Consider the following 144,179-nt stretch of genomic DNA (forward strand, 5'->3'; position numbering starts at 1 on the left):
TATACAGCAATTGTTGTTTTACGAAGAAATAGTCGACTACGTTCTCACTGTTTGGTTCATGCTTGAGGGCTTTATCCCATAATTCTGCTGCGTTCTTTCTGAAGGCATTGACACAGGTGTCTTTCCATGACTGCCATGAATCTTCTTTGTGTTGGGCAAAACGCAGGTCAAACCATTGTTTGGCATTTCCAGAAAGGCATGCTCGCATATTTCGTATTTTGTCGCAGTCCGTGTGCCAATGATTCTGCTCACATGCACATTTGAATGCTTTCAACCAATAATCTACACCGGAACTGCCGTCAAAGATGTCCGGGTTTACTTTCATGTGACGAGTCCTGTCTGATGCCAGAACCGCCAAGAGTGCTTGCTGATGCTGTAGTTGCTGCTTTTGCAACCAAGTGAACTGAGAGAGAACGTTCGACCAACTTGACGTATCTGTAATTGCATCAGAATGACTCGCCAGTTGCTCCTTAATGATGTTTTGCTTTTTCCAGGCTTCGAACTCCGAAAAAGGTATATTTACCTTCACAGTACCTCTGGCGATGACGTCGCTGATCGGCTCTTTGGCAATGGTGGCGATGGACTCGATTCGGCCAGGTGTTGTCATCTCTTCTAGCGCCGCAACGAAGTTCTCGCCGTCTAGCTTGTAGCCTGCGATCAGTGGCTCGCCGTCCCGCTGTGTGAGGTAGAAGGTCACCCACATCTTCCGGATCCTGTCAAAGGCTACGCCAAATATAAAGTTCCAACGAAAGCAGTTTGCTTTCAGCCATTTTATTTACTTTTTGTTCTGGCTTCCTCTACCTCTTCCTCTAGCCTCTTCTTTTCCGTCTTCTCCAACCAGTTCTTTTGGATCACTATACATTTAGTAGCCATTTTTTAATTTGCAGATAAGGTAACAAGCCAGCCTAAAAGGCTGCCCATTGTTTCCAGGCTTTTCTGTCGCGTCAGCCGATGTGCGCGTATACGCATTCCCCGCCGACAGGCTGGTCCGCATCGAGGCAACGCGCAGCGCGCGTCTGCAAAGACAGAGTGGAGTTGCGCGCATGCATGTTGGCAAACGCGTGGCTATAGCACGCTGCTCATGCTGCCCGCCGGTGTGTGGTGATGAACAACGCGTGTGAACTTGACGAAACGAGCATCCACCAACAAAATGAAGCTACTGTTTGTCTTCAACTACATTTCACTACTTGAAGCTCGGCCGGTATTATGATAACTATTCACATTTGGTCTTCAGCTTCAAGGAAAACCTGGTTCAACGTGTGTTGTTGCTAATGGCTTGTTGACCGAAATGTTCCGAATTACTCTATCTGTGACAAGAACATTATATATTATACGTAACTATATGTAGGCGCACTGGACTGGTAATAATTTATTCATTTGCGACTTACCTGTGTCTTCAAGACCTGGTGACGTAAAAAGAGTGTGCTCTTAGTTCTATGCCTTGCTTATTCAAAATGACATTATTGTTTAATGATGAATACCCTGAAGGCTGTCTCCTGGAGTGTAGACCTAAACTATTGACCATTTCGTAGATTATTTCTTGGATTATAGACTATATTACACAGAATACAGAACGTCTCGCATAGACTATCGAGGCAGTGGTGGTGAAGTCGATCTATAGACCCACTGCACTACCGCAGCTTTACCAGCATGCTACCATACACGACAGCTGTGACGTATAAAGTGACTCGTGCAAAGCATCTGCGTGTGCGCAGAAATTGACACATTCTCGACGCTCATCTCTCTAGAAATCTAGAAATTAAAATACTTTTGAAGTGTCGGTCTGATTGATTGATAACAACGAATACGTTGTCAACTTTCGTCGCTAGCTTTCGCACAACGTTAGTGACAGTCGAATGATAGTAATAATACCTGGGGTTCAACGTCCCAAAACCGCGATATGATTATGCGGGACGCCGTAATGGAGGGCTTCGGAAATTTCGACCACCTTGGGTTCTTTAACGTGCACCTAAATCTAAGCACACGGGCCTCAAACATTTTCGCCTCCATCGAAAATGCAGCCGCCGCGGCCGGGATTCGGTCCCGCGACCTTCGGGTCAGCAGTCGAGCGCCATAACCGCTAGACCACTGTGGTGGGGCGACAGTCGAATGAGCTAGACACGAAAAGAAAAATACTGAAAGGCTTGGATTTCCGAAGCGAATAAAGCTTTTTACGCAGTACGATACGCTGCAGAAACGCCAGGAATATACGCAAGAATAACCTGTATGAATGCTCAGGATTTACCCTAAAATCGCACTGCCAGAAAAAGTTGTCTACCGCATCCTCTAAAGGGCCCATTAACAACCTCTAAGGATACCGAGAACGGGCGCGTGATTATTCCCTGTCGTTCCCGGTCTTTTCGGCACAATTCGTGACGTCAGCAGTCCGTTCACATGACGTCATGAGGAAATAACCTCTCGATTGGTCCATGTACGAGAGACAGCCTTTGTGAATCGTCTCCAATCCTGTTGTGCCACGCAGTCGCACGCCCGTTCTGCCTTCTCTCGCATGCCTATCTTGCGCGATCAACTGATTCTACTTCGTTTTGTGAGTGTTTGAATGCGCAAGCGTAAATAACAGCGTGTAGCCGAAACGCGCGAAGTTCTGATAGGCTGAGCGCTAAGCGCCGACATTGTCCGCGTGTTTTGTGAAGAAATAGGTGGCGAGAAAGATGTAGCGCCTGTAGGAAGGGTACCCTTACAAAAATCTATTTAGACAGTTCATAGACTGTCTAAACTCATTTTTAGAGTGTCTATAGACTGTCTAAAGCCGTTTCTAGAGTGTCTATAGACTGTCTAAATATATTTTTGTAAGGGAGTGGAGGCGAGAAAGAAACCATTCGCTCGTCTTTGAAGTCGGAGTGGTTTATAGGGGCCCTATAACGACGAAACGTTTGAATTCAAGCGATGGCGACAACGGCTTCGCGTGACGTCACAAGTCTGGCAGTGTTGTTTACGGCGCTTGGACTTAGACGTTTACGTAGCCCGTTGAGTGACACACATCCGGTGTACGCACCGCTGACTATTACACGTATCCGTGCACTTCGCAAGCTGGCTGCGTTGAGGTAACCTGTCGAAAACATGACTGAGAGACGCCGTGATGGGGGGCTACTGATGATTTCGATCGCCTGGTGTTCTTTAGAGAGACACTAAAGGGAAACAATGAATTGGTTTAGATTGACAAATTGTGCTGTGCTCTGAAAACTGCCGTTAAGTTCACAATCATAGTCATATTAATGGCGGGGGAAATCAAGGCCAAACTTTCATTTTTCAAAGTTTGCGCCGAAATTTCCGCGCGTGACGTCACAGATTTCAAGTGAAGTTTTTTTTATATTTTGGTGACATTGGCTCAACGAAATTCACTGAAACTTGGTATGTTAAGTCTCTGGCTCCTCAGAGGACAATGTACCTAATTTTCACCGATTAGCAACTACGTAGGCCCTAGTAGGCGCCGTCAAAATCTATGACGTCACGGCGACTGGTGCGGGAATATCAGTGTGGCGTCGCCACCCGCTTTTTATTTTTGCACATTTTCTCGGTTACCAAGCATCTTCTCGCGACAAGCGTGGTGATGGCCGTATTGTGAAAGAGTAATTTACTTAAAGAGTAATCAGAGCAGATCCGGCAGCCGCGCGGGCACGCTCGCTAACGCTGTCCTGTTTTTGCTGCAGGAAACTGTATTCAACTGTATGCATGCCATCGTGGTCGTCGGCAGCTGTGTACTACTGCGGCTGCGCTAGTCTACGACTGACATCACCACTTCAACGCATGGCAGGATCACCGTCCTACCAAGACTAGCCAAGGGGGCGTTTCCGGAGGCCTTATAAAAGAAGACAGCACCGTTGGACAGGCATCAGAGCAGATCCGGCAGCCGCGCGGGCACGCTCGCTAACGCTGTCCTGTTTTTGCTGCAGGAAACTGTATTCAACTGTATGCATGCCATCGTGGTCGTCGGCAGCTGTGTACTACTGCGGCTGCGCTAGTCTACGACTGACATCACCACTTCAACGCATGGCAGGATCACCGTCCTACCAAGACTAGCCAAGGGGGCGTTTCCGGAGGCCTTATAAAAGAAGACAGCACCGTTGGACAGGCATCAGAGCAGATCCGGCAGCCGCGCGGGCACGCTCGCTAACGCTGTCCTGTTTTTGCTGCAGGTAGGCATCCTGTATCATTACCTATGTATGAACTAAAACCTTTGACTAGAATGGCTGTGGGTCTGCTCTGGTGCCAACAGCTGTTTTCAGTGCATTATTGATGTTGTCATTTTAACGTTGTGCTGTGCACTTACCATGGCTGGAAAGGGAAAGGGTGACGAGGAGGACACTGATACTGATGCGTTAGTGACCTTCACGAAGGCGTTGGGTGATAAAGCCCCTGGCAGCATAAAGGAGGTGGTGAAAGTGTTACTGGAAATGACCACTAAATTTACCAGTGCAATGAACGATCTCAGGTTAGAAATGAAGAAACTTGATTCCTCGAACAATGGCATAAAAGCTGAGCTGGCATCAGTGAAGATGTCAATGGGCTTTTTTAATAAGAGTTTTGAAGAATTTAAGGAGGAACTCAAGTCGCTTCGACAAGAACTAGCAGAAGTAAAGAAAGATAATCTTGAGACTCTGAAAACAAATAAGAAATTGAGCAGTGAAATACAGGTAATTAGGAAAGAGCTAACAGAACTAAAGCAATACGGAAGAAGGAACAATGTTGAAGTGAAGGGTGTTCCGCTTGTGGAAAACGAAAACATACTCGACACGATTGACAAGGTTGCCAAATGTTTGCGCATTGAACACTGCAACAAAGAAATTGATGCTGCGCATCGCGTTCCCACAAAAAGTGGCACTCCCCCAAATATTGTCGTCCGATTTTTGTCACGGACTTCCAGAGACAACTTTCTGAGAGCCGCTAAAAAGCACCGCCTTAACACTTCAATGCTTGGTTTTGAAAATAACACGCCGGTGTATGTCAACGAACATTTGTGTGCAGAGAACAAAGTCTTGCTGGGTAAAGCCATACAGACAAAACGAGAGAAGAACTGGAAGTTCGCATGGGTATCCGATGGAAAGATACTAATGCGTAAAAGTGAGAACTCCCGAGTACTGCATGTGTCATGTATTGATGACCTTAATAAAATAAATTAACCTTTTTTTATAGCTGAGTCTCGCACATTTAATCCGAAAGGAAATATAACTCTTTTCCACTGCAATACACGCAGTATAAGAAAAAATCTTAATCTTCTTCTCTCGTCTATATCGCGGCATGGCAAACAGTATGACGTAATAGCGGCTACAGAAACATGGCTGAGAAAGGATGAAACAGTTATCATACCTGGCTATAAAATTATATCTCAGCCACGTGCATCTAACATTCGCGGTGGAGGCGTTGCTTTTTTCGTAAAGAACGGACTCCGCTTATCTGTACTATCTGAATTCACATGCAGCCTGACATATATAGAAGCACTTTTTGTAAAGATAGAATGCTCTGTCGTTGTTGGTGTGGTGTATCGGCCGCCAAATGCAGATACTAGCTGTTTTTTTGATAAACTTGAGGACATTCTGTCTACCCTGGCAAGGAATGGTCGTAGTCGGGTTATTATTCTTGGGGATATAAACATTGATGCATTTAGTGGTAGTTACAAAGATTACGCTTACCTAATACAGTCATATAATTTTCGCAATCTAATCACTGCGCCTACTCGAGTGACAAGTACAACAGAAGCCATGTTGGACCATGTCCTCACAAATATTCCTAGTAACATATCAGCAGGTGTTCTTAATGAGCCTATCACTGATCACATGCCAACTTTTGTCACTGTGGATGGAGGGCCTATAATAGATCATCAGAGAAAGATTACTTCTTATAGAATTGATTACTTAAAGGTTCGTAATTTCTTACGTTCTTTTAGATGGCACGAAGTTTATCATGATGATGTAGACCAGGAATTTGCTAATCTAATTAATGTTATTACGGAATCCTTACATAACTCGAAAAAAGTCATCCGTAGACGCTCGTATGAAGCACCAATCTGCCCTTGGATGACCCAATGTTTATTAGGGGCGCTGAAGGCTAAAGAGTACTGGCATCATAAATGGAAACGCGATAAGAACAATGCTCATCTACTACATGAGTATAAAACTGCTCGTAACAAATCGGTAGCCTTGTCGCGTAAATGTAAAAAAGACTATTATTCGAAGCTTATTGAGCAAGCTTCCGGTAACTCGCGGAAAACTTGGCAAATAATAAACGAAGCAATTGGGCATACTTGTGCAGAAAAAACGCTACCTGACAATGTCACTGAGGATACTGTCAATGACTTTAATACTTATTTTACAAATGTTGGTCCTTCATTAGCCAAAATGCTGCCTATTCCTAACAAAGCGCTGTATGAACCAAATTCCTTACCAAATAGCTTCGTTATAAATAACATAGAAATTAAAGAAATTCTGCTTATTGTGAGTAAACCAGTAATTAGCAAAGCGCCGGGTCATGACGAGATTCCAGCGCGAGTTATAAAAGAGAACATTGATTTAATTGGAGAAGTATTATGTAACCTATTTAACCACTCATTACAAGCCGGTAAATACCCATCAATACTCAAGATAGCCAAAGTCACCCCTGTATACAAAGAGGGAGATAGGTCTGATCCTTCTTGCTACCGCCCGATCTCTGTACTGAGTGTTCTTAATAATATCTTCGAAAAAATAATTTCGAAACGTATGCTCTCTTTTTTGAGCAAATATCATGTGCTATGTCCGCACCAACATGGCTTCCGGCCAATGCGCTCTACAAGTACAGCAGTGCTAACATTAAGCCAAGTTTTAAATACAGCCCTCCAAGATAACAAATTTGCCGCAGTAGTTTTTCTAGACCTCAGAAAAGCGTTCGATACAGTAGACCATGACATCTTACTTTACAAATTACGCAAATATGGTTTTCGCAACACTATGTGGAATTTTTTCCAGAGTTACCTTCAAGGTCGACAACAGATGGTAACTATCAATAACATTACTTCTTCTCTCCAGTCCATACAAACAGGTGTGCCGCAAGGTTCCGTATTAGGTCCGTTACTTTACTTGCTATACATAAATGATTTGCCTCTAGTATTAACAACTGCCGAGATGCTTATGTATGCTGATGATACTGCCCTAATTATTACTGGCAAAAATCTGTCAAACATAGAAGAACAAATGAATACCGAACTAGCGAAGCTGGCCGATTGGTTTGCAGCTAACAGGCTTACGATCAACGCCAAAAAAACGAAATATATGTTATTCCACTCCCGTACAAAGCCTACTCCACATGATATACAACTCTACATCAATAATTGCTCCCTGGAATGTACTGATTATTTTACATACCTTGGTGTTGTTCTGGACAGCTGTTTAAATTGGCAGGCTCAAATAGATGCAGTCAGCTCGAAACTAGCTTCGAGTTGTTACGCCCTTTTGCAAGCTCGTGAATATTTTGATACTGCAATTTTGCGCATTTTGTATTTTGCCTTAGTTAACTGCCGCCTTCTGTACTGCGTAGAGTCCTGGGGTTCGACGCATGACTCTTATCTTGAGCCTGTACGACGGCTGCAAAAACGGGCTATACGCACGATAACTTTCTCACATTACTACGAACATAGCAAACCACTGTTTTCTAGGTTGAATATCTTGCCGTTTGATTATGTGCGCGAGCTAAGATTAGCTACATGTATTAACAGTGTAGTTAGAAACAATGAACCATTCCCTATTTCATTACTGTGTATCCCCCGACGCCTAACTAGGAACCAAACTTTTAACAACTTTAATATACCTCCCACAAAAAACGCATATATCAAACGTCTACTACAATATACCGGAGTGAAAATTTGGAATGGCATACCGCATTATATAAAGAATACCCAGAACTTTTCCAGTTCCCTGAAGAAATACTACTTTGAAGTGTTTTTCTCTGCCTGAGTTGACTGATATACTTTGGGCTGTAATTTTTCATTATGTATATATATTGCCCTTTATGTGTTTTGTGCTTACATTGAAAGATGTTGCAATACCCTTGTTCTCTTAATTAAGCTATATTTGATACTTGCATCTACAAGATCCATTCTACAGTTCTGTACCCCGCTAATAACCAAGTTTCTGTGTTTAAAATAAGTTATGTACTTCTCTTTCCTCCTTCTTCAATCGAATTCAAGCGACTATTGTTAGCAGAAAAACATTACTTCTTGTATGAAAATATCACATTTGAGTTGTTTACTTCTATTTATTTTATTTATAAGTATTACAGTTTCAGTTATGTATACTTCAATGGGACCCGCACTAGCCTTCGGCTATGGGACCATACAGTTTGTGCTTGTTTTGTAAAAGATATTTGTGCAATAAAGAACATTCATTCATTCATTCATTCATTAATACGAGAAAAATCGCACAGTGCACGGGCCTCTAGCATTTCGCCTCCACCGAAATTGGGACCGCCGCGATCGGGATCCAACCCGCGTCTTTCGATGTGTATGGGTAAGTGCGAGTGTGCCAATTTGCGCCATTTTACTTATACACGACGTGTTCCCAACTAGCCCAACAGAAAGTTGTTTTAGAATAAATTGAGCCTCGGGCCTGTTTGCAGGTTTATGTGTCTTTCGTCAGGGCTCTAACGTTACCTTTCGAACCCCAAATTTCCGCTCAAATTCAATGAGCGGTTCTTCGTTCAGGACCACGACATAGTACGTCCCATCGTTATAGACGAAAATTACTGGGTCTGTAGTGCACGCATACACTCTTACTTTAGCCGCCGCGGTGGTACGGTGGTTACGGTGCTCTGCTGATGACCCGAAGGTCACGGTTTCGATCCCGGCCGCGGCGGGACGCATTTTGATGGGGACGAATTGCTGAGGCTCCTATGCTTACATTCGGGTGCTCGTTAAAGAACGCCGGGTGGTCGAAATTTCTGGAGCCCTCCACTACGGCGTGCCTCATAATGACATCGCTGTTTTGGCACGTGAAAACGTCATGTATTATTAAGAATGTATTCTTCAGCCCCTGTATGCAAGTTTGTGGGGCTTTCGTCGTGGCTGTGACGCTCTTTCAAACACCCCAAATTTCCGCTCGAATGCCACGCTCGATTCTTCGTCCATGGGAGCACAGCGCAGTACGGTGGCGCTCAATACGAGTTTCAACACGGTGGCCATGGCTGAAGGGCCCCCCAAGCATGTACTCGAACATCGCCAGGCGTGAAATTGGTTTTAGAAATACCAGTAGCCGAAACACTGTTTACGTTAATTATTGCTTTCCATGTCGGCGCCACCGTGTATTGTTGGCGCCACTTTGACCACGGCCAACATGTTACAACTCGTAATAGGCGCGACTGTAGTACGTTCCATCGTTCTAGACGGAAATTACGGGGTCTGTAGTACACTTACATGCTCTCTCTCGCTCGCGCGTTTACGTACCCTTTCATGGCTGCTGTCATTCGCTCCATACACATGTAGTGCAATGCCGCTCATCGCTGCAGTGTTACGACACACCGCAAGCACGCGTTTTGTGCGCCCGCAATATGCCTGTCGCGTCCGGGCTGAACGCGAGACGCACAGGTGACCGAAAAGCCTTGGCGTGGGGAGGGAGGAGGGTGGAAAGAGATGGAGGAGAGGTTTTGCGGCTTACTGAGGCACGGAGCGTAATGAGAGGTGCGGGCACAAGAAAACACACACAGAGAAAAAAAAAGCGTCTAACGTAAGTAAACTCACCTTTCGCGCTGTTTTTTTCCGGTGCGAACAGGTCGTCCGTCTACACTGCAAAACACGCCAACGCAGCTGCTTCGACTGCAAACATGTGCCGTCACCTCGAAATCCCTTTACGCGTCGCGCCCGCTTCTTGTTTCGCGTGAGCGTGCGTCATCGGCTCGCGCACACACCCCCGATCGCCGGTGCGTCTCAGATGAACATTCTTCGCGGGAAAGTCTTCTGGTGTGAATACAACAGAAGCATGCACAGGCGGGACCCAAGAACAACCGCGAAATTCGCCCTACTGTTGGGCTCTTTCTTGGCTTAACTGCTGGCCCGTGGCGTCTGCATAGCACACAGGGACAGTGTATTGACGTCCGATCGGATATGTCAGCCCGACCCCCTAGTGCTTAGTTCGATAAGGTTCGATAACGAGCGAACCCGATAAGACGTAGATGCATCATATGCTTTCGTTGGCGAGAAGGGCCACGGGACAATCGATTTTCGTTTTTGTGTTGTTTCTTTTGTGTATTGTATGTTGCGGGAAATGTCGTCACAGCATAATTGATCGCTGTTTGAGGTACAATAAAGCAAGCCGTCTACCTTTTCTTTCTTAAAAAAGAAAAAGAAAGAAAAAATGCCTTGTTAATGTTTAGCGGATTCACGGAAGTGCGAACGAAGTTTGCAGAAGCATTTTTTAAAGTGCTTTCTTCATCTGCAATTATTTTAATTGTTGGGGCTCCACGCCCCGAAACCACATGATTATGAGAGCAGCCGCGGCCGGGATTCGAACCCGCGACCTACGGGTCAGCAGTCGAGCACCATAACCACGAGACCACATCGGTGGGTCTTCACCATCTGTACTTTGTTTTTGTTTTCGAGTAGTTCGCATCACTTGTAGTGAAATCGATCGGGAAGAATCACACGCTACCAACCTTTTTACTTCATCTATCTATCAACCTCTCCTATTTATTCTCCTACCAACGTATTTCTGGTGCGTTGCAGCGGCATCATGCAGTAGTAGTACGCGTCAAGCAGGTCACGTGACCAGAGAGGGGAATGAATAAAGAAATAAATGAAAACAAAGTGATGATTATGATGTTCGGAATGATGATGATGATACTGGAAGTGAGACTAAGCTGTCTTAGTCTTGACCTTGAAGTTGAGGTGGTTGTCCGCGGGAAAAACCAGTACACTGATGGTTGCGAAATCGCCAAGTGCGCGTGTCGGCGAATTGCATTTCGCGTGACTTACGATTTGGCGTGATGTAGCGGTATGTGTCTTTATTGGAGCATTTCTGATTTCAGACTTGCTTGAATGACTCGAAAACGCGATGCTGGGTGAACTGCCTTGACAGGGACGGCCACGGACAAAAGTGCTCGTGCTTGACGGTGACTTGCTCTTTTGTACTTCATGCTACAGCATGCTACATCGACGCTGCTTCTTTCGTCCTGGCTGAAAAATGGGATAAAAAAACGAAACAAATATAGCTACGAGAGCGTGAACTGAATAATAATAATAATAATAATAATAATAATAATAATAATAATACAGCAGCGTCAAAATAAAACACAATTGAGTACACTCCTCAAACGAATTTCAACAATATGTTCGCAGTTTGCTAGAGATGACTTGCTGCCCACGGTCAAAATTTACTCACTCACTCACTCACTCACTCACTCACTCACTCACTCACTCACTCACTCACTCACTCACTCACTCGTTCAGTTGTTAATCGGCTTCTGTATTGTTCGGATCTCTTGTGTCCGTGTCTGCACGCCAACTTCCTTTACAATCAATCAATCAATCAATCAATCAATCAATCAATCAATCAATCAATGAAGATAGTAGGATATGTACAGTCGCGCCCAATACGAGTTGCAAGATGGTGCCCGTGGTCAAAGCGGCGACAACACTGCTCGGTGGCGCCGACGTAGAAAACGATCAGTGACGCAAACACTGTTTCTACCACTGGTATTTGCAAAACCAATTCCACGTTTGTCGGTGTTACAGTTCTGGGCCCCTTCAACCATAGCCACCGTATTGCAACTCGTACTGAGCGACACTGCGATTAGATGTTGCATACACACCTCACTATTTGTGCCGCATCAAAAGTAGAACGTCCCCACACTTCGACCACTTGTGATAATCCCGATGCATCAGTGGAGCATGTCATTATGGAATGCCCTCAATACGAAGAACAGCGCGTTCAACTGAGTGACCGGCTGAACAGCGTCGACAAACGACCACTCCCAATCCGCCTTTTTCATTTGCCTGCGCTGCCCTCTGCCCTTTTGGTAGGGGTTTGGTAGGGGCCGGAACAACCGGTATTGCCAGAAGCAAAGCCTCCGAGAAGGTGAGACGTTTAGAGACTTTTCCGCTAGTGGTGAGCGCATGCGCGGGGGCGTCGTGAAAAAGGCGGTTTAGCAAAGTGCTTGGACAGTGGCCACAGCCTGACAATCAAAGACGCACAGTGGGCGCTCTTCGCGATATCGTAATTGACGCAAGTTTAATGAACTGTTTATAATTTTCATTATTGCGCCCTTTCATAGTATTATGTTATTAATAAACATATCTGAGAGTCATGTTATATGCAAGTGCTTAGAAAACTATCCTGTACGATCTGTGTGACCACCCTGTATGTATTGGACTCTGCCCTTAGACTCTGCTAATTTTTTATGCGTCGATGATCGTATATTTCAGGGGTCTCAAACAGGCGGCCCACACGACCTGCTCAATCGGCCTTCGTGCGCGGAGCATCCTTCGATAATTCGTTCAACTTACATTTGAGGGCACTGAAAGCGCTGCGCGTTAGGCGGAAGTCACGTGGTATTTTTAAAAAAATTCGCGTGCTCTAAAGAAAGGCTGGAAAAAAATTAAGCGGGGGTGTTATCTTAGCATAGATTAAACAATTCGATGTTTCTGAATAAGCGCTACAACTTTTGTATTGAAGATTTTTCTCACGAGTTACTATTTAAAAAGTTTATTAAGCAAACTTTGTTAATTGCCCAGCTTGGCGAATTGGAAAAAAAAATATTCTGACTTGCTATGTGTGGCTCAGGACAATACTGCGCTAATTGGAAACGCGTAGCGCCTATGTTTAATTTTTGAATACGTGATGCTTTTTAGCTGAGACGCCCTGTTTATAACCAAAAAAAAAAAAAAAGCTATACGTCTCTCGACCTGCTGCTGGAGCGACGCCTTGATGGCCGCGTCGAAGACCTCCTTGACGCCGATCCTCTTGAGGGCCGAGCACTCGACGTAAGCCGCGGCCCTGATGCGACTGGCCACGGCTCGCCCTTCGGACGACGTCACGGGAGGCTTGTAGTTGCGCGGAAGAATCAGTGGTGGCCGGTAGTCATCGCGGATGTCCTGCGAACCGTCGGGGAGAAGACAATCGAGAGTTACCGCGGTATCGCTAGGGTCGTTTTTCGTTATCGTTTAACCCTTTTTTTCAATGCGAAAGCCTTAGATGCCTCATCAAACGCGAAAACTGACCGTCGACCGTCGTCCCGCGGCGTCGGCGTCAACACGAGTGATGCTAAATCAATCATCATCACGTGATATTGTCGCCATAGAGTTTCCTATAGATCCACTAGAGGGAACTCTGGCGCTAGTGATATATGGGAGCTGCAACGCATGGCGCTTCAGCCAGCATGGGAATGATGGGTATCTATAGGCACTATAGTATCTACACGGATTTGTCTAAACTTCGTTCTTTCGGCTCCGTTTGGCTCCGCGTCGCCTACATCCGCTTTGTAGAAATATGAAGTTCAGCAAAAGTCAGGAGTTCTACTTCACCACTTTAACCTTTTTAGGCTCACCAATTCAAATCTGGTCACGAACTTCACAACGGTCCATTCTTTTATCCGAAACGGACGCCAAAACACAGTAACAAAAAGCCACAAGTGCGTTCGAAGCCGTAAGCACGAAGATTAGGCGAATCTGTGTACTAGCCATCATTCCCATGGTGGCTGAACGATCGCAGCGCCAGAGTTCCCTCTAGGTAATTGTATGAAACTCTATGTACGTCGCCATGTATCACATCGTCATGACGTCTCAGAGCGCCAAAGCTTTTGACGTCATCATGACGCGACTATGACGACACGTAACGTGACGTCACATGACGACACATCATCCCATATGACATCGTCACTTCGTCAAAAGTGGATCGATCAAGGCCGAACCCCATATACGCGAAAATGCACGCGACAGCGACGAGCGACGCGACGTAGATCGTCTTCGCGCAAGCGTTCGCTTGGATGGGCAAACCCCATTCACGCGACGGCTTCGGCGAGCGATCTCCACTGTTGCTGGCATGAGGGCGTTTACTCGTACCAAAAGTGGCCCGTCGTCAGCGGTATGCAATGTAAAATACGATGTTTTGTTGCATAATGGTACATAAAATGTTTATCATTGTCTTGCAGCATTTTTTTCAATCCCATCACTGGTGCTACGTGCCGCCAAGCCGCGTCACAGACGGCGCGGGACTTGTAGTTCCCGTCCCTGAGGTCCCGTAACGCACGTTCGCGTTCAACAACGTCAACGTTGCGCTCGTCGCCGTTGGCCATGTTGATGAACGTGTTGATGAACGTTGTTCTTGATGCGCGTCGATAAGAAAGTGGCGGAAATCGGCAATACGTCACTGATGCATCTTGTTCCGGTGTTTTGCTATTGGCTGCTTGAGCACAACACTTCCGGGCGACGAGCGACGGATTCCAAATCTGAAAAACCGAGCGATCGCGCGAAATCGACCACGCGACACGTCGCGCGAACGGCTCGTTTCGTCGCTCATAGCATCGCTCGTCGCTGTCGCGTGCATTTTCGCGCGTATGGGGTTCGACCTTCACGGAGGCCGGGCAAAACTGGGTGAGGTGCAGAAAGCTTGCAGCACCTCCGATCCCGGAGGCAGTGCAAAACCACGTTAGCTGCAGAAAGCTTCCGGAGGAAGGCGGAGAAAGATCAGTACATCGACCGAGAAGAAAAAGATGAAGAAGATGGCTTTCACCTTCGAATCGTCTTAACGAATGCAAAAGGGACCCTGTGAGCTTTTGTTTAAAGGGGTTCTGACACCAATTTTTGAAGCTGACTTTACCTTTCCATACAAATCTGTATACAAAGACGGCCCTGAGCAAGTTTGAAGCTCAAGAAATGCTGATAAGCTATTTTATTTTGAGATTAAAGCCAATTCTCACGTGTCTCCCCTATTGACATCGACATTAGCTTGACGTCAGGCTACGGTGTCAATTCTGTGTGACTTCACGCACCAGTATGGCTGGTTGTGGTGACGCCAGGATCCGAAAAAAAGACAAAATGGCCGCTTGTGCGCCACCAAAGGAGCCACGGGGCGGAACGGCCGCGTAAACATCGTGATATCTTGAGCGAGCACGTGACGAGAATCTCGTACCGTGTTGTGACGTCAGGTTAACGTAGTAACCGGAACTATAACTCTTAAAACATGATGTAAATAATCTTCCATGGTGCACTCGCGCTTACCAGCACATTTTCTAGGTTCTTGAGGGCTTGACCTTTCGTTTGACGCAAGAAAAAACGGCAACTGAAAATTATGGTGTCATATACCCCTTTAACATGACCTCAAGTCAGTGTTGTCAGCCTGATCAACTCTGTGGCTTGTCACTCATTACGCTATCAACGCAGTGGGAAGATAATTATAAGCGCTAATGGCGTTAAACAGGGATAATCGGAGAAGCCCGGAGTACTTGCTTGCACCTTGCACATTTAGCGACTCATTCCTGCATTACAATGATTATTACGGGAGAGTTCGGGCCAGGCCCATAGCTAGGAATATTTTTCAGGGGGGGGGGGGGGGGGCACTTGCTTGAAACCTGGACTATTTGAGAAAAACACCTATTTTCATTATTTATTTTTTTGGGAAAAGCACCTGCTTCACAGAATTTCAGAAAGGGGGGCCCAGGCCCATGCGCCCCCCCCCCCCCCCCGTGCCTGGCTACGGGCCTGGTTCGTGCATGTTTGAATGGAAATTCCTACTTATGTGCTCAAAGCGGCACTCAAAGCCTCCTATTTCGGTGTCACTACAATATTAAAGACAACACAGATCATAATAAACAAAATTTATCCATAACAAATTGTATGACTTAAAATAATAATTCAATGTTTGAACTAGAGCCGCGATTTACGAAAATGTCGTAATTATAGTTCTCACACTATTGAGGAAACATTGCAATTAAAATATGGGAATCGAATTACTAATTTTATCAACTATCAACATATGATTGCGCAGAAACCGCTTTTTTAGGACATAAAAAGCGAATGAATTGAAACAAAAATTGATCTCCGAAAAAAAAAAAAAAGGTTGTATGTTAGATATACAATCCCAACATTTTCATAAGAGACAGAAGGAACGAAAACGAGTAAAGTTTACACCGGAGCCGTGGCGAAAAAAAACATCTCAGTGGAGGTGCTGGGTATCGATCCCAGTACCTCTCGCATGCTAAGCGAGCGCTGTACCATCTGAGCTACACCCCCGGACGATTACGCAAAGGATCTCAGCACTTGTTGTTGTCGCACTTTCAACCCTTCCATGTGAAAGAAGAGAAAGCAGGGATGCCCCACTTGGTGTGATATTTTGGCCTAAATCAAGGGCAGCCATATTCATCGCAAGCATTGCCGTCATTACTATTCCTAAATAAAAATTAAAATCATTTTTGTGGCGCAGGAAAAAAAAAAAGTATCAGTGGAGGTGCTGGGTATCGATCCCAGTACCTCTCGCATGCTAAGCGAGCGCTCTACCATCTGAGCTACACCCCCGGACGAAGAACGCACTGCATTCGAGAGGTATTTCAGTCGTCCAAATGAGATCGAACGAGCGAGAGATCTTGCGTTCTCTCTCTCAATCCAGTTTCGAGATCACGGAAACGAAAGACCGGTTGCTCAGCGCTTACGGCGCTGCAAAAGAATAGTAATAAAAAAATCATCCGTTCCCCTATAGATTTGCTTAACGCCTCGAAGGCGAAAGCAAACTCCTCAAACGACGGCACTGATTCGCTGTTTATTCTATTTCTGTCTTTTTCTCTCTATCTACTTTTTTCTCTTTCATCGCTCTTTTTATCTTTTTGTCGTTCTTCCCTTTCTTTCTCTCTATCTCTTTATTTCTCGCTTCATCTTTCTCTCGCTCTCTCTATTTCTCCCTCTTTCTGTCTTTTTTTCTCTTTCTTTCTTGCTTTTTTTTCTATCCCTTTTTTATGTATATTTCTTCCTGTATCTTCCTCTCCCTATTTCCATTTCTTTCACTGTCTTTTTATCTTTTTCTGCCTTTCTTCCATTTAATTATATTTCTCTCTTTCTTTCTTCTTTTTATCTCTCCGTACTCGTTTTCTCGCCCATCAGAGTCATTGAATCGCACGCCGGACAAATCGGCACACGCGTTTTGGGAGCGCAGCAGAAGATGAAGAAGAGGACGAAGAGAACGCGAGCCGGTTCACGATGATGATAGTTTTCTGTTCGCCCTACACGGACTAAGGGTCGGGTTGAACAACTCCGCTGTTAAAAGAGATATTGTCCCAGATACGTCGTCATGTGTCCAAAGGACACAAAGGCATCTTTTTTTGTGTGTGTGTGTGTGTGCCATAGCTGGGAGTCGTACCCTCTTGTTTCCGACGAGCACGATGGGCACCTTGGGCAGGTAGTGACGGATCTCGGGTTCCCACTTGTACTCCACGTTGCTCAGGCTGTCGGCGTTGTCGATCGTGAAGCACATCAGCACCACGTTGGCCTGGCCGTACGAGAGAGGCCGGAGGCGGTCGTAGTCTTCCTCGCCCGCCGTGTCCCAGAGTGAGAGTCGAACCTGCGACCACGAGAGTTTCGAAGAGCCAGGAGTGAGTGCATAGAGATCCGTGACCCCTGACCCTACTTTCGGCGTGGAGTTTCCTACTATATCCACTAGAAGGAACTGAGGCGCTGCGATCGTTCAGCGACCATAGGAATGATGGAGAGTATACATGATTTGCCTAGTCTATAGAGGAGTCTAGAGGAGATTTGCAGTAGGATATTTGACTTGGGTAGGGGGAAGAGGTATGAAATAGAAGCATTTTTGACGACACTATATAGAAAGTCATTTTGACTATGGACATGTTCAACTAAAAGCCATTTCCACCCTACGTTGCGTGGTCATGGCGTCGTTTTGGCACGTAAAACGCCGTAATTTAATTTTTAATTAACTACTGGTGCATGTCCAGCGCAATCGCGGAAATGGTTATTATGCTAGCATATTTACCTGTTTTTCTGTATAGTTCCTACAAACCTACAAACCACCTACAAAATTGCTTTGGTAGCGTTTTTGTTACATCACCTAGCTTCGACAGTCTTTTGTATTTCTATTTTTTTAGTTGTTGTCTGTGTTCTGTTGACCTTTTCTTTATATCCATGATTTCGCCATAGCCAGTAGTTGTGGCGAAATGTTCCATGATTTCTCGCAATTATCACAAATGGAACAAACGAAGATTGCGTTGCACATTGTGGGTGTGAGCCCAAAATGCATGACAACTACAACAACAGCGACAATTCTTGTATCACTATGACTGAGGTGCAGATCGCTTGCGCTAGCTCTATCCCCGCTGCGGTGACAGTTATTGCTCTTCCGAGAAGGAAGGAATTTCTTCCAGTTGAGACTAATCCCAAATTATAAATTAAGACGTCCAGCTATCAAGACTGATTTAATTAGTCTTGGAATTGAAACGTTAATCTTGAAGGACAACATTGTGTCTTCCGGAAACAACAACCTGAGAAAGTGATTGTTTATCTGGACTGTCTATAGTCTCGATGCGGCTATAACAAGCATGAGAAGTTAGTCTGCTTGTCGAAAATGTTGGGTTCAGCGACACTACCTGTTCAAGGATACTCCATCAGTATAAACACTTGTAACACATGCACACGTATACATGTGTACCCTCTGCTGGTTGCACTCGACGAACGTGCTGTACGTCTCGAACACCGTCGGCACGTAGACATCCGGGAAACTGTCGCTGCAGTACGTAACCAGGAGACAGGTCTTGCCGCAGTTGCCATCTCCCACAACGACCAGCTTCCGGTCGATGGCGGCGCCGTCCTTCCCGGTCATCACTACCGGCGCCACACGGAACACCTTCTCAGGCACACCCACACTAGCTCTCAGGTTCGGCGAACTCCACACACATACACTGTCAGCCGATGAACTTTTCCAGCACAGTATAAGCTCAGAGATTCGGCAAACGATGCGCACGATAACTGGTATAGACGAAGGAGCAGTGAACGTCCCGTGAAAACTGCGCACGCGCTGTCAGCCAATGCGGCACGGCCATACACCCGAAGAACTTTCCCAGCACAGTAAGCTCTCGAGTTCGGCAAAAGTTGCACACGATAACCAGCAAAGACGAAGGAGCAGTGAACTGCGTCCCGTTGCGCCAAATGGTTGCTGCGCGTTTTCAGTAGTTCCCGGATCGAACGTCACCCCGGATGAAGCGTCTGTCCAGAACTCCGAGAGACAGGGATGTTGTGGTGTTCATCTCGAAGAAGCGTGAACACGAAAAGACTTCGAAGAACTCTTTCGCGGTGGAAAGGAGCCCCGGAGTGTCACCGATTATAGATGCAGCGACGGCAGTTCCGACGGCTGTGGTTGTCGGCAAGGGTGTATTGTGGTCACTTGCGCGCACTGACGATGTTAGCGGCGTTTCAATTTCCTCTGTGTACATGGCGGCTTCTACAGCGAGGCGAGTTTCCGTTCGTTTCCGCTGATAAAATGAGAAGCCGCGGTCCCTCTGCGGTGGGCAAGGACGCGCGCGCGCGCCGGGCTGATCACGTGTTTCCTCTGGCAAATGAAAAACACGCCAGTCGATCGCACGAATCTCTATGCTGCAGCAGAGACTTCTGCATTCCCGTCAAACGTTGTTCTTTTGATTGTAATGCACCGTCGAGTCGACGGTTACTCCTGGTAGCACCATGAGTGTGGCCAAGACGCGCTCATGGGCTAGTTGGTTCGTATTTCTTAGAAAATGAAGGCATAAGAGGAAGAAAACACGGACATAAAGGACAGGACGAGTGCCAGCCGTTGAGAACTTATTAATAGTTATTTGAGACTCTTTCCTGTGGCCTTCAGAAGACCATCTAACCATCGTGCATGGTCGGCCTCATTTTCCTTTGCTTAGAATTTTGCTTCCACTGAAGCCGCCACGGTGACACAGTGGTTGCGGTCCTCGGCTGCTGACCCGAAAGACGCGGATTCGATCCCGGTCGCTGCAGTCAAATTTCGATGGAGGCGAAATGCTAGAGGCCCACGTTCTGTGCGATGTCGGCGCATCCTAGAGAGCCGCAGGTGATTCAAATTATGCGGAGCCCTCCCGTACGGCGTCACTCGTAGCCTGATCGAGTCGCTGTAGGACGTTAAACGCCAAGAGCAAACATTCTGTTAAACCCCGCAAACAAACCCCACAAACAAACAAGCAACATTGTCTATAACTGCTCGATATGTAAAGGCTGTGAAACCTTCTCCTACTACCAATACCAAGACTGGGTGGTTCGAGACACCCAGGAAGGGATTGGTAGGTAGAGGGTTTCAGCCTCGGCAAGTTGGCATGCCAGTGAGCTTGTAGTCTAGACACAGGCTCCTGGTTGCCACACCGAGGAACAGGGCCGATATACCGGTGGGACTTGTTCAGGCCATAGGATGGTTACCATACCGTCATACGGCAGTGACCCGGTATAAGTGGGCGGTCGACGTTTGCTGGGGTCGTGGAAGTGGAGGTTGGAAGTCCCACATTGATCGCTTTTTATTAATTTTTTTTGCCGAATGACTCCTGCGACGTTCTCTAAATCTATAGTCATTATATAAAGGTCCTGAAACCTTCTCCTACATCGAGTGGGTGGTTCGAGACAGCCGAGAAAAAATTGGTAGGTAGAGGGTTTTAACCTCGGCACAGCCTATCATTCTAGTGAGCCCGTAGTCTAGACACATGCTCCTGGTTTTCGCATCCAGGGAATAGGGTCAATACATTGGTGGGACTTGTAAGCATTCGGCCATGGTGCTGTAATGTACTGGTGTCCTCATTTTGATGATGCCACATGAGGGCTAGCGTACTGTTATACAGCCGTAACCCGTTAATTGTCCGGGTTACGTGGAAATTGTCCACGTTTGCTGGGGACGTGGGAGTAGAAGCGGAGGATTTGAAGTCTCACACTGATCTGTTCCCTATATGTAATCTTTATTTTCGCACGTCACTTCCGACTTGGCCCCTGCAACGTTCTCTAATATTGCTGTAGAGCTAGTGAAACCTTTTTCTATCACTAATTTAGTACGGACGGATCAGGATCTGCAGGAATTGGCTTAGATTTCTCGCGATCAGGGTAATTGCTATGAACCTTGTGATAAATGTGTCCTGGCCTGCGACATTTGCTTGCGCTTACTAGCATCACTTAGCATTCGTTAATGTTGCCAGTGTCCCCACATGTCACTTTTGCCGTATGCGCAACCCACGATGCATTATACTATTGGCACCACGCACCCGCCACGGTAGCTTAGTGGTTATGGTACTCTACTGCTGACCGGAAGGTCGCGGGTTCGAATCCCAGCCGCATTTCGATGGAGGCGTAATGTATAGGGGCCCGTGTACTTAGATTTAGGCGCACGTTAAGGAACACCAGATGGGCAAATATTTCCGGAGCCCTCCACTACGGCGTCCCTCATAATCCTATCGTGATTATGGGACGTAAGACCCCCAACAATTACATATCAGTGAAGGTTAGTCATGCAGCGCCGTGTCAGTCGTCTTCACTTCGTCCTGTCCAAAGCGCCGTTTCATCCCCTTTCATATCTTAGCGTTGCCGTGTGCTCAGCCCACGACATATCTCTCTGCATTAGACTATATACGCATTGCAGCAGTACATCGCCTCGGAAACGCACCGTCCGGTTGTCGCTCTTCTGAGTTTATTAGATAAGAACTCGGAGGAGAAAGAAAGAAAAAAAAAGCTGTGAGGCAGACAGAGGGGTCCTCGTTGGGGATCCGCTGCGTGCTGCAGTTTGCGACCGATAAGCTCGGAAGAGTCGTTCGTTCGTCGACGAGGGAAGACGACAGGATGCGTGCGTCGCCCGCTGCTCTGTCGATCTCGCTTCCTTCCATGCAACTCGTGCTGCGTGATTTCATTTCCTGCGAATTCCTCCGCGATGCGCCACCGATGCTACTCGCTCCAGTCTGGCATATGCAGTTTCTCCTGCGAAAGATTCTTAGGGGAAATGCCAGCGCCGTTATCGGTCAGCTACCACATGGAAATGATACATAGTGCACATCGACTTACATTCTACTATGCTCCAAATACAACCGAAGATTAAATACAAGCTCCAAACTCAAAACCTCGGCGCGCTTGTCAGTCTCCTATATACGAAAGAGAGCCGTGAAAGCTGGTTTCCTTTCGAGCCATAAACGTTTTTTCTATGCTAATATAAGTAGCACGCATATCTAAAAGTCAAGGTTCGTCGCCATGCTACCTAAAATATTGTCACGTGGTTGGGACTGTGAACAGAGCAGTCGCAGCCGGTAAAGATAAAACTGTTTATTGGGCAAACTTGTGCCCGGAAAAAAAATGACACTCAGAGTGCAGCGATATCGGCGCAGACAGACACCGGTCGCCGAATAATCTGATATCAGCGCTCAAGCGCGTCGGTATTTATACGTGTGACATCGGAGATTACAGGCTTATTGTTGGTGCCTGGCGGCTGCGTAGTTCCAGAATCAAGTCAAGTTTATTAAATAGTTCACTTGAGTTACATGGTCAGCATATTACAGCAGGAGGTCCCAAAGTTTCAGAGAAACTGACAGGCTATGGCTACACGAATGGGGTAATTACGAAAATACAGCGAAAGTATACAGACGTGTGTGCAATAATGAAGAAGCTTGATTAACAATAACAATAATATGAATACATAACGCAATGGTAATAATCACTATTAAAAAAAATGACACGAAAATAATCAAGAGCGCGTGATGAAACAGGAATAACAAAAAGCAAGATGAATGAACAGCACAACGTGACAAATGCAACTCGTTTCATTATCAGTGATATCAGCGTACAAACAGATATAACTCAAACTGAAAAGAATAAAGTCCACTGTTGGCGTTGCGCGCTCAAGCTTATCAGAAGAATCTGAAGTAATCGGGAATGTTGGATATTCAGGCGCGGTGCGCGCAAGACACGTGTAACTGGCCCAGTCACATTAAAAAAAAAAAAGAATTTAAGGCAACTTTGCGCTAGTGGTGCCAAGCCTGAACGAAGTGCGGAGGTGGGCTTTTTCGCTCTTTATTTCTATTTATTTCTTCATCTCTCTTTATTTCTTTCTCTTTCTATTTTTCTTCCTATTTTTTCCCTTTCTTTCTCTCTCTTTCTATTTCTCGCTTGCTTCTTCCTCGTTTTTTTTTTCTATCTTTATACGTGGTTTCGCCGGGCCCCTAAAGTGCTCCGTACTTATCATCATCGAGGCGCTCGAAGAATAAGAGGAAGAAGACTTCTCTTTGGCGCGAGCGCGCACTCAATATGCTACAGATGACTATGCCTCTGGTGGCGCGTTTGTTGCAATACGTTCGGACGTCTCCGATCATGAAAAACGTTGGTTAAACTATCCTTCTGACATCAAATAACCCATGACGTTTGAAGTGTGTCATTTGTGCAAGGCGGCGCCCTTTTCTGAACCACTAGCGAGATATCGAGCCGTGATGGAAGGCCACTTCGCAGCTAACAGCAGCACCGGCCGTCTCGGCGAATCGGCCGGCTTCGCTTCCACCGTTGCTCGTCAAATCGAGGCCTACGAGAAAACCAATTGCGCGTGTAAACGCGTGTCATCGGCGTAAATGTTTTAATCGTGTTGATAAAAATAAGTGCTCGACGATGAGCTCGCGTTTGATCGCGAACGGCGCTAGCGACAGCGTCCGCCTTGCTAGGCCTACGCTCGGTGTCGTGACAGGCCTACTCTCGGAGTCGCGAGTGAATGCGGGCTGTTGAAATGTTTGTCGCTTGCGAAGGCATAGCTTTATTGGCAATGTTCTTACAGAACGAAGCGTGGCTGCGTAAGGTTGTTTGTATTGTACTTCAACGAAGAGGATACGATTTCTTCCGAGCGTGCAAGCCGGGGTGCCGTGTGTGGGCGGAGCCTGCGCGCTGATTGCTCGTTCGCCCCCATGTGTCCTGAATCGTCGTACGCCGCATGCGGCGCCGCACGTCGGATCGGATGCCGAATTAAAGCGCTGGACACATGGTGCGAATTTGGATGCGATTCGTCGTACGGCTGTTCGTGCCAACAGCCGCATCCGACAGACGCCCAACAGGTTCCATCAGCGTGCGGAGACGATTCGCACGCCGCACGGGCATCCAACTTGCTGAATGTAGCCGCGCGGCTGCCGCGTCGGTCTGACGGCCGCAGCCAATGGCAGCGCGGGAGACGCCTGACGTCACGCCTCTGGTGGCGCGTTTGTTGCTTGTTTGTTTGTTTGCGCGTTTGTTGAGCTACGTTCGGACGGCTCCGATCATGAAAAACGTTTGATAAACTTTCTTTCTGACATCAAATAACCCATGACGTTTGAAGTGTGTCATTTGTGCATGGCGGCGCCCGTTTCCGAACCACTAGCGAGATATCGAGCCGTGATGGAAGGCCACTTCGCAGGTAACAGCCGCACCGGCCGTCTCGGCGAACCGGCCCGCTTCGCTTCCACCGTTGCTCGTCAAATCGAGGCCTACGAGAAAACCAATTGCGCATGTAAACGCGTGTCATCAGCGTAAAAGTTTTAATCGTGTTGATAAAAATAAGTGCTCGACGATCAGCTCGCGTTTGATCGCGAACGGCGCTAGCGACAGCGTCCGCCTTGCTAGGCCTACGCTCGGTGTCGCGAGTGAATGCGGGCTGTTGAGATGTTTGTCGCTTGCGAAGGCGTAGCTTTATTGGCAATGTGCTTACAGAACGAAGCGTGGCTGCGTAAGGTTGTTTGTTTTGCAGTCAACGAAGAGGATGCGATGTCTTCCGAGCGTGCAAGCCGGGGTGCCGTGTGTGGGCGGAGCCTGCGCGCTGATTGCTCGTTCGCCCCCATGTGTCCTGAATTGCCGTATACCGCGTGCGGCGTCGCACGTCGGATCGGATGCCGAATCGCACCATGTGTCGTACCGTCTGTCTCGCCCTAAGGAGTGGGGTTCGGCGGGTCTCGTTATGGTAGCTGGCTCCCGCCGGCTGTCCGCATAGCCGATGCTTTCCAGTGAGGAGGACGCGTTTTCTTACAAGAAAGGTTTATTTGCATAGTTACAAGTGAGAGAATGAATGAATTCTGAACAGTAGCGCGAAGAAGCACACGGACGGCGACAGATCAGCATAGCGCTGTGTCCCGTCTTGATCTGTAGCCGTCCGTGTGCTTCTTTGCGCTTGTTATGACTGGCAGTCGGTGGCGAAGCGCTGACCATGAGAATCGGCGGACGAGGCGTTCCCACACTGCTAGAACACCTGCATCCTTCCTGGAAACAAAATTCCTGGGACAGCGAGCGACCAACAATGGGCAGAATCTCGGCCTCAAAGTCTGGGACGGCCAGGCCGGAGACAATGGGCCACCTAGGCTTGGCTTGGTACGCTGCCGAAGCCACCTGACGGGTATGTTTGGACGGGAGTCTCCGCAAACCTTTTGCTGCCTTCGAGGAAAGAACTGCAAGAGCGAACGGCATGTTCTTGCCTTCGGGGAAAAGAACTGCAGGGGCAAGCACGAGGAACCTGTTGTCCTGCTTCCCCCACCTGCGTGCCGTCAACCGCCGGACCCTTGCTGCTTCAAGTGTGCAACGACCCCTCCGCGACAGTGGAATGGACTGTGCCATGGTGGGAGGTGTCGTGTGTGTGATTGGTGGTCATCAAGAAGGAGGAGCCAAACTGAGGGGTTAAAACGACGGTGCTGAGTGAGAAATGGGGCTCTGAGCCCTCAGTAACAGGCTCATCCAATTCGCTCGTCGCTGAACTCTTTCCTTGTAATGATGTAATTGAGTGTACGAAAAGTGCCAGTAAACTTGTTATTGTTTTCCCATCTTGCTAGCGTCAGTTCCTCAACCCGGAGACTCGACTACGCTACCAAACGGAGTCCGGGTACGACGCTGCCCTATCGTAGCAACAACCTGGTTGCCGAGAAGGGATGGATTCAAATACACCGGCACGACAGCGCTACTGTTCAGAATTATGCACTACCAACTAGCCCATCAGTCTGTCCTTTTGAATGAATGAATATTTTTGCACAAAAGTCTACGGCTTTTATAGCCCCGAATCTGCCAACACTGAGGCACTCGAAAACCGGTTTCAGCAGTTCCCGCCGAACCGGTGTCTAGCCTCCACAGCGACCTGCCCCCAGAAAGGAGGTAATAGGCCACACAATACATTCGTTGATAAGGGACAAGGACGAGAAGTCCAATTGGGGAACACCAATGGACTACACAATGAAGTTCACGCACCACGCCCCGACTACTCGAATACTAAAATGTCGGCGACGAGGAAGAGTCCGAAGGAGGTGGGGGGGGGGGGGGTGAAAGGTCGATGACCTCGGAAGAGGTGGCTGCCGCTGTCAACACCTGAAAACGTTAATGGCGCAGGCATCACCTGGATCGATTACAGCGTCTCTCCAGCGGCGCCGTCACACGCTGTCAAACACCGCACACGAGAGGGGTGTTCGTGAAACCTTCGTCGGGTTCCTCGCAACCGGACTACGGCGGAATGCTTGGCGCGCTTGACCACGTGAGCGTAAGCACACCTCCAGGAAAAAGCGGGGTTCCGTGCCTCCGTCCAAGCGCCGATACGGGGGAGACAGCATTCCGGCAGACAGGATGGATGGATGGATGCTATGAGCGTCCCCTTTAAAACGGGGCGGTGACATGTCTGCCACCAGGCTCGAAGAAAAAAAAAAAGAAAAAAAGCTTCCTTGTTTCATGTTGGCCTAATACCTTATCTACATTGATTAAATCTATGTTATTATACCAAAAAATATAAATTCACGGTCCATCTCTCTGCCTCTTAAGGCAGAATGACCTTATTTTCCCCCCATTATTTATTTTTGTTCTTTATCTCTACTTTTCTGCCAGCCACCAATACTCTAACCGTCTCTTACTTATTTCTATCGCGGACGTGTTCAGCTTTCCATTGTTGTCCCTAAAACCCAAGGCTTCATGTAGACTCGTGCCCACACGTATACCTGGGTGAATATCGCCACATTCAATCAGTACATGTTCCATCGTTTCCTTAGTTCCCCCGCAGCATGTACATTGTTCTTCTTCGTTACTAAATCTCGCTTTATAACTACGCGTTCTAAGGCAGCCCGACCTTGCTTCAAACAGTAAAGCGCTTCCCCTTGAATTATCGTAAAACCTTTCCCTCCTTATTTCGTTTTTTCCTTTTCGGTAGTTACTCAGAGCCGGCTTCTTTTCCATCGCTGTCATCCAATAAGTCCTCTCCGCCTCTCTGACCTTCCGCTTAATGCTCCTTGTTGCCATATCGCCCGCACTGCCAGCCGTATATTTACTGGTGAGCCTCCTAGTTCTTTTTCTCCACTGCGTGTCAACGCTTTTTCTATACAAATACCTGAAAACCTTCTCTGCCCATCTACTCTCCTTCATTTTCCTCAGCCTCTCTTCGAATCTCATTTTGCTCTGCGCTTCCCTCACTTCAAAGCCTGTTGTGCAAGGCGGCGCCCGTTTCCGAACCACTAGCGAGATATCGAGCCGCGATGGAAGGCCACTTCGCAACAGACAGGTGCACGCACAATGGCGCCAACCACGGTGAATTCCAGGGCCAAACGTAACAGCGGGCGCAGCAGTGCAGATTCTGCAGCTGCACCAGCGCGGAGAAATCGTCAGCGCTAAACACATGGTGCGATTCGGCATCCGATCCGACGTGCGACGCCGCACGCGGTATACGGCGATTCAGGACACATGGGGACATGGGGGCGAACGAGCAATCAGCGCGCAGGCTCCGCCCACACACGGCACCCCGGATTGCAAGCTCGGAAGACATCGCATCCTCTTCGTTGACTACAAAACAAACAACCTTATGCAGCCACGCTTCGTTCTGTAAGAACATTGCCAATAAAGCTACGCCTTCGCAAGCGACAAACATCTCAACAGACCGCATTCACTCGCGACTCCGAGAGTAGGCTTGTCACGACACCGAGCGTAGGCCTAGCAAGGCGGACGCTGTCGCTAGCGCCGTTCACGATCAAACGCGAGCTGGTGATCGTCGAGCACTTATTTTTATCAACACGATTAAAACTTTTACGCTGATGACATGCGTTTACACGCGCAATTGGTTTTCTCGTAGACCTCGATTTGACGAGCAACGGTGGAAGCAAAGACGGCCGGTGCGGCTGTTAGCTGCGAAGTGGCCTTCCATCGCGGCTCGATATCTCGCTAGTGGTTCGGAAACGGGCGCCGCCTTGCACAAATGACACACTTCAAACGTCATGAGTTATTTGATGTCAGAAATAAAGTTTAACCAACGTTTTTCATGATCGGAGCCGTCCGAACGTAGTTCAACAAACGCGCAAACAAACAAACAAGCAACAAACGCGCCACCAGAGGCGTGACGTCAGGCGTCTCCCGCGCTGCCATTGGCTGCGGCCGTCAGACCGACGCGGCAGCCGCGCGGCTACATTCAGCAAGTTGGATGCCCGTGCGGCGTGCGAATCGTCTCCGCACGCTGATGGAACCTGTTGGGCGTCTGTCGGATGCGGCTTGCATCGGGAAATGCAATTTTTCTGATGATGCGTTTTAACGCTCGGTTCTCGTGAAGATCATATCAAGGAGACTCCACCGCATTCGAGCTGACGTTAGGAAAAAAATTATCTGGTGAGGTCACCTAGGGCCGATAAGCGGTGGTTAAGCGCAAAAACACAGGGAACACAAGAAAGGAGAACCAAACAGGACAAGCGCTCACTTCAAACTAAAGTCTGTGTGTTATATTATTCTCAGAAGGCCGTGAGGTTGCATCGTACAACGAAAGGCAAAAGCTGCGCCTAAACGCCTGCGTGCGAGAAAACTAAGCTAACAAACGAAAGAAATATCGCCTGCAATATCAAATCACAACAAAAACAAAACAACTTTGGCGCATGACGGCCGCGAAACTGTGGCGAAAAACAGGTCATGACAGGCATGCACGCTGCTGCTAATCTACTCCCAGCGCTGAAGACTTATCGAGGTATGCCACTTCACTGCTTTATAAGTATGTAGACGGTTGACTAACACACGTAGAACGTATATATATATATATATATATATATATATATATATATATATATATATATATATATATATATATATATATATGATTCATGATCTGCTATTTATATTCGACGCGCACTCAGGTCATGCCATACTGATTTTGGTATATATCCAGCTGACAAAACGGCCGCGAGCGCACCATGAGCGTGGCGTCTAAAGCATGCCTTACATAACATGCGCGTCATGATTGTCATATAAATCCTGTTATTATGCTCGTCAGAAAGTCACGTCACGCCATACCAATTTCGGGGTAGATCAAGCTAGCGAAACGCCCGCCAGCGCACCATGGGCGTGGCACGTAATTCATGCTGTACATGACATGCGTGTCATGATTTTCATATTAGATAGTGTTATTTATGTTCGTCACACAGTCACGTTGCAAGATACCAATTTTGGTGCATATTAAGCAAGCGAAACGACCGCCAGCGCACCATGAGCGTGGCACGTAAGTCATGCTCTATATGACATGCTTCTCATGATTATCATGTTAAGTCGTGCTATTTATGTTCGTCACACAGTCACGTCGCGCAATACCAATTCGGGGGTATATCAAGCTAGCGAAACGGCCGCCAGTGCACCATGAGCGTGGCACGTAAACCATGCTGTACATGACATGCTTCTCATGATTATCATGTTAAGTCGTGCTATTTATGTTCGTCACACAGTCACGTCGCGCAATACCAGTTCGGGGGTAGATCAAGCTAGCGAAACGCCCGCCAGCGCACCATGGGCGTGGCACGTAATTCATGCTGTACATGACATGCGTGTCATGATTTTCATATTAGATAGTGTTATTTATGTTCGTCACACAGTCACGTTGCAAGATACCAATTTTGGTGCATATTAAGCAAGCGAAACGGCCGCCAGCGCACCATGAGCGTGGCACGTAAGTCATGCTCTATATGACATGCTTCTCATGATTATCATGTTAAGTCGTGTTATTGATGTTCGCCACACAGTCACGTCGCGCAATACCAATTCGGGGGTATATCAAGCTAGCGAAACGGCCGCCAGTGCACCATGAGCGTGGCACGTAAGCCATGCTGTACATGACATGCTTCTCATGATTATCATGTTAAGTCGTGCTATTTATGTTCGTCACACAGTCACGTCGCGCAATACCAGTTCGGGGGTAGATCAAGCTAGCGAAACGGCCGCCAGCGCACCATGAGCGTGGCACGTAAGTCATGCTGTACATGACATGCGTGTCATGATTTTCATGTTAACTCGTGGTATTTAAGTTTGTTACACAGTAACGTCACGCAATACCAATTTCGGGGTGGATCAAGCCAGCAAAACGGCCGCCATCGCGCCATGAGCGTGGCACATAAGTCATGCTGTACATGCCATGCGTGTCATGGTTTTCATGTTAACTCGTGCTATTTATGTTCGTCATACAGTCATGTCGCAAGATGACGGGCTCGGAGTCATGACGGGCTCGGTGTGCCAGCCCCTGGCTACGCCACTAAGTAACACTCTTAAACGATGCAAATCTCGGACACGGGCTCCTTTATTTTCGTTGTGTGTGCGTGTGTGTGTTTCCCACCTCGTCACGAAGGCAGCAGCGTATAATTCCACGCTCGTATGTTCCACGCCTTCGAGCGGCCGCGGTTTTGTACGTGACGCGCCGCGTAAGCCGGTGTTTCCTCGTGTTGCGAAGGATACGGGGCGACCCTGCCCTCTCCGCCTCCTCGGCCTCCGCGATTACCTCACACCGGCGACGAAGTACGCGTTGGCGTTGTCGTCGACAGCGGAGGGAGGGAAAGACGCGTTGAGTACCGTGACGCCGCCACGGCTCGAGAAGCCGCCTCGCGCGCCCGGATCGGACGACGTTTGCACATCTCCGGCGTCGCGCGCGACGACTACATGACGATACCTCGCCGACTCTTCTCCCGTACCCTTACGTCGCCATCGACGCCGTGGAAGCCCAAGCGACGACGCCGCAACGAGCCGTCTCCTCTTCTCCTCTGCCTTTGTTTGCGGTCGCCGAAGGAGCCGAGATCGAGAAGAGGGGCAACGAATTGGCGCTGCGCCGGCCGTCTCAGGTGTTGCTTCGTTCTCTCGAGTGACATGTGAGTCACGTGGTTCGTCAAAGCCCGTGACTGTTATACTCGTGTGGAATACGTCCCGTCCGAGACGTCTGGAAGACGTCCCAGCTTGGCCAGGAGCAACAGGTGCGACGCGTTGTCGAGAGAGCCGTCGATTTTGTTTCGAAGTGCAGAAGGCTGTGCTTGACAGTTCTTTCTTTTCTTTTCTTTATTGGTTTCCATTGTGAACATTCAAGCCGTTTTAATATCTCTTGGAGACGCGCTCCGCTTGGCCTGCGGAAGCAACTGCACGAAGTGTCGAGCGAGTCGTTGATTTAGTGACATTTCGATCCGAAGTCAGAAAAGGGACTGTGCTTGAACATTCCATTTAGAGACCTCTAAAAGACGTAAAGAACCTCTAGAAGGCTATAAAAGACGTATGGACTGTAGTTTCAGGTGCACCAACTGTCGAGACGGCGTTTGAGACGTCGTTCTTGTTTCGAGGGCGAGAGACAGCGCTTGACTTGTTCCTTTTTGAGACCTCTAGAAGGCTTGTTCCGTTTGGCTTACGGCAACAGGTGCGTCAAGTGTCGAGAGAGTCGTTGATTAAGAAATGACATTTCCTTCCGAAGGCGAGAAAGGGATAGCGCTCGAACGTTCCGTTCTTAGTCCTCTAGAAGACGCCCCGTTTGGGCTGTAGTTTGCAGGTGCACGAAGTTTTGAGACGTGTGTTGAGAGACAACGTTTTGTTTTGAGGGCACGAAAGAGACTGTGCTTGAGAACGAAGTGGGTACCCGTGTGGTTTGAGGAGACCTCCGCGCTCTTTTGAGACCAGAAAAAAAAGCGAAAGAAAGCGTCCTGTGCTCCAAAGGCAAGCGTGTTGCGTTTGAAAGCACTGAAACCACATTTGAGAGCGGACTTGACGCAAAGTGTTGAGACCTTATTTGGGACGACCTCGATTTCATTTACTCTTGAGGTCCTTTCTGAGAGCCATCGTGAGAACCCGCTTGTGTCTGAACACAAGTTGTATGATAAGTTTTCCTGTCATGTGCGTTGTGCTGTTCAGAACGTCTCGGATACGACTCTGCCAAACGACCTGCGAGATGTTTCTCAGAAGCCTTCTTGTCTACGCTAGCAAGTTCAGAGGTATCATAGGTTAGGTTCACGTCCCTTTTCGAAGCCAGGAAGGTGTATATATAGGTTTCTGGCGGAAGGGCGTACAGCTGTTCTGACAGTCACTTAACGGGACCAAATCTGATACAGCGTTCACACAGAAGACTTGCGCGGTGTGCGTGACAGTTCCGGGACCAGGACAGGTGACCCTACCGTGAAATTGAGTACCGGTGACACAGTGACCTAAGGGAGACGTACCTTTTTGTTTTGACTACCCCGTGTGCTTTCCTTGGAATGGATTTCGCTGGCTACATTCAAAACCGACAACGTCCCTCCTCCTACAGCTGAAGAAGCGAGACGTTCTTTGTTGCGACTGGAACCGTGATAGAACATCAGCTCAATCATGGGTGAGTTGTGGTGCAGTTTTATCTATTTTGTTTTCTTTGTTTTTGTAAAATATACGCGGGCCATTGAATAGATGACACTTTTTGATCGCAATTTATGAGTCTTAAGGAGCTATCGCGTTGCGATATATCGCGAGTGTCTTTATTAGTAATTATTTATAAAACAACCGCGCATAACATGCACGACGAGAAGATAACCTGTTGCTTGTAGGAGGAAAGAACCTTCAAAAGTGCTTTTTTTTTTCAATGACAAACGCACGCATGTGTAAATAGCGAGGAAAACAGGTTTCATTCTGGCTTGTCGTCGGACATGGAGTGAACTTTTATTTTATTTTCTTTTTTGCTGTCGTTGCCGTTTTTAATAGCATATAACGCGAGAATCCTAACTTTTTTTATGAACTTTCCGCAACGCAGGTGTATATCTATTTAACGAAAACTATTCCGAACTTACTGGGCATGTTTTGGTAAAGGGATACTTGCGTCATCAGAGTACGTGATAACGTTTTTCGTTTTCACAAGTGTACAATCGCCGGCCTCTTGAAGCACGTGCATGACTTGGTTCTTGCAATGCGAAAGCTTGCTTGGCTGTGCAGAACTATCTTTAGGGAAGTAATCGTTTATTTCACTGAATAGGTCACTCGGTCCGTTTGTGTATACACATAGCTATATAAAAATGTTGGTCATTTATTATAAGTAAGAGTTCTTGCTAAAACTTCTTTCTGAATATATATATATATATATATATATATATATATATATATATATATATATATATATATATATATATATATATATATATATATATATATATATATATATATATATATATATATATATATATATATATATATATATATATATATATATAGTCATGTAGATCCTCCGTGAGAAGTCACAACGTTGTTTATTTCGACGTTTCAGCCAGTCTGGCCTTCATCAGGAATGAGGGTACAGTTCGTTGGTGCTCAGCTTTATACAATCTTAAAGAAAAGAAAATACGCGGAAAAAAAAAGAGAGGTAGATCCCTTCCCCCCCTTTCTCCGGCCGCCCCCTGTCCGCGGCCTGCATATCCTTCCCTCCATTAACGTATTGTTCCCGACCAGGCGGCGCCGCGTGGCTCCGGCGGTGCGGTGTGGGGAAAAAAGGAGCTTTTTTAAGAAGCTAAGCCTTTAACTACTCAGTGCCACGTGGACGTCTCGTCCCCGAAAGGGGGGCACCGTGTATTGCCGCAAAGGCTAGCAAGCGGGCGCAATGTCAATTTTGGCCCGCTCCTGGATTCCGCAGTCGGGGGCTCCTGACTGTGCACAAGGGTGCTTATATATATATATAAGGCTTAAACGGGGAAGAGTAACTTCGGTTGCCGCAAGGTTATAAGTATAAAAGTATATGCGCCTTCATAAAAAACAACTGTTTATTCTGTCGACCTTTCGACGGGAGCCCCGTCTTCTTCAAGACATAACATAATAATATTTACAGCGTGTGCGTGTCTTCTTATACTATGTTAAGAGTAGAGGGGAAAGGACGGAAAGGAAGGGAGACAGGAACGTAACAAAGAAGGGAAAAAGAAAAAAATGAAAAAAGAAAAACAAAAAAAAAGAAAGAGAAGGATGTCAAGGGGGTCAGTAAGAAAGGTTTTGCTTAAAGCGAACATTGTGTTTGTTTAGGAAGCGATGCCATATTTTGACAACAATACAGTCTCCGCGCCCCCACCTTCCTCTCAACGGACAATGTAATGACCCCGCACGTCTAGTATTGCACCTTCCGGTGTAAGGCCATGGGTGGCGTTTTTGACGTCCTTCTTCGTCGTTTACCGTGTTAAAGGAATTGGTGGGGTTGGGGCTGTATATATATATAGTGAAGAAGATCCTCCGTGAGAACAGTAACAACGGATATATATATATATATATATATATATATATAGTGAAGAAGATCCTCCGTGAGAACAGTAACAACGGAAGTTTTTATTTCGACAGTTTCGGCCAGAGGCTGGCCTTCATCAGGAAGAAGGGTACATGTTGCTTGCACTCATACAGTCTTGTACGAAAAACGAAAGAGGAAGGAAGAGAAAGAGAAAAAAAAACGAGGAAAAGAAGAACATGAGGCGGAGAACTTTCCAGGGGTCACTGGGCTATGCAAGTGGCGTCGTCAATGCTTATATCTCTGGAAGCATTGCCTTCTGCGTGTGTTCGGGTGGCGGTACCTTTAATGTAGACGACGTGTACGAGTGGCCGGCAACGGGAAGGGATGGTGTGTGCGGAAGTGCCCGTCCAACGACCTACTCGCTTACCAAGTGTTCGTCTCGCCCCCCTCCTTCTTTACCGACAGTCACCATTCAGATGTCGGCGGCCTTGACTGGACGACAGTGCTGGGGCGATCGGTCCGGGTCTTTCGTCTATCCTTCCCTCCCTTCGCATATTGTTCCTCAACAGGACGGCGCCCCGCGGCTCCTGCGGGGCGGCGCGGGCAGAAAAGGAGTTGGGATATTAGAGAGTTTTAGTGCTGGGGACCCCAAGCCACCTGCGTACGCACGCTCTTGCGTTCCTTTGTATCCCAGCCGCATCCACGGAGAATACAAAAGAGCGCAAGGGCCCGCGCGCCCCCAAGCCCGCGGGAACCCAGCACTAAAACTCTCTATTAACCCATTACTACGGCGACGTCTCGCTTCGAGGGGGACACCGTGCATTGTCGCAAGGAGAAGCAAACGGGCGTTTAATGTAAATACCAGTTTGTTCTGGAATTCTGCGTTCGGGGGCTCTTGGTTGCGTACGCGGTGGCTGTCAGACATGTCAGGCTTAAAACCATTGGTCACTTAGTAAGATAGAGGTGGAAAAAGACGAAAGTAGTACTTCAGAGAGAATAGGGACAATAAAAGATATTTCTAAATGTCCAGTCACCGTCGCAGTTACAGAGCCGCGAAATCTTCGATTGTTATGTTTATTCTTCTTTTTCTTCTAATTGATATTGATATTGGAGTCAACAGCTGGAAGTGACGTGCACACACACACAAAAAAAAAAGACACAGAGAGCATTGTGGGACTTCAAACCTCCACATCCACACCCACGACCCCAGCAAACGTCGACCGCCCACTTACCGGGTCACGGCCGTATGACGGTACGGTAACCATCGTACGACCTCAACAAAGTCCCACCGGTATATCGGCCCAGTTCCTCGGTGCGACAACCAGGAGCCTGCGTCTTGGATACAAGCTCACTGGCGTGCCAACTTGCCGAGATTGAAGCCCTCTACCTACCAATCCCTTCTTGGCTGTCTCGAACCACCCCGTCGAGGTATTGGTACTAGGAGAAGGTTTCACTACCTTTATGTAAAGAGTAGGTTTAGAGAACCTTGCGGACTCGAGTGGCTGGAAGTGACGTACGCAATAAAATAAATGAGACTAATGTGGGACTTCCGTCCTTCTTTCCCACTCCCACATCTTCTGTTTATTCTCTCTTAATAGGTTAGTCATTAAAAGAGAAGATGAGGATTATTGCTTTTTTTTTTTTGACGCCGGACCTTTGAGCACCTGCATGCCAGTGTGACGTCATTGGCATCGATGTCCTCTTTCGTATTTTGGCCACCACATTCGCTGGATGAATTTTTCCGAACCTTGCCATGTTTAGAGTGCGGCTCTTTTATAACGCTACTCAATTCATCTTTACTGGTATATTGCAATGCAGGCCGTAGGAGACACCGTCTAAATTAATGACGTCATAGATAGAATACAGATGAGAGGGAGAGAGAGAAAGCCCTCGTGAATTGACGTTACAGAGTTGCACATTAAGTTGCGAGCACCGGAAAGAACTGCCCGCGGTCGCTAGAAGCCAAACAGAGCGCGGCGCACAGACTTCTCTAGACTATTCTACCCTTCCATTCGAACGCGACGCCGGTAAGACGAGCCCTCGCTGCTGTCTTTCTTCTTTTTTTTTTTTTTTTTGTTGTTGTCGCCGAACCCGTACCGTTTGTGGAAGCCCCCGCCGCGGCTCCCGGCAAGCACACGCACGCACATACAGATACTGCACTAGTCTGTACTGCTGCCGCCGAAGCCACGTTCCAGGTATGCGACGGCTTGGCTCGCAGCACGGAGAGGACGTGACGTGTGTAGTACCTCAGTCGGGGAAAGCCGATTCTTCAGTTCGTTCCGTCAACAGGAGTGCGCGGATGCCACGCGGTTGTCGCGACACTTCAGGTGGCTCCTCTGTGGTCGACTACACTTCGTGTAAACGTGTGAGTGAATGCACTTGATGAGCTTTTAGTTGAATGTGTTCGTTTAATTTTTTAATCTTGGCATACAGGGTCACCTTGGGGTAATGAGGAAGAATGACACAATAGCTTTTGTAAAAGAAAAGTAGAAACATTGGCGATGTTTTTAGGAATCTGAAAAAGCGGGGACGTCTTTGTTTGGTGTAAGTTGACACTCTTGCTGCACTTACGGATGGATGCCTGGTTAATGATATGCTAAATTTCATGTTTTTGAGTCGACAACTGCTACCGCTTTTTGCGTTTTGACCTTGAGAGTGAAGTTGTTTGACTCTTTGCGCTAAGATGGCAATCCGTTCGATGAATTTTCGGTGCAGTTGATAGCTTCTTGGTTTACCTGCAGGCTGAGTAGTTGCGCTGCTCAGCTCGAGGTCGTGGGTTCGACTCCCAGCCACTGTAGCCGCATTTCTATGGGGAAGAAATGCGTTACACACTGTAAGCTTTAATTTAGGTTCACGGTAAAGAATTCGAGGTTGTTAAAATTAATCTGGACTTCGGCACTGCGGCGTGGCTCATCATATCCTGGTTTTGGCACTTAAAACTCTGGAAATTATTATTAATTATTAGCTTCTTGGTTTAACGCACTCGTAGATTATTTTGAACGTTCTTGCAGTGTCCTTGGTAATGAAGGGGCCAAACGTTTTTTTTTTTTTTTGCTTAAGCTCGGCGTGTTTGTTGTTCCTGTCTTTTCATGATAGCGAAGTCGTTATTTAGCTCTTCGCTTCGCAAAAGTCGATGCGTTTAGTGTCCAGTAGCGCTGATAACAGAGTGAAACGTTTTTAAAAATATTGATGTCACCAGATCTGTTTCTGTTATGTACAAATGGAGTAAAGCTTTATTGCGATTTTCTAATGAATTAGTAATTTAGAGCGGCTCTTCTTTACTACAAATGCAAGTGCCCCTGCACGGCTCGTTTTGTGGTGTGCGGATGTCCAAACGCTTCGGGTTGGATTGGCATTGCAGTTTTCGCAGTTGTGTATTGAGAGTCAAAAGCTATGCGCTGCAACGTGTTGCTATTTCAATGCGACATGCGCACATGTGCGATTTGCATACAAAGAAAGAAATACGAGCGAAGAGGAGACGGCTGACTGTAATATAATTAAAATAAAAAAATGGGAACCGGAGCTCGTGATTACATTAGTTGACACTTTATAAAACAGTTCAATCTAGTACAGAGAGAAAGGGGGAAACGAAAGAAAGGAGATACAAGGATTAGTGGTGAATGAAACAACAAAAAATAATTGTTTGCTTGCTAGTCTGTGGTCGAGGCTTTCGCGTGGAAAAGATACCTGGTCACGCATGTGCAGTAATTGTTTTGCGAGCTGTCAGTTGACGATTCGTCAAAGGGGGCAAGTAGGCTTTTATGCGAGCTTTTTTTTTTCCTTTTTCTTTTTGTTGACAGAAACTATTCTTCACAGATAACTTTTTTTTTCTCTCCGCTTTCTCTCCATTCCAGCGAACATGCATGACCGCTTCAGGGGCTTTTCCAAAATTACTGCCAGGATGTCCCGGCTCATGATTGCCACACGTACACCTCACACTTGGCGACACCGCGGAATTTGTCATTAGAGAGTTTTAGTGCCGGCGACCCCAAGCAGCTTACGTATGCACGCTCTCGCGTTCTTTTTGTACTAACACAGCCGCACCCATGGATAATACGTAGGAACGCAAAGGCTTACGAATACGTAAGCCGCTTTGTCCCCCGGCACACTAAAACTCTGTATTAGAGAGTATTAACATTGCGAACTCCAAGGTAGGGGCCCATGTACGTTCTCTTAGTACTCAGGCTCCCGAGCAAAAAAAAAAACAAAAAAAAAACAAAACAAACAAACGTGATAAGAGTACAAAAGAACGCAAGTGCATGAAGGCCCAAGTACTAATACTCTATACCTGTGCAAACTCTGGGAGATTACATAGATGAAGGGACAAACGAATAAAAGAAAATGTAGGAACGAGTGTTGAATGGAGCCAATAGTTCGTTCTGTTATGGTACTTGGTCGATGTTCTTATGATTAAATAATAGTTTCGCTAGCGAAGCAATGAATGACTGAATGAATATACTTTATTTAAGACTGGTCCAGTAATTTTAATTCTTTTTCTGTGATCGTCCATCGTGAAGACAATCCGTCAAAACTAGTCTTGAAAGGTCGTTGCATTTCAGGTGGCAGTAGCACGTGGTTGTTTGAGGAAACATTTACAAAAGGAGGGAAGAAAAAGGAAAAGCCTAAACCAATGCGCGCGCGCTCCATACTGACGTCATGAGCCGGACGGCCGGTGACCCTGCCGTCGGCGAACATTTGCCGAGTGCATGAGTGGGACTATTACTTTAGTATCTGAGGCGATCGGCTGCTGCGCTTGGCCAAGCGGGTCATCTGGGCGGGGCCTTTCCGGACTTCTTAACTTGTGCCCCCATATATTTAGGTGCACGTTAAAGAACCCCAGGTGGTCGATATTTCCGGAGCTCTGCACTACGGCGTCTCTGATAATCATATCCGTTATCTTAGGACGTAAAACCCCAACAATTATTAATTAACTTGTTCCCTAACTATAGCTGGAGTTGCTGACGCCTGAACGGCGGCAATCAGTGAAAAAAAAGGGAGGGGGGTGAAGAAGAGGGAGAGGATGGAGGGAGTATATTTACATGTGTTCGCAGGAGGACATAATGTCTCATGGTTCGCTCAGTGAAGTGACCTTCTCAGGAGAGTTTGTCATCTGGCCCCGCCCACCGGCACTGTTATGCCCAATGGCCTGCATCAAATGTGTGTACAAGTGACACATCTATCGCTCCAAAAGTGAATCTAACTTCCTTGCGGCTTTATGTTAGTGACGTAGCCGCTACATGCATGCGCCTTTAGCGTCTACCTGCTACGTCATTGTTTCCTGCGTCAATCAGTTGATTTCAGTGGCGCCACTTGCAGGCAGAAACGCCTTGTGCCGTGTGCAAAAATGTTCAAATTTGAGCGAGTTAATTTTTTTGGTAATAACTTCTTTATAGCGCAAATGGACGCCGACAAACACAGAAATAAAGAGAACATGACGAGCGCTCGTTCTGCGGTTTAGGTTAATAAAATCATGAAACTAGACACAGTTAAGTTTGTTACTCTGTATTGTGAGTCCAGTGGCCTGGTTCTCTCGCATATTGCGTCTGCTTTTCGCGACAAATGTGAGATGACGACTGGTGAGTTCCGTAGTATCCCGCAAGGCGGAGCGAGAGTCGCGAAAGGAAAAAATCGTCATACACCCGTTTTTACAGCTGAGGGGTTTCGTTTTTTTAAACGAAAACTCTGCTCGGCGAAGTGGGGCACGTAAAACACGAGAAAGAGAGAAAGAAAGAAAAAAATAGAGAGAGAGAAAACTAGAAAGGCAGATAGGCAGAAAGAGATAGAAAGAAACAGACACGAAAAAGAGATAGAAAAAACAGAGGGCAAGAGAGAAAAAAATAAAGAGAAACAAAGAAAGAGAGAGAGAGAGAGAAAAGGAAAGGGAAGAAAGGTAAATAAAGATACAAAGAGCGAGAAAGAGAAAGAAATAGATAGAGGGAGAAATAAATTAATACAGAGAAAGTAAATAGAAAACAACAGGCACAAGAAACAGTGAGAAAGATAAAGAAAGAAAGAAAGAAAGGAAAAAAGAAAGAAAGAAAAAATAAACAAAAACAAGAATGGCCACCAAGCTCCGATCTTCCTTCAGGCTTGGCAACACTGGTGTGAAGCTCCCATAATTTTCTATGCACGAAAACTAAGACAAAATCTATACGGCTTTCTAAAAAATATTAACAGAAGCTTCCTGACGAAAAATAATTTAATAAATAAATCCAGCATTAGGACGAACTTTTTCGTCAAGAGGAGGCTTTTGTTTTTGAAGGAATCCGTATCGATTCTTTCTTTTTCTTTTTTTTTGCTATACAGATGCGTAGGCGGCAGTTTTCCCTTTTCGTCAACATCGGACGACGTTGGGCTTTTCGTCTGCTGCCTGCAGTTCTTTATTATTGCGTCTCGGTTTTCACCTTAGAATCAAATGCGACGTTTCAAACGGGCGACATAAACAGCGTGCACGTTTATGAATGCAGAAGCGATAGCGAAGAACAAAGGCGCACGAAAAGTGACAGAGAATAGCGATAAAAGTAGAGAATAAAGTTTTGTACATCGCAAAGCGCGACAAGGTCGAAAAATTGTGCCGCATGCGCAATAGCACAGTTGAAGGAACGACATAGCTTTGCGTGCAGCCTTTCTTTCTTTCTTTCTTTCTTTCTTTCTTTCTTTCTTTCTTTCTTTCTTTCTTTCTTTCTTTCTTTCTTTCTTTCTTTCTTTCTTTCGGGAGAAATCAACAACAACGAATTATGCCGCAGCACAGATGACCTCGGTGTCCACATGCGACATCCCCTTTTCCGCATTTTGTTGGACACACACTGCCGCATCAAATTAAGTATTTTTTTTCTTTCCCGGCAACAAAAAAATAAATAAATAAAGGGAACAGAAGAAGAAAGGAATGCTGTCATTGCAAAGACGTCGTTAGCATCCACGTGACATCGTTGTTTTTCCGCATTTCGCCATTGAGACACATTGCCACATTGTTGCGAAGCGAAACGCTCGCACGAATACCTGACCGCGTTGTTGCGACAACGCGGCGCCTTTGTTGCCGCTTAGCCTTACAGATGGTCTCGCAAATATTAAAGCCTTCAGAATTACACGTCAGGTAAATAGCCTTCGAGATGGCTCCACGCATATTCGGCCTTCAGGATTCTATGCGGAAGTCTGCTGGCAGTACAACGCTCGCGGTGGATGCGTTAATTAATCACAGAAAACACCTCGTACAGGTTGCTTCCATTCACATTTTTAAAAGGGCGAAATGATTGTGTGTAATGTCAGAATTGTGTGTGTAATGTCAGGGCCGATCACGAAGGCAGTGCAGTCTCTAACATAGCGTCTAACATGGCCTTCGTTATCACTGCAATGCCTGACGTAGGGGCCCCGCCACGGTGGTCTATATAGTGGTTATGGCGCTCGACTGCTGACCCGAAGGTCGCGGGATAGAATCCCGGCGGCGGCGGCGGCTGCATTTTCGATGGAGGCGAAAATGTTTGAGGCCCATGTACTTAGATTTAGGTGCACGTTAAAGAACTCCAGGTGGTCGAAATTTCCGGAGCCCTCCACTACGGCGTCTCTCATAATCATATCGTGGTTTTGGAGCGTTAAACCCCAGATATTATTATTAATTGCCTGACGTAGGCTCAGTCATGGCTACAGCGTCGACTAGTGAAGACCAGATGCTTAACTTTCCCGTTTGCTCGGGCGGTGGGGTGAGCGAGGAGGCGGGGGGGGGGGGGGGGGGGAGGAGTTAAGCAGGACTAATTTGGCGCAATTGTGAGGTACGCAAAAACATCTGTCGTTCCTGTGATACCAAAATGTAGAAGTTTGCTAACTCTAGGTTCATTGCAACAGAATACTTCATGCCTAGAAAATGCAGCCCCAAATAAGGGCTCGCTAGGTATTGGCGAAGCAGCGCACACAAGACACATTGATACACACAAAGAAGATGCAAACTCCAGCGTTCGTGTTTTGCGTCCTCGTTATGCGGCCTTATTTTATGTGGCCCAGCAAGAGGAGGGGAGTGCGAGCACGCCCCTCCTGCACCCCCCCCCCCCCCTAACTGACGCCGTCGCTAGAGATGACTAAAGGCTTGCTAATGTTGGGTCCACTTTTATAAGACTGACACTGGCTTCGGTCAATCTCGATCCAATGATTTAGCAGTCTACTAAGCTTTTGCAAAAGTTTTTATTGGCGATCATCGATTTGTGGGCTATTTGGCTCGTCAACTTGCTCCTTGTTGTCACGGAAAGTTGAGATGCCTTCGGAAGCTCTGTGCACCAGACAGCCGAGGCACGCGTAGAACAGCCATAAGGCGTAGCAAAAAAATATTAATAAATAAATAGCAATAATAAAAGTGGCAAGATGAATAAACTAAGAGAGAAAGGACGACGGAAAGAATGAAAGAGAACGTAACAATGAAATATTAGAAAGAAAGAAAGAAAGAAAGAAAGAAAGAAAGAAAGAAAGAAAGAAAGAAAGAACGAACGAGGATGCCGAAGAAGAGAATGGCCAGCTGGTGTCAGGGGGTGGGAGGTGAGGTAAGGGAGCTGACCCGGTACAACGGCCCATCTCCAATAACGGTGGCTTGCGAAACGAAACGAGAGATATGGGTCCGCGTATAAAACCGATTCTAGGCGCCGAGAGGGCAACAGCTTTATCACGCGTCTCTCTCATCCCCGCGTCAGGGCAAGTGCGCGTGCCATCCGAGGACGAGTCGCAGCTGGTGACCTTGTTTATACGGCGGAGAGCGGTGGACGCGCTTCCCTGACTCACGCCGCTTAGGCGTGCGCGCCCTCGTACGATTGTACTGCAGTGTACGCGCGTAGAAAGAAAGGGGCCGGTCATTTCCTTCATGGGTGTTTGTGCAGCAGTGTCCGCTTGGTTCACTTAATTGTGTCTTTGTTTTTCCCGCTTTTTTTTCTTTGTTTGTCTTTTGGGACGTTAAACTCCAGATATCATTATTTCTTTGTTTGTCTCGGCCGTGTAAGGATGGGAGAGTCCGCGTGCTTAGCGGCGGATTCATTCATTCATTCATTCATTCATTCATTCATTCATTCATATTCATTCATCATTCATTCATTCATTACCTTTGACTTATTGATACTTTCACCTATTTGTCTATTTTTCATTCAGCCACTAACCGGCCACCACTATAGCATTAATTGATTACTTCAATCATTCATTGTGGCATAAAAATCACACACAAAGAACATAAAAGGTTCATATAACATCTTCGAATAATGAATACAAAAGGGGTCGCTCTCGGCAAAATACGTGACTAACTGAGCGTGCTAGTCCACTTTTGCATATGTCAATGCGTTCTGAGGTATCCCCTTCTCTTTTAGATAAACTAAAGAAGGAGAAAAGAAAGAACATTATACCTGCGCTCTAAACGTGCGCACGTGAACTCTTTCTACTCACCTGAACTCGCAGTGGAACATTTGTGACTCGTGTGCCGTTCGATTATGCTGAGTTTGTATACCTCGTGTTCGGTCGGGTGACGTATACCTTGCGCTCTATTGTTTCTCTCCTTTTTTAGTATTTGATGTTTCGTTTGCTAAGCGAGTATAGGAGTAGCCGGTGCCACCATAAAGGCACCAACCTCTCCTCTACATAATTTCAATAAACAGACAAAAAAGACATGCGCGTGCATGTTTCCTGCTGACGCTCGAGCTAAGCGTATAGCTACTATTACTCGGAGTCTATACACAAAACGTATTTTCCTCGTTTCTAGCTCTCAATGCCAGAAAAGGCAAAAACGACTAAACTGTTCGCCTTCACAGCTTCCCGGGTTTCAGTAAGGTCCGCGGTGCTGCCGTTTTTATCCTTTTTTTATTTTTTTGTTCATTGTAACTAGACGCATATAGGAAGTGAGGTTTCGCTTTAAAGAAACCAGGAAGGTGTCTGGGGTTTGCCGATATAGGCACGGATACGAGCTGACGGGAAGGTAGTCGTAGTACCTTGCCTTCAACCGGTCTAGGTGGGAAAATCTTCGATCGAGGAACTTGGGGACGAAGAGCTCGAAACGCAAGTGACAGGAAGTCTCGAGCGAAAAGGATGTGGAAAGCGAGCGGAAAGGAAAAGGTGGCAGGGGCGCTTTTTCTTGTGATTATATGTGATGCCCGAATCTTTATTCTGTGGAGTGTAAATTGACTCACGAAAGCACTTATGACGTACCTTTTTTTTTTCTTTGTAATTTTGAAAGTTTTCATAGGTTTGTTTGTTAAGCGCTTCTTTCTTCAAGTTCAAGTTTGTTATAGGCGAACTTTGGTATATCAGTTTGTCTGATGTACGAAAGTGTATTTAGCTCATAAGCCGGTTCGTTATCCATAGTTAAGAGCAGTGCAGTATAAGCACGCACAAGCAAGGACCGTGTTTATATTGCACTAGCGGTAGCCCTGTGTCCTCAGTTGAGAGTTTTTTAACCATGCATTGTTTTCAACTATGTATACGTACCAGGTGGCTGGTATTCAGACGCTTTTAGATTACCTGGTTCCCTATAACTTGGTTCAACTGTGTAAGGGATCGTATAAAACCAGGTACGCAAGTGGTGACGTCACGGTCACAGCGGCGTTAATTGGTGCAGAGGTGTCTGGGGCCTGACGGTTTCGGGTCGTTAAGTGGCCCCACTTTCTGTGTCTACTTTTCGAGGCGTGTGCGCCGCGCAGGACTGCCTCTAGAAAGGAAACTGTCGTGCCGTCTTCCGGGTTCGAATACCAGTCGATGCAAGCGCGCGCACGCACTCACACACGCATACATAGAGGCATGTACACATACATACATACATACATACATACATACATACATACATACATACATACATACATACATACATACATACATACATACATACATACATACATACATACATACAGCGATGCACACGGACAGACAGACAGACAGACAGACAGACACTTGCCGGTCAGGCAGTCATACACATACGTGCACACACTTCCAGATAGATAGATAGATAGATAGATAGATAGATAGATAGATAGATAGATAGATAGATAGATAGATAGATAGATAGATAGATAGATAGATAGATAGATAGATACTTGCCAGGCAGGCAGTCATACACATACATGCACACACTTGCCAGATAGATAGATAGATAGATAGATAGATAGATAGATAGATAGATAGATAGATAGATAGATAGATAGATAGATAGATAGATAGATAGATAGATAGATAGATAGATAGATAGATAGATACTTCGCAAAGAATGCATGATAGAGAGAAAAAAAGAGCGTGGAATAAATGCGCGCAATGGCGCGTAGCGCACCGTTGACGACACCACCTAACGGTTGCACGCTCCAACGACGCCTTTCACGCTTTTTGTCCTTTGCATCCAATGATGCATTATATTCCGGGCCGTGTGTGCACACCGCGATGGTACAGCATTGCGCGCCTGTGTCTCCCCATCGCCGTCATCGAACCTTTCTCCTCGAACTGCTGTACCGAGCGGATGCTCCAGCAGCTACGGCTGCCAGCAAAGCAACAGGTGCGCGCGTTCTCATCGTTTTCTACTCCCCCTCTCCCTCTGTTATGCATCCTCCTTTCCACGCATGTGCGTACCCCGGCCTTTTTCAGTCTTTAGTTCTATGTTTGCACGCCCAGTCTTTTCAACACGAACATAGGCGTGCGCACAGGGGGGGCAGTGGGGGCGGCCGCCCCCCCTAATCACCTAAGAGGGGGGCGCAAAATCTGCCCCGTACATTGACCCTTCTACTCACCTAGGAGGGGGGGGACGCGAAATCTGCCCCATACATTGACTTAGTAGGGTGGGGGGGGGGGGGGGCGGTGAGACGAACCTTTGCCCCCCTAATGGGGAACCCTGCGCACACCTATGAACACGAACGCCTACCAACTAACTCAGCTCTCTCATTTGTGGCTTCGTCCTGCGACAAAGCGGCTGCAGGCCACACGGAAGGAGCCGAAAGAAAGAAACGTAGGGAAATACGTGTACTCCCCATAATTCTGGCTGGAGTGCCATGCGTTTTCAGCTCCCATAGACACTAGCGCCAGATTTTCCTCTAGCGTACTATTGTGAAACAATATGCCTCGACCCACCCGCCCCACAGGCGGTGCTGATACACCTGTAGCTAGCGGCGGGTGACGCAAGGCTGGCGACCAGCCCGCCAGGTATGCTCGGTTTCGTCCGCAAAAGCATTCACAGCCGCGTTGCCAACTAGGCGCGTGTGTCGTGCGTACGCCGCCGGCGGCGGCCGCATGCCGAGCTAGCAAACAGCAGCCATATGTGGCTGGGTCTCCCGCTGAGACCAGCGAGCGATTGTGAAGCGTCGCCACGGCGCGCTAGAACGAGTTTATTGGCCGTCGGCACAGCACTGCTCTCCGCATACACACATGCACGCGCGCCGCTATCGACGATTGACTGAGTGACTGCGATGCCCGTCGAACCGTTCATGTGAAACTGATATCCGCCGCTTCCTGTGTGCTTAGTCAAGTGCGTCAGTATATTGGTGAGGGTGCGAGGCACGTGTCGCAAGGTTTTACCCTCGGTCGACGAAACGCTGCGCTCTCCGACGACGCGTTTCCCTACGTTCGACCGACTCTACCCGATCGGTGTACTGAAACGACTATCTACCTGCGTTTCAGGACTGAACTACATGTGTTCATCAAGTGGTGTGACCGTCTCGCGGTGCAGCTTTGTGACGTTAACCCTTTCCGGAACACTGAACCAGATGACCGTGATGGGAACGCCAGAAGAAAACCGACCTTCGTGACAACCAGGTCTACGATCAGCGTAGGTACCATAATGTGTTATTGCAATGTAGGGTACTAATGTAACGATAATTACTATAGTAATGTGTCTCAACAGGCGTACATAGACTAGCCTGGCGTACATAGCGTGTAATTATACGCCTGAAATAGTGTGTGTTTAGCAAGGATGTGGGTCAGCAAGCACTGATAAGCCCCGCGTATCGAAGGAAGGCGATGAGCAGTCGCAGAACTACCGTGGAGACACGAAGACTGAAAGAGTATACATATTATAACTGCACAGATGTGTCGTTAGAGCGTTTGTTGCATTCGCCCGCAGTCTTAGAAGTACGCTGCAGGAACAAAGATGAGGTGTATGTTTTGGGACGTAAAAGCCCAACAATTCTGCGACACTAGGCCACAAAACAAACAAAACAGAGTCGTGATTGTAGCACCGTCCAAGTAGTACTCACCAACATTGTCTATGCGCTAACTTGGTGCACGTTAGCTGAAACACCCTGTATGCTACAAGGTGCGCGTCGCCTGCGACACGGATACACCCATTCGATCGTCGCGATCGAGGCGGAAGCGAGCGACTCGGCTCCGCCGATCGCACGTGGTTGGCGGCGGCGTGTTTGTTGCGTGACCCTCGGAGGGGGCATTCTGCTGGCCGGATTCACCGCCGACGCGCGCTCCATTCGACCGGGAGGCGCTAAAAAAGCCGCCGCCGCTGTTGTTTCGTCTTTTCCGCGTCGATTTCTTCGACCTTCCTGCTGGATATACCTGTGCTGTCGGTGCGAACTGCTACCATGACCGGCTGCGAGGCTTTCTCCTAAAGAAAACGTGAGTCACCGAAGCCACCTTCGCCTCCTCCTCGCGTGCTACGTAGACGTCGCATAAGCGTCTAAACGTAACGCCTCTGACATGTGCTCGCGCGCTGACGCTGGGCCTGCTGTTTCTGTACTTGAATACATTTCCAGCGCATAAGCGAAGTACAAAAAAAAACAAAAACAGACACGGATGGGAAAAAGGACAGTCCAGCGTTCTAACTATCCCCTTTTTCTTTCCCTGTCTACTAGTTTTTTTTTTCTTGTTTTTTTTTTCATATTTCGCATACGCGATGGAAATGCATCAAAGTTCGGTGTTCCAACTAGCCAAACTAGCTGCTTCAAGCACGATTTGTGTGTTCTGGACTGGGTGCACATTGAAAACACTGGTGTAATAGCGGCCGCCTAGTGCATGTACCTGACGTCGTGGTTGATTAATCGGCAAAGACACCTACCTTCTCGTGGTAAAGACTAAAAGATCTTGGCATTTTATTAGTCGATTTAAAAGAGAGACAGTTGGACAGACAAACATTAAAGGGCCCCTAAAGCACTCCGAGTCCAAAGAAGACTGAGTGGCTTCTTCCTCTCCTTTGCTACTCTTCCCACGGGCCCTATCTCCTCCTCGCCACTTATTTCTTCATAGAACACGTGGACAATGTCACCACTAAGCTTTGAGCCAATCAAGATTTCGCGTTTTCCGGCTACCCGCTCTTATCACCGCTCGCGCAGTCGAAAACGCGCAAGACGAACCGAAATCAGTTGATCGCGCGCGATAGTCATGCGAGACGAGGCAAAACGGGCGTGCGACTGCATGAGAAAGCAGGGTAGAAGACAATTAACGACTGATATCTCTCGTATATGGACCAATAGAGAGCTTATTTCCTCGTGACGTCACGGGAACAGACTGCTCGCGTCACGAATGGTCTCGAAAAGACGGAGAAGCACCAGGAGAGGACAACGCACCAGAGTGACACCCATGCCTTGCGCCTAGATGTTCCTAAATATTATAAGATGGCTTGTAATGCGTTTACTTCTATATACCGCAATTGTAATATAGATTTTTGACGATTTCGATAACCTAGCTGACCATAGAAAAACATGGCTGCTTTTGTTCGTATCTTCGTTGCATTCGCAGCTTGCTGCTACCGAATTGTAAGTTGTTCTCTATGTTCTTCATGAAGTATTCGCTGTTGAAGTGTAATGTACAGTCGGCGTCGAAATTTTCGAGATCACTATTTTTGATAAAAACATTGAATTTCCGAGCAATCTGTCCCGTATTTGGTCTAGCTGCGCAGTACACGTTGTTAGCTCGTTTCCTAACAGGCCAGAAATCTTAAATTCAAGGCTGCGTGTCGAATCAGCGGTAATATTCAGCTTTTTCTTGTGTCTAGTCTCTAAACTTTTGATGCTGACTGTACGTATACGTATATCATACATGAGGCTTGCGTCGGGATCATAATCCAATTGAATCGATGGTCCGCGTGGCCCGCAGCAACAGTGGCACGCGCGAAATGATTGTTCGCGTCCGCGTTAGATGAATTTTGCAGCGATATACCTACATGACCTCGTCGCGTTGACGTGGGATCCATCGAGTCGCCTCGGCTGAACGGTTCTTCACCTTTTAATGCGCTGTCCGTCTCGGTCGAGACGATATATGGCGTGTTTGTGCTGTGACATCGCGAGACGACTTTGGCGTCCGCGTGACACACATCTCTATGTCACGCCTTCCGTTGGTGATGGCATGCCGGTGTTATTAAGGAAAATGCTAGCGCATCACGAACCCACCATGATCCGCTAATAGCGTCTAATTGTGGTATTAGTTACGCACTTAATGATGCTCCGTGCCTGTTTGAAGGTAAATTTCTGAGTTCTCGAAGCGCACCGTGGTAGCTTAGTAGGCAGTGGTGTCCGCCTCGGTGGTACAGTGGTTAGGGTGCTTGACCGCTGACGCGGAGGTCGCGGGATCGAATCCCGGCCGCGGCCGCCGTATTTCGATGGAGGCGATATGCTAGAGGCCCGTGTACTATGCGCTGGTATTTCCGGTAACACGGTAACGTTAAAAACTGTACGTATCAGCTAAAAGTCCCTATTATTAATTACCGTGTACACCATGTGACGCGCAGTTTTTGTTCTGTGTCCCACGGGCCTCAAGTTGCTTTTCGCCCACTTTTATTTTCATTCATATGGTGTCGCGCTGCTATTGCTCAAGGACGCGGGTTCGATTCCCGGCCACGGGGGCCGCATTTCAATGGGCGCGAATCCATAGAACACTCGTGGGCTGAAGTTCAGGTTCACATTAAAGAGCCCCAAATGTTCTAAATTATTCCAGGGTTCTCCTCTACGGCGCGCCTCGTAATCATACCGTGGCTTGGCAACGTAAAACACCAGTAATTGGCAATATTTTTCATCGTACGATAATTGCCCTAATTACTACAGTTCAATTAACGGCCCCTATGCCTTCCTGAGATTCATTATTTGTTCGCTTCTTACGGTCACGCACATCGGCTCTGATAAATCTTCCATCTTGCCATTGAGTAAATACTTTACTGTAAGGAAGATATTCTGGCGATAAACTATGGAGCATTGGAAACTAAGGCGCGCGCTGTGTGTTCGCTACGTGACATATGTTTTTGCAGCTGAAGCAAATGACCGCGGTACAGGTGCGGTTAAGTCACGTGACACATATTTCTGCGGTGACGTTTTTCGCAGCTGGGCGAAATGTCTTCCTTCCCGAGGGTTCGTGTCGAGCTCCAACGTCATAGCTGTCATTCGTCTCTTTATTTTTTCTACTCAATAATAATAATAATAATAATAATAATAATAATAATAATAATAATAATAATAATAATAATAATAATAATAATAATAATAATGATTGTTGGGGTTTTGCGTCCCAAATATACGGGGACGACGTAGCAGAGGGCTCCGGAAATTTCGACCACCTGGGATTCTTTAACGTGCACTTAAATCTAAGCACGCGGGCCTCAAACACTTCACCTTCATCGAAATGTTGCCGCAACGGCCGGGAATCGATCCCGCGACTTTCGGGTCAGCAACCGAGCACCATAACCACTGTACCACCGTGGTGGCAAAAAAAAAAAAAAAAAAACCTTGATACAATTAGCTGATGCTTTGTTGGACGTTAATAAATACACAAGTGCATAAATTTGTAGCACGCTATATAATTGGATTGTGTATGATTATTTTAGTTATTAGTTTTTTAACACACCACCCAAAAGCTACAGGAAACTTCCTCGCGCTGAACCAGGAATTGGAAGGATCTTACCGAAATTTATAAGAGCATTAGGCCATTTACGCGTGCGACATTACAAGGTCTCAGATAAAGGTCATAAGCAGTTGTCGAAACATTCCTAAAGTACGTTGATAAAAATTAAATATATTAATAGTTAAACGCAATATGTTAATGAAATCAAACAGTGTGGCTATCACATTTGTGTAGCATATGTATAGTGGCGTATGGAAGCTATCATGCAGCTTAGACTGGCCCCAACGAAGGAACAGTATGAGTATTACAACCGCTACAAATGCCTCTTCGAGAGAGCTGCGTACAACTCTCCCATAGTACGCAGTACTCTGAATCGTCCACTGTTTTTTTCTAAACGTACACTGTCTTCAGGAGAGCTCGTTTTTGAAATGCACAAATGAGGATAGCTGCGTAGTTTAAATAAATTCCTGGAATGAAGTACGTTTTCATGAACCCAGGGCATTCTGATCATTGTGTTTGGAAAAGTAGTTGACGATTTAGGGTATACACTCTACTATGGGAGAGCTGAGAGCCGTCCCGGACGCTAACGAACAACGCACGTCAAAACGACCGGGCAGAAGCGTACGCTTTCGCCCTGTTGTGCTTGCTATTTGAATGCGTAACTTGATTGATTGATTTAGTTGTCATGTCTATTGACTAATGGCATTGATAGTGTATGTTATTAAGATAAAGCGTGTAGCGTTTTCACCGTGTGGCTATAGACGTCGTAAGTTCCTCGTTTACAGTCGTGAAGCAGGTCTATAGACATTTTCACAGGAGAGAAAAAAAAAACACCACCATGCTGGGGTGGGGCACGGGAGTACAAAGGCTGACGTCACAGCCTCGGCAGTGCACATTTGGAGGTCACACATATTTAGACAAAGCCCAGAGGGGATTATGGCGTCGCCAAGGGAGCCGTCTGTGAAAAGGTCTATTGACTAATGAAGTGACAAACTTTTCTTTTCTGGTTATCGACATTAAGCATGTGTATTGACTATTGAGCAGAGGCGGCCCCAGCATGCTTCACTAGGGAGGGGGGGATGGTTACCTACAAAAGAGAGTTCCTTCGGAGGGGCAGAGGGAACAAATGCGGTGCGTGTTGACAGTTTAACTCTTGAGGTGGGGGGGGATTGCAGCTTCCTCCCCCCCCCCCCCACCCATGCTCTCCTCTGGCGCCGTCACTGGTATTGAGTGGTATTTTAGCGCTTGTAAGCCAAGCCGGCAGTTTGACTGCGCTGAAAGTGTACGCACAACATTACCGGCTGTGATCTGAGCTGCTGAGTCCGGAGATACAGACACAGCTGAACTTTATGGGTATGCCGGGGACGTTAGCCTGACCGATCGCCTGACTTGCTATTCCAGGTCTACTTATGGTTCGTACAGTGGTAAAATAAACACAAGAATGGACCCGTATGAAGTTATAGGCAGTGTCGACCTCATCTAAGGTGACCGGCGTACTTGTATTCAAGACCTCATGGAAGCTGATCTTTCGCAAAAAAACACGGAAAATTATTATGCGCTTATCGACACCATGATTACGCGTCATATGACGAACATAAGTGAATTAGATAGTATAGAACAAACGTTCTAGATTTACTGGCTTGAACACTAACGAGATGTTCACGCAAAGTGTGGGGGTGGGCGGGGAGAGAGAGAGGGAAGAAGAAAGTAATGATGGCCGCCGTGGGCGTTGGCACCCCTCCCCCCCTTCCCTCCCTCAAGCCGCACTAACAATCCTCTCCGCGCTTTTTGGGCTCATTCACGTTTTTCCTGCAAATATCCCCTTATTTTAGTACTTGTCACGTTCACTAATAGCGCGTTTGTCGATGTACTTATGTAATTGAGCGTTCAAATCAAACAATGTTGGGGAAGTCGGCAAGTAACACTACTGATGCACAACAATGAACGAAGCCACAAGTGCGTTCGAAGCCGCAAGCACGAAGACTGTAGTCGGATACAACTTAAGAAGTCGGGAGAGGCCCCGCCCAGACGACCGAAGTGCGGCAGCCGATCGCCTCCGCGACTAAAGAAATAGTCCCGCTCATGCACGCGCCCATGTTCTCCGAAGGCGGAGCCACCAGCCATGACGTCAGTCCCGAGTGCGCGCCCATTGGTGCAGGCTTGTGTTCATCCGCCTTTGAGGAGGAAATGCCTCTGACTTCTAAAGTTGTATTCGACTGTAGGTAAGTCCGTGCACTGCTCATAATTCCAATGGTAGCTGAACGATCGCAGCGCCGCAGTTCCCTCTAGTATATGTTCTAGGAAACTCTGGCGGCGGCCATCGGAGAGACAGGGATAACTTCATTTCTGGACTGTTTCACCGGCGTACAAAGACTGACGTTGCTGGCTCGGCAGCAGCGCATTTTTTGAGGGCGGGTCACGCATATTCACGACAACCCAGAAGGCGTTATGGCGGCACCCAGGACTCCCTCGTTGGATTGGTGCGTTGTTAATGTGGGCGTATCCGGTGAGAGAAGTCACGTGCTTTCCGGACACGGATTTTGTGTGGACGCTCTGCAGCATAGATGGGAAAATTTACCCTAAAAAGTAACGAAACTATAATTACTAGTTACTTGTCTAAAGTCCTGTAAAATGTAACTCAAATATATTACTAACTACGTTTTAAAATCTTCGAAAATGTAATTACTTACATTCCTAATTACCTTTCTAAAGTCTTGTAAAAGTAATTACATTACAAATTACAGCTGGCCGTAACTGTTACTTTTGAAAAATAATGAAGTTACTTTGAATTTACTTTGACAAAAGTACATGATTTATGCACAACCGGCGCACAATTTATTTACAACACAAATACATTGAAATGTCTGAGATCGTTGTGCGACTTCTCACGCTTGAGGTTTGGCAGTCAGATCACCTTTTCTGTGTTATTTTTCTTTTCTGTTTTTTTTGTAAATTTGTTATACCATGAGGGAACCGGACGTGCTGTATTCTAGTCAAAATCTATTTTTAAAGTAATGAGCAACTTTCTTGAAATTACTCGCCTGAACTAAGATATTACATTACTGATTTACCAGCGCACAAAAGTAGAGGGATAGAAACAGATGAAAAGGAACGCCAGGGAGGTTAACCTGGTACTGGTAACCGGTTTACTACCCTGCGCAGTGGTGAGGAAATAGGGGGCGGGAAGATGACAGAGAGAAAGATAAAATAAATAAAATTCACATGCATGCACACGTAGGCAAGGCGTTCCAATGAGAGCCGTTCTGACAGAACTGTTCTGTTTGAACGCAGAAAGCGCAGTAGCGCTTCTTCCGTGACGTCAAGTCAGGTGGACGGCGCAGGATTCTTTCTTCCGAAAGTATTCGGTCGTCCAACCTATCGAACGCGTTTCAAAGCAACTGTCTCTGTGAACTGTAATTTATTGCGTTATTCATTACAACAAAAATTAATTTAATTACTGTAATTTCATTGCTGTAACGTCATTAGTGCCAAGTATGCCCTGCAGGCACGCGTCTACGTCAGCCTAGCCAAGTAATGATTTCGCACTAAAAAGAAAGAAAAAAAGGGAAAGAACCAATCAGTATGGGCGCGTTTCTGGCCGACTGACAGCGACCGATCGTCAAAGTTGTTCAGACAGCAGCCGTTGCCAAGCGCTGTCTTGTACGAGACCTTGAAGGGTGGTCGTTAGGCAGAAAGGAAAGAAAGAACAAATAAATAAAAATGAGGTGTACGTGTACGCACTAAATACCCGACACGAAAGCGAACGTTTCGTAAACATTGGTTGCAAAAGGCTTGTTTGTGAGAGACCTTTCAGGAAGTCAACCTTTTTCTTTTTACACGGGGGCACATGTACCAGCGCAAACCACCTCCCCCTCAATTTGCGAACGGTGAGCGGTGGTCTCATGGGCTGCCGTAACTACTCGTGTATTGCCAGCACTCTTTAATACTGACTAATGATGGCTAGTTTTGTCCAAATGGTGGTCAATGTCTGCAAGTTTTGTCTAATGACGTCTAAGTGACGGCTAAGTTTGGTCAATATGGCTTGGTAATTATTGCTAATGTTCGGTAAATATTTGGTAAATATTGGTACACTTTAATAATAATAATTGCTGAGGTCTTACGTGCCAACACAAAGATATGATTATATCTCAGCACACGGGCCTCTACCATTTCCGCCTCCATCGAAAATGCGACCACTTCGGCCGTGATCGAACCCGCGACCTTCGGGTACCACGGCGGCGGCTGCTAACGTTTTGTGGCGTTGAAGCTACTGTTAGCCGGTATCTGATAGTGTAGGCTAATTAATAATTGCTGTGGTTTTACATTGTGATACCAAAACCACGATATGGTTTTGAGGGACGCCGTAGTGGAGGGCTCCGGAAATGTTCCACCATCTGGTCTTCTTTAACGTGCACCTAAATCTATGTACATGGGCCTCAAGCATTGGGCCCCCATCTAAACGTGACCGCCACGGCTGCGGTTCGATCACGCGACCAAAAACGTTAGCAGAGCGTGGTCTAGTGTAGGCTAGTTGATGGCTTATTGTCAGCTTGTGTTGACATACTATGTTAATTGTCTGATAATGACTAATGCGAATTAAGTGATTGCTAATATCTCTTCCGCGATATCTTAATACTGGGAAATGTGCGCGAGTGCTGACATATGTGCTGTTTAATTGAGTGAAAGCTAGTGTTGACTAGATTATGGCTAATACCGGCTCATGTAAGCTATTCACTGTTGTAACAGCATCGTTGTCTACGTTCGGTCGCAATCGAATGACGCTCTCGATTGTACACAGACAGCAACCTGAACTGGTTCTGCCTTAGTCCTATTTCTTTTATCTCACGACGAAGAATATGAGCGCGAAGTTGACGTGAGTCTAGACGAAGGAGGCCACAGGACAAGCGCATAGCTAAACAACTGAAAGTTTTACAAAAACTCACGGGGTCTCTTATACATCTGCCCTAAGACGACTCGAAGGCGAAAGCCATCTTCATCTTTTGCTTCTCAGTCGTTGTGTTGATCCTCCCACGCACCCCCGCGAAAGCTTTCTGCGCCTATCGTAGTTTTGAGCTGCCTCCAGGATCGGAGGCACCCCAAGCTTTCTGCACGTACCACGCCTGTTTTTGCACTGGCTCCGTGATCGGCCCACCTTTGACCAAGGGCCGATGTCATGCGTCTTACGTCACGTTATATAAGACGTCACAGTGACGTCATGATGACGTAACACGTTTAGCGATCGGTCACGCCATGATCAATTTTGAAATCGAGAATTGGACGCCATCTCGTCTCGTCGGCATGTAATGACATAGTAGAAATAAATTAAAAAAAAAAAAACACTGAACGCCGTCCAAAAAGGTGTTAAAATATATATATATAGTGACGTTTCGGCTTCCACACGGATGCCTTGTTCACTGGTGAACAAGGCATCCGTGTGGAAGCCGAAGCGTTATTATATATTTTTTCTAACACCTTCTTGGTCGGCGTTCAGTGTTTTTATTTCTATAATGATGAATTTTGCATCACTCGTGTTGACGCCGACGCCGCGGGACGCCGACGTCGCCGACGGTCAGTTTTCGCGTTAGGTGAGGCATCTAATGCTTTCGCCTTAATAAAACCAGCGCAATGCTTCCTTCGATATTATAAAAAGAGCGATAAGGCATTGCGCATCCGTTGACAGAAGGTGAAGCTTGAGAGAGAGTGAAAGAAAAGAGGCAGAGAAGGATGGAGAGAGAAAGATCAGCGACACACCCCCATGCATCTACGTCACAGTCAAAACGACGAAAGTAATGACTCGAGAACGATCGACGATATCATCGTATGCAGATAACGCCGAAAGTTTCGCCCACTTTAGAAAACCAGCTCGCATGGTTATCTAGTTCCTCATTTGAATCATGTTGCTGTACCTCCTGTGGCGCAAAAGGAAAAATAGGAAGAATGCCAGGCCTGCGTGCGGCGCAGTCACAGCGAAAGCTGGAAGAGCGGCCTTTCTATAAAGCCCGTTCTAAACTCTCTTGGGGAAATTAATGCAAGTATACTCCAATATGTTAATTAGCAGGCTTGTTGGTACGTACACATAGTTTTTCAAATAGCGCAGAAACGGGACACCGAGACTAGATCACACAACACAGGCGCTGACTTCCAACAGGGAAGGGGGTGTTATTGAGCGAACGCGAAATACATAGTCACAGAAAGAGACAACTGAAGACACGTGACAAACACGATAAAAAGAATGACTAGAGGTTACAGGCTTTTGAAGGTGTTCATCTTGCAGATGTGCGATATCCTTATCAAGTAACTGGATGGACGGTGAATTAACGCATGAAGGGCCCCGCAGCCCCCGCTTTATAATGGGGGAGGCCTCAATGATCTCGCGCGCACGCTGGTCCGCATGCTTTCTGGTGACGGTGACTCGATTAAAATTCGGTACGCATGCAAGGTATGCAGTACTCCGCAAAATCATAATTTTGTGATGTAGGGAAGCACCCAATACGCCATTATTCGTTTTGCGGCGGATATGCGAGGTACTCGCTACCCTTCTGTAGGGCATTATGCGCGCTTTGTTGATGCTGCATGTGGCTGATAACGATGAAGAATTATGGCTGAGCACTTTGTAGTGGGTGGAAAACTTTAAACCACGCATCCGTTGCGCAATTGGCATTGTGTGACGCCTGGCTGTTACTTTACTCTTCTGCCACGCTATATTACACATGTTCACGCAATTCCAGGCGAATACGTAAGGGGCCGTGCGACTTTATTTTAATCAATGTCCGAATTAGCGCAGTTACAGTACTAAAAGCCCTAATTTAGTAATAGGCATCCCATACCCCCCCCCCCCCCCCCCCCCCCACGGTCTTTTTATTTATTGGTACGCATTAGTCAGTTAATTTCTCTACTAGTCACCTGTTATCCGCATCCGCTCCGTTACAGTTTAGAAAAGCCTAATGCTACATCTCTCCCCACACCCTTTCGTGAGGAGTTTCTCTTGCTCCATTGCACTAATGTCCTTGGCAAAATAACTTCCGCGTCTGACGAGCTTCGTGCCTCTTGTCCATATATGTAATGTTCGCAAACCCACGCGCAAAAAAAAAAAAGAAATAAAAAAAAGGCAGAAGAGTTGAGAGCGTGCGACACATGAGCGTCTCTATACGAGATCGTCTGCCGCAGCAAATCCTTATCTATAACTATACGCATATCGTATTGTCCCCCGCTTTATCGGCTGTCGGCGCACCGTGCGTGAGCGATCATGACGTGTCCGCTCTAAACGGCGCATGCCGACGTCGCGCTACCGATAAGGATTTATAGCCGCCCGAACAACAATCGACTCGATCGTCGTGCTCCCGCTCAGAGCCAGACAGCCATACAGTTGCCCGCATGATCGGACAGCTCGTTGTATGCGCGTATAGACCCGGCATTTCACGTCGGCCTCGTCAGCTTGGCCGCGCAGGGTCTCCGAATGAATCTTTCCTCCGTGCGGTTTTATTGCGCCACCGCTGCCACCAGTTGTGTAAATATCGAACGTCAGCGGTGTCGCCGGCTTTCCTCCTGCTTTAAGTGAGTTCATCTATTTATTTTATCATTTATTTATATCTTTATTAAATGCAATCATTCCTTAGCGAACCAAATGCATTTTGACCGTATCTATCTATCTATCTATCTATCTATCTATCTATCTATCTATCTATCTATCTATCTATCTATCTATCTATCTATCTATCTATCTATCTATCTATCTATCTATCTATCTATCTATCTATCTATCTATCTATCTATCTATCTATCTATCTATCTATCTATCTATCTATCTATCTATCTATCTATCTATCTATCTATCTATCTATCTATCTATCTATCTATCTATCTATCTATCTATCTATCTATCTATCTATCTATCTATCTATCTATCTATCTATCTATCTATCTATACCAAAATTTGCACAGTAGGGTATGAGTGTATGACGAACTAGAGTGACAAGTCATGACATGAATAACGTGACTTACCTGTCGCGTACGTCATGAAATCCTTTTCACCAGTCACCTGTGACGCATACCCACATACCGCTGCCTGTTGTATGCCGGTATGCGCCGCAGGTGATTCACAGTAAGCCAGACTTTGGAAATCTAAACGCGACAGTGTGGAGGAGACCGTGTCGCAGAAAATGCGATGCTGGCGTCGGCGGCGTTGTCCATGCGTGGGTGAAATATTCCTTGGGAAGCTTAGTAGAAAAATCACTGCTCCGGCCGGAATCGAAGCCACGCATTTTGCGTGGCAGTCAGGTATTCTACGACAGAGCTACGTCAGTGCTTCTAACTGCTTCGTATAAAAACCATATATGCGGGGGTTATATAAGACAACGCTGATTGTGGTGGCAGTGTTGGAAGGAACACAGCGCTATGGAAGACGGGGACAATTAGAAAGGGGGGCGCACACACGGCCGCTGACTTGCAAAACTTTATTCATAGGACGTGAAGGATTAACTAATATGGCACTGACATGCGCCAAAACCAGGAAAAAAAAAAGAGCGAGCGAGCGAGCGAGCGAGCGAGCGAGGAACTTTATTGAAAAAGACCAAAGAGATCGGGATCAGGGGTGCACGAATGAATAATCATTTTTACTTAATGTTGTAACTAGTACAAGCAAGACTGCGCACATCAGTGTGTCATTCAAGACCTGTTTAAATATATTTCACACGATGAAAGTGCTATTGAAGGAGCACTGACGCACGTGCTATCGAACGCGCTAAGAAACATCGCACGTGCTATTGCACGTGCTATGTTTCTGATGAAGTCTGGCTCAATTATTTCCTCCCGTTCCCCTGTCTTTATTGTCTTCCATTCGCCCTTTCCGCGTCTTCTATTGCGCTGTGTTCATTCCAATGTTTCACCAACACGCCCAAGCTTCTACGCTAAGGCAGTGCTGGCTTTCCGATATTATATCAATGTAATAAATTATACGCATGCGGCCCATATGACTCCGTAAGCTATAGTCAAGCGTTGCGCGAATACGCCTACCATCGCTACTTATGATATGAACATCATCTCATGGTGGTATGCACTAAATGGCGATAAAAAACTGACGTCTCTGCTGGCGTTACGTAAGAACATATGCGCACAACTACTTAATTTACACAAAGATGTCGATCCACATATATGTAACGCTTGGCTCAAGAAAGAAAAACACAGCATAGGCTGCTACTCCCTAATTGCTTCGCATGAAATTGATTCTCACAATGAGAAAATTGATTTTAAATATGTCCTAGGCTATGTTAATATTATTATTTATAAAGTCAGTGTTGCTAATTAGCTCTTAGCTCTTAGCTCTTAGCGGCATATTGTGGATAATGTGTGTGTGTGTCTTCACAAATCTAATCTCGGAATCATGTCGCCTTCAAAATTTTGTGTCAGCGCTCTCTTAAAGAACACAAGATGGCCGAAACCATCCGGCGCCGTTACTAGCCCTCGTCTGTCGTTCTTTCACCGCCCCGTGTCCAGCGCTGTTTGTTCCCGTCTTAATCATGCACATAGTAAAAGGAAACTAAGGTAGGGGTAGAAGGGATGACAAGATGACAGCCTGAATCACTTTGGGACGTTAAACCACATAAACCAACCAACCAACCTAAATTTGTCTCTTGCAAGGACCATCAGATGATGATTCTTCGTCTTCTTCCGCCTTTACAGCAGCTATATATTAGCAGTTGCTTGACACTTTCACAGACTCAACAACCACTTGCTTTGCTAAAAAAATAGTAAAAACCGCGCCAATTCTCTTCAAATTACTCGGCGATTTTGCATCAATTTGGCGCAAAGAAATATTTCCCCTGTCGGCTTTCCTCAGTGGCTGCCCGCTAGTTTTACGCTGTACAGCGAAACAAAAAGTGGAAATCGTGCGGTTACCTTGGGTACAGCGCTGACGAAACAGATAACCACAAAACATACCACACAAAGAATAAGCGGTGCACTTGTGTACTGCATAGGACTTGCCGCTTTTCCTGACCAGATTATGCTGCGACGCGCCTTTTTTTCAAAGTTCTTTACGTGAAGTTCCGGTCCGACGTAACACAGCGGCCTCATTTCCTGCGCGCCCGGCGCGCTTACTTTCGATATCGCCAGAATCGGTGCCTGCAATTTCGATTATTAATGTATCAAATTACTTGTGTTTTTGGGGAGGGCGGATTTCTAAAAATTGGGTATGCCATAAATAGTGACGTCCTATAACTTTTTCGTATAAACAACTGCCCCCCAGTGTTCACCTCGGTGGTGCAGTGGTTAAGGTGCTCGGCTGTGGATCCGAATGTCGTGGGTTCGATCCCGGCCGCGGCGGTGACATTTCCATGGAGGCGAAATGATATAGGCCCGTGTACTGTGGGATGTTAGTGCACGTTAAAGAGCACCAGATGGTCGAAATTTCCGGTGCCCTCCACTACGGCGCACCTCGTAATCATATCATAGATTTGGCACGTAAAACTATATATATTATTAACTGTCCCCAAGTTAATAAATAGAAGGTTAGTGAACGAATTTGTGCTAAATAGTCATTTCAACTTAACATTCGGTGCGACGAAGTATTTTCGCCTCGATGAACATTTCGTGTGTGGTGACCACGGGTGCCTGACTGTCATAGCGTGTTTATAAAAAAATCTGTATTTTTAGAAAAAAAATGATCCAGTTCCACGCCGCGGAAATCGACAGACAGCGTAGCTTTAAGGGCGCGAGTGCATGTGATCGATCATAATCATTTCGTTTTATTTTTTTTTGTTTATTCACCCCTTCCTGGTCACGCGACCTGCGTGATGCCTACTACTAGTACAAGTACTACTACTACTACTGCTGCTACTACTACTACTACTACGACTACTGTCACTACTACATTAACTACTACCACTACTATTTTAACTACTACTACTGCTACTTTAACTACTACTACGGCTACTACTACTACTTTAACTACAACTAATAATGCTACTACTTTCAGTACTACTACTACTACCACGACGACGATGTCACAGGGTTAGACTATAAGACGGCTTCGCTCTAAAGAAACACCCCTAGAATGTCCGTGACGAGCTATTATGTGCCAAAATAAGGTAATGTGACCTTGATTGTGTGTGTTTCCCTTCTTTCGCGCAGCGATGCTCACGCTCAAGGTGGTGGTGGTCGGAAGCTGCGCCTGCGGAAAGACCACGCTGATACGGACTTTCCTTCGCGATGACGTCAGGGACTCCGCGCCCGCGCCCACCGTCCAGGAAGTCTACGTCGGCCACATGCAGCACGACGGAAAGAAGGTGGGACGACCTTCGCGCTGTTATATCTGTGTGTCTAGAATATATATATATATATTGCAACAAGCGTGTTCTCCCACAAACACTTGTTATTATTATGTAGAAGGCGTGAGTCAACCAAGCTGGTTCAGGCAGAAACCCGGCGAGCACGAACCACACGAACGTCAACGTCTTCTTTCACGCTGGCACAGAGCTGACACCGATATGCTCCGGTACAATTACTCTCCGCGCAAAAAGGAGCCATCCTGGCGACCTAAGGAGATGACACGACAGGAGGGTCGTAGCACGGCTTGAGTCGTGATACGTGAACTGTTTCACGCCCTCGACAGCGGTGGTCAGATGGTGGGCCGATCGGCTCAATGTCATAGTTGACGGGAGATGTTTGTTGCACCACACGGTATGGGCCGTGGTATTTCGACGAAAGCTTTGTGGAAAGTCCGGGAGTAGTGGACGGGACCCAGAGCCAAACTCGCATTCCCGGCGAATAGTGCGTACTAGATGCAGAGGCGTCGTGACGAGTTTTTTGGCGCCATTGTTCTTGCGCGGTAAACGAGCGAGCGAGCTGACGACACTCTTCGGCATAAGCAGCTGCTTCGGAAACAGGCGTGGCTTCGGAAACATCGGGTCGGTAGGGGAGAATGGTATCCATGGAGCACGAAGGTTCCCGTCCGTATAGAAGGAAGAACGGAGAGAAGCCGGTGGTAGTTTGTGGCGCAGAGTTGTAGGCGTAAGTGACGAAAGGGAGCACGCGGTCCCAATTAGTGTGATCGTCAGACGCGTACATCGCGAGCATATCTCCAAGGGTACGATTAAAGCGTTCCGTCATGCCATTTGTTTGAGGATGGTATGCCGAGGTCGTGCGATGGACAATGCGACATTCCTTTAGCAGTGCGTCGATGGCGTTCGAGAGAAACACGCGGCCACGGTCGCTTAGCAATTCACGAGGTGCACCGTGTCGCAAAATCAGGTGGTGAAGAAGAAAGCAGGCAACGTCTTTCGCGGTGGTAGCTGGCAGCGCAGATGTTTCCGCGTAGCGTGTGAGATGATCTACGGCGACAATGATCCACCGGTTGCCTTGAGGAGTGTTTGGAAGAGGACCATAAAGATCAATTCCGACGCGGTCGAACGGTCTTGCCGGGCAGGGTAAGGGTTGCAGAGGGCCAGCTGTGCTGTGAGGAGGCGTCTTGCGGCGTTGACACGTGGCACATGACCGAACATACTGGCGAACGTGCCGATACATGCCGCGCCAGTAGTACCTTAGACGAAGGCGGGAGTAAGTCTTGAATACTCCAGCGTGGCCACACTGGGGGTCATCATGGAAGGCAGCGCATATGTCCGAGCGCAAATGACGGGGAATGACAAGCAGCCACCTACGGCCATCCGTCAGGTAATTTCGGCGGTACAGCAATCCTTCACGCACAGCAAAGTGTTTTGCTTGACGACGGAGGGAGCGTGAGGTGGATTCTGGCGAAGGGCGAGAGAGGACGTCGAGCAGGGAGGCGATCCAGGGATCCTTGCGCTGCTCGGCCGGCATGTCAGTGACGCTCAAAGATGATGAATCGCAGGTGGCAGTGGGGAAGCAGACAGGGTCAGGAGGGAGCGGAGAACGTGATAGGGCATCGGCGTCAGAATGTCGGCGTCCCGAGCGATAAACAACACGTATGTCGTATTCTTGAAGGCGTAAAGCCCAACGAGCAAGGCGGCCAGTAGGGTCTTTCAAGGACGATAGCCAGCATAAGGCATGGCGGTCGGTGACAATATCAAACTGGCGTCCGTAAAGATAAGTGCGAAATTTCCCTATAGCCCAAATAATGGCCAAGCATTCCTTTTCGGTTACAGAGTAGTTTGACTCTGCCTTCGTTAGGGTACGGCTGGCATATGCGACAACGTACTCGTCGCAGCCGTCCTTGCGTTGAGCGAGAATGGCACCGAGACCGACACCGCTAGCATCCGTGTGGATTTCAGTAGGCGCATTGGGATCGAAGTGGCGGAGTACTGGTGGAGATGTGAGGAGCTGGCGCAACGTGGTAAATGAGTCGTCGCAACGGGAATTCCAGGCCGAGAGCTCAGCGCTGCCGGAAAGAAGCTGCGTCAAGGGAGCGATAATAGAGGCGAAATTACGGATGAAACGGCGGAAATAAGAACACAAGCCGACGAAGCTACGAAGCTCCTTTAGGGTAGTAGGCTTGGGGTACTCGGCAACGGCACGAAGTTTGGCAGGGTCTGGTAGAATTCCTTCTTTTGAGACGACATGGCCTAAAATCGTAAGCTGGCGAGCGCCAAAATGGCATTTCTTCAAGTTTAATTGCAACCCGGCTGCTGTAAGGCACTGAAGAACTTGCTCAAGGCGGGTGAGATGAGTCTCGAAATTAGGAGAAAAGACAACTATGTCGTCCAAATAGCAAAGGCAGATGCGCCACTTAAGTCCCCGGAGAATACTGTCCATCATCCTTTCAAAAGTCGCAGGCGCATTGCAAAGGCCGAAGGGCATTACATTAAATTCATATAAGCCGTCAGGGGTAACAAACGCCGTTTTTGGACGATCTGGTTCAGCCATCGGCACTTGCCAATATCCAGAGCGCAAATCTAGGGAAGAGAAAAATTCTGCGCCTTGAAGGCAATCCAGGGCGTCATCAATGCGTGGCAGGGGATAGACATCCTTGCGTGTGATCTTGTTTAGTCGCCGATAATCTACGCAAAATCTGATTGAGCCGTCCTTTTTCCTCACCAAGACGACTGGAGAAGCCCAAGGACTGTGCGATTGCTGAATGACGCCACGTTGCAGCATGTCATCGACGTGTTGAGCGATGACGTCGCGCTCAGCCTGGGAGACTCGGTAGGGACGCTGGCGCAGCGGAGCATGATGACCAGTGTCAATATGGTGGGCAACAACTGACGTGCGTCCCAAGGCAGGTTGGCCGTGGTCGAAGGAGAGGCGGAAACGGTCAAGGAGTTGAGCGACCTGATTGCGCTGATCTTGCGTAAGCGCGGTGTCCACGCTGCGCAACAGTACGTCTTCGTCAGGTAGTGATGGTGCAGCATCAGACGTGACGGCATTCACGGGCATTAGCGTCGTGTCGGAAGGGGCATCGAAAGGGAAGATGGCATCATAAGCGTCAAGACGCCCGATACATTCGCCTTGCAATAAAGTAGAAGGGCAAGGGAACGGATTGCACACGTAAACGGCACTGGAACCACAGGCAAACGTGAGGACGGCAAACGGGACGACAAGGTTCCGGCGACGAGTGCATTCCTTAGACGGCATAAAGAGGGCGGTCGAATCAGAAACAGAGGTACAAGAAATGGACACCATGGCGACAGAGAAAGCAGAGATGGCGACGTCAGCAGCGACAACCACCTTTTCGGGCGAGCAAGCGAGATCTACAGTTGTGGTACTGAACGGAGACAAGGCGAGTTGTGCACGAGCGCAGTCGACAACCGCATCATTAGCAGAAAGGAAGTCCCATCCGAGGATAACTTCATGAGACGCATGTGAAAGGACGACAAAGTCGACTATGTAAAGTACGCCTTGAATCACAACACGAGCAGTGCATGTGGCCGAAGGTTTGACGTGCTGCGAACTCGCTGTGCGTAGGGAAATGTCAAACAGCGGAGTCGTCACTTTCTTCAGTTTGCGGCACAGCACTTCACTGATTACACAAACAGCGGCGCCTGTGTCGACAAGAGCGTTTGTGGCGAAACCGTCGACAAACACCGCAATCTCGTTAGGGGGCGAAAGATGAGGCCTTGAAAATTTCGTCGGTGGCGCAGTTCTTGCCTCAGGAACTGCGACTGCTAGTTTTCCTCCTGGGCGTGGTTGGAACGGCGAAGCATGGGGGAAATAGACCGGCGGCGGGGCGAAGGAGATCGACGTGAGGTGAAGTCGGTTCGACGTGAGGCGAAGTCGGGTCGACGTGAGCGGGAGTCAGGCGCATCAGGTGTAGCATGGGGTTCTGGTTGCTGAGGGATGTAGCCGGAGGGCTGAGCATCACGAAAATAGAGTCCACGGCGGCGACAATAGCGAGCAACGTGCCCCGGAATACCGCAGGCGAAGCAGACGGGCCGGTTATCCGGAGTACGCCAAGGATTCACAGGTGCTCGGGGAGGCGAGGAGGGTACATTTAGCGGGTGTACCGGAAGTGGCGACCTGTAGTAGTTGGTGGTTGGGCCGAATGAAGAGGGCGTCGGTTGGGCACGAGCTCGGGTGACGGCTTCGGCATACGTAAGCGGCGCAGCAACTTGTGCTGGCGGCACCGGCGAAGGGAGAGCCTCGGCAACTTGTGTCTGGATAGCACGACGAAGTGAGTGGTCCAGCGCAGTGGGGGGCTCGTTGATGGTGGCCACAAGAGAGAGCTGACGAGCAACTTCCTCACGGATGTATTGCTGAATTTGTGGCAGCAATGCGGTGTAGTCAGCACCAATACTCCTGGACCCCAGAGCTGAAAGGTCCGCTGTTTGTGTGTTAGCGCGACGTGTAGAAATTCGCTGCTTGCGCAGCTCATCAAAACTTTGGCAGAGCTGAATTACATCGGTCACGGTCTGTGGGTTTTTGGCCACAAGCATATGAAAGGCGTCATCGTCAATGCCTTTCATTATATGTCGGATTCTGTCAGGCTCCGACATACTCGCATCCACACGCCTGCAGAGGCCGATGACATCCTCAATGTAGCTCGTAAAGCTCTCACCAATTTGTTGAGATCGTCCCCGCAGGCCGTGTTCAGCGCGAAGTTTCCGCATAGCTGGACGACCGAAAAACGACGTCACGGTCTCTTTAAAAGCCGACCAAGTGGGGATATCGGCTTGGTGGTTGATGAACCATAGGTTGGCCAAATCATTCAAGTAGAAGATGACGTGAGTCAGCTTCGCAGGGTCATCCCACTTGTTAATCGCGCTGGCACGTTCGTAGTCTGCCAGCCAGTCCTCGACATCACGATCTTCAGTGCCGCTGTAGACTGGAGGGTCGCGCAGACGAAATACACCAGAGCACATGACAGACGGGGGGGTGGAAGAGGCTTGCGAGGGATCGACGCGCTCGGTCATTCTGGAATCGGATGGTAGCGTACGGCTGCGGAGCTCCAGGGCGTGGTAGGGGACTACCCCGCACCTCCACCAAATGCAACAAGCGTGTTCTCCCACAAACACTTGTTATTATTATGTAGAAGGCGTGAGTCAACCAAGCGGGTTCAGGCAGAAACCCGGCGAGCACGAACCACACGAACGTCAACGTCTTCTTTCACGCTGGCACAGAGCTGACACCGATATGCTCCGGTACAATATATATATATATATATATATATATATATATATATATATATATATATATATATATATATATTAAAAAACCAACCACGTAGGAAAAATCGTTCTTTAAAGGACTGACGTTCCGGCCGCGGGACCGGCTTTCGTCGGAGGCCGGTCCCGCGGCCGGAACGTCAGTCCTTTACAGAACGATTTTTCCTACGTGGTTGATTTTTTTTGAAATTTTACTTCCGGGTCCTTCGTTAGCACTTCATTGTTCATATATAATATATACACGGGCCATTCCATATTAAGTGTAACAGGTAACGGGAATTTTCGACCATCTCCGATCATGCTGAAAAAATCGGGCTGTTATATGTGAATGTGTGCAGTAGTTATCGAGGCGTTATATTTCGGGAACAAAATTTGTGTGGCCTAGAGGGCGCTTCGAACTTTGGGCACGGAAGTGAAACTGTGTTGCGCTGAAGGTGTGAGCAATTACTACGAAAAAATCTTTTTCTTAAGCTGAAGGCGTTGATCTTTCATGACTATGATAGTTTATTCATTTTTGTTTTAACTTTGTTTACTTTTGGCCGTGACGAAGAATCGCGAAATGCTGCATGTTTAGCGTTTTTTATAAAAAACACAGATTTTTTTCGCGAGCAATATATTCACATTGTGGGCTTTATGAGTTTATATATAAAATGATAAAAATACCGCGGCAACGAATGAAGCACAATTGTGGGCATATTATTGTGACAAAATTGGCAAAAATAGCATTTTTACCCACATTGCGGCTTCATTTTCGCAATGGAGCGGTCCAATAAAAAAAATATCGCTTATACATCGCTGTGTAGTATGCTTCCTTAGTGTGTCATACAGAAAGATTGAAAAGAGTAATTTTGTTTTAAGCGAGAAAAAAATTTTCCAACTGAACAACCACAAGGTTGTAAGAAGTTTGCCTTTGCCTCGCCTTCACTGCATAGCACGTTAACGCAGGATTCCAGCGGGGGCCCTTTCGCAGCGAATAACGCAAGTCATACAACTGATCGCCACTTATTTCAGTAATACTGCTGTATAGGACGTCAAAAACGGCAATAGTGCTAAAATTACGGAACGGTATCTTCCCCCTTGGACCATCAAAGGACAGATCAAAACTACGCCTCTTCGCTGATGACTGCGTTCTTTATAACCCTATTCACAACTCGGATGACATCATTGCTCTCCAACATGATTTAGACATTATCGCTACATGGTGTAAAGAGTGGTCTATGCCATTAAACTTATCGAAATGTGAACTAATTTCATTCTCGCGAAAACGCACTACGATTAACCATACATACCACATGAGAAAGTGACATCATCAAAAATCAACAGAGACGGAAGTTTTTGTGTTGGAGTACGGTCTTTGTACTCGGCAAACAAGTTGCTGCTAATCAAGAGTCTGGCTGGCTTGCCTGTGCATGTGATGATACCCCAGTCTTACATGAAGACCCTAGCAAAGATAAGAGATGTTCCACTTGAATACAGTGATTATGACCTACTGGAGTACCTTAAAGATGTCGGAGTAATCTCAGTCACACGACAAAAGAGATGGACAAGAAATGAAGATGGAAGTGCCACAATGCAGCCTATACGTAATGTAATACTCCAGTTTAGGCATGACATGCCATTGCCAAAAAGAGTTGCTCTCGGCTTTACGGTTCACACTGTCGAGGAATACATTGAGCCGGCTGTAAGGTGCTACAACTGCCAGAGATATGGGCATATGGCTAAGACTTGCAGGGGAACCAAGAGATGATGTGCGGGCGCACATGATTACAAAGAATGCACCTCGAAGCGTCAACCTAAGTGTGCCAACTGTGCTGGACCACATCCGGCGTCGTTCTCAGGCTGCTCTCGAAACCGTTTGGCATCGGCTGCACAAAGAGAGAGAATTGTAAAAGGGTACCATAAGATACAAAGAGGTCCAGCGCCCAATGCGGATATAGTCGAAGATGTTCCTGAGACACAAAGAAATGCAAAACAGTGGCGCCACGACTCTTACTCGGAAGTATTGAAGCGCTCAGCACCAAAACATCGCGTTGGCAAAGAAGTCCGGGCCCAAGAACATGCTGAAGCGGCACCTTCTGCCGGGCCAGACACAGCCAAGGAGTCACTGACAACCATAGGGAAGGGTCACAGCAACCTGTTGAGGGAAAATTCTTCAAGAAATGGGATCTCGGCGGAAACAGCCGGAAACGAGCAAGTCATTTTGCCAATAATTTTTGCGGCTCTTAAAGCGATTCTACGATCCCTGCCACAAGCAGGTTCTTTACCAGAAGTGAAATTGCTGCTAGATCTTGAGCATCTTATCTTGTAGCAATCATGGCTAACGGACTATCTAACTGGTACAAAAGAAGTGCAATATTCCAGTGGAACTGCAACGGTCTGCAGAATAAGAGTGGAGATTTTCGGAAATTCGTCGCTCAGCACGGGTTTCCGATTTTGTGTATTTCTGAAACAAGAGTATCCACTAACTTTCGATTGTCTAATTATGTGGTGTACCAAGCAGAACGTCCTGCTGCAAAAAGCAGAGTGATGGTGTGTGTGAGACGCGATATTCCATCGACACTTGTGGCTACGTCAAAAACAGATGCGCCGGAATTTGTTAGATGCAAGGTGAAGTTTGGTAACGTTACTGTAACTGTAGTTAGTGTATACGTGCACCCTCAAGCAAAAGTTTCATACGCAGAGTTGGCTGCAGTGTGTAGATCTGATCATGATCCCATAATTATATGTGGTGATTTTAACGCGCACCATGAATTGTGGGGTAGTGAGCGTTGTGATGTAAGGGGTTCTGCTATAGTAAAGATATGCGAAGACCACGGTTACGCTATACTAAATGATGGTTCTCCGACGTTCCTACGGGGGCACAACTACTGCAGCGTACTAGACATCACTGTGTGCTCCTCTGAATTAGCGGCTGGAGCGGACTGGACTACAGACGCTGATACAAGAGGAAGTGACCACTTGCCAGTATTAATTTATCACCCAAAGTTGAAGAAAACGAGAAATAACCGCACAGCAAGAATTACAAATTGGGCAATCTTTCGGGAGCTACAGAGACAAAATCTTAAGCCTTGTGATGACGCAGAAACGTATGCATCGAAGATAAAACATTTTCTAACAAAAGCTACTCGTGCAGTACCCATTCCAGATGGGTATGCGGGTGTTGACACTGAGTATGAGCGGTTTCGGGCAATACGACGTCGATCTGAAAGAAGATATCGCAGGTCGGGAAATTTAGAAGATTTCAAGGTTGCACAGAAAGTACATTCTGCAATGCAGAACCAACTGCAGAAGCTTTCAACCAAAAGGTGGCAAGATTTATGTGCCTCACTTTCTCCATTTACCTCGGCGCCTCAACTGTGGAACATGGTACGCGCCCTCCGACAGCCAGTAGTCCACTCGAGACCACTACAGGCTCTAGCGCTATCTCGAGGAGTTAGCGAACGTGTGATTGCCGGAGAATTTTGCGATCTTATACTGAGAAATGGAGAGGCCGTCCAAACTAGCGAATATAAATCCTCAGCAGAATCAGCTTCGGCGGTTGTCAAGAAGTCCTCTGCGGTCAGTTCATCAGATCTGGATGACAGCTTCACACCAGAGGAGCTCCAATATGTGCTGTCTTCTGTAAAACGAACAAGTTCCCCAGGACCAGATGGAGTTACATACGCTGCACTGGCTAATTTGTGCGAGAAAGGAAAATTACACCTGTTGGACATTTACAATAAAAGTTGGCAAGAAGAAAAGGTTCCGGAAAGTTGGAAGATATCGAAAGTAGTACCGTTGCTAAAGCCAGGGAAGAGCCCTATGCAGTTGGATTCGTTTAGGCCGGTTAGTTTGACAAGTTGTATTTCGAAAGTGATGGAGAAAATGATCAATGAACGAATTTTATGGTGGCAAGACATGAAGAAACTACTACCAGAAAGCATAGCCGGTTTCAGAAGAGGTAGATGCACAATGGACTGCATTTTGGACTTGGTCACAGGTGTGGAAAACCAACGTACGGAAGGAAACATCACTGTCGCTGTATTCCTTGATGTCCAACGAGCATACGACACAGTGAGTCACGTTCACGTTCTGGAAGGCCTGGCCCTGCAGGGATTCAAGGGCAAGATACTGCGTTGGATCGCTGACTTCCTGAGGCACCGGCAAATTTTTGTAGTTACACAGGAGGGGCCAACGTCAGAACATGTCGTCAACCAAGGAGCGCCACAGGGCAGCGTGCTAAGCCCTACTCTCTTCAATGCAGTCATGGCGCAGCTCCCGTATAATCTTCCACCTAACATCAGATGTTCAGTATATGCTGATGATATAAGTATATGGACGTCTGGTCCATCGTTTTTGGATGTCCAACAAACTTTACAAGAAGGATTGGATTATGTAGACCGTTTTCTAAGAAAAAGAGGTATGGCACTGAGTCTGGCTAAAACAGCCATACTACCGTTTACATTGAAAAGACCTGGAGATTTCCAGATTATTTTGAAAAACCAGCCTATCCAAATGGTAAAAACTCATAGATTCTTGGGAGTGATTTTAGACCGGAGACTAACATGGTCGCCTCATGTCCAGTCCCTTGAACAAAAAGTGAATCAGGCCATTCGAATCCTCCGGCATCTCTGCGGGGCAAAATGGGGCGGTACTACAGAGTCGTTATTAGCCCTACATGTTGCGTGGATACGCCCCATCGTAAGTTACTCACTGCCGCTGCTGCACGGACTTCCAGCCTCCACCGAAAGGAGACTCCACTTGTTATTGGCAAGGAGCTTGAGGGTATGTCTGGGGCTGCCACGGTCAACTTCCAGTGCTTTAGTGTATGCAGAGGCTCGACAACCACCTTTGGCAGTACTCCGAGCTAAAGAAACATGTCGAAATTTATTTAGAATTTTCACGCAACATGAAAGTCATCCTTTATCTGGTGCACTAACACAAAGGACGGCAACGAGACTACAGGATAGTGTATCATCATTTCAAGCAGTAGTACCAGGATTTAAACGATGGAAACCTTCAAAACCACCTTGGACGCTGCCGCCTCTTAACGTTATCTATGAAATAGATGGCATACGGAAGAAAGCAGACATGGCGCCTCTAGTAGCCGCACAGATGGTACTTCATCATTTTCATATAACGCATAATGACAAAACGAAGATATATACAGATGGATCATGCACTGAAGAAGCGTCAGCCTGTGCGGTTCTTATACCCGAAATACAGGAAAAGAGAATGTACAAATTATCGCACAAATCTTCATCGACGACAGCAGAATTGGTGGCTATCTTTGAAGCAGTTAAGCTTATCTGCGAGAATTCTGAGCCACGAAAGTGGGTGATATGCACGGATAGCAAACCTGCCCTTCAGCTAATCAGAAATGCGAGATCACTTTACAAAAATGGTGAAATAGCACAATGTATTGCAGAAACGGTGGAATATGCCTCAGCGCAGGGTCACAACATCGTATTCCAATGGATACCCAGTCACATTGGAATAAAGGGAAATGAAGAGGCTGACAGCCTCGCGAAGAAAGCATTGAACGAAGGACGGGATTGTGCAATCCCTGTGTCTGGGGCGGATATTCGACATTTTATAACGCAAGGAGCTAACCATTGTTCGATGGAGAAGTGGTTTGATAGCCCTAAATCAAAGGAATCAGTACTTTATGAAGTTGATCCACACAGAAAATTTTTCATAGCGACAGATCTCCCACGACACTTAGAGACTTTAATCCACAGACTTCGATTGGAAGTAGCCTACACAAACAGTTTCCTGCACAAGATACATCGATCCAACTCCCCGGAATGCCATTGTGGTCAAGCAGAAGAAAATGTTCGCCATATTCTTTTGGAGTGCGTTAAATACGCGAATGAAAGAGAAAAATTAAAGAAAAAATTAGCAAGTTTGGACACACGGCCCCTCACATTAAAGAAATTACTTGGACCATGGCCTGAGATGCATCTTCAGAAAAAGGCGAACATCTTCCTGACAGATTTTTTAGTGGAGACCGGACTGGATAAGCGCCTGTGATAGACAGCCAGGGATTGATTTATATGAAAGGTGTTAGTGCATATTCTGATAGTAGAAAAGGAAGGTGTGCGGGTGAACAGTTTATGACAGTGTGAACTGCTGCAAGCAAACTGTGTCTTGGTATGATATTTGAAGTGATTTCAGTGTGCGGATTGTTCATGTTTAGGTATCGTTTAGTATTATTCTTTTTTTTCGCTGCATAACTTCGTGACATGGAGTAGCCGAGGCAATATGGACCTCAACCTCTCCACAGCAAAACAGTTAGAACAGAACAGAACAGATAAATTCGTCTCCCATCAGCTCAGCCGAAAATTACAAGTACTTAGGAGTGTACCTAACACCATCATTATCATGGGTAACACATATCCAAACAATCTGTTCTCAGGCATCACGTACACTTGGTTACTTGCGTCGCAATCTGAAATCTGCATCCGCTGACATCAAGAAGCTGGCATACCTAACACATGTACGACCGAAGCTCGAGTACGCGTCATCCATTTGGCACCCATCGCAATCATATCTTACAGATGAAATCGAAGCAGTGCAAAACCGCGCAGCGCGTTTTATATCATCCCAATACTCACCATACATTAGTATAACTGCTTTGAAACACACCCTATCACTTCCAGCCCTTGAATCACGTCGCATAATTGCTCGTCTTTGCCTGCTCCATTGCTTCTTTTATCAGTCACCCACAAGACATACGCTTCTTATTCCACCTGTACGAACATCATCGAGATTAGCTCACACATGTCCCATTGCACACATAAGTGGTCGCACAGCGGCGATGAATAACTCTTTTTTCCCACACGCAATAACCTTGTGGAACACGCTACCTAACGCCATTGCTTCCTGTTCAGATCGAGAAAAATTTCGCGAAAAACTAACCTGCCATTTTGTCCATCAATAGGTGCCTACCATAGCATGTTGAATTGCCTTGTGTATGCAATATTACATTTGTTTCTCTTTTCCTTTTTTTGTTACCAGTTACAGTTATTTCACTTTTGCGTAACCTGTGTATCTCCTATTTTTTCTAATATGCGCCTACCAAAGGATGTTGAATTTTTCATTGTGTACGTACCCGATGCTACATTTATTTGTTCTCCTTATTTTGTTTGATTTGATTTCTTACCAATTATTATATCATACTGTATGGAAACATGTGTATGCCCCCCCTTATGTAATGCCTTCGGGCCCTTAAGGTGTAATAAATGAAATGAAATGAAATACTCAATCGCTTCATAGTCCAAATGGACTTGACTATAATGTAGTCGATGGCCTGCAGGACAGTTATAGGGCGTCGCGTTTGGCTTCTGATAATTAAGATTCATGGTCTTACGTAATAATTAACGGTAATTATTAAACTATAGTTTGCTTTAGTTGTTTTTATGATGTTTCAGGTAAAGGTCGACGCATCATCGCATGGCCACTGGTTTGCCTGATGAAATGAACTATTCTAGGTGTACACGTTCGAGATGATTCGATATCGTGCCCTTAAATAACACGTCATGAAGTCACCATTTCCGAATGAGGCCTAACATTTTCATCCCGCTATCTCTTAATGGTCCTAAGGTGCTGAAAATTTTAAGAGCCCGGCACTAGACCCTTTACATAATCGCAAAGCTAGCTTTCCTGCGGAGCATTTTGCCCAACTAATGGCGGCTAGTCACTTCTGCAAACAGCGTGTTCAAGCGCAGTTTGCTGGCGCTATCACGCGGAAAATGTAGACTCAGCTCTCTTGATATGAACACGCATAATAGATAAGTCCCAGCACGTGCAACTAGGACCTCCTCTGCACTTGAAACACAACAGGTGCCGCCATTAATTGGGCGAATGCGCAGCGCAGAGAAGCGCATTGGAGGATTATGAAAAGGGTCTCTTGTGAAACCACGTGAGAAAAGCTCACAGGGTCCCTTATGCGTTCACTTAAGACGGCTCGAAGACGAAAACCGTCTTCTTTTCCTTCTCAGTCGAGGTATTGATCCTGCTCCGCCGCCCACCGAAAGCTTTCCGGACCTAACGTGGGTTTGCACTGCCTCCAGGATCGGAGGCGTTGCAAGCTTTCTGCACCTCGCCTGCTTATGCACTGACTCCGTGATCGGCCCATTTTTGACCAAGCGACGGTGTCATGGGACGGCGTCGATCATCACGTGGCGTCACATTATGTGACGGCGTGGTGACGTTATAGTGACATCTCGATGACATCATATATTCCGGCAATCTGTGACGTCATGTTGGCGTCATATGGCGACGTCATCACGCGATGATTTTTTGCATCACTCGTGTTGGCGCCCGCGCCGCGGAACGCCGGTCAATTTTCGCGTTTGATGAGACATCTCAGGCTTTCACCTTAATAAAATTTTGCAAACTGCATCTCTTTTTTCCTTACCCACATCTTTGTTCGGTAGTGAAGAGGTTATTACCGATATAATTAGTTCGGCATGTCACCTGAATGACAACGCCTTGTACGGCCACCGCTGTGCAGGTCCGGTTGGTCATCTGGGACACGGGCGACTCGGACCTGCTGTGCGACCCTCACCGGGCCTCGTGCTACGCCGAGGCCGACGTGGTGCTGGTCTGCTTCTCGGTGCGAGACATCTTCTCCGGCAGCGAAGTACCCACGCGGTGGGCGACCGAAGTGCGACACTTCAACCCAAACGTACCCGTGCTGCTGGTCGCCACGCAGATGGTGGGTGCTCACGACTTCGCGATTGATAGTTTTATACTGAAGTAAGATGTGGGAGCGGGCTAGTTGGTGTTCGGTACCAATTCGAACAAGGTTCAGCGTCGAAACCTATACCGAACAGCAAAAGCTTACGGGACGTTGCCCTCTCAATAAATGCGAATTTCTACTCTATTAGTGCGTAATGCTACTAATCTAGCTGGCGATTGTATCGGTTGCAATACCTACTACAGGCTGGAACATTTATTTGGAGGTCGTGTTCCCAGACAAAGCGAGATTATAGCCTTCTCGAACATTTCGCGTCTTTTCTGTTGGGCGTACTATTGCTGTTGGGTGTCCACAGCATACCAAGAAGCGACAAGGACGAGCGCAGACTTCCAACTGCTACTTATTACGGCAACGCACAAATATGCATCTTGCACACGTGATCACATCTACATCTGTCAGTGCAAGATAGCGATAAACAGTCACCCCAAAATGCAGTCAAACTACGAAAGGACATGACGCGCTTGTGAAATTAAGTACGACAGCTCCTTATGTGTTAGCGCGATAGACTACTTGCTGACGCAGCTTGCGTTAGCTATCGCTGTAGCCTTATTGCTCAGAAGGAAAATGCGTGCCCTTATTTGACAGAGCAACAGTGTTGACCACTCACCCTGATGACAACACTAAAATCATCATTGAAGCTCACCGCGTTTAAACGCGTCTTCCCGTTACAATAATGCGCAGGCACCGGCAGCTAGGTGTTATAACGTATGCTCAGCACTGATCTCGTGAATCACGCGATGTCTCACACCGGGGGGCGCTTTGATGATGATGATAACTACTTTATTGTTTTGCCAGATAAATAGGCCCCCTACTCCCCGTCCCCGGCACCCAGACCTAGGTGACGGGGGCCAGCACCTCCGCGATTAGAAGCAGGCGAAGAGGTGTTGACTCCTTTTTTCCTTCTTGTGACTTCGTAGGACCTCCGCGAGGACCCCGTGACCGTCCAGGAGCTGGCGCAGATCAAGTGCCGGCCCACGAGCGTCGCCGAGGGCCTGCAGCTGGCGCAGAAGATCCAGGCGGCGCACTACGTCGAGTGCTCGTCGCTAGACCTGGCCAGCGTGCGCAAGGTCTTCGAGAGTGTACTCCACACCTGCCTCAGGGTGCGCAGCGTTCTTTGTTGTTCCATTTTTAAGTAGCACGAGCAACTATGGCCGGATACAACTTTAGAAGTCTGTGGCGTTTCCTCCTCAAAGGCGGGTGTACAGAAGCCTGCACCAATGTACGCGCACTCCAGATTGACGTCATGAGCCGGACGGCATGCCCCCGCCTACGAAGAACATTTGCCATGTGCATGAGCAAGTCGCGGAGACGATCTGCGGCCGTGCTTCGGTCATGTGGGAGGGGCTTCTCCAGACTTCTTAAGTTACATCCGACTACAGCGACACTCTTCTCTTCCAAGCGTATCCAGTCGAGCGCTGACTTCCTGTCCGTGTTAAAAGACTGAGCATGCAAACTGGGACACGAGGGAGAAGTCAAGACAGCACAAGCGTTGACTAACTGTGTTGTCTTCATTTCTCTCTTGTGTCCGTATACGCACGCCCGGTCTTCTAACATGAATACCTACCAACTAGCTCAGCTCCCTGTTATTCCGACGCTTTCTTCCGGTTTTCAAAAGATTCAGAAAAAGTCTTGTAAGGATACAAATAGTACGAAATCGTTATTTCTGGTTCAAGTTAAGAGTTATATTGGATACATATATCGGAGCATAAGTTTACTTCAGATCAGGGATAATTAACTGGCAGTATAATTAACGAAAATTAATTAATGAGTTCATTAATATTGAGTACATAAGGGGTGGTTGAACTCCCCTTCGCCCGCCCACCCCTCGAAAAATATTTCTGGCGACGCCCAAGCCTCTCTCTATCTCTAAGACTGTGGAAGTAGAGGATATATCCTCTACTTCATGCGAATCATTTCCTACGCTCTGGATTCATTGTGGCTAACGTCTCGCCAATGCATGTTTTCTCTTCTCTTTCGTAGACGACGCAAAGTCGACAGAAGAAGTCCAGGTGGAAGTGCCTCTGCTGCTGCTGCCGCTGATGCCATCACGCGTAGAAGATCAATTCCTCTCTCTCTCTAGTCACGTGACACGTGGGGGCCAAAGAATCAAAGACGGCGGCGTTTTGGCTGCGGACAGGCTTTCAGCAGTACATTCCAATCGACGTATACATAGTTTTTTTTTTTTTACTGCACGAGACGCCAGCGCGCACTCCTTGTTGTCACAAGCTCGTTGCCGCGATGTTTCCATACCCTAAGAAGCTCAATAGCGGAAGTGCCGGTCTCCGTCACATCCGGGAGAGTCACGGACCCGAACAGAAACGTCACCGTGTGACGTCATACCGCCGCTGATTTGTGAACGAAAGGGTAAGGCTCGGCTCTGCTTGACGTTGCATAAAAGTGTGTCGCCATTTTGCGGGGATAACGGAACCGCACCAAGCACAGGACCGGTTTGATTGGCGAATCATAGGAGATGCCATTGCTCTTCTGTGGCCGTAGTCAAACTGATGATGATGATCTTGCCAATGTCAGTGATTGGCCCGTGTCACTGGATGACCAGTAACCCACGCCGTGCCTCGTCGCGGTTCTCATTATTTCACCAGCGTCACTACTGCCAGAACCAGAGTGCCGCCGCTCTGGCGATGACGTCACACGTCAAGTTTCTCTTTAGGCAACACGACTCTCCCAGATGTGGCTTCGACCGGAAGTTCCGGCTTTTGCGCACTTTCGAATACGGAAACAGGCCCCGCTGCCTGGACTGAAACCGTGTTCCTGTGAAACGACGTGCCTTTTATATATATTTTTTGCAAGTGACCTGATATTTCTAGAGGAGATATTTTTACAAGATATCTTTATCGGGAAAATTATTTATAGCTTATGTATGTGTTGCAGCATGCTCTAGCTTGCAAGTCACTTAACGATATCCGCAGGGTACAACGATATCGTTTGTTGTTAACGATGGTGTGATATGCGAGAGCTATGTTGTATATATTACTCGTGACACATCACTTGTGATTCTCGCAGATGACAGCAAACACTCGCGTAAGAGAGAAGTTTGCAAAATAGAGATGGAGAGATGTGATACCTACGTAGTACCGAGTTACGGGACCAATTTTACGCGAGTTTCGGCGAAGCTTGAAGCGACGAAGACGCATGCGCGTTGATGTTTTTTTTTTTAAAAATGAGTGTCCATAAACGTGTATTTATGCCCGGACTACATTGTGTGTTGAATTTACTCGCTGTCATGAAGTTGTGGCGTAGAAGTCATGCCGCCACAACTTATTTATTTATTTACTTATCATAGTACCCACAGCTGCCAAGGGCATTACAGTGGGGAGGGGGGAAGAATACAATATTTCGATACAGAATACAGATTACAACCCTTCAACATTACAATAAACGCAATTCACTGTCAACTTAGGTCGCGGTGGATACAATTTGTTAAAAACAAAACATTTAACAGTAGCATTTTTGGTGATAGCGGTGTATTTACTTGATTTCCTATGACACAGTGCATGCGCCTACATTGGGGAAATAGAAGGATCAGGTTTCTGAGCTTAGTTACGCTATATAGAAAAAGCAACAATCACATTTTTTTTTTGCTTACGTAACATACGTTCTTGAAGCACTGCAAGCGAGATTTGAATGTCATGACATGCAGTTAACTACGAGGTGTTGTTCGAGCGGAGTTTGTGCTAGGAGTGCTATTACTGGACATTTTGACTCACCTGACATGGTCAGGTGACCAGTACAGCTACTGCTAGTGGAGACTCCATCTTCTCCATGCAGATGGAGTGATAGATTCTATCGATCACTCCATCTATACTCGCAGCAGGGGAAGGCGGTGAGTAAGACGGAGTGACTAAATTAAGAAGTTTCCGCCGTAAGATGGAATCAGCTCGTACAAGATAGGGTAAATTGGAGTTCACTGGGAGAGGCATTCGTCCTGCGGCGTGCATACCTGCGAACTCTCTCGATTTGCCCGGGAGATTACAGATTTGAAACTTGTCTTCCCGATTGCACGATCGCGGCCATAAATCTGCCGATCAACTGACTGCCTCAACCCAACTTCACAAAAAAAAAAAGCTACAGTACCGCTATGATCGTGAGACCACCGCCGCGGCACCCCGTCGTGCCCCGCGGTAACTATGCAGCACACAAGCACTTCTGGCACTACCGCGCTGTATAGGGTTGTTCTAAAGTATGGCCAATCTCTGCGAGTATCAGGTGCTCGCCGGTGTTGTACAGCGTCAGCTTGACTTACGTATAGTAGCCAAACCCAGATTTTGAAGCAGTTTCAATTAGTTAAACACCAAACGATGTCTGCCGAGGCGTCTAGCTTGCGGGGCACGTAAATGGGAAAGCATGCACTGGCCAGCGTGCCGGTGGATTTGGAACGGAGGATATGAATCGTTAGTACTGCGGCAGTGTGTCCAGTGCGAGGCAAGTGACCCACTCAGGTCCGTAGAGTTCGAAATATCGCAGGCTTTAACAAAAGGCGGCACGCGGCTTGTCAAAGCCGCGTGCCGTCTCATAAGAACATGAGAAGACACGAAATAAGCATGCAGACGACCATTGATCGAGACGGGAAGTGCTAAGAGGGCATACTTCGGTGTTTCCGAAATGAGATAAATCGATATCTGTTCTTTATTGAACTCGAAACTATACCAGTGTAAGCTTTACCGAGGATGCGTTCGTGATCATGTAATCAGCCATTGGCCGTGTCCATTTCAGTTTGTTGAGAGGAGAGCGAATCATTTTCGACTGTCCGTGAAAAAGTACAAATTCTGTGCGCTGCGCAGTGCTACATTTGTCTCGCATGTTCACAAAAGCCTCGACTACTGATCTGCAGTGAATGCTGAGAATGGCCAAAAAATATTTCAAGGCGACTTTGAAGTGACCATTTGAGATAAACACGAACTTTGCTGCATGTTCCAAAAGTGTTGCTGGGACCTTTTGAATTGACCATTTGAGAGAAACAGTTTTGTTGACGGATCACAGGCGTTGCCCGAAACATTACAGCAGACGGCCGTCGTCTACTGTAACAGCGATCCTATGCATCGTCACGCAAATGACACTGTTCCTGCGTTGGTTGAATATAATACTGATTAGTACCGAAGTAGTGATGACAGAGAACAATACGTCAAAACACAAGTTTTATTCTTCACAACTAGAGTAAAAACAATCCGATATATACATTTGATAAGTCCAGCTGTGTCGTAAAAATTGGTAAAAAAAGGCAATTAGCTAGGTCAATATTGGAAAAGAAATTATTATCTTCGAAACACTGCATTGTTTGTGTGCAGACTTCTGTGACACAAACGTGCGGGCTGCGAGCTGCGCTGAATCTTTACACTCTGCTGTCGCACGTGCAAATCGTTACTGCGAGAGTCTCAAGCGTACACTCAAGCTCTGTTTGCTCAGCTGTGTTCACATGCAACGTTCCGGACATTGTCGTAGAACTACGGTTTGTGGCCTGAAGAAAGTTTTAGTTTTCAGAGGCAGTCAACGTGGAACCCGTCATCGCTTGAGCCTGCGGTTGCTTGTTCCGTATATATGTGCCTCAAACTTACAGCCAGTATTGCACAGTTTTCCACGTGTATTATAAACGTGTAAATGCGCGTAATAACGGAAGCACACTGGCATTGAGGCACCAGAGAGACGAAAAGTGCACTATACGCTCAAATAGACCAATCTAAGACCAGCTGTGACGTGCTTCCGGCGCACGCATGCAGCAAAAAGTTAGCGCACGAGATCGTTTTTTTTCCCCTTGTTTTCTAGAAAAAGCCGTCGCTACGGCGTGGATATAGACACTCACTGTTCAAGTCTGCTTAGCGCATTCATACGTTACGATAGTCAAACAACTCGCACAGCTAGCCATGTTGATCTTGCGTGCGATTATTCTTCAACTGTTCGTCCATCTCCTGGGCTGCGTAAAAGTCGCAAGCGTCCTCTGTTTTGCCGCCGGCACGAAGTTGAAACGGTTGATTGCGTAGTCTGTGCATGTGTAGAACATATGAACGCTAGAGTGGCCCAGGATACGAGAGCTGTATTACGGGATGCCAGAATTGGATCCTATGCGCTGATTCCTCTCTCAGCTAGGTACAGGATTTGCAGAAGATTCTGAGGAAAAGGTTGGGCTTTTTCCGCTGAAAACGAAAAAAAAAGTTAGAAAAGAGTGCGCAATAAAAAAATACAAGCAAAGACGAAATGACAATTTATAGCTTTGTCGCACAAGCTAATAAAACAATGCGGAAGGTTCCGACCCCTATTTTGTGCACATACCTGCGAAACTTGGAAATATATGCATAAAAATTCCGCGGGCACTACACATGTACCAAAAACAGTGCGCATTGTTTTAAATGTGGTACGGGGCATGCACATTATGTGGGTTACATAATCGTATTATTAACATCGAGTAGCCTTCAGGGGCAGCACGCAAACAAGTGCAATGTTGTAAGATGACAAACATTAACAACATACTTTTCTAGGCAACAGTGACTTAAGCAACGTTGTTGTAGCTACTTTTCATCCACTTCTCTTGTTAAACTTATTTTTGCACAATTAGTGAACAGGCTAGGGAACGATAGTAGATAGTCGTGGATAGCCTGTACGCGAACAGAATTTACGTTGCATAAAACTTGGCAAAACATTCGTACAATCTTACTACGAATGTTCGTGAAATTTAACGAACATGCGGGAGCATGCCGAACTCAGAAGTGCCACGAATGTTCTGGAAAATCGAGTGAAGTGTCATTCATGTGTATCCAAGCTAGGTATGGCTTATGAATTCTCGCTGCAATCAATCTAATATGCCCATAAGATGTCGAGCCATACCTCGCGTAATGCCGAAATACCAACATACTATCGGTGGTTAGCAGGGGCGTAGCCAAGGGGGGGGTTGGGGGGGTTCAAACCCCCCCCCCCCCGAAATTTTTCAATTTTGCTTGCGCATATATACACGCACACATACAAACGCACGCACGAACATACATAATGTATGGTTGAACCCCCCCCCCCCCCCGAAAAAAATTTCTGGCTACGCCCCTGGTGGTTAGGGAGGTTCAAACTCCTAATTTATTACATTTATTATGTGTAAATGTAAACACATACATTCAAATACACACACGAACATACATAAACAAAAGTTGAACATTTGAAAGGTCAAATGGCAGTCTCGGATCTGCGGGCGCGGTGGGCGGCCGAGCTGCTCAGTTGAGAACTCTCAGACCAACCTTGGGCCTAAAACAGCGCGCTTAGACAGGACATATATTTACAAGAAGCACACAGTTTCATGTTCAAGATGTACCAACTGGCCCGCGAACAATCATTGTTACAACTTTGGGCCGTCCAGCGAGCTGTGGATGCCGCGCGGGAGCTACAGCTCCAGGCGGCCACCTAGGTTGCCCCAGGCCCGGGCCTTCCAATCGCCGGCGTTCATGGACGCCTTTCGTGTTCTGGCATTCAGTAAACACGTATACACGCTTATACGAGGCCACAACGACTCTATAAATCGGGTGTCCACAACGTCGCAGCTAAGTGCGACGGTGTTAGTGTGCTTGTTATCATTCTGAATTGTAGTCGTAAACGAGCGCGGAGGAACTACCAAACAATGGAGCGCTCTTATCAGCTGTTTCTGCCAAGCCGTGGCGGTCAGACGGCACTGAACGATGACCTTGCTTACAGCTTACAGAACACGCTGATACTATTCCGTCGCGTATACTGTCTTAGCTCCCACAATAGATTCCTTCATCCTGAAATAAGATAGCCCGGAATGGGTCCCTCGTCAACCATATAGACATTGATCTTCAACCCATGCATTTCTTCCCTTCCCTGCTAGATGGCGCGGGCTCGATTCCCTGCCACGGCGGCCGCATTTCGGTGGGGGCGATATTAGAAAAAAACAAAACAAAAAACAAACACCCGTGCACTTAGACTTAGGCGCGGAGGTCACGGGATCCAATCCCTGCCGCAGCCACCGCATCTTGACGGAGGCCAAGGGCTAGAGGCCCGTGTACATAGATTTAGCTAGGTGCACGTTAAAGAACCCCAGGTGGTCGAATTGCCGAAGCGTTCCACTTCGGCGTTTCTCATAATCCTATCGCGGTTTTGGGACGTAGAGCTTCACAAATTACTATATTAAATTTAGGCGATCGTCAGAAAACCCCGCAGGTGGTCGAAATTAATCCGGTGTCTCCCACTATACGGCGTGCCCCAATGATCTTAGAAGAATCCACTGGTGGGCTAGTTGGTACATGTATGGATATATACTAAGTTATGTGCAGCGCAAAGTATGTGCTGCGCCAGTCTATGTCATTTATGTGTTTCCCTTTGTCTTCGTTTATTTGCTCTGCATATATTAGTATACCTCAATCATATCGTGGTTTTGACATGTAAAACCCCAGAAGTTATTCGCTTACCTTATTTCACCCCATATCCTATTGCTTTCCTCCGCGTCGCTTGACCCGCAGTGGTTGGCGGGTATCCGAAACTTACACCAAATAAATCGAAAGGAATTTACGATACCTGTACTATGCAACGGCAAAAGAAAGAAAAAAAAAAGAAATAAAATTTTTTGATGCACAAATGTGTAACCGTGCGTTTGACAAAGCGTGGGTTCCCTAGCATTTCAGTAGAATTGAAGCTCGAAATTTAATCAGGGGCACATGGATAAAGAGACATGGTTCAACACTTATGGACTACCAATCGACACACTTTCACGCCTTCCCAGCGTACTTTTTTCTTTTCTTTCCTTTTTTTTTTGTCAAGTTAGCGATCGTGCTCTTTGGTCTCTGACCTGTCTGTCACGCCATTTTATAACTGACAGTACATATTAAAGTGTGAAAAGAAGGAAAATTTAGTAAAGTTAGAATCAGCTAGAACACCAAGGTGCATCATCGTACTTAGGGAAAACAGCGCAACTTTTGGACGCTGACAAAGGAAGGAAAACACGACATGGTGCTGTGTCAAAGAGTTGCGTTTTTACCCCAAGTACGATGAATCAAAACCAACTCGACCTCCTTGCTTTTTTGCTCCAGCATATGCCAAGGTGAAGGCAGGAAGGGTACGGTTGTTTATTCTTGTTGATAGTGTATCGTCAGCAGCGATTAGTAGAAGGAAAAGAGGATCGAGGCACGGCTCACCCCGATAGCTAGTCGGCACGCCTTCTGGATAACCTCAGAGACTCCGGTGCCGTCCTTGGCGGAGCACTCGATGTAAGCCTTGGCCTTGATCTTCTTGGCGACGGCCAGCCCTTCCTGGTACGAAACGGGGCTCTGCCTCCTCTCACGAAGGACCTCGATGGTTTCCGGGTCGTCCCTGAGATCCTGAGCACCAGATGATCGAATGTTATCTTTAGTTACCCACTGTGGTGTACGGTACGGTCCACTGTTAAAGGGAACACTCCAATGAGCACCTTTCATTTTGCTGGCCCTCTAACAGCAAGTGGACAGGGAAACATTGTTCATGCACTGCACGAGTCTGTCTCAAAAAGAGGCAGAACTGTCAACCTCCAGTAGTATGCAAATCTAAGCCGCTGTGTTTTTGCAAGAGGGCGAAATCCTAACATGCCCTTCAGGCAAGAGTTCTCTTTAACAGTGGACCCATCTGTACCTATCACAAAAGCCCAAAGCATCTCATAGGCTCCGTTAAACTTCGCACGTTGGTGCATCCCGAGGGCCCGACAGTTCTTTCCTTCAGTCACCCACTCTGAGGCTTTGCACGCACAGACACCTAGTCTGTCACATACGATGCACTACGTTTGATAAATCGACAAGAATTTCAACATCACACGAATATTACCTTTAATTACCCATTGTCGTAGTCGTGCGCACAGGGGGTGGGGGGGGGCGACTCAGCCCAATATCTTCGCTCACTCGCATCTGTCCAGTAATTGTTTATTGCGCAAGGTTTATAGCCATGCACGTTTTAAACAATAATGACGGTCGACGACCCCTGATGTCGCAGTCCAAGAACGGTTTGCTTGTCACCTTTACCCTGAAAGGCCGGGGACCAAATGCAGGCTATTGTGAGCAGCAGGTCATCGCTTCATCTTCAGATCCATTACGAAGCTTGTTTTCAGTCGGACTCCTCTAGTGGCGGAGGGGGGGTGGGCTTCGATAGAACCTGCCCCCCCCCCCCCAATGGGGGACCCTGCGCGCGCCCGTGTCCATGGTAATACAACTTCCCATCGTTGCCTAACTCTAACTGAGCATATACACAAGTTGGACCAACAAATTTGATACCAAAGGATACGGAACGTAACCGAGGATGGCACAGGGTTAAGTGAGGCGATGAAATTAAGCAATTCGCTGGCATAAAATGCAATCAGCTAGCGCAGGACAGGGTAAATTGGAGATCACTGGGAGAGGCTTTTTCTCACAGTGAACATAAGAATGGACTCATCATTATGCCGTACAAATGTTTTTCAGGCCTCAAGATGGCATGCGATCGATCGAGGACACCTTTTGTGCTATTCGAAGTTGAACAAAGCAGGATGAAAAGTAGCAGGGAATATCTTGCAGTACTGTGTGTTTTCTTTCGCCAGGTGTTCAAACTTTCTACTGCACGGCGAATGTGAATACTTGGCATACGACGTCGTTAACAGGAGCCTTCAGTCCAAACTATGTTTGCTTATTCGTGGAAGGAAACCCTTTCCACGACCTATAAAAAGCATTCTTGTTTCAACCGATCTAGTGATTCCTGCCTTACTTTGCTGACCCGCCGTAGTGGTCTACCAGTTATGGTGCTCGACTGCTGACCCAAAGGTCGCGGGATCGAATTCCAGCCGCGGCGGCCGCATTTCGACGGAGGCAAAACGCTAGAGGTCCTTGCACTTAGATTTAGCTGCACGTTGAAGAACCCCAGATGGTCAAAATTTGCGGAGCCCTTCACTACGGTGTCGCTCATGATCGTGCCGTCGTTGTGGGACGTAAGGCCCCAACAATTCGTGTTCTTCTTCCTATTATTATTGCATTATTTTTCTTCTGCCGTGGCATAGAAAATGCCGATTCGTTTCATCTCCCATCGTGACCTGGTCAGTGTACGACGAGCCGTACTTGATCTAGCCGCTCGTCGTTTCGTAGTCAGTGCCAAGATTTCTGGAGTGCGGTGAAACCTCGAGCACAATAGTTACCTCTGTCACCGATATCAGGAAGCTGGATGTCTTATCGTACTTGCGCCGGCTGGATCGATCGTCTCATTGTAACATCGTTTCTCTGAATGGAAGTAGCTGAAAGGACGACAGAAAAAATGAGAACGATACTGCGCATGCCTGGTCACGTATTATAGAAGCTCCGGCTTTTGTGAGACAAACGCCTGTAAGAGCTGTCACTGATGCCAGCGCATCAGAGAAATTGCTAAGAAGTAAGACGGGCCCCTATGCAGTCGCCTAAGACGACACGAAGGCGAAAGGCATGTTTTTCTTAAGTCTTTTATACTGATCCCCATATTCCGAAAGCTTTGTGCGTCTAACGTGGTTTCGTACTGCCTCCGGGATCAGAGGCATTGGAAGATTCCTGCACCTCACGTGGTTTTGCAGTGCCTCCGAGATCGGTACGCCTTTGACCTAGCGATGCTTTCGTCTGACGACGTCGTACGCCATCATCACATGATAAATTTCTTGCATCACTCGTGCGGATGCCGACGGTCACTTTTCGCGTTTGATGCGGCATCTAAGGCTTTCGCCTTAAAAGTCAGCAACCTTAGATTCACACAATATAAAAGATAGACACATTTCGCAATAGCTGTAAAGTATACCCAAGTGGGAACAAGACGAAGTGACATACAAGTAGAAAAGGAAAACACCCTTAATATGATTATATCCGTCATATCTGCTACGTGTTTCGCACTTGCCGTCATCGCCACGAGCGGCGCTGGCTAACACTCCCAGGTTTATATGCAAAGAAATGCCCGATAATGGGGGCGGGAGAAAGACCGTAGCTCAGTTGGTATAGCATCGGGCGTGTTATCGAAGGTTGTACAGTCCCGTCCACATCTATGTAGAGCGTGCGAGCAGCCGGCTTTGCTCTGCAGGGCTGCACCTTGCGGCAGTTCCGGGTTATGACGTGGTATGCCCAAAAGCATGCGCAGCCTAGTAGACATGCAGATTTGCGCCGATTGCGCTTTAAATAAGAAATGATGTTGGCGAGCGCCTTTGTGTTGCCGGCTGTGCGCATTACTTTTAGATTTTACGTTTCATCACATCACTTTTTGATGCGACCGCGTATCTCTGAACAGTCACAAGGCGCGCATCGTTTGTTCTGAAAGAGTCGGGCGCGTGTTATTTGCCCAAACGCGTCATTTTTCGGCGCCGAGATGCCGCAAGCGTTCTGAGGCCGAGAGCACTCTTATACAGGAGCAATCTTCAACGCTGCCACAAGTGCATAGCACGTCTGCATGTCTATTACACCGCGCATGCTCCAGGACAAAACACGTAGGTCCCCGCAACAACCGCAAGGTGTCGCCCCCCGTAGCGAAGCCGGCTGCTCGGGCGCTTTACACAAGGTCCGGTCCATATCGGCGGCAAGTTGCCTTTTCGCCCACTCTAGTTTCTTTACATTTAAATCATTGCAAGTTCCCGACCTCGGCTCTCACCTTCTTGTTTCCTACGAGCAGGATGGGCACGTCGGGGCTGAAGTGCTTCACCTCAGGGCGCCACCGGACCTCGACGTTGTCCAGGCTCTCGGGGGCGTCCACGGAGAACAGGATGATGACCACGTCGGTGTCGGCGTAACTGCGCGTGCGCAGGGTGTCGTACGTCTCCTGACCGGCCGTGTCGCACAGGCTCAGACGAACCTGCATGCAGTTTGAGGAACGAGCGACGCTTGAAGAAGGAAAGCGGTTCAGATATGTGCATCGGCGCAATCCTGCTCAGCTTCGATACATTTACAGCAGCTAACAGAAATCGGACCGAAAACAGAAAATACATGCAGAAAGTACAGTAAGAACGCTGTGCCTAACTTGGTGCCGTAGTTACGAGCGAACAATCTTCGTAATTCTAGTATCGAGAGCACGCAGGGTGGCCGCGGCTACGCTGAGGACTCCACCCACGCCCAGGGCCTATCGAATGACCCTGTGGCTTCTCTTTATCTTAAAGAATGTTTTCACTCACTCATGATTTTCGCTACATGACTTGCAGACGAACAACAAGGCTGGAAGATTCCGCTTCCGGATGCACAAGGCCGTGGTTCAGAGCGAACATAATAATATCTGGGGTTTTACGTGCCAAAACCACTGGATCGCTCCCGAAATTTTGACCATCAGGTGTTCTTTCACGTGCACTGATGTGGCACAACACACTGGCCTTCAAGCATGTCGCCTACATCGAAATGCGACCGCTGCGGCCGGGATCGAACCCGCGACTTTCTAGTCAGCACCGTAACCATTGTACCGTAACCAGCACCGTAACCATTGTACCACCGAGACGTGCGCTCAAAGATTCTCCCCGCTTCCGAAAGCACAAGGCTGTTGTTAAGAGCGAACGTGCAGACACTCATTCTGCAGGAGGTCACAGCAGCGTTCCCTTACTTCTCCTTAGTCTTTCTATGTCTCCGTGTTTGATTTTTTTTTTCCTTTTTAAGAGAAGCTGTTATAACTCACAGATTTCAGTGTCGTGCGCAAAAAACCCGGCCCTCGAAAGTGCGCCCGTCCCATGCGTTTTTTTATGAATCATTGTCCAATAGTTGATGCTATCTCGATCGTGCGCTTGTGGGCGATCAGCCGTTTCTGCACAGAAAGAAAGAAAAGTACGCCAGGCACGAAGACGCCAATTAAGCTTCGCTTGCCCCCCATTTTCGCGATAAGGCAAGGGCTCCTGAAGAAATGCTCAGCACTGGAAGTGCATCGAACGTCAGTGTTCGAAGTAGGCTCTAGCACAACTAACCGCCGTAAAGCATGGCTCAACCCGCCACGGTGGCCTAGTGGTTATGGCGCTCGACTGGTGATCCCCCAGGCCGCAGGATCGAATCCCGGCCGCGGCGGCCCCATTTGCGATGGAAGCGAGAATGCTAGAGGCCCGTGTACTTAGATTTAGGTGCACGTTAAAGAATAACAAAAATAAGGTCTGGGGTTTAGCGTCCCAAAACCGCGATATGATTATGAGAGACGCCGTAGTGGAGGGCTCCGGAAATTCCGACCACCTGGGGTTCTTTAACGCGCTCCTAAATATAAGTACAGGGGCCTCGACCTTTTTAGCCTCCATCGAAATATGCAGCCGCCGCGGCCAGGATGCGATCCCGCGACCTTCGGGTCAGCATTCGAGCGCCATAACCACTAGACCACCGTGACGGGGCGTGCACGTTAAGGAACACTACGGCGTCTCTCATAATCATATCGTGGTTTTGGGACGGTAAACCACAACAATTATTATTAAAGCGTGGCTCCGGCTCACCTTCTTCTTGCCGACGGTGACCTCGGTGATCACGGTGTCGAACACGGTGGCACGAAGGTTCTCCGGGAACACACCCGTGATGTACGCGCTGAGGAGGGACGTCTTTCCGCAGCCACCATCACCGACTGCAACGAGCTTCTTGTAGAAGTCGACGGTCACCTCGGACTGCAGCTGCTCCTGCTCGCCCTTCATGGACGTCCACGAAGCACGGGCACCTTTCCTACACATCGGGCCGGGAAAATAGCCGTTTCAACTTATAATGTGACGGGTTCGCGGTACTGTTTCGTAGGAATAGGCACGTTTAGCGGGCGTGGTGTGTTTACGACAGCGTGCCTACGTGTACACGAGTACGCACACTACGCTCTGAAAAACACTCCTGCCCTCTATGAAGCGTCTGTTTATACCACGAAGATAACGTCATCTATCTCTCGTGCCTTTTTTTTGTTTTGTTTTTCATGGCATCCTCATCAAATCACACCGGTGTTACGCTTTATCCAATCATCGTAGCGGCTGGGCCTCCGGTGCGATTTGCCAAACATGGCATTAGTGGCACGAACAACGAGTGACGTTCTTGTTTCTCTTCCAAACACTTCCGGTTCGAGCACTTACTTCTGGGTTTCCGAATATTCAGGAATTTTGTTTTAAAAGATAAAACTGGTACGAAATCGATGGTTCTCGTTCAAGTTAAGAGTTATGTTGATTACGTATGATATCGGATCATAAGTGTACTTAATACTAGGGCCAGTTAACCTTCAGTATTCGCACTGTCCGCGAACTGTAGGTGGCGCGCAAGTCGACTCAAGATGGCTGTTCGAGGGATGATAGGCGCATAGAGTTTCCTAAAATAGTATTGTAGGAAACTCTATGGATAGGCGCTCCGGTTTGCCCGGAGAGGCCCTTGTAAATACAGCTCGTTGCGTGTTCTTCAGCGTGGTGCGACACGTTTTGCACGATGTGCGGCAGCAATTCACTTCCTTTTGCAAGGCCACTTTCATTAGGCGATGTTATGAGCCACATTGGAGCGGAAGACACAAGAATTAGATGCCTAATTGAAGGCGAAGCGGTGTTGAACGCCCGCCACAATATGTGTTGTGGAAAAATATGTGTTTCAATGAACACTAAAAGTTATTGGCAGATACAGAAGGCCCCACTTTTCGTCTAAGACACTCTCTCGATCTGTTTTAAGTTCATAAAATTGCTTGGTGTTAAACGGAGGCATCATGTCACCTTAGATCGAAGCCTGCATAGATTGATTGTCTGTATTGTACAGGCCTCCGACGCGCGCAAAACCGTTGTCACGCGGGCACTTTTGATCACGGTCAGGGCCGATCTTGATTAGGCTCGGTCCGAATCAGGTGCTGCTACACAATCTCTTGATCGCGATCAGGCGCAATCGAGATCACGACGATCGTTATTTTGGTGACGTCTACGCCGAACTCGACGTGGATCAGTTTGGACCAATCACGATTAAAAGATGCGATTCGGATCGGCTTTGATCGCAATCACATGTGCCCGTCCAATACTGTTATTATAAATCGCTATGAATAATATTCGATCGCATCGAAACAGCTTTATATGATTACGACCGAGCGTAATCCCGATGGCCGATCCAAAGTGCCCGTACAATGTCGGAGCTTATAGAAATATTTCCCGGAATTGGCTTGTGTATCGAAGTCAGTATTGAATCTCTGTATAAACAACTGCGAAGATCACACGAAAAACAAGCAACTTCGCGTCCACTAGGTTTGCTCGCTTGCTTGCTTGTTCCTTAAACTTCCCGCAGTTTGCAGCATTTTTTTTTTACTGTCCATCGCGCCGCGTCACGCTAGCACTTATGGGCCTCTACGTCAATTAAAGCGAAAAGTGAAAGTGATTTTCTTTTACCTGTATTGCTCCAGAAGAAATCACTGGGGTTGAAATGTGCACTGCAGACCCGCATCGGCAGCGTCACATGGCTTACCGATACGAAGCCTCACAACCCATTCCTTTCTTCGCCGCGGATCTTGCAGGAACGAATGGAGGCTTATCTTCTTAGGGGTAGCTCGATTTGTGCACTGGGGCACGCAGCACATCTGATTGCTGTTGTGCTTCTTGGCCATGACGCGCATAAGAAGAGCACAAAGGCGCGAGGCATTTGACTAATGCAGCCAAAACACGCGTCGTCGTCTGCCTATCCTCCAAGAGTCGTTGCCGTCATGCGCCGCGGTGCGGCGCGACAGTCTACGGACATTGCGAATAATTAACGAAAAATAATTCCATTCTGGGGCAGCGCACCACAAGACAGCGAACGAGTACACGGGACAAGCACTGGTGTTCTCTTACGCGTGTTGTTGTGCGCTTCCAAAGAATGTAAATGTTCTAACTCGCCCGCATTTGGTTATACTACCGAAAAATAATTGAATGAGCTCATTGAAAGAGCAGAAGCTTTTCTTGTGAGCAGCTGGGATTGTTGCGGCACCTAGCGGAGCATATATCAACCACGCGCTTTTTTCTACGTGGCCTCTGCGACCCGCTCCGGCGGCGCGACAAAACAGTTAACACAAGGCATAGCCTCCGAGATGGCGGCCCAAGTAATACACCATGGCTCACGAACGTCGAGGTTCGAGGGCCACTACCAAACACCTAAGTCAAGGATTCGGGTCGTCTCCAGTATTTGTTTTTTTTTCCTGCTTTCAAGAGCCCGGATGCCGGGACTCAACAATGGGCTGTCCAGTGGGCCAACCAGAGTTGCAAGTACCGCTTATAATAAGCGGATTTGGGCTTCTTTTTTTGTTTTCGCCGAGTCGCTTGTTGAATTTTCCAGTCGCTCGTCGAGCTTTCTGGGGCTTATTTGCATTTTTCCAGCAAATATAGTAATTTTAGTGGCCATCCCGTTGACCAATAGAGCGTTTGTTGTTAATTAATAGCGCGTTTGTCGATGACTTTGAGTGGTTCAGTGTTGAAGTCGAACATGCGTTGGGGGAATCAACATGTAACGTTAATTATTCACTGGCAAACGGGCATTCAACCGAATCGAGACTACCCTGGAGACAACGTTAAAAAGTAAATATGTGCCTTTCGTTCATAGTTGCTCATATTTTCGCTGTACAAGATAATTAAAGTGGTTTTTTTCAATACCCCTTCATATTTCAGTGATATTTTTTAATTAAAAATATTTAAAAGGATGGGGAAATTAATTACATTTCCGCTTCTTTTGGGCTTCTTCGCGAAAATCGCGCCGCTTTTTTTTTTTGGTAGTCTTTGGTGATGATTATTTGCTTGTTAGCTCGGTAGTATCTGGCAACTCTGGGGCCAACGATGCGGCGGTCGGGCGTGGCCTGATTGTCCCAACGTCGGAGCGGCACGAGCGCGCTGAGTCGCGCATCACAGGAATTTTCAATAAAGTCTTGCATCCGTCCATTAGCGGCGGCAGCGAAAACCCCCTCGATCTGCGCGCTGCATGTGGAGAAGGGCGGTGTTGCGACGCACAGGCAATATGAAACACGATATCAAAAGTATAACATCTGGCACGGGACTCTGCTTGAGATAAGCACGTCATATTCCAACGTATCTGGTCACTAAAGGTTGCGTTGGCTCTGATGCAAGCGTACGAGCCAATGTATTGCGCCAATGTGACAAGAACTGAAGAAGACGCAAAGGAGTGTATGTGCATTTAGACTCTAAACTGGCGTCTTTCATTGTGTCAGTACAGTGCGCGAAGTTCTTGCATACAAGGTTGCAGTTGCATCCCCGCGGTAATCTCATCATGGTACCTAAAATTCTACGGTTTTACGTGCCAGAATTACGCGCGACATGACCATGGCTGAGCACAGGGGTGTTTCAAAGCTTCGCCTCCATCGAAATGCGACAGTGTCTGTGCACCGAACCCGCGTCCTCGAGCGTGGCAGCGCAGCGCCATCGCCGCTGTGCTACCATGGCGGTTACTGTCATGATGCCCAACGATGGACAGCGTTTTACTTGTGAAAAGTCTCGGCCTACCTCGGACAAATATGCTCCCGGCACGTCAAATGAAAAGGTAAAGTGATCTTCGCTACGAAGCTGTATGAACGCTAGCTCGACTATACATAGACGGCCAAGATTTGTGGCGGACATTAAGATGAGCATCGGAACCATAGGCGTGCGCACAGGGGGAGGGGGGCCATCAACCCCTAACCATCTTAGAGTGGTTCCAAGCCTGCCCCGTGCCCTTAATCAGTTGGACCCGTGTCGTCATAATTTAAGGTGCAGGCAAGCTTATGGCCAAGTAGTACGTTTTTGACGAAAATGGCGGCCGACTCGCTGAAAGCGGATTTGGGCTTCTTTTTTCGCCGAGTCGCTTGTTGAAATTTCCTGTAGCTTGTCGCGTTTTTCGGGCTTTCTTGCATTTTTTCAAGAAAAAGTTATTTTAGTGACAAACACGTTCACCATTGGCGCGTTTCTCGTATACTACTAGCGCGTTTGTCGATGACTTCGAGTAGTTGTGTTGAAGTCAAACATACGCTGGGGGAATCAACAATTAAGTAACGTTAATCATGCACTGGGAAACGTGCATTCAAATGAACGGAGACTACCCTGGAGACCATGTTAAAAACTAAATGCGTGCTTTCGTTAATAGTTGCGCATATTTTCACTGTACAAAATAATTAGGTGATTTTTTCAACTCCCCTTTGCATTTGAGCGACATTTTTCGTTATAATTAAAAAAATTTTCAGGAATGGAAAAATTCATTAAATTTCCGCTTTTTTTGGTCTCCTTCGCGAAAGTCGCACCGCTTTTTTGGGGGCTTCATTTGTGATGATTATTTGCTTATTAGCTCGGTAGCATCTGCCAACTCTGCCACCGAGGACCCATGGTGTCGCATTCCAAGAATGGTTTAAATATGTTCATTGCAAACAGCGTAAATGCAGTCTACTTTTTCACAACACCACGTTTCTGAAACGGTCGCACGATAAGTTTGAGCGGGAAATCACTGAAGCACATTTCATTAATCTTGCAGGAAGTATAGGAGTGTCAGCACGCCATCGCTATCACCCTCGAAAAAAGAAGTTGACTTATTGACAGGTGTCGACTGATTTTTCGATGACGTGCGCACACATATATATGCCTTTTTTTTTTCGTGATTAAGCATTCAGTTGAAAGTTAGCGCTCATCCTCTTTTATGTGTCTCCTCTCGTCCTAGTGTGTTCGCGCTGCAGAACTTGCTTACTTTCCTTGGAAGGCAGAACATGTGCGAATAGTGAAATTTAGCACCTAATCGGGTACGAATTGAATAGTGATCATACCGAATCGAATGCGAATACGTATACAATACCATTCGAATAGTTTTCGAACAGTAAGGCAACCATTTTCAAGACAGGCCTAGAATTCTACAGCTTTTTATTCCAAGCAAATATTCGAGGTATTTTTTAACTGTAGGCTGAATACAGCATTTACTTCAGTATTTATTTATTTTATTTATTTATTTTTACATACTGCAGCCTCAATGAGGCTATTGCAGGAGTGGGAAAAGAAAACAAAACAATAACAGCAAATCAACATTCATGAACATGCATCCAGAAATTCTTTGAGTGGTAAGCAACGCACACTTCCGGGCAACAAATTCCAGGCTTCTATAGTAGCAGGAAAAAAGCTATATTTGAACATGTCAGTGCGGGTGAAAAAAGTTGTAATGTTAAGGGCGTGGTCGCTCCGCGTAGATAAAGGTCTGGAGAACTTAAGATAACTGTCTAGAGTGTCGAGGCGGGGAGAATTGATTAGACTGCAAAGGAATTTCAGGCATTCAACGTGGCGACGCTTCGCAAGCGTAGTGAGACCTAGTTGAGGAAGAAAATTCGACGGAGAAAAATCCCTGTCATATCTTTTGCATACAAAACGCACAGCTCTTTTTTGAACGGATTCTAGTTTTTTAATGTCACATTTCTTATGTGGGTTCCACAACACGCAACCATATTCGAGGATGGGACGAATGAGAGCTTTGTAGGTAAGCAGTTTGGTTGCTTGAGGAGCAAGACGGAGCGTACGATGTAAATAGCCTAATTTCTTAAGAGCCTTGTTGCATGTGAGCTCAATGTGTTTAGACCATGAGAGATTGTGTGTCACAAGGATACCGAGGTACTTGAATTCGTTCACCCTGCACAAACTAACTAGTAAACTAGTATTCGAGGTGGTACTTTACTTTGTCACCACCTTTCATATAACACCTAGACCTAAAAGTTAAATAATATTTCGCGAATGAACATCATGAATCTCATGATAATGATAGTGGATTGAGGACACATTCGCTTTGGCGACACTGGAGTTTAAAGCAAAGAATCCTTCACCCGGTGATGAGTAAAACTTCTATAGTACCGTAAAAGGTTGGCTTGCATCTTGGTAATTCACTAATTAAAACAACAAAACTCATCCTTCGTTCTTCCACCGGGTTGTTCGTTTGGGGTTTCAGCCGTCGGTGCTGATTATTCGAAAAGTAATCGAAAAAATATTCGGTAGTTAGAATATGCGCCATTTGATTCGAGCACCTAATTGAATAGAACGTTATTCGATTCGTTACTCGAAATTTTCGAATATTCGCGAACCTCTACCGAAAAGTCGTAGACCAAGAAGAGAGGCACTTCACCGCCTCAATGTAATTTATGCATCCATTACGACTGTTGATTTCTTGCGCACTCGTCAGATCGGGGCGGGGGGGGGGGGGGTCACGCGGTTAAACTTTGCCCCCCCACCCCCCGCTACAGCCATCTCTAATAAAAACCCTGCACATACCTATGAGCAGAATAATTACACAACGCCCATTTCAGCCCGTGTGAGCATGTCCAACAGCGAACCGCGGGCGTTCTACATTATTTCCCGTGAAATTCGATCGCCCAAGCTTGCGTTGCACGTTATATCTTCCAGTGAATAAGGCAACTGATTTCGTGCAGCTGATTACTCATTAAGAATTGGACTACAGCGGCCCTTATCGAAGGAAAAAGTAATCGATTTTTTTAGAGATTCATAAAAAAATCATAGCTGATTACGAGTAATTAGTGACATGACATTTCAGTCTAGCGTTACTTCAGTTCTGTACAGCTTCAGACAGAACTGAGGGGGGGCGGGGGGAGGGGGGAGGATAAAGATAGTTCAAACGACCGTTCGGTTTAAACTCTAACGGACAAATAAAACATCATTGACAAAGTGAGGCATATCACAGTAATATCGGTAGGAATATATTGTGTTACGTTGAATATGTGAATAAAACAAATGTATTTACACAACAGCATCGTCAGTTACAATTTAGCACAGACAAAGACGAAGAAAGACGCATCTACGAATATAATCGTAATGCAATTTAGTGTTTTTTGTTGTCGTTGTTGGCTTCGAGGAAACTTTTATACAAAACCAATCAGTACGACGTAGTTACTAGAAGAATAAGAAAAAAAATGCAGATGAAATAACTGAAAGCTGTGAGCTACGGAGGGCAGAAAAGGACATATCATATAAATTCGCACGCAATTCATTATTCAACCATTTAGGCAGATTATATATAACCCCCTCGGGCGCTAATTATGACGAACTGTCTGCAAATGTATCAAATTTGCATATCGTAATTCTAAGGCGGTCGATATTACACTCCAAGAAAGAAAGCGAAGTAATATGCTGTTGCGTGCCAGTTCTAGGAATTATTCGTAATTAACGTTTAATTAAATATTTAATTACTGTGCACTCAGTCATATTTCATTTTTACCTAAAAGGAATCAAGTAGTAGGCTCGAAATGCAGGCGCAATTTGTTTTTGTATCTACTCATTTCGAGCAAAGAGTACAAACAATTTGGACTCTGGTACGGGAACGCGGCACGTCGAACGAGCCGTCGAACATCGCATTGCCGTCACCAAAGTGATCGGCTGCAGCCGTAATCAGCACATGGAGATTAAGGAAAGACACTGTGATTATGCAGAAGGTTCAGTTCATCCTATGCGCAATGCATCCTGCATTTTCTTGGCCACTAGTCCAACAAAACTTTGCAAAAGAAGTGGCGTTCATATGGACAGTGCGCCTCAAGGGGCTAAACAAGGTGAAACAGCAATTACACATCTTTTGGCACGTGCAAGCCTGATTTCGCTAATATTTTTACTGCATGCACTGCGCGAACAGCCGATAAAACTGCATCAATAACATCGCATATAAAACTGCGCGACAGGAACGCTTCTTTGTTGTGGTTGTCTACTCACTCGTCACTCGACATTGAGAAGCGTCGGCGCTGCCATAAATACGATCCGCAAATCTGCGTGGAGCTTGGAGGCGTTTCTGTGCCGCAAGTTTTCTTCGCGCACTCGAAACACACCAAGATATTTTGTTGGCGAGTATTCCACACTGAAAGGAGGCAAGCGCGGATCTTGCACGCAGCCCACGCCGGCGAATCTTTTCAGGGCCGAGTCGCGTACGTCCGATAAGGAGGGGGAACTCTCCGCGGATTGTTTTACGCCGCTATCTGATAAAGCTTCTTTTTGAAAGTACCCGCCCCTTTCGTGTACGCGTGCCCGCAGGGTCAAGCGCCCCCGCAGAAACAAAAAGAAAATGGCCGGCGTTTACAGCGTGATCTTTTGACACACGAGAGAACCAGAACGAGGATTTCCCGCGGCAATCACTAGGGGAGGCTGTCGCGCTAGTGGGGCTAGAGTCACTGTATATGCTATACAGTGATGCATATACAGTGACTCTAAGTGGGGCTTGCTGTGCAGGAGCTGGGTTAGTTCGTTAGCAGTGTCGCAGTCAGAATGTTATCATAGACCCTAGTAGTATTGAATGACCATGATCATTCATATTCCCTAGTCCCTAGATCTCATAGTCATAGTCCCTAGCAGTATTGAATGACCAATCATCATAGTATTGAATGACCACGATGTTATTAAGGCGAAAGACTTTGATGCCTCATCAAACGTGAAAATTGACCATCGGCGTCGGCGTCCCGCGTCGGCGGTGTAAACAAGCGTGATGCAAAAAATGAGCATCACGTGATGACGTCGCCATATGACGGCATCATGACGCCACAGATCGCCAAAATCTGTGCCGTCATTATGACGTGACGTCACATGATGACGTCATCGCATGAAATCGTCGCTAGGTCAAAAGGGGGCGGATAACGGAGGCAGTGCAACCCAGGTGAGGTGCACAAAGCTTATATGGCTCCCATCCTGGAGGCACTGTGGCAACCACGTTTGGTGCAGAAAGCTTTCGGAAGGAGGCGGGGGAGGATCAATACATCGACTGAGAAGAAAACAAAGAGGATGCATGGCTTTCGCCTTCGAGTGGTATTAGGTAAATGCAAAAGGGACCGTGAGAGTTTTTAAAGCGGAAGCCTTATATGGATCGCGAGGAAAAAAGATCCGGCGTCCGGTGTCATGAATGCGAATTGCACCAAATGTCAAATGGACTGATCCATGAGATAGTGCAACACATCGTGAGGTGCAGAAAGCTACAAACAGGAGAGGTCTTAATGTGTCAAGGTCATGGCCGGCAAGTTATTAAAAGTGTGAATTAGTGCACAAGGTGAATCGAACCCGAATTAAGGGGAATCAAAGGGAAGACAGGGTAAATTAAAGGTGAAATAATACCTCGGCGACGAAGTTTCAGCATTTAGAAGTGTTGATGTTTAAAAGGAAGTGAGGTTTGGATAAGGGGAGTTGTTCTGGATACTGTCAAATTCCGCCATCTTGTCGGATTTTGTAATGCCGGCATTTTACACCAATCAGACAGGTCGTAGCAGCCTTCTGGGCCCAAAAGAGTAGACCAATGCCAGAATTTGCCAGAATGGCGGAATTTCAATATGTCCATAATAGCACCCCGGGCTAGTTGGTATTTCGTTATTTCTGTCCCCTTTGTGTGCGCTGTGCTCAACTTTACAACGATGATATCTAGCCGACTGCAAGAGGACGAGCAATAGAAAGTAACAATGCAATCGACAGAACGTCAAAGTACTTTGATGAGCAGTGGCGTAGCTAGACATTTTTTCGGGGGATGGGGGGCTGCAGGTAACTATATACTTTATGTATGTTTATGCGTGTAATATACGCATGCAAAATTGAATAATTGGGGGGGGGGGGGGGGGAATTGAACCACTCCCCCTTTGACTACGCCAATGTTCATCAGTGACTCATGATAGCATGGACTTGACGAGTCGCTCATCATTTTTTGTGGGGTAGGGGTGGTGGTTTCACCCCTTCATATGCATGTTCGTGTGTGCCTTCAGTTACGTGCAGATATATGCACGCACGAACTGAAAATTTGTGGAAGGAAGGGTCTGAATACACCCTTCCCTCCCCCTCCTCTCGCCCCTTCCCCCCTTCATGGCGACGTGATTGTTCAGTAGTCTTAAAGGAAGGCATGAGTGAAGTCCTATTTCAGCGAGAAAGAATAATGTCTGGTAGACGAATCTGCCGAACCTTCGAACTTGCCGAGTTCGAAAGACTTTCGCGATCTTGCAGAATAATCATAGTCAACAAGAATGTGACTGAGAGGGGAATAACTGAGCGATTATTTCGGAAGTGTATTCACAGATTATTTACAAGCTGCTGACAAGAGCGTGTGAACAAGATGACCGTTGGCCAGAGATACGAGATCTGACTCTCAAAACATGTCGAAACGTGGTTATCTCCGAGAAGTTGTCTTCTTTGTTGGCAATAACATGTGTTTTCAGCGGCAAATAACCAACCACCCTTTATGTATGTTCGTGGATGCGTTTATATGTGTGCATGTGCGAAAAACTTGTATGTGTGTTTATATGTGTGCTTGCATGCACATGCGAAATTGAATGAATTCGGGGGGCCGTTTTCAACCCCCTGCTACGTCGACGGAGCGGAGACTGATGGTGTTTACACATGCGTAAAAATTTACGATTTATTGTTAGATTTGAAATATAAAGAACCTTAAAGAAACTTGTGCGAACGCGGGAAAATTGCAAGGTTTGAAGTTAGGCAATCCTGTTCCTGTACTCGGTGATTCAATTCTTTCATGAGCTTTGTCAGAAAGTCTACGACATTTCTTCTGGGATCTCATGCTCCTGATAAGATCGCAATAACCACGTCAATTTTCCTTCGCGGGAGTATAGAAGCAAAGGTTTTATCGCAGCAACTCGATGGATAGATTTGAAGGCACGTGTATTTCGCAGTTCAAGACAACGCGTCGTGTACTACATTTGTTGATCAATCATTATGGGAAAGACGCGCCATCTATCGATTAAAACGGCACGTGTTCAGTGGGGCACGATCGCTAAAGGACAGGCGGCGCTGATCTCTTTGGCACACATTCTTAGCAGACGACAAAATTGGATTACTTTACGAGTAGTTCATTTTAGCAGTGAAGTTAACTACTTTACGTCTCGTTTAGGAGCCGTACAGTTTTAAACAGAAACGTCTTCATCCTGTGATCAATTTAACATCGATAGTTCGTAAAACCTATTTTGATAATTCGATTATTAAATCAACCACCGTTTCCCTTGCTTGTTCCAACGTTTCGTTCATCTAAGGTTTTTTTCATGCATTCGAGAAATATTCGGTATTTCTATTATACTCTATATGATTCGAGTACCGAATCGAATAGAACGCTTTTTGATTCGTTATTCGAAATTCTCGAACATGCGCACATCCCTAATATTCAGCTTTATTGCAGTTCTAAATCTATGACGTCAGGAGTTATGGGGAGGGATGTTGAAGGCAGATTCTCCAACCATGTTTCGTTCTCGCGTTTTTTTTTTCTCGCCTACCAAACTTCGCTAGAGTGACTTCTTCGATATTGTCGGAATGTAAATTAACAACTCTTCAGTCAAGGCACACAGGCAAGGGAAGGAGCATGAAGACACAACTGTAAAATCCGAAGACTTTGTTCTAATATTAACATGGTTTTAAGGACAATACGCCTGAAGAGGTCGAACAGCGCGTCCCAACGCTGCCGTTTATTTCAGCCAAAGAAGAAGATCCTCGTGCCAGGCGCCGTTTCTCGTCTCTCTCTTCTTCTAGCGCGCGCTACGTTTTCAGTTATTAACAACAACTATAGTACACTGTAACAACAACCAATTAATGTGGCGTTTTCATGTCAGCGGGCGCTAAAACTAGATTGTTTCAAGGTGAAAAAAATTAGCGCAGCTTGCGCTAAGTCGCGCAACGCTGGGACCCGTTTCAGATTCTCTTGTAAACCATGTGTAGAGAATGCTTGGGGAGGTCATTGACCGCGTACCGGTTCATGATGATTATTTTCTATCTAGGACACACCGCGAAACCTCGACCACAACAGCTATGCCCTAAAACTCCTAGAGAGCGTATGGGCCGCGCAAACTGCGCAAATCCCGTTACTCATCACACTGGTCCACTAAAAATTACCAAGGGAACAAACGGGCGGCAAACACCGGTTAAGATTTCTGTACAGACGTAACCAATAATTGAGAAAGACTTAAACGAAACGTCGGGATTAAACCAGTGATAAAAGCTCGTTTTACCTTCTCTTGTTAGCGATCTGTACTCAATGCTTGGGCGGTGTTTGAGCGCGTGCGGGCTCATGATGATGATAATTTCCTATCTACGACACACAGCAAACCTCCACCACTACAGCTCTGCTGTAATACCATCAGTGCCCACATCCCCACTCCCTAACTTCAACTTCCTCCCTCGAAGAGTAGAGTAGAGTAGATCCTTGAAACTCTGGCACACACCCACGCTGGGGGATTGGCCAAGAACCAGATAGTTTAAAACAAAAACAATTCTTAAATTAAAATTTTGTCTATTTAAGAGAAGTGACCAAATGGCCACGAGAAATAACACGTGTTGTGGCCTACTTACGCTCTTTCTTTCAAGTAAGCACTGCCTTTGCCTAGACCGATTTTCCAGGAGCGTAGCTAGGATTTTACTTAGGAAGGGGGCCGGGAGGGGAGGATGTGACATGCGTCACCCTCCCTTCTTATGTTCACGTGTGCGTTTGTATATGTTTGTATGCATGTACAGCCAGCGTCAAAACTTTAGAGACCACTAGGCCTAAGGCAAATGAATTTTCCAGCAACTACACTCGGTCTAACTGCACAGTAAAAGTTGTTAGCACACTTTAGGACAGGCCAGAAAGCTAAATTCAGGGCTGCCTGCCGAAGCAGCGGGGAATCTCTTTTTCTCTTTGTTTGCATATTCCCACCTTCGTGACTAATTGCCCGTGCGCTTCGTTATGCAAGAGTGATTACACAAGTTTTACTAGCATCACTATATTCTTTGTTTTGTGCATTAAAATTTCAGTGTTCAAAGTACTAAACATATATCCCCCCTTTTCCCTATGTAAATCCCAACGGACCTTTAGGGTAAATACAGTGAACAAGATTATTCGGCTTTTTCTTGTGTCTATTGGTCCCTAATCTTTTGACGCCGACTGCACATACAAGCTGCAATATTTTGAGGAGGGGGAAGAAGAGGGGCTGTTTCAGCACTTCAGACGCCCTTGCTCCCGCTCTTAGAACTACAGAAAGTTGAGCCAGTTGATACGTATTTGTGGTAAAAAAATGTAGGCATGCAGACACTGACATGATCTCTACTCTCATCTACATCCTCTTCATCTGCATCGGATTTTATTATATCCGCCCTCTTTCTGGGAACGCCTGTGCTCTCTCGGTCTTATACTTGCTCTGTCCTTGCAAATGTGAGATACCAACACGAAATCCCAACGTTTGGTTCTTTCAAAACGGAAAGCAAAGATTTATTTTGGGAAATGAAAGAAGAAAATAGACGGAAGGAAAACACGCTTCACATAAAAAAAAATAAAATAAAGAACAAGCCCAGCGAGCTCCTCGATTTTCAAAACTTTGCAGCGACGAAGTCGGACACCGATCGGTACTCTGGCAGTGTCAGCCTCCACGTATGGATCTCGTTCCATGCCTCCGCCTCCTTGCGATCGCTAAGCCGAGCGAACTTGCCCTGGTACGCCTGGTACAGCTGGTTCGTGAGGTGCGCCAGGCAGGCCACGTTTGTTCTCGGGTAGTAGCCGGCCCAGTTGCCCCTGGAATCACGGGGAAGCGAGGTGGCGGGTTGGTTATTTATTTATTTATTTATTTATTTATTTATTTATTTATTTATTTATTTATTTATTTATTTATTTATTTATTTATTTATTTAACATACCTTACAGGCTCTCGTTAGAGCATAGGGTAAGGGGGGCATACAGAAAAAAGAACGAAAAATGAGAACGTATACAGTTGAAATATACAAATTAAATGCAACATAACAGCGACACTAATAGCAGTAATAGAACATTGATTACAAGGAAAATACAGTCACCAATTAAATGCACATCCATACAAATGTCTATGAAATGATGCTAGGTGTAGTGAGAGAGTATAGTTGCTCGCGGAACGCGTTGTTATTAGTGACTGAAACTATCACGTCGGGAAGATCATTCCACAGTGAGATTGCCTGTGGCAAAGCAGATAAGTTGAATGCGCGTGTTCTGCCAAAAATACGCCTAAAGCTGCGCTGACTTCGCATGCGTGCAGCCATCAGTTGGTATACCAACGAAAAAGAACACTGTCTTTTTCATGCTCATGAATCATAACCTACTCGCCAACTTTCCTTTGTACTAAACCATACACAACCGAGTGCCTATAGCCACGGTCCGCCTCTAAAGAAACAAAGCTTCGTGCTTACTTCGTGATGGTTCCAATCTCTTTGTAGATGGAGTACACATTCGAATGCCTCGATTCACAGGGGTGGGCAGGATTCAGGTTTGAAAACACGATGTGACCGGCTGCGAAGAAACGAAGAACAAACAGAATAAAATGTTATCGCGCTAGAAATAATGCAAGTTATGTTGCGTATGGCTTCAGGGTGATCTCATAAGCGTCAGGCGGAACACACACGGACGCACGTGCAAACAGACAAATTTAAAGACAGCTTAATCATCTGCTTAACATAGCATGAGAAAATGTTGTCATACAGCGGATATCCAGAGTCATTATCAGCCGTCATTTAGCGAACAGTTAGGCAACATGAACCAGTTCCGGTGGCACTCGTGTGATTGCGGTAGTAGAGAGTACAAATTCTTCTAGGACGAGTTGGTTTAAACGCACTGTAGTTACTGTAGTCCAAAGGAGAACGGACAGAGGAGATGACGGGACGGCAGCAGCGCTATCGTAATCTGAAAAACACTGTCAATGAGACCGTTGTCTTTTAAAAATAAATTACATTTCAAGAACTCGTAATGGCGAAAGGGTCCTCCACTCAAAGTGTATTCAGTTGCTTCAAAAGCAATTGACTTACATGAGGCTGCCAAGAGCCCTTCCCACTGACGACGTGAGTTTGCAGTGGAACTTGGCCCTCCCTAATGGACAACCCTGCGCATGCCTATGATGGGCTATATGTTACATCACTGACCTACGTTTTCCAAGCGATAACTTTCCTTGAACTTTGTATCTAAACGAATTTTGCCGTAAACCGAGTTGCTACGTGGTATCCCCTTTATGTTGTGCAATCGATATTAGGGGCGCTCACTGCTGGCGTTTCTGATGCGCGCTGCCGCGAAGTCGATGATGGTGGCTCGCACGCCCCAGCTGTTGATGAACACGCTCTTGCCGCCCATACAGAACTGGTACAGCTGAAAGCTCGTCTCGTCCACGAGCACGTGATTGAGGCCCAAGTCGCGGTGTTCGAACTGCAGCGCCCCCTCGGCCACGGCCAGCGAGAGCGCCACCTGCTGGAGGATGCTGCGAAGCTGCAACGCGTTGTCCAGCTGCGTGGACAGCGTAGGAACGCGGTCAGTGCACACCACAGGGCGTCGAATCATTCAGACAGTAGAGTCCTGTTTTACGCATCTGTATGTAGGCAGGAGTGCCTTTCCACTAGCGCGCCTTCGCTCCAATTTCGCCAGCTCTACCATTGGTCGACTTCTTTCACCGGCACAGCCAATCACATTCCTGCTCTCTCCTCCTCTCTACACCATAGATTTTCCTACAATACTTACTAGAGGGAACTCTGGCGCTAGTGTCTATGTGAGCTGCAACGCATGGCACTTCAGCCAGCATGGAGGATGATGGGTAGTACACGGATTTGTCTAAACTTCATTCTTTCGGCTCCGTTTGGCTCCGCGTCGCCTGCATCCGCTTTGTCGCAAAACGAAGTTCACCAAAGTCAGCAGTTTCACTTCGCCACTTTAACTTCTTTAGGCTCACCGATTCAAATCTGGTCACGAAGTTCACAACGATCCATTCTTTTATCCGAAGAAAACCAAAACATAGCAATAAACAAAGCCACAAGTGCGTTCGAAGCCCACAAGTACGAAGACTAGGGAAATCCGTGTACTACCCATCATTCCCATGGTGGCTGGGCGATCGGAGCGCCAGTCTCTCCTCTAGTTAATTTTAGGAAACTCTATGCTCCACACCACCGCCTCTGCTTCCGCCACAGCTGCCTATGCTCTCCCCCTCGCTACCCAGCTTCACCCTCTCCACGCCACTACCCTTTTTCTACGAGGCTGAACTCGCTACACTACGCCCTCTCACCCATTTAAGCTTTACCCATGCTCTCCCTCTTATCAGGCTTCGCTCTCGTAGTTGGGCTAGAAAGTGAGCACGACGATCCCTAGGGATTTACCTCGGCTTTAAATAGCTCCGCTTTGAAAATTTTGCTTAACTGGGGGACACTTTTCCGCCAGCTGGCGTCCCATAGCGCGGGATGTTCTTCACGAGCTGGTGGCTCACCAATAAACCCCCGAGTACTACCTGAAGGCATCCATTCTGCCGGAACGAGATCCTCGCTACGAATGAACGAAAGAATACAATACGCATTTCAATGCGTCAGCGTCAAATATATGTGCGGTTTTTTGTCTGTATAGTGACGATTACGGACTTATTCTTTGGCACAGGCCCGTAGCCGGGGGGGGGGGGGGGATGGAGGGGCTAGGGGCCTGGCACCCCTCCCCCCCCCCCGAAATTCTGATGGACGGGGGCGTTTTACTAAAAATAATGGAAATGGGTGTTTTTAAAGGCCTTCAGCAAGTGCGCCCCCCCCCCCCCGAAAAAAATTCCTGGATGCGGGCCTGGTTCGGTAGTACAGATTACTTCTCTCCACCTTATCTTGGAAACTATCACAGGACACGTTACCCGGGCTTTGATAATTTTTCAATCATTCGCTGTTCGACATCATTCGTACTTTCTTGTCATAGCACGTAAATAAATTCGGCGGGCATGCGCCCCAGAAAGCGGTTAGTGCCAAGCAGCTCCTAGCATAGCACAGCCCTGTATAGTATAGTATAGCAAGGGGGTGAGAAAGGAACGTGTTGATGAAGAGGACTGATGTAAGAGTGAGAAGGAGGAAAAGGAGGAGAGAGGACAATATAGAAAGAGATAAAGAAACCCAGAGAGATGAAGAAAGATTTAAAAAATGCCCCCACCTCCCCGAAGGGAATCGTGAGGAAATGCGAATGCATTTCTTGCGCCGAGAGTACATGGCGTAGTAATTTTAATGGCGTAAATCTGGACACATCGACGCGCTCAAGTGTCTCCCTTTTGGGCGCCTCTTTCAACGAACGCTTCCTACGTGCGTTCGTAATCACCTCAGGGATGTTGCCACCGCCTTCAATGCAGCACAAACGCGTTTAGAACGTGCTGTTTTCAGGCTGTGCCAAGGCAGCACAAACGCTACAAACGAGTTTCAAACGCACTGCATTGAGGCGGTGGCGCAGGGAGGAGAGAGAGCGAACGGCGAGAGAAGGAGCGGCGAAGCACTGCACCTATCCCATCCTACGCTCTCTCCACACACGCGGGAGCTCCGCCGAGCTCCCACGATGCGAGCGCCCTCACACGCCAGAGCGCGCTCCTCCTCTCCACTCACTCTCCGCTACTCCGCCCGCACCACCTGCTCCGGTTGCTAGGGGCGAGGATAAGCGCGCGCGCCTGCAGCTGTTGCTATGGGAGAGGGAGTGACAGCGGAGAGGCGCGCGGACAACGCCGGACACCTGACATAGCCCGACTAAGAAATGCATTCGCATTTAAAAGGAGATGAAGAAAGCACTCAATCTGCGTTCGCCAAGTGGTGGAGCTTGCTTGGCAGCCCCGCTGTTCACTTGGGTTACACAGGCGTGGATCTGGCTTTAACGTTTTCGTTTCAGTTTCGGGTTGACCTCAAGGCGGTGCTCTTCATCGTCCTCACCTTAGCCTGAGTCAGAGGAACGCCAGCGTAGGCGAAACGGAAGACCAGGTATGGTTGCGCAGTGTCCAGGGTATCTGGAAAATAACACATGGTGCGTGATTACCATGCTTACTGCCACGGATACTTTTGTACAGAGTACGCGAGTGATGATTGGTTGATTGCGTTTAATGTCCCAAAGGGCTACAGAATCTTCTAGGGTTGTGTAAGAGTAAAAAAAAAGATGATATACGCTATACACGTGCATATAGATAGAATGATATAGATATAGACACAGACAGACAGACAGACAGACAGACAGACAGACAGACAGACAGACAGACAGACAGACAGACAGACAGACAGACAGACAGACAGACAGACAGACAGATTATACTTAACGTCCCGGCAAACTATCCGAAATGCAGTATTAGTAAGGTAGAACGCGCCGAAACAATTTCGACCCCCATGTTTATGTATTTACTGCTGCTTTACTACACTGGCTACGAGATCACTTCCGCATTTTTTTTCACACATAGATGTCGCCACCGGATATCGAACCCGCGACCTTGCGCTTCCCACCAGGGGAGTGACATAACCTCTGTAACGCTTAGGCTCGAACGACTACACGAGTGCCCCGATTTATTTTTTTCTTTTAAAATTATTAGTGAACGACAAGGCAGGGGGTGGATGTATAGTTTAATTTAGCGATGAACGCATTTACGTAGAGAAAGGAAATCCGGACAGGTTGAAAGTTAATAGCGTAAATTACAGTTATCTAAACATAATAATTACAGATCCCGCTCAGCACGTAACAACTCTCCCACACACACACCCTTCGTCTATGTTTATTTATGCGCATGTTGCCGTATTCGTGGAGTTATTAACGGGGAACCTTCATCACGCGTAATGACCAAATATTGATGACCAGCAATTAACGTGCGGTTTTACTGCAGGCCATCCGGGGCTCGTTATATTCTTTGTATGCCTGCCCCCCACCCCCTCCCGAATATAAAATTCTGAGCGCCCTATCTAGAACGTGTCTGTAATGCCCCCCCATTCGCCAATTGGTACGAGACAAAAACATATGCAGTATTGAAACGCGGAACATAAACTTGCGCAGAACACGGAGTGTGTAACCAGGCCTGGCGAGTTTAATGAGGCGTAAAAACTGGGAAGTAATTAAGGACAACGTTTTGCGGGGTACGTGCACAGAACGGGAAGCACGAGACCTGGCCGTCAAACGGCAACAGTATAAGCAGAAAACACCGAATGTATATTCAAACGTGAAGTGCTGACGTGCGCCATGTTTCACTGCAGATCGAAATAGCGAGCGCCTTCGTGTTAAGCATTCGGTACACTGCCGGGTGCGCTCCATCAGGAAAAAAAATAAATAAAAGAGGCCGTTACTTAGTGCGCCTAGGGTACTGCGGTAAATATTCGCGATGGAAGCTAATGTTTTAAGTATTACGTGGTTAAGTGAGCAGAAGGCTGTTACGTCGCCAGGAGGAGGTCTGCAATGGATCGATATACGAGCGATGTATAAAACAAAACTTTTAAATGCGAGGCATTTCTCAGCTTAAAGGGACACTAAAGAGCAAAACGATTTTTCTCATATTAGTAAAATACTCTTTCACGATACCAAAAACACCACGCTTGCTGCGAAAAGACGCTTAGTAAGCGAGAAAACACGCCGAAACAAAATGTGGGTGGCGACGCCACCTCGAAGTTTCCGCACCATTCGCCGCGACGTCACATGTTTTGACGGCGCCTACTAGAGACTACGTAGTTCCTAATCGGTAAAAATGAAGTACATTGTCCTCTGAGGGGGCCATAGACTAAACATACTAAGATTGGAGAAATTTTGTTGACCCAATGGCGCCAAAATACGATAAATACACTTTGAAATTCGTGACGTCACGTGGGGAGATTTAGGCGCGAAATTTAAAACTGAAACTTTGAACTTGATTTGCTCCTCTATTAATAAACCTATGATGGCGAAATTAGCGACATTACAGTTGTCAGAGCACAATTTGTCGATCCAAACCGATTTATTGTTTCTCTTTAGTGTCCCTTTAAGGTAACCTTAAGCTGAGACCTTAAGGGACAAGGAGAGTAGAGTGGGTCAGGGAACAAACGGACTTTAAGGACATCTCAGTCGAAATCAAGAAAGAGAAATGGGCATGGGCAGGGCATGTAGAGCGTAGGCAAGATAACCGCTCATCACTAAGAGTAAGTGACTGGATTCCAAGAGAAGGCAAACGCGCGAGGGGGTGACAGAAAGTTAGGGGGACAGATGAGATTAAGAAGTTTGCGGGGATAGCGTGGCCGCTGCATGCACATGACCGGGTTGATCGGCGGAACATCGGAGAAGCCTTTGCCCTGCAGTGGGCGTAGTCAGGCTGATGATGATGATGATGATGATGATGATGGTGATGATTTCTAACTGAAAGCTCATGCTGACAGCCTGCCGTTCCATGTACAAAGTTCCTACCGGAGCCACTATGTCCCAAGACAGTGGCCCCTTCTGATTTTTGGTAGGCTTCACCACATACCACTTTTGCATTGCGGCGGAGCTGACTCATGTTTCCCCTTCTCCATGAAATAGCTGTAAAGCTTTTGTTGCCGTTTTCTACGACATATGCGCACGAGCGTGCTTTTTTCGGGCTTACATAATTGAAGAGCAAGGTATTGGCAAGCTGTTGAGATAGCGCTGGCGTGGCACTAAGTTTTATTCTTTGCCAGAGAGAAATAAAAGGCACCCATTTCACGCTGCATGTTGTGTCAATTTATGATCCCCCCCTCCCCGTCTCTTTTCACTCACTGCAAGCGAACTCTCACGACTTCCACCAGTCCGCAAGGGGTCCGCGAAACATTCATGGTTGAGAACCGCTGCACTGGGCGCTGCATTCCCTTGTCCTGCTAGTGCTGCCTCAGAACGTCACAGTCGCGGCGACGTTTAAGCAATACACGCGATGAAAGAACGTTATCTACGTGTGCAACTACGCTTTGTTGCAAGCGTCAGCACGCATAGTCTCTCCTTCGGCTCCTTACCGGGTCCATGTTGATGGTCAGTCCGCTTCCACGATGTGTAGTCCTTCCATGCTTGGATCAACTCTCGGGGATAGCGATCCAGAACGCAGCATATCCTGGTTACGACCACATGTAAAGACAGATATTAAGTTAGGAACGGAATAAAAAAAGTTGGTGCGCTAGCGCAAATAGAAAAAATTCGCTCATATAGTGGAACTTTACGGATTGATATCAGTGAAATTTATAGTTTCGGGTTCCACAGCTTTTGAAATGATCTTATGAAATGCACCTTGTTAAAGTTTCAGTTCACTACATTGAATAGCGTTCAACGTTTTAATCTCTGGCATAGTTACTTACGAACTTTCTACACAGCGATCTCTCATATTAGGCGTGTGACGCTTTTAATCGTGGGTGACGAAATGAGCTATATAGGAAAGAGAGAGAGAGTAACGGCATGGAGCTAGCCTCTGCAAAGTGAATTCTCGTTAAGCCATTTCTTTTGGTTGCCCTATAGCACTATTATCTCAGCACGTTGCGTCCGATGCGCAGCGTAATGCCCGAGAACGTTTGGTTCGCGGTAGTTTTGAATCGATGCGGATTTGTCCGGCTGAGCTGCCGTAACTTTCCCTGCAGGACGGGAGCCCTAGTTAAAAGCTACCACGCTCTCTGACGTGACGATCAAGTGTTGAGCCGACACTTACCGACTTCAGTCATGTTGCGCAATCTTTATCCTTTTTTTAACCCTTATTTTATGTTCTTTATCACAGCCTATACTCACATTTTTTTCGGGAACCCTGCGTTAGGTCTAAACGTTCCTTTTAACTTACACGGTTATAACATACTGGCGCCCTTCGGGGCTTGTCGTCCACAGCATTAATCGCGTTACTGAACGTGTAGACAAGGCGGAGGACATCGATTGCCATAAGTCGGCAAAAAATGTGGAGCTTACTCAGACTCAATTATTGAATGTATTTTGCCTTTAGGGCTCACTCGGACTCAAGACTCACCAGAATTTTCCTCAGCCGGACTCCCTCGGACTCAGACTCACTAAAATTTTTCTCAAACCGGACTCATTCGGACTCAAACATACCTAAATATTACTCACTCGAAATCACTCAGACTTACGGCTTTATCTGAGTCTTAGTGAGCTTGAGTGATTCGACTCTTGAGTGAGTTTGCCAACCTAGGGCGATTTTAAAGGTAAACGCCTCAAACTGTGCGTTTTGCAGTCTTTAGGCAGTGGACTCGACGTTCAAGTAGGGTTACAAGGCATTGAACTGGGCTAGTTGAAGTGTCGATACGGATAAAATGTCACCGTAAAACACGAAAAACGCGGAGGATAAAACGAGTTGAAAAAAGTGTGCACGTAAAAGGCTAATGTAAGTACGCCGGCAAACGCCTTGCACATGCACTAAGTACCACCCGTCGCAATAGGCAAAATCTTAACTTCCCAACGTTACGTTGACGAAAATCATCTTTTTATTAGAGAGGTTTAATGACTTATCGCTGACGCAGTTGTTGCCCTGTTTCGTTACTTAGTACGCTTCCAAAATTTCTCTTTGGACCCCCGTTTTCCCGTGAGCTGAAATACCAGTGTTGCCAAATGCAGATGCGCACATGCACTGCCTACAATGGCTTGACGGATGAGCCAAGTTGTAAGCGCCAGCTTGTCCCGTCGTTTTCTTGTTTTTTTTTTTTTGCTGTGTTTTACGCTGGTATTTTATCCGTATTGTCAAATAAGGTTGCTGATTATCACACGATTTTCCTACCTTTTCGTGTCGGAGAAACCAGTCGTGTGGTAGTCGCCCGACTTCCGTAACTTGGCCAGTTCCCTGAAACAGGACAGGATTGAGGAGGCTAGAAGTGTCAGCTTGGATGGAAGAAACAATGGTTGACGTGAGTATTTCTAAGAAAACCATGCAGTGGCAACTGCCAGATCGTCTGCGTTAGAAAATTTCTCTCCACAGCATCGCGTTCTCAGACACCCTTATCTGGCCTCAGAGAGCGGAGAACTTTTATTAGCATCGACGTACGTCTCAATTCGACGAGATAATTCGCGAAAAATGTTAGAATACCAGTAGCACGCTTTTGGCAGTTCGTTATTTGTAAAAACAATACAGAAATGGAAGCGCCTCCCAGGCGACATCGTCAATGAAACAGTGGACTTTTTTTCCCCCTGTGACAACGCCCACATTATTACTGTCGATGAGAGTGCTTTATCATCCCGAAGCGTTCTGATGTTAAAATGTGTGATTGTGATGTTTGTTTCTAGTTTATATATTTTTCAATATAATTCGCGCGTTATTGTATTTCTTAGAAATATCTTGTGTATTTTTGTATCTATTGCTCATTCTGTTATGTTGTGACCTATGTCCGCTTCCCCCAACGATACGCCTTATGGCGATGTAGGTGAGGTGCAAATAAATAAATAAATAAATAAATAAATAAATAAATAAATAAATAAATAAATAAATAAATAAATAAATAAATTTTCCTGGAATTAAGTGATTCTTAAGCGTCACCTGGCGGTCAAGCTGAACGTACTTCTGACAAATACTCACGAGCTGATGACCGCTTCCGCGTACAGGGTGTCCCAGTACTTGACGATGAACTCGAGGTTGACCACCTTGAGTACGCTGATGCCCTCTCGCGAGTGGACGCGGAACAAGTCGCAGTGGGTGCCCTCGGCGATCTTCACGAAACCTTGAGGTTCCTTCCTGCAAGTACCGTTTATACATTACACAGGTGACGTCGTTCTCATCTAAGACATATAATTCACATAGTAATAATAATCATAATTGTTGGGAGTTTTACGTCCCAGAGCCATGATATGATTATCAGGGACGCCGTAGTGGAGGGCTGCGGAAATTTCGACCACCTGGGATTCTTTAACGTGCACCTAAATCAAAACACACGAGCCTCTAGCATATCGCCTCCATCAAGCTGCGATCGCCGCGGCCGGTATTCGATCCCGTGGCCTTCGGGTTCGAGCACCACAACACCTAGACCACCGCGGCGAGTGAGACATAGTATTCATGAAGAGATGAAGTATTGAAGTGATCAGCTGTGGCAGTCGGCTCAGAGGCCAAATGAGGGTGACCTAAGTTCGGAGCAAGCTTAACAGGTGTGAGCATGTATGTATGTATGTATGTATGTATGTATGTATGTATGTATGTATGTATGTATGTATGTATGTATGTATGTATGTATGTATGTATGTATGTATGTATGTATGTATGTATGTATGTATGTATGTATGTATGTATGTGTGTATGTGTGTGTATGTATGTATGTATGTATGTATGTATGTATGTATGTATGTATGTATGTATGTATGTATGTATGTATGTATGTATGTATGTATGTATGTATGTATGTATGTATGTATGTATGTATGTGTGTATGTATGTATGTATGTATGTATGTATGTATGTATGTATGTATGTATGTGTGTGTGTATGTATGTATGTATGTATGTATGTATGTGTGTATGTATGTATGTATGTATGTATGTATGTATGTATGTATGTATGTATGTATGTATGTATGTATGTATGTATGTATGTATGTATGTATGTATGTATGTATGTATGTATGTATGTATGTATGTATGTGTGCGTGTATGTATGTATGTGTGCGTGCGTGTGTGTATGTATGTATGTATGTATGTATGTATGTATGTATGTATGTATGTATGTATGTATGTATGTATGTATGTATGTATGTATGTATGTATGTATGTATGTATGTATACAATACTGAGTTGGTGATTAAGCGCCTATTAGTCCCGATGTGTAGATAAAGCTCTGACGCACTGATTTGCGATAGGTACATTTCCTCTTTAATATTGATGCGTTACGTAAAACCTTGCGCTTGGCAGCTGCATTTCACCACAATGGCCTATTGAAGGTAATTTCAATATTAGAACGACAGTGAGTTGAGCTAGCTGGTACGGATTCATGATAAAAGAAGGTAAGCGTGCAGACGCGGACACAAGAGAAGATATCAGAGCAACAAAAACGCCGATCGACTAACAACTGAAAGAGCGCATGGCGACGGAAAAGAAAGTAGACACAAAAATTTATCTGCGCATGCGCACGTATGAAGCGCTAGGTCTGCAGCCTTACCTGTCAATCTGGTACACGTTGTGGTCTACACGAGACAACTAGTCAGGCATTTCATTTCTTCTTTATGCAAGTCAATCGGTGGAGTTTCCATGTTCCCTTTTATATTGTTCACGACTATATAGAGAGATTACTCTTGACAGCCAAACCTTAGGTAAAACACTTAGTACATTGTGTCGCATGCCAAATTCGGTCTCAGAGAAGGGCACTCACATGGTCTCCATGAGGTCGGCGAACTTGATTGGCGAGCTGTGGCCGGTGACGCCCATCAGGTCGCCGAACATGATGCGACTCTCCTGATCGGTCCGTTGCTCCGGTGACGGGTGCAGCGTCATCTCACTCTCGGCTCCGGAGTCGTCGCTCTGCGACCGAGCGTTTCCCCTCAACTGACTTACGAACAACCCGACTTGCAAGTTATTCCTCGACTTCAGCAAGCTTGAGTTCACTCTTAAACATAGCACAATTTGCGACAAGTTCGTCCCACTTCCAAAAATAGCGTGGCTTTGCTATCGCAAACACCAGTGACCAGCGGAGCTGAGGGAAAGCCTCAGCAAAGTTTTGCAAAGCTAAGCAAAGTTACTCCTCTCCCTAGCCTCACTCATTCCTTGCCTTGGCATTCCATTGCTTTGGTATGCTTTACCCCACCCTTTCCCTCACCATCACCCTTTCCCTCCTCCTTTCGTTTTCCCTCATCATTACCATCGCCATTTCCCTAGCCCTTTCTCGCTCAAGCATCGTTTTCCTCACCCTTTTCCTCCGCGTTTCCCTCGTCCTTTCCTTCACCCTTGCTATACTAGGCTTATCCTGTGCATTCCCTCTCGCTATACACCTGCCCCCTCTCCCGACTTGACTACGCTGCGAACATCGCTGCGCAAGGACCAGCACCGCCGTAGAAGGACACTGTTGGGAACAGAGGCGTACGTAGGCTTCCCATGGGCCCCGAAGCGGGCGAAACAGTCGGGACGGCGTCGACCGGAAAAGGGAAGGAGCAGGGAGCACTGAGAGTGAGGTATGCAAAATAAACCCATCATTGTTGCGACCAGAATTTTGAAGTTTGTTCGAGCAATGTTCATTCCAGCATAAGTGCCTTACCCTAACATTAAAAAATAAAAACAATGTTTTGCAATTTTCAGTGTATAGGCTTTTTGTTTCCTTTTTGGATAGTATACCACTCGAGTATCCCATTTTTGTAGGAATTTGTCTACTGCTCGTTTTCTTAAGTGCAATCTCATATCTGTACGTACTATGTTATCTTGATTGTTGACTGCACGTTTTTGTTTCTCTGCCATGTATGTAGCAGGGCCGTATACAGAAATGTTTTTCAAGGGGGGGGGGGTCTATTACCCTTTATGTATGTATGTGCGTGTGTTTGTGTGTGCGTACACATAATAAATTGGAAAATTTCGGGGGGCGGGGGGTTTGAAACCCTTCTCCTGGCTACGCCAGTGGTATGTAGCATGTAGGTATACTAGTTGGGCCTCTGGCACACTGAAGCTGTAAATTTCTAGCTTTTGGCTTGTAATCCTTTCTCCATAGTTGCGTGGGAAAAATAAACAAAATGTATTTATTTATTTATTTATTTATTTATTTATTTATTTATTTATTTATTTATTTATTTATTTATTTATTTATTATAGCACAAATATAAAACAAAAGAAGTACCAATTAGGGCAGCTGAGGTACGCAGCTCAGGGAGGAGAGGGGTGGGGGGCGAGGGACCCCGATTGGACGATTTCGAAGGGGGGGGGAGGTCAGCGACCAATAACTTATCGATTGGTCGCTCAATAAGCGACAAGCGCAACTCTCGCGCTTGCGCAGTCGATTATAATTTATAACCTAAGAAAAAAAGAATTCGGCAGATCCCACGCCTTGTCGGAATCGGGCTCATGCGAAGCAGTCAGTAAGTAGTTGTTTATGCTGTATTTTTTTTGTGTTTGAGCCAAATGTTACGAGGTGGATCGACGTCTTTTTCTAAGAGTAGTAGTTGTGTGCCCATCGTGGCTTTACCATCGACTACACTGGAGTTTATAGGGTAACTTATGGTATGACGTAGCGTCCGCACTCAGTTTAGAGCACTGACGTCAGTATTATCGAAACGAAATGCACTTTACGGTGCGATGATGTGAATATCATACGTAACTTTCGTTAGCGTATTCCTGCGGGGTAGAGCAACGCTTGAATATAGCTTGCTGAATCATAGCAATGCAAATATAATGTTTACTAGACTTCTATAAAGAGCGGAGCCAACAATGGAACCACAATTGACGTTAAGCCGGCCTGACGCCTGTTATCACATATATATTATATATTGTTTGTTAGTTTTCATTAATATTGTGTCTATATATATATATATATATATATATATATATATATATATATATATATATATATATATATATATATATCAGCACTGCAACCACGACACGTTGCACGGACATTACACTTGAGTAGGGTATTTTTCCAAAGCAGTTTCAAGACACGGCGTGGCTCGTTGGTAGAATATCTGACTTCCACGCAGAATGCTTGGGTTTCCTGATATCCCGATATTTATCCTTTGTATTCATCAGGTCAACACTGCTGCTGCCGGTTTTACAGCGAAAGCTGTTATGAGATCATTTCACCAGCCGTTTTTGGCGCCGTAGTTGTCCGCCGCCGCCGCCGCCGCCACCGCCGGTGTCCGTAACCCGCATAGCTCGAAATAAGAAAAAAAATTCTAGGATGGAACGAGGTTCGAACCTGGGTCCTCTGCGTGGGAGCCCAGTATTCAACCTCTGAGCCATGCCGGTGCTTGAAACTGCTTTGCAAAAAGGTCCTATACAGGGTTCATCCCGGGAAGGAACCACATTAGCATATGCAATATAGCGTGGTAGAAGAGTAAAATAAGCAACAAGCGTCACACAACGCGAATTCTGTAACCAGGCGTTGCACAATGCGAATTGCGCAACGAGTAGGTTGTTGAATGCTTCCAACCCATTACAAAGGGCTCTGCCATAATTCTTCATCGTCATCAGGCACAGCATCAACAAAGTGCGCATAATGCCTTACATGCCTTTAGCAGGTACCACGGATCTCCGTAGAATGACGAAAAATGGCACAGTGCCTGCTGCCCTACTTCTAAAAAATTACAATGATTTTATAGCGTAGTGGGTTCCTCGCAAGTGCACTTGTATTGGTTGCCAAGGAAGCCCATAAGCGCATGATCCATTTCCTCGGGGTCTCGGTAAAATTACAATGATTTATAGCGTAGTGGGTTCCTCGCAAGGGCACTTGTATTGGTTGCCAAGGAAGCCCATAAGCGCATGATCCATTTCCTCGGGGTCTCAGTAATGTTCTTAGCCCCCCCCCCCCCCCCCCGTCTGTCTCCCACGTCAACGTATGTTATACAGCATGACAGGAGAGGGAAATAGCGACCGGGCGTCACCCAATGCAAATTACATAACTGGTGGACCGTTTAAAGCTTCCAACCCATTACAAAAGGCTGAGCCATAATTCTTCATCGTCATCAGTCGTCGCGTCAACAAAGTGCACATAATGCCTTACAGACGTGTAGCTGGTGCCTCGCTTCTCCGCAGAATGACGAATAATGGCTTAGTAGGTGCTTCCCAACTTTACAAAAATTGTGATTTATGGCGTAGTGGGTACCTTTCTAGTGTACTTGTATTAGTAGCCCCAAGAGAGCTTACAACGGGCTCTAGAAACGCCGCTCTTCCAGCTTTCGCTGTGACTGTGCTGCGGTTTCAGCGCAGGCCTGGCGTTTGTTCTTGACGCTCTCGCATTTAAATTTCCGATCTCTGTTCTCGCCGTTCCTTGGAAGTTATAAACTGTCAATCATTACCTGTGGCGCATACCCGCTTAGCGTGGTCTCTGGTATACGGGTATGTGCCACACGTTCCTGGAGGAAAGTGTTCGACGATGTACGTGACACGACTTTCACGTTATTTATGTCGTGACCAGACACTCATATTCGTCAAACCCTCTTACCCTCCCATGTCAATTTTGGTCTACACGAAGCTAAGGATGCGATCCCGAGAGCACCCAGACGTAGGCGGCTAGATAGATAGAGAGAGAGAATAAACGTTTATTTGGAGCAAGCGCGCTGTGCGCCCAAGGTGGATACGTAGAGAAAAATTACACCATTTCCCGGTAAAGGGGACCATGAGGCGATGCGAAGCCGGAGCACTTGCACGATCCCGTTCCGTTGGCATCCATTGGGCATGCTACCGACCTCGCGTCGTGGAACGCGAAGAGGAACGCTACGCGCATCTTGTCTTCCCTCTAGCCTGGCCGTTAATTCTCACAGGGCGAGCGGGGAACGCGGTCGACAGGCGCGTGAGAGGGGGGCAGCGTAGGAGAGGAGAGAGAGAGGGGGGAGGGGACGCGCATGCGCTGGCGCTCATCGCGGCGTTGCGCAGGAGAAAATTTCGGCATGTCGAGCCCGCGTTTCAGAGGAGGAGCGGAGAGGAGTGGAGAGGGGATAGAGGAGAGGGCGAGGGGAGAGAGGCAGTGGAGAGGGGTAGTGGGGAGGGGGAGAGGAGAGGGTGAGGGGAGAGCAGGTGTGAGGAGTGTTTGCGCATCCCAGTAAGGGTGGTCACGCCGTACACCACCACCACCACCACCGGTTTGAACTCCGCTATAAGATGCTTCGCATGTAAAACGCTCAAAGTGCCTGAGGTTCGCTAAGAAAAGCTTCGCATTTAAAGAAAATTTCCAGCTAAAGGGGACCATGAGGCGATGCGAAGCCGGAGCACTTGCACGATCGAGTTCCGTTGGCGTTCGTTGGGCATGTTACCGACCTCGCGTCGTGGAACGCGAAGAGGAACGCTACGCGCGTCTTGTCTTCCCTCTAGCCTGGCCGTTAATTCTCACAGGGCGAGCGGGGAAGGCGGTCGAAAGGCGCGCGACAGGGGGGCAGCGTAGGAGAGGAGAGAGAGGGGGCGGGACGCGCATGCGCTGGCGCTCATCGCGGCGTTGCGCAGGAGAGAATTTCGGCATGTCTAGCCCGCGTTTCAGAGGAAGAGTGGAGAGGGGGAGGGGAGAGAGGAAGTGGAGAGGGGGAGGGGCGAGGGAGAGTGGAGAGGGAAAGGCGAAAGAGGGGAAGTGGAGAGGGGGAAATGGGAGAGGGGAAGTGGAGAGGAGGTGTGTGGAGAGGGTATGCGCATGCACAGTAAGGGTGGTCACGCCGCACACCACCACCACCACCACCTGTTAAGCTCCACCCACAACACGACGGTGCAGAGCTGCCCTTCACTTCCATATGAGAATAGCGCCATCTGATTTCCGCTCGAAGCCTAGGTACTTTCTCTCTGCTACTGTAAATACTAGGTGTATGGAAAAAAATAGTTTGTCGTTACGATACAAAATTTTAAGTTTGATTGGGTACTGATAAAGAATCCCTTTAGAATTATTAGTAGGAAGGTTTAAGTTTTCGAGCTGAAACCAGCGACATTAGCATATATCTGTGTGGTGAAATCAAGTATGTTAGAATTGCTGGAGTGGTTTACGGCATACAAAATTCTAAGCATTCTACTACGATCTCTCTACCACTGTCTTAAATTCCTTACAGGGACATGTTAATGATCTCCCATAATAGATTACGTTGTACTCTAAATCGTTGAACATTTGTTCTAAACACATCACATGGCTGGTGTCCGTTGGGGTCGGCTCAGCGCTCTCCCATAGAGAAGTAAATAGACGTCAGACTCTGCCCAGGCGGCGCAGCAAAAAACACCGCCACCAGCGCCCTCATCGCAGCTTTGGCGCTAACTGGGTAGTACAAAGAGAGACGTCCGCAAGCGAATGTGCATAGGCCACAATATAGCCCCCCCCCCCCCTATTTCGTTGGTGTCGAGGCGCGGTTTCCTGAAAATCAAGGACCGGGAAAGCTTCTTCCGCCAATCCACGCTTCAGAAACAAAGGAAGCTGATCAAAGCGAACTGCGAGTACAATGCAAAATAAGTTTGTTATTCCGGCGCGCTGCAACTCGCAAGCACAAGCGAGCATCGCACGACATCGAGTTCGAGGCAAGCCCTCCGGCATCCCGTTTTCTAGCGCCTAAATGCGTTAAAATCGGGTATATACGTATTCCCAAAGCGATGAAGTACATACACGATCAATTTACTTAGCTATGTATATTTCGATCTGTGGTACAAAACTCGCTTTATCAGGGACGAATTGCCCCGGCGATTTTCGCCTTTTCAGTTGAATTCTCCCTTAATTCATCTCTCGCTTCCTGTGCACTAAACTGTTTTATCACGCATGCAAAATGGTCTCTTGATACTCGTCTTCCGTTTGTATATACTGCAAATGGGGATACGTGCGTGTCCACTTTCGCGGGTACAACCAAAGGCAAAACCGTGGCAATCCGAGATAGCTACGGCAACCAAGGAGGAAACGGGCAAAAGAAACCTGAAGGAGGTCATGACCAACATTTTGCGATTTACTTGTATGCCGCACGGGTTAGCTAGTTGGAACCAGAACTCTGAGCATTCAAAGTGTACGTCCGCGATGCTGTGTGGTGACGACCAACTCCGATTATAGGTTGTCGCGGTGTGCGTATCACGCGTCTTCAGTCTGCCTCTAGCTGCTCACTTCGTGTTACATGGCACGCACCGCGGTCAGAGCCTCTGATGAGCTTCATAGTGAAGGTTAGCATGGTTCTCCATGAGGGCTACGCGAAACGACAGCAGAGCCACATTATCACACTTTCTCATGCGACCGGCTGTGGAGAACTCTGCTTACCCAACACTCTCGCAACGGCCCGTATCCAGCACTCTCCCCTTTCTTCTTCGTACGACAACTATGAAAATCGGTAAAACTGAACGTTGTTTTTCAGTCTTTTACGTCCGTGGCAATCCACAGCGCAAAAGTAGCGTCGATTGCGGCGTTTCTTCGTAGCGTGCGGAGCGGTCTCGTCTGCTGTTGTTTTCGCCGTCGTTCAGGCGAGTGTACCAGCAAGCACTGCATGACGGCACGGTGGCGCGTCCGACTAGCGGAGAGATATTCACAGCCCTCGTTCGGAGTGTTAAATGCGCAAACACACGCGATATTACGCTCAATCGTTGTTATGACCTGTATGGAGCACTTAACTGCGAGCGTGACCACGCCACATGAGATCCATGGATCAACAATTCGGGCCCCTAACATGCGACGCACTTAAAAGAGCGGACGATTCAAAATACTATTTATTGCACTATGCTCCCTAAAGAACGTGTCTTTTTTTTCATGAAAAAAGCGCACTGACACTACTGTAACCTTGATTCACAAGCTCTAGCACGCTTAAAACCGCAAATTAAGTCATACAGACATATCTTGGCATATCTGGTTTTACGTGGAAAACCGGAACGTCCTGTCAACTTCCATCGGAGATCCTGACAAAAATACTCAGCCGAGGATACTATTTTAGAAAGAAACAACGACCTTTTAGTTTTCGGCAAGCCCACAACACGCGCTAGCAAGAACAAAAACGCTTATGCTTCCAGGGGACCTTAGCTCGCGCGGCTCTCTCGCAGAGGTGTATAGAATCGACAGGCCGTGGGCTGGAGCACCGCGGTTTTAAGGCGAAAGCCTATGTCTCGTCGAGTCAAGAGACTTCGAGATTTGGCGAGAAATCGCGAGATGGCGGCGTCGACACGAATGATGCAAGAAAAAGAAAAAGCTGAGTAAAATTCGGCCAGCAGGCAGGTGATACTAAAGTGCATTTATGTGGGCCGACCGGTACAGAATAAGTTTGTTATTCCGGCGCGCTGCAACTCGCAAGCACAAGCGAGCATCGCACGACATCGAGTTCGAGGCAAGCCCTCCGGCATCTCGTTTTCTAGCGCCTAAATGCGTTAAAATCGGGTATATACGTACTCCCAAAGCGATGAAGTACATACACGATCAATTTACTTAGCTATGTATATTGCGATCAGTGGTACAAAACTCGCTTTATCAGGGACGAATGGCCCCGGCGATTTTCGCCTTTTCAGTTGAATTCTCCCTTAATTCATCTCTCGCTTCCTGTGCACTAAACTGTTTTATTACGCATGCAAAATGGTCTCTTGATACTCGTCTTCCGTTTGTATATACTGCAAATGGGGATACGTGCGTGTCCACTTTCGCGGGTACAACCAAAGGCAAAACCGTGGCAATCCGAGATAGCTACGGCAACCAAGGAGGAAACGGGCAAAAGAAACCTGAAGGAGGTCATGACCAACATTTTGCGATTTACTTGTATGCCGCACGGGTTAGCTAGTTAGAACCAGAACTCTGAGCATTCAAAGTGTACGTCCGCGATGCTGTGTGGTGACGACCAACTCCGATTATAGGTTGTCGCGGTGTGCGTATCACGCGTCTTCAGTCTGCCTCTAGCTGCTCACTTCGTGTTACATGGCACGCACCGCGGTCAGAGCCTCTGATGAGCTTCATAGTGAAGGTTAGCATGGTTCTCCATGAGGGCTACGCGAAACGACAGCAGAGCCACATTATCACACTTTCTCATGCGACCGGCTGTGGAGAACTCTGCTTACCCAACACTCTTGCAACGGCCCGTATCCAGCACTCTCCCCTTTCTTCTTCGTACGACAACTATGAAAATCGGTAAAACTGAACGTTGTTTTTCATTCTTTTACGTCCGTGGCAATCCACAGCGCAAAAGTAGCGTCGATTGCGGCGTTTCTTCGTAGCGTGCGGAGCGGTCTCGTCTGCTGTTGTTTTCGCCGTCGTTCAGGCGAGTGTACCAGCAAGCACTGCATGACGGCACGGTGGCGCGTCCGACTAGCGGAGAGATATTCACAGCCCTCGTTCTGAGTGTTAAATGCGCAAACACACGCGATATTACGCTCAATCGTTGTTTCGCAGTCGCTAGTTGCACCTGGTCCCACAGCAAACTGTGCGAGGGAGTTGGTCTTTGTACTTCCCCGACAGGTGGCGCCACGCGTCTTGGAAACTCCAGAGTCTGACGTCTATAGTGCTCCAAATCGTAAAACATTTTTATCAAACACACAAATCGGTCCCTGTTATTAGCAACGGAGTAGTTTAAGGTTGGCAAACGCCCGGTTCGCCTCGACAAGAAACTATAATCACCATGAACCGCATCTTGTATGGCATCTCGCGTCGCCTAGCGCGCTCACTTCATCTTCTGCTTCGCTCCACGGACACGTGCGCCCAGTGCGCGCTCTCCCGCTGCGTCGATTTGTACGGCGTGAGATGCAATGTCTCGGATGGCTGATAGAACGAGTACAGAGAGAGAAAGAAAGAGAGGAAAGAAAAAATACAAAGACAGAGAAAGAAATAGAGAGAGAAAGACAGAACCAGAAAGAAAAAAGAGATAGAAAAAGCAGATAGCAAGAAACAGAGAAAGAGAGGTAAAGAAAGAGAGACGAAGAAACAGAGAGAGATAGGAAGAGAGAGGTACTGTTTAAAAAAATCCGGCCCATCCCTAGCACTGTGGGAATCGGTGTAATGCGAAGCAGCCAACAGAGAGCTGCATACATCGCCTTGTTTCTCTTTGAGAAAAATGAAGTCATTCATGCCATGGCATCTAGTTCACTATATATCCCATGTTTGTCGTGCATGCATGCATGTGCGATCTTTTATATAATGAAACGCATACTCTGGTATATACAATGCATGACCTGTCATTTATGAGACAGTAGAACTGGGCGTGTTGGTGCAACATGATAAAGAGTGCTTAACAGCGCAAACGACAGGAGGGGGCAGAAGAGAGGAGACAGAGCGCTGAACTGCCAACAATTTATTTCTTGCGAAAGTCTTCGCTTTTATACAGTCACCAGTTCCACCAGTCATGCGCGAAACACAATGATATTGCACAAGTAAATCACAACGCCAAGCCAAGGAACAACTTTACTTTATCGGTGAGCGCGACAGAAGGATGAAAAAATCTTTTCTGCCTCGATGATTTCGCGTGTGGTGCGATCCCTGCATTTTGCGACAATGGTGCAATTTGAAGACTTTGGCCTGCACCCACACCTGCTGCAAAGAGCAGACAGCCACCCTTGTTTATCCCTTCTATCCCCTCCTGTTTGCGCTGTTAAGCACTCTTTATCCTGTCATTTATGTTCGTCACGCACTCATGTTATGGCATACCAATTTTGGTGTATGCCCAGTAAACCAAACAGCCAAGACAGTGTCATGTAAATCATGCCGTACATGATATGCATGTTATGATTTGCTTGTTTGGACCTATCAGTTATGTTCGTCACACAATCACGTAACGCAATACCAGTTTTGGCGTATATCAAACTAGGGACACGTCCGCAAGCGCACCATGAGCGTGGCATGTAAATCATGCTGTACAGGAAATGCATGTCATGATTGTAATGTCACCATCTGCCATTAGTGTTCACCATACAGTCGCGTCGCGCAACACCAATGTCATGTGCATGTCAAGCTAGCGAAACAGCCGCGAGCAGACCATGAGCGTGGCATGTAAATCAAGCCCTGCACGACATGCATGTCATGATTTTCATGTTACCAACTCTCATTTATGTTCGTCACACAGTCACGTCACGAAATACCAATTTTGGTGTATATCAAGCTATCGAAACGGCCGCGAGCGCACCAATAGCGTGGCATGTAAATTATGCTGCACATGACATGCATGTCATGATTTTCATGTTACCACCTGTGATTTATGTTTCTCATGCAGTCACGTCATGCAATACCAAATTTGGTACATGTCAAGATAGCGATTGGGGCTTGTATGTCATGGCGAATGGGGCTTGTATGTCATGGCGTACATGACATGCATGCCATGATGCGGCCGTGAGCGTCGCGAGACCACGTCGTGTAAATCATGCTGTACATGATTTGTGTGTCACGATTTGCACGATATGCTCTGTCACTTACCTTTGCCATACACTCTTGTCACGCCATGCCGATTTTAGTACATATCTGGTGAATGAAGCAGCCGCAAGAGCACGAACACCGCGCCATGCAAATCATGCCGCTTATGACATTCATGTCATCCCTTTCATGTTATGACCTGTCATTTATGTTCGTAATGCAGTCATGTTATGCCATACCAATTTTGGTATACATCCCATTAACGAAACGGCCAGGAGACCACGAAGTCGTAGGCTATGCTACGATTTGCCCTCTCCCCTCCTCCTTTCCCTCTTCCTCAACCTCGCTTCTCTTTCCCATCCCCTTGGTATACTATACATGGCTGTGTTCCGCTTTCTGTCTCTTTGTGTTTGTATTTTTATATTTCTTTCTCCCTCTTTCTTTCTGTCTCTATTTCTGTTTCTCTGTCCTTCTTTCTCTTCCACTCTATCTTTTTCTCGTTCCCTTGACGATAGCAACGCAATCATATGGTTCCCATAAATGCTTAATTGTTCTGCTATCGTGCCTGGATAGCCGAGTGGTGACGACGATCACCTTCGTATCGTCGGTACGCGGGTTCGAATCCCGCCTCGCCAAGAAATTTTATATCTTATTTATTTCTTCTCCCCCATTCTCTCCGCTTCTGCACTTCTCCCCTCATCTCCTACTCTTTTCCTTCCTCCTCTCCACTTCGCCGAGCAGAGTTTTCGCTTAACGCTTTCCTCCCTCCTCCTTCCCGGCTCCTTGCCTCGGCACTCCTCGTTTTACTAGGCTTTACTCTCTCCCAACCCAGGCTCCAACCTCCTTTCCCATCGTTTTCCATCACTCTCCTCCTATCCGCTCTCTCACTCAACTGTCTGCGCTTTCACTCGCACCTGCTGTACCCGGTAGTGGGGATTGCCCAATTCCTCTGGCGAATAACCGCACGAGTTTTTGCGGACGCCACGCGCAGTTTTGCCAAGCTTAAACAGCTCCGATATGTAATAAAACGGAAAAACATTCGCTCAACAGCCCAAGGTGGCGGCGCCCACGTGTCTTATGTAAAATCGCTATAGCATGCACGCGTCATATAGGTGACCCACGTGTTCGATGAGCATGTCTGTTTCGTCGGCGGACCACGTGACCTCGCTCTCCTCGGACTGGTAGACGCGGTAGATGGGCGCGTCCAGCATGGACTCGTACTTGCTGAAGAACGCGTCACCCGTAGTGTCCATGCGTCTGGACTGCGTGCGGCGCCACCAGGCCTGGATTCGTGAGGCGGCCGCGTGTCGCCGGCGCAGCACGTCGGAAAGCGAGCGCCGGAGCAGCATTCCCTTGGCCATCGCCTGAAGGCCCACCACCTTCTGCACCAGCCACCTGCGCGATAGGTTTGCGCGCGTTATCAAGGCGACATCCTTAGGTGCCTCAACAAGGTTGCAAGTTTTCATAATGGTACTTCATAATGACACAAGTCATTCATAATGGTACTAAGCGCGAACACGAGATACAGGGCAGGCGACAGAACAGAGACGAACAAAGGTGCGCTTCGTCCTTGTTCCCTCGCCTGGCCCGTGTCTCGTGTTGTCGCTTAGTGCCATTATGAATTAGATGCCTCTTCAAACGCGACAGTTCATCGTCGGCGTCAGCAGGAGTGATGCAAAATATCATGATGTGATGACGACACCATATGAGGTGACAGATCGCCAAAACGTGTGACGTCATTATGACGTCATCACGACGACGCATACCGTGACGTCACAGGATCGGCCCACCTTTCGCCAAGCGAAGATGACGTCATCGTGATGTCACATACCGTGGCGTCACATTATGACGTCATCGCCGCTTGGTGAAAGGTAGGTTTATCCCGGAGCTGCAGCCTCCGTGAAACGGACTGAGACGCAGAAAGCTTGAAATGCCTCCGTTCCCGGAGGCCGTGCAAAAGCACGATAGGTGCAGGAAGCTTTTGTGTGTGGGGGGGGGGGTCAATACAATGGACTGAGAAGAAGATGGCTTTCGCCTTCGAGTCTTCTCAGGCAAATGTATAAGGGAGCGCGTGTCTTTTGTAAAGTACCATCGAGCCGCTTACAACTATGGTATCATCATCATCATCATTATCATCATATGCCTGACTACGCCCACTGCAGGGCAAGGGCCTCTTCCATGTTTCACCATTAAACCCGGTCCTGTGCATGCTGCGGTCACACACCCGCCGTCGTGGTATTGTGCTATTGGCGCTCGTGCTGAGCCGAAGGTAGCTGGATTGAATCCTGGCCGCGGCGGCCAGGATTCGATTTCGATGGAAGCGAAATGCTAAAGGCCCATGTACTTATATTTAGGCACACTTTAATGGAGCCCTGCAAAACTTTTCCAATTAATCATCGAATGGCTTTATTAAAGGGACACCAAAGAGAAACAATGAATCGGTTTAGATTGATCAATTGTACTTTGAGAACTATAATGTTCTTAATGTCACCATCATAGGTGTATTAATAAAGGAGAACATGAAGTTTAAAGTTTCATTCTTAAATTTCGCGCCAAAATCTCCACGCGTGACCTCACGCATTTCAAAGTGTCTTTATCGTATTTCGGAGCCATTGGCTCAACAAAATTTCCTCAAACTTGGTATGTTAACTACATGGCCCCCTCAGAGGACAGTGTACTTCATTTTTACAGTTCAGTAACTACGTAGGCCCTAGCAGGCGCCGTCAAAATATGTGACGTCACGGCGAATGGTGCGGAAACTTCAAGGTGGCGTCGCCACCAACATTTTGTTTTTGCGCGATTTCTCGCTTACTAAGCGTCTTCTCGCGGCAAGCGTGGTGTTTTCGGTAGCGTGGAAGAGTGGTTTACTAACACGAGAAAAAAACGTTTTGCTCTTTAGTGTTCCTTTACAAGAGTCCCTTCACGAATCGACTGCCGCAAAAATATTCAGAATCCGTCAAGTACGAGCGGATTAACAGGGATCTGTCGCACGCTTTAAGCGCTCTCTTTTTCTCTCCTTTGTACCAGCGAGCGCGCTGAAAGATACGCAGAGGGGGTGATGAATAGGGGGCAAGTAGCTACGCCCGCTCGTCAGCGCGCGTCATGACCTTGAGCACTCCTTTTTTTTTTCTTCTGACGTGCGGCTTTACTTCAGTGTGATCGCGAGTGATTCCCCGGGCACGTGGCGGCATCCCGCGGTGGCAGCGGTAACTGTGCAGCTCACGACGCTCAAATCAGCTAATGGCCGTGGATTTTGGGTTTACGGCGCCGTCATTTGGGTTTATGGCATCACTTTTCGAGAGAAAAGGCAGCGATTTCTAGCTGACTGAGGATAATTGTAAATTTCGGGCTGCGTGCTGCGCTAGAATGTTTGGCTCACGTGTTCTCAGGAGCCTCGATTACCGTTCGTCAGCGTTTTCTGACCATGCTCAAAAAGTATTGCAGGGCCCCTTTAAGGAACCCCGGATGGGCGCATTTCCGGAGCCCTCCACTACGGGTTCTCTCATGATATTATGGCTTTGGAACGTAAAACCCCAACAGCTATTCTATTGCTGTGGCCATGTGATGCCCAGTTCTTAATATCATAATAATTTTAATCTGAGCATGTGGTAGCAAACCGGTTGTCCTATACTGGTTAACCTGCCTGCCTTTCCTTCTCTACTATTTCTTCTCTCTTTCTCTCCTTGTTTATTTATCGTCGCGACTACACACAACTGTTTTGGCCGTCAGAAGCACTGCCGGTGGTGCAGCGCCACAGGAAGAAAGAAAAAAAAAATCACGAGGTCCCTTCTGCATTCACCTAAAATTACTCGAAGGCAAAAGCCATCTTCTTTTAAATGCGAAGCATTTTTTAGCGAACCTTGGGCACTCTGAGCGTTTCTGTCTACGTATCTATCTAGCCGCCTACGTCTGCGCGGTCTCGTGATGGCTTCCTCAACTTGGAGTAGACCAAAATTGGCATGGGAGGGTAAGAGGATTTGACGAATATGACTGTCGGGTTATGACATGAATAACATGAAAATCTTGCCGCGTACGTCGTCAAGCCCTTTCCTCCCGACACGTGTGGCACATACCCGTATACCACGGGCGACGGCCAGCGGGTATGCGCCAAAGGTGATTGACAGTTATATCTTTCCAGGAACGGCGAGAACAGGCATTGGTAACTTAAATGCGAGATCGTAAAGAAATAGCGACATCGGCAGCGTTGACCCGACCAGTGCAAAGAATAAAAATCAGAATCCCAGCAGGAATCGAACCCAAGCACTCTGCGTGGCAGTCAGATATACTATCACCGAGCCACGCCACGCCTTGAAATTGCTTTGGAAAAAGACTCTATGCAGGTGTAATTTCTGTGAAACGTCAATTATGGTTGCAGTGCTGGCTATCTAATTTTATAACAAAGCAATGAACATTACATATGTTCTTCTATGATACAGGAGTCATGTCGGGTTAACGTCAGTTGCGATTTCAGTGTTATCTCCGCTTTTATAGAAGTCTAATAAACATTACATTTGCATTCTTATGATTCAGCAAGCTATATTCAAGCATTACTCGACCCCGGAGGAATACGCTAAAGAAAGTAACGTATGATATTAACATCATCGCACCGTAAAGTGCACTTCGTTTCGATAATACTGACGTCTGTGCTCTGAAGTGAAGGCTGACGTTACGTCAGGCCATAAGTTACCCTTTAAACGCCAGTGTAGTCGGCGTGCCTGGTAAAGCCACAATGTGCGCACAACTACTACACAAACTATTGCAAAAACACGTCGATCCACCCTCACCACGTGACGGTGATCGTCATAGATGACGTCACCACGTGACGTAACGCTATGTGACGTCAGAGTGACGTCCCTATGACGACACAAATTTTGGTGATCTGTGACGTCATAGGGGGTCGTCATCACATGATTTTTGACATCAGTCGTGTTGACGCCGACGGTCACTTTTCGTGTTTGATGAGGCGTCTAACGCGTTCACCTTAAAGGGCGCCTCACCAGCCTGTGAAAATACAAAAAATGAGCGCGTTATTCTCTCCTGGTGTTGCTCGTCTTTCTGGCGCACTTCGTGACGTAAGAGCAATGATTCACGTGACGTAACTACGGTACATACTCTCGATAGGTTCCATATACGCGAAATATCAGTTGTGAATGCTCTCCTACATTGCTTTGCCATGAAGCCGCCCATGCGCTCTTGTATCGCATGTCTATCGTGAGCGATCAACTGATTTCACTTCATTTTATGTTTTGGACTGCGCAAGCGTAGATAACAGCGTGTAGTCGACAAGCGCGAAATATTGATAGGCTCCACGCTTAGTGCTGGCATTGTACACGTGCCTTTAAGAAATAAGCGGCGAGGAGGAGATACCGCCTGTAGGAAGGGTAGCGAATGCGAGGAGGAAACCACTCTCTCGTTTATCCTCGTTTAGCGGTGGCATCATTCCGGTAGTCCGTCGCACATATATCGCGCGTTTCTTTATATTTTTTATTGTTCTGCGGCGATAAACGAAGAGAGGAAATGCAAGGAAGGCGCGTCATCGGGGCCCGCGCATGCTCAGATGTGGCCTATCTTAAAGAACGTGTCTTCTGTAGACGTCGCCCGTGCAGTCCCGAGCGCGACGCTCCGGCCTTCTATACAAGGTGTGTTGACCTCTGCACACAGCGCAGTGCGGCATTGCGGAAGGCACACGACTTTGCATCGCACGTTTCCTCAAGAAGCCGGCTATTTAGATTGGAGCACAGTCACGAGCTCCAAGGCACACTTTCAGTGCCAGACTTGCAGTACCAGACTGTCGAGTACGCGGAAGAGCAGTCACTCCTGGTACTGCGCACCGACTTCAGCAAGCCACGTCAACGCCACCTTCCAGGCCAGCTCGATAAGTTGAGGTCAGTTGGCCAGAAGTCATTCTTTTCGAACCAAATTCATCGGCTATAGACTATTTTACGGATGCGTTTCAGTGCAGCCGTTTTGTAAGTCTTTAAAAACGAACAGTGCTACTGTAGACGCATACGCATGTAGAGGTTGGGTTGGTACATTCTACGTTTCGCATTCCGGATCCACTGTCAACTGCGGAAGGGTGCAGCGCAAGGTGCGTGTAAAAAAAACCACGAACCTTTTGGTTTAAAGTATAGACGATTTCACTTTAGACGCATGGGCGCCGCCATTAAACCAATGTTTTCCTACTTTTGTATGTCGTGACGTGAAATTAACAAAGACATTGGTTTAATGGCGGCGCCAATGCATCTAAAGTGAAATCGTCTATAGTTTAAACCAAAAGGTCTTATCGGCGCCTTGCGCTGCAGCTTTCCACAATCGACAGTGGATCCGGAACATTCAACCTAGCAGATGGTAGAAGGAAAATTGAAGGGACGCGATGCACATTCGTCGTGACGCCTCCCGTCGCTTAGCGCACGGGGAGGTCTTTTCGGTGGCTGAATCTTACCGAGTGCGTATGCGCCCTTGGCCGCGTTCACTGTCTAAATAATAAATGTGGACTAAACTCGAGTTACACTTTTTTGGGGTCTTTGCTAAGCCCGGAAGACTGGAGCCCGAATGCGACAACATGCACGGCATCGTCAGAGCAGCACGTAGAAGAAACGACACTGAATTCAGTGATGCGGCCCGCCGCAACAACTTTTCGCCATCGACGATAAACGTGACGCAGTCCACAAATTGAGTCAGAATTGTTCTCAGAGGCAAGGGTGCTGTGACAACGAATTACAAATATTAGTCTTACAAGTCACAGCACGTTGAAAAGCGACAAGCGTATGTGATGCGGTTGCATTAAACAAATACTCTTCTCATTGCTACTCAAAAAAAGCGGCGGACTTTACTTTGCACTTCCCCGAAGGGGATCGTGAGGAAATGCGAATGCATTTGGGTGCACCCGATGAGTGTGCGATTAATTAATGAAGAGAGACGAGAGTGTGCACGTAGAGGCGTAATGCTCGAGTTGCATTGTGTTACACTTCGTCCTAGTGGTATCGTTGCCGCGAGATATTCGACTTCACCGACTTCCATCGCTATCAAGACACCAAACGCGCGCTCCCTGCATGATATATATAGGTCCGAGCGCGGAGAGGAGGAGCGCCCGAGCTTGATTGATTGATTGTGTGATTAGAGGAAGAATAAGACGCCTAATTTCTGCAGCCCTATAGGGAGCACGGCGCAGCGTCTTGGGGTAGGGGGAGATGGGAGAAAAGTGGATAGGAGTGTTAAGAGTGTCGTCGTGGCTCGGACGTAGTAGCAGTCATCAAACCGGCAGCAAGGGCAGGGGTGGAAGGACCCGCGCTCAGCGGTAGGCCGCTATACCCGTCTCCTCCAGGAACTCCGCCAGGCTCCGGAGCGCTGGTAGATGAGGGCGAGACGGGTAGAGGAAATGCTCCAGTGTGGAGGCAGGTAGGCCCTGTCTCCTGTAGGCCGTGGTGACCCTCGAGCGTTCCTGTGCCAAACCAGGGCAGGCACAGAGCAGATGCTCGAGGGTCTCAGACCCGAGCTCTCTCTCCGCCGAGCGAGCTCCGCGATGCGAGCGCCCCTCACCGGGTACACTCCTCCTCTCCCTTACCCTCCGCTGCTCTGCGATGCGAGCGCCATCACACGCCCGCGCGCTCCTCCTCTCCCTTACCCTCCGCCGCTCACCACCTGTTCCGGTTGCTAGGCGCGGCGCAGCTGTTGCTAGGGGCGAGGAGAAGCGCGCGCGGAGAGATAATACCTGCGCGCACGCCGGCCAGGGACGCAGGACAACCCCTGACTAAGAAATGCATAGTCATTTAAAAGAAAAGAATGAGTTTACTTAACGTCGACCAAACCGTCGTCGTCAACTTCCGTCGTGAATTCTCGAACAACAAACACAACACACGCTGCTGCTGGAGCGGCGACGCACCACCGGCATCCACACTTCGGGGCTTCGTCCGTTCGCCGCTAGGTGCCGACTGTGCTCGATGTCGACGCCAACTGGGCTTCGACATTATATACGTTAAAACGGGAACACCAATGTCGTAATCCCAGTTGGAAGCGAATTCTGTTCGATCCCTGCAGAATACTATCACTATCGCATTCGATGGTTATTGTGTTCGATAACTGCGCGTCACTATCGCGTAACGTGGTGCCGGTTACGTCGGTGTGTGCAGGACATTCATGGCAGCGTGCAAAGATGGTGTTCTCGACACTACGTAGAGCGTCTCGATGCCGGATTTCCTTCGTTCAGGGTGGTGGCAGCGAGCACTGTTTGACCAAATATGCCAACACGTCACATAACGCGATAGCTCCATTGTTTGACCTAATATGGCGACATATTACAAAACGCGATGGCTCCTCTGCTTGAACCAATGTGGCGGCGGCGCGGTCAATGGGTGTTACCACCCTCTACGAAGGACCGCTGGCAGCGAGGCGCCCTAAAACTGTACGCCGAAGTATCGCGTGCCACGTCACGAGAACTCACGGGGAAAATGATCGAATCACCAAAGGCTGATTCAACTCAGAAAACCTAAAAGCGTGTTAATGCGGGCCAGTTGGTACGTATCCATAGTTAAAAACAGCGCAACGTAAACACTGACTCGGTGCACAAAGGACCAGCGCTAACTGCCAACTGCTTGGTTTATCGTAAATACACACAAATATACATTGATATGGAACACACGGGTGAGGGGAAGTTATCAAAACATCTAGCGGCGCATGCGTCCAGCGGCACAATAACATTTAGTCAAAGGAGATCAGTTACGGAGAGAGGGACGCTTCTTGTCTGTTATATTAATTGAGGGCGCGCTAACGCAAGCTGCATAATTAAACTTCATCGCCGAACACTTTGCGTGCAGTCTGGTCTTTGTATGTGCGCAGAACTCGAGTCTCTTGAAAACGTGGTAAGCAGACACACTTTGCACAGCGGATGGATAAATAGCTGCCGCTTCTTGCCTTCAGGTTGTCCGCTTGTTCGCGCAGACGGTCGGTCAGACAACGGCCCGTCTGCCCGATATATGAACTGCCACACGATGTCGGGATCTCATACATTAGCAGTTGGCAGTCAGCGCTAGTCCTGTGCCATCTTGTCCGTGTGTTTACTCTGCTCTGTTTTCAACTATGGAGAAAACCTCTCCGCATCTTTTCTTTCTTGAAAACGAGACGTGCAGACTGGAAAGCAAGGAAACAACAGCAACAATAACAAAAACAATATAGTTGGTTACTACCTAATAATTAATACAAGCTCCGCCCGCAAAACCGCAGCGCTCTTGTTAATCACCCATGTTAGAGTCGTGCAAGCTAGTTTCCTTTCGTCCCGTAAGTACTTCTTCTGTGCTAATGTAAGTGACACGTGTATCGAAAACTAAAGGCTCGACGTTGCTACCTAGAACGTGACCTTTGCTAAGCAATGATGTCTGAATCTCCGGCGAAATTTGCCAGGACGTCCAAGCTTTCAATGCAAAACCAGCGACACGAACATGTCTATGTGGAAGCGCAGACTGTCTGAAACATGCGAAAAGTGCTTGACGTCACGGAAATGAGCAAATGTCATTGGGTGGGACAGTGAAGGCTGTTGGGTGGAGCTTGTATTTACTCTTAGGTTTTAACCGACTATATAGGAGAACGCAATACAAAGGCTCACTTGTGCTTTGCGGTGTCCAGAGACGCCAAGTTGGAGTCGAAGGCGAACTTCTGCAGCGATTCCATAGTCCTAGTGGGTGGCATGCCTGTCGAGAATAACGTAACTACTTCAGAGAAAATTTAAACACAAGCCCCGTACATTGACTACAGGTGAGCGTCTGCTTTCCTACGGTAAATACTGCACGAAGCTATCTGTGCCAGAAAGTTGGGAGCATAGTCACGTGAGTGAACCTTCACTCCGTCTCTCGGATAAGGAATTGGAGTTCTTCAGTCTATTTGTACAGATCCCACAACACATTTGTGTGTTATTACAAATCTTATTAGCGTGTACCAAATTGCTATTTCTTTGAAATATGTTACGTTATTAATTTTTGTCATTCACCTGTACCAAATTTTTGTTTGTTATTCTTTTGCACAAACTTTGTGTATGCCCTTGCGTCCTGTGCTGCCTCACTGTTAGAGCAATGTGTGGGTGACAAGGCCTCAGACAATGTTCTGCCTTTGGCCTTGCCATTCAAGACTCACTCTGTGTCTGATATAAACTATCTATAAACGCGTGCTGTAAAAGAGAGAGGGGTGGGGGTTTTGTAGCGGCGGTGCTTTTATCTTGTCCTTACTGTTTGTGTATTACTCATTCCTACTGAGAAGTTTCGAAGGTAATTCCAATAATTGCATGTTTACATAATATTCTTACGAAATGTATGAGAAATATAAGAAAAACAAATTTATTTTTATTTATTTGCTGCATATTGCCCACCAAGAATCTGTCCAAGCAGGGCAGGAACAAGAGGCAGGATATAAACAAGAACACAAGAGATAACGTGGAAAAATATTACGTAAAATGGAAACAAAACACCAACTAAGTGTTTGTTTCAAGGCTAACATGGGAAAATATTGCGCAAAATGGAAACATAACACAAATTAACAGTACATACTCAGGCTCTAAGTTACAGAAAATTGGCTAACATCACTTACTCTGATACAGTACGCGGGAAAAAGGAAAACTGAAACGCGTTAGTTTTAGCAAATTACGGGGTTAAGACGATGACGTCTTACACCTGTGTGGACTCATATGGACTCTGTATGGATGCCATACGAAAACGTAAGGATTTATTGGAAAGACATACGGAAAGTTTTAGTAGGTATGAGTGGCGGGGATCTAAACTTGTTTGGATTAAAATTCAGCTGCTAGTTCAGCCCCTGCCGGCCTGGAGACTGCGTCTCGCCAGGCCGGCAGTCAGTGTACGCAGGCACCATGCGCGGTGTTCAGTGCCGTGTACCCCATCGTGCCGAGCTTTCTGTTGCACACGCAGTGGCATCGAGTTCACCCACGGGTAAGGAATGACGATTACCAAATGTCGGCGAAGGTGAACAAAGTTACGCAAGAAAACGCCGTGAGAAATAACTTGGCCATTTCTACACAAATGCATTTCCATTTGCCGTTATGCTACCATCACGAACCGGGAGGTGTGAGGGGCTATTCAGCTGTCCTAATGCAGCTTTACCCCATGTCCCTACCACTTATGTATACTACTGTATACGTACGACCACCCAAATCTTTACCCAGAGTGCGTGCGCGAGCGAGCGGCGAGCTTTCTGTGTGTCAACCCTGCATGACGGTGCCAAACAAGGCGACTGTAAGCGCATGGTCACTAAGCGCGCTCAGCTGGGCCCATCGTCTGCTGGGCAGTTCTTCTTGAGGACGTCACCAGATATTAGTGTCACACGCTCCCACTAATCATGAGTAGGGGCGTGTGAAGTATCTTTAAATTTTATTTCCTCCAATGCTTGCTGCAACGCTCACCTTCGCAACATAAAATTTGAGCAAAACCACTTGCCTGCTAACGCTGCCTGTTCTTCTGAAGTGCGCTAACATGACACGACGACGACCTTAAGAAGAAAAAGCCTAGCAGACGATGGGCCCAGCTAAGCGCGCTTTGTGGGCATGAGCTTACCCTCGCCTTGTTTTCAACTTGGCTCCGTCATACGGCGCTGATGCACAGAGAAGTCGCCGCTCGCGCACGCTAGTTAAAGATTTGGGCGGCTGTACATAGTGAATAAGCACTGAAGCGAAGCGGGCCTTTCTGCGACCTCTCACCTCGGTTCGGTTGCTGCTGGAGTCCTTCTCCCTGACTCAGCACCTCGGGGTCCTGCTTGCCGTCGGCCTTGTCGTCGAAGACCGGACGGTCCGGTACCCGCGGGGGCACCGGTTCCACGTCGCCCGTGGCCATCCTAGGTGCCGCCGCCGCCATCCAGGTCTTGAGCACCTCCTCGGGAACAGAACAGAGCGCCGAGGTTACGGTGTACGTCGTCGTGGTCGGCTTCACGGAAGACGATGACCGGGCGCGAGCTACGGTCCACACACCTTGATCGTGATGGTCTCCTAGCGGCTTGCCGTTCAGCTTCCGGCAGAAGTAATTGATGGCCGCGACGATCACCAGCGTCGACAGGATGGTCGCTATGAGCATATCGCGTCTAGGGAACCTCGCTGAGATGAAAGGGATCACTGAAGACACGGCGGCTGGGTAGAACACTTCGTTACGGTGACGCTCGATGTTGCCTGGGGTTCATGTCTATTCAAACACTGTTGTCGTCAGGGCCGTGCCCACATGCGCGAAACCAGCACTCACGGTACGAGGGCCTGAAAGTTCTAGCCCGGGGAGGCAGTCCTGGGCAGCTCGGCAGCGGCTCTCTGCTCCCGAGGACAGCTTTTACCGGGAGTCGGTGACTACTTGCAGCGAGCACTCGCTCTCGGAGTTTGTACTCTGCAGAATGAATGAATAGTGTGCGAGATGTAATCTACAGTGGTTGCAGTGTGGGCTGGTTGCCGATCCATCTGAATTTTAATGTAGTGCGAAACGACACGCGGACACAAGAAATCCAAGTAAGGTAGAACTTCAGGGGAAGATGGAATCTTTTAGAGATGAAGAAATCCTTGGGATAAGGAATGAACCAATGTTTCAACAAGCAGACGTGTCTGTCAAGAATGCAACTGGTTGCAGCCTCGAAGAAGAAAAAGTCAACTTGCCAAAAACGTTGGTTTCAGCTACACCACGTGTTGCAAGGATTTTTCATCACGGACACCACAGGTGTCCCTATGTGCCTTCTCGTGTCCGTGTGTCGTTTCGCGCTACATCAAAGTTGTAAGCTGCAATCAGATCACCTCGGGCTATGCTCAACCTAACACAACTCCTTCCAGTCTTCGAGCTGAGACCGGTCACGTTTTAGTGGCGAACAACATACCTGCCTTGTAGGTTCGTGGTAACCTGGGTATACCTTGGTGTCGCTTCGCGATCCACACCCACGGGTGTCTCGGCGATTCGGGTGCAACCTGCGATGAGGCCTGAACCGGAAGGACAAGGGGGAAGGGCTTGATTTGGGGCGGGCCCCCGTGGCAGCGAACTGGGACGGAAGATGGAGGCCCAGCTCAGCGGCCACTGGCGGGCCCACGTCGCTGACCTGCGCGTGCTGCCTACGGCGCAGCCGCCCAAAAGTTCCAATCTTCTTCGTCGTTTGTTTGTTCGTTGCCCTCGTGCAGGTGGCCCATATCCGCTGAGGGATTTGCCAAGACTGGTAGATGGATGAAGGTGAAACGAGGTATTAATTAATTAATTAATTAATTACTTATTCAGTTCACCATGAAGTGAATTAACGAATCAATCAGTCAATTAATCAATCAATGAATTCATCAAGGAATGAATTAACGAACCGATGAATCAATGAATCAATCAATGAATTCATCAAAAAACGACTTAACGAACCGATCAATCAGTCAATGAATTGATCAGTGAATGAACGAACGAATCAATCAATGAATCAATCAACCATTGAATTGACCAATGAATGAATTAATAAACCAATGAATGATCGGCAGGATAACCGGTGGTCATTAAGGGTAACTGACTGGATTCCAAGAGATGGCAAACGCGGGAGGGGGAGACAGAAAATTAGGTGGGTAAATGAGATTAAGAAGTTTTTAGGTATAATTTGGCAGCAGAAAGCACAGGACCGGGTTGATTGGCGTAACATGGGAGAGGCCTTTGCCCTGCAGTGGGCGTAGACAGGCTGATGATGATGATGAATGATCGAATGAATCAATGAATGAGTGAATTGATCAGTTAATGAACGAATGAATTAATGAATGAGTCAGTCAATGAATGAACGAATCAGTCGATCATTCAGTCGATCTATCATTCAATGAATCAAAGGAATCTGTATTTTCTGCCTGGTAAATATGATGTTGACGGAAAGTAATGCTGTAAATTGCGGCTTGACGGGGCTCTGGCCCCCTTATGGGTCAGTCAGTCAGTCAACAAACTTTATTAAGGTCCAAAGGAACTACAAACTCGTAGTTGCGGGCCGCGCCCACGTTGGGACCGGAAGACCATGGTCATCCGCCCGTTCGCGGGCCCTTTGGACAGCCCTTAGTTGTTCCTGGGGATCGCCGCTTTTGAGGGCTTCCTCCCAGTCCTCTTGTTTATTAAAAGGCGCATTTCGTAACGCAGAACATTGCCAGAGCATGTGTGCTAGCGAGCAATACTGTGCATTGCACTCAGGGCAGTGTGGGTCGATTTCCGCAGCAAAGTGGCTAAATTGACCTCTCGACGGGAATGATCCCGTCTGTAACATTCTGAACGTAGAAGACTGGGGTCTAGTGAGCGTGGGGCGTGGGAGGGGGAATTTACTGCGCCTCAGCTGATAGTGCTTAACAATTTCGTGAAAAGAAAGCAATGGGTCGGAGTCGTGCTCACAATCCGTACTGTCTAGCGCATCGGGACCATCGCGGAATGTGAGACCTCGCGCTTGGTCATGAACTAGCTCATTCGGGTGGGGTTTGCTGGGATGTACATTGTGTAGAGCTCAAGTCAACAGCGGTACGCGTTTGAGCGGTACATGTGTGCAAGAAGAAAGCAAAACGCGCTGATCGGATAAATTCATGCACTGAAAGCAGGAAAACAATACATTCACACGCGCACACGCACAAGCACACGCACACACGCACATACATACATACATACATACATACATACATACATACATACATACATACATACATACATACATACATACATACATACATACATACATAGAAGAGACGAGGAAGGCTGATTCCGACACATCACGAAATATGTACAAAGCACAGAATACATGCATGACGCAGCGGAAATGACTACTTAAATCAGGGTCGTTAAAACCGATATATAAACGGCACCTGCACTTACATTATAAAATTCTGCAGATCCTAGTTGTCTTTCTTTTTTAAGCAGATGGGATATCTAGCTTTTCAATGTCTTAGCTTTCGAACTTCCGTAATGCCAGCGCGCGCAGCTAAGCAAACTGCCGCACTTTGATAGTGACGTGCGTGATCGGAAATCCTGAAGTGAGATATCGCCGACTTATAACATCGATTACAGAAAAAAAGCTAAAAAAAAACAAAGCCGGAGGATAAAAGTAGCTACAGGACATCAAAAAAAATATCAAGGTGGTTTCAGTCTAAGAGCTCTACCACGTAGCACGCCGAGTTTGAACAGTAAATCAAGCTTGGAGTATGACTTCGGCTCGCGCCGTTCCATAAAACGAAAGCCGTTATCCACCGGAAAGTTAGCTCTCAAGACAGTTTCAAATAGAGGAGCGAGCACATACGAAAAAAAAAAAAAAAATCGAACTGCTATGAAACAGCTCGCGCAAAAAATATCGCGGCTGTTAAAATAGTCGCCATCTGGGTCTGCGAAAAAAATGAAAAAAGAAAGAAAATGGGGGCGGGGGGGGCGTGAGAAATATTGCCGGTGATAATCTATAAAACGCGAACTCCGTTTGAATGTTTGGACGATACTGTACTTTTTGATTTTGCAAGCTTTGGAGCACCAATCGGGCGACTGAAGATAAAATCTAAGCCTAGCGGCTGCTACGTGCTGTGCAGTGGAGCTCGAATGTGCAGCGTATGGCAGATACATGCGCGTATAGATGAACGTATGTTCTGATCACTTTTACTTATTTAGGTATAAAAAACATGGGATAGTAGTCCACGTCAGAACCGGCTATCCCAAAATCACGAACTCGTTACTCGACTGTATAGAACCTAATAATATAAAAAAAATCAGTTTCGCCGCTAGACCGAAGCAGTGAATACAAGTGCAACAAATTGCAGTGTTATACGAAACAAGGCTGGCAGCTAACGTTTTTGGACCCACTCTCACGTAGCTCCACAAAACGCTGGTTTAAGGGAATACGTCCGCTCCAGGGAGCGAAGCGGCTTTCCTGATGTCGGTCGTCTCAGCTCGAAGTCAGCGGTGAGGGCGCAGCACGCAGGGTATACGAACCGCCTACTGATGTGAAGATATAGTGCCGAGCGCCAGCGCTCGCGACCGCGCCATTTTAATCAAAGTTCGCACTTGTTGCCAGATTTCCCTCTAGTTTTCATAGTATGAAACTCTATGATGGACACATACTAACGCAAGCGTGATAAGAAATGTCCCTGCGGACATCAGTGCCGAAAGCACAATCCAAAGCCACCTGTCTATCAACGTTATATATGACTAAGGGGGACACTTTTTGAGCTGGACGGCGTAGATGCACTCTCAGGGGAAGACGCCTCAAACTTAAGTAAACTTCATTATGTGTACGTACGTACACTAAACACGCACATTATGCACAGCGTACGTCGGTGCTACGCACTTCGCTAATGGCTTTGATAGCTTGCTCCTGCCTCGTCGATGCACATTAGCGTCATCGCCTGGGGAAGCTTTGGCCAAGAAACAGCAAAGCCCGTTCCTAGAAGGGCGTTTCGCTTGGAAGCGCCTATTCCTTTAGCCCTGACATGTTTCGTACGGTCGGGCCAGGCGCCATCATGACAGCCTGACCTTTTCTCGGACGTCGCCTATCCCTAAGCGTTGAATTAGTCGGGTCTCGGACAGACCCCACCCCCCTCCCCACGCCCACTCCCTTTCCTCAGGGGCTGTTCTGTAAGTCGAGACTGGCGCCACTGTTCAGACAATGAGTATTGCGCAAACCAAAAGAGCCGAGTTGCAAGAAAGAAGATAGAAAACAATAACAAGGAAGTCGTCCCTCTCAAAGCCGTCCCAATGTCCGTCACTGTTTTTCTGACGGTGTTGCCAAGACGCTGTGAGTGACGCATCACGGAGCTAACTCGACAAGCCTTGACGAGTTGGACTGGCGACGTTTTTACCATAGAGTTTCCTGCAATATTTACTAGAAGGAAATGAGACGACGTGAACGTTCAGCCACCATGGGAATGGTGGGCAGTACATGGATTTGCCTAGTCTTCGTGCTTGCGGCTTCGAACGCACTTGTGGCTTTGTTTGTTTTGTCTTGGCTTTCGTTTCGGATAAAAGAACGACTCGCTGTGAACTTCGAGAGCTGATTTGAATTGGTGAGTTCAAGTTCTTGAAGTGGTACTGCTGAACTTTTGTTGAAACGTTGTCTTGCGACACGTCGGCTGCGGACCACACGGAGCCGAAAGAAAGGAGCTTAGACAACTCCATGTACTACCCATAACTCCCGTGTTGGCTGAAGCGCCTTGCGTTGCAGCTCCCACTGATACTAGCGCCAGATTTCCTTCTAGTGCTCTATCATGAAACTATGGTTTCTATGAATGCGTCACACAACCACTCACGGAAACGCTTGAGGAGGTGTTCCTTGTAGTAGAATATAGTTTTCTATTTAGACAGACAC

At 47.1% G+C, this 144,179-nt stretch overlaps 4 protein-coding genes and 2 non-coding genes across 11 annotated transcripts; 1 reads left to right on the forward strand and 5 right to left on the reverse strand.

The window, feature by feature from the left end:
* Positions 1 to 10,965: 10,965 nt before the first annotated feature.
* Positions 10,966 to 19,312, reverse strand: LOC119407220 (ras-like GTP-binding protein rhoA). Its single transcript, XM_037674098.2, has 4 exons — positions 18,627 to 19,312; positions 17,325 to 17,525; positions 12,884 to 13,072; positions 10,966 to 11,155 (listed from the first exon to the last, which is right to left on the reverse strand). The coding sequence occupies exons 1-4, from the start codon at positions 18,795 to 18,797 to the stop codon at positions 11,117 to 11,119; spliced, it is 600 nt and encodes a 199-aa protein (XP_037530026.1). The 5' UTR covers positions 18,798 to 19,312; the 3' UTR covers positions 10,966 to 11,116.
* On the reverse strand, positions 16,135 to 16,207 carry Trnaa-agc (transfer RNA alanine (anticodon AGC)). The gene has a single exon. It is a non-coding gene; the product is annotated as a tRNA-Ala (tRNA).
* Trnaa-agc (transfer RNA alanine (anticodon AGC)) lies at positions 16,417 to 16,489 on the reverse strand. The gene has a single exon. It is a non-coding gene; the product is annotated as a tRNA-Ala (tRNA).
* An 11,695-nt stretch (positions 19,313 to 31,007) lies between the features above and the next one.
* On the forward strand, positions 31,008 to 79,675 carry LOC119407218 (ras-like GTP-binding protein rhoA). 6 transcript variants are annotated; one of them, XM_037674093.2, is made up of 5 exons: positions 31,008 to 32,528; positions 62,277 to 62,431; positions 76,218 to 76,421; positions 77,381 to 77,563; positions 78,444 to 79,675. In XM_037674093.2, exons 1-5 carry the CDS (start codon positions 32,525 to 32,527, stop codon positions 78,501 to 78,503), a joined length of 606 nt encoding a protein of 201 aa, XP_037530021.1. In that variant the 5' UTR covers positions 31,008 to 32,524; the 3' UTR covers positions 78,504 to 79,675. The 6 variants fall into 6 exon arrangements, with proteins under 6 accessions (XP_037530021.1, XP_037530024.1, XP_049275730.1 ...); XM_037674096.2 differs by lacking the exon at positions 31,008 to 32,528 and adding an exon at positions 36,657 to 36,750; XM_049419773.1 differs by lacking the exon at positions 31,008 to 32,528 and adding an exon at positions 36,670 to 36,754.
* A 1,928-nt stretch (positions 79,676 to 81,603) lies between these two features.
* LOC119407221 (ras-like GTP-binding protein Rho1) lies at positions 81,604 to 91,140 on the reverse strand. The gene is made up of 4 exons (XM_037674099.2): positions 90,850 to 91,140; positions 89,055 to 89,255; positions 85,604 to 85,786; positions 81,604 to 82,609 (listed from the first exon to the last, which is right to left on the reverse strand). The coding sequence occupies exons 1-4, from the start codon at positions 91,075 to 91,077 to the stop codon at positions 82,559 to 82,561; spliced, it is 663 nt and encodes a 220-aa protein (XP_037530027.1). The 5' UTR covers positions 91,078 to 91,140; the 3' UTR covers positions 81,604 to 82,558.
* Positions 91,141 to 104,535: 13,395 nt separating this feature from the next.
* Positions 104,536 to 136,564, reverse strand: LOC119407222 (serine/threonine-protein kinase haspin). The gene is made up of 10 exons (XM_037674100.2): positions 136,489 to 136,564; positions 128,012 to 128,285; positions 116,319 to 116,467; positions 114,543 to 114,698; positions 113,751 to 113,813; positions 112,003 to 112,097; positions 108,973 to 109,046; positions 106,318 to 106,555; positions 105,475 to 105,574; positions 104,536 to 104,830 (listed from the first exon to the last, which is right to left on the reverse strand). The coding sequence occupies exons 1-10, from the start codon at positions 136,551 to 136,553 to the stop codon at positions 104,629 to 104,631; spliced, it is 1,416 nt and encodes a 471-aa protein (XP_037530028.1). The 5' UTR covers positions 136,554 to 136,564; the 3' UTR covers positions 104,536 to 104,628.
* Between the last annotated feature and the right edge of the window lie 7,615 nt (positions 136,565 to 144,179).

This window comes from Rhipicephalus sanguineus, chromosome 10 (assembly GCF_013339695.2).
Source record: "Rhipicephalus sanguineus isolate Rsan-2018 chromosome 10, BIME_Rsan_1.4, whole genome shotgun sequence".
In the NCBI taxonomy this organism is placed as follows: Eukaryota; Metazoa; Arthropoda; class Arachnida; order Ixodida; family Ixodidae; genus Rhipicephalus; species Rhipicephalus sanguineus.

Coding starts and splice junctions, on each gene's coding strand:
- LOC119407222 (XM_037674100.2), bottom strand. CDS start 136,553: ATGGAATCGCTGCAGAAGTTCGCCTTCGACTCCAACTTGGCGTCTCTG. Junction 112,098..113,750: donor GGTTTCTCCGACACGAAAAG/GTAGGAAAATCG, acceptor GGTCGTAACCAG/GATATGCTGCGTTCTGGATC. Junction 105,575..106,317: donor GCGCATCAGAAACGCCAGCA/GTGAGCGCCCCT, acceptor GTTTCTTCGCAG/CCGGTCACATCGTGTTTTCA.
- LOC119407221 (XM_037674099.2), bottom strand. CDS start 91,077: ATGTGTAGGAAAGGTGCCCGTGCTTCGTGGACGTCCATGAAGGGCGAG. Junction 89,256..90,849: donor TCACCGTCGGCAAGAAGAAG/GTGAGCCGGAGC, acceptor AACTGCATGCAG/GTTCGTCTGAGCCTGTGCGA. Junction 82,610..85,603: donor CGTGCCGACTAGCTATCGGG/GTGAGCCGTGCC, acceptor TTTCGTTTTCAG/CGGAAAAAGCCCAACCTTTT.
- LOC119407220 (XM_037674098.2), bottom strand. CDS start 18,797: ATGACCGGGAAGGACGGCGCCGCCATCGACCGGAAGCTGGTCGTTGTG. Junction 17,526..18,626: donor TCGAGTGCAACCAGCAGAGG/GTACACATGTAT, acceptor TCGTGGTCGCAG/GTTCGACTCTCACTCTGGGA. Junction 11,156..12,883: donor AGGCGTCGCTCCAGCAGCAG/GTCGAGAGACGT, acceptor CCCATTTTTCAG/CCAGGACGAAAGAAGCAGCG.
- LOC119407218 (XM_049419773.1), top strand. CDS start 36,685: ATGCCACGCGGTTGTCGCGACACTTCAGGTGGCTCCTCTGTGGTCGAC. Junction 62,432..76,217: donor TGCAGCACGACGGAAAGAAG/GTGGGACGACCT, acceptor ACCGCTGTGCAG/GTCCGGTTGGTCATCTGGGA. Junction 77,564..78,443: donor TACTCCACACCTGCCTCAGG/GTGCGCAGCGTT, acceptor TCTCTTTCGTAG/ACGACGCAAAGTCGACAGAA.